The following is a 114,368-nucleotide window of genomic DNA, read 5'->3' as shown; positions in this document are numbered from 1 at the left end:
GGTGATGAGGCACTGGCACAGGGTGCTCAGAGAAGCTGTGGCTGCCCCATCCCTGGCAGTGCTCAAGGCCAGGTTGGACGGGGCTTGGAGCAACCTGGTCTAGTGGAAGGTGTCCCTGCCCATGGCAGGGGGCTTGGAACCGGATGAGCTTTAAGGTCCCTTCCAGCCCAAACCATTTGATGATATGACTCTATGATTATAAGCAAGATTTGGGCATCAATTTGCACCTTGCAAGCATAGGGTGCAGAGGCTGCCTTTGCCTGACTCGTGTGCTGCTCTCAGCAGCACTCCTGCAAGAGTGGAGTGACTGGCTGGGATATGCTGAGGCAGGGAAGCTCTGGGATGAAGCAGCAAAATGCTGCCCTGTGATTGAAGTTGCCACCTCCTGCACATCCTGTGACCATCGCTGCTGGCATGTACTTGCCTCTGGCCTGCTTTGCCTTGCATGCAAAGGCACAGCTTCTGCCAGCATGCACCTTGCCTTTGCTCTGAATAGTTTGGAAATGCTGGGCTAGCCTGCAGCTGAGTGACACACATCGCTGGTGAAGAGGGTAATGGTGAGCTCTTAGTGCAGCTCAGTGCAAATCCTTCTTTGATACCAAATACTGTGGAGCAGATGATTTCTCAAGGGTGCTTTGGGACAAGCAAAAAAAATTGTTTGCTGTGAGCAACAGGACCTGGTAATTAAACCAAACTCTTCATTGCCAGAGGTATGAAGAAATGATGGGAGGGTGTGTGCAAAGCCTTGGGGGGATGCCAGCCTCTCCAGTTCGCTGGAAGAACTCCCTTTTGCTGTCTCCTGGCTGAAGAGTGGTGAGCCCCTGTGGATACCACAGCTGGGCTCAGCATGCTGGTCCTAACAAGCATCAGCACTGATGTGCAGCCACTGCTGGCTCAGCTCTCCTTATCACTGCTCCTGCTGCCAAAAAAAGGTGAATTTTCTTGTCCACAGGAGTTTGCTTTTTCCTATCAATGTTTGGAACTCCTGGAAGCTGCGGGTTAATGTCAGTCCCCCAGTGATGGAGCCAGACTTGTGGCTTTGGTGGCTGCTTCTGCTGTTTCACTGTCCCCCAATAACTATAGGACAGAGCATTAACTGTCATCCCTGTGAGTACTCAATGTGAATTCAAAGCCTGGTTATTATTGTGGTCAGCCACTGATCTCATGCGCAAGCTGTTGGTGATGTTTAAGGTGAAAGAAATTTGCCCTGTGAGCACTTGGGGAAGGATCCACGTCAGAAGAAATAAAAAGGCAGAGGTTTAAGACGTCTGAGCTGAAAAAATCCACTTAAGCTCCCCTGAACTCCAGACCAGCACAGCAGTGATTGAATGAGCCCCTTCAGTACGTCCTGTGCTGCGAGCAGGGCTAAATCATGCTGGATATCCAGGCAGTTTTAAGGCAATTAAGAGAAATGCAGGGGCACCCCCCCTTGCTGGTCAGGGGGAGGTGTCCTGGGGGAGGCCTTGGGGTGCACTGTGCCTGCCTGCCCCGGGCCCATGGGGTGCCTATGCTTGCCCACCCTCCAGAAAGGAGGTGGAGAGGGGTGCGGAAGGAGCCAATGTGCACTGCGTGGGGGTCAGTAGGGAGAACGGGGCACCCAGGCAGGTGATGCCCTGCATGGATAGGGGACCCTTGTGCGTGTAAGCAGTGGGCGCTGGGGGTGATTCCCCTGCTCGGGTGGGAAACCTGAGTGGGAGGATCCCAGTGTGCCTGCGGGAGGCCCGGGTGAGGGATCCTTGGGGATCCTCGCATGGAGGAGGTCTGGGGGGTGGGATCCCCGCACACGGAAGGCTCCGGGTGGATGTACCCACACACGTGGGGATGGCGGCGGGGAGGCTCCCTGCGGAGGGGGGGAAATCCCCGTTTCTGAGGTAGCCGTGCGGGGCACCCGGGGTCTCCCCACGCCGGTGTGGGCTCTGGCGGGGGTGACTCCGCGGTGCGACAGGGTAGGTTGGGGACCCCGCAGGGCGGGGCGGACGGGAGGCGGCGGTGCCACCGGCCATCGCCGCCGCGCCTTTAACAGGCGGGAGGGGGGGGCCGGCAGACGCGGTGGACGTGCGGTGCCGCCTCCTCCCTCCTTCCCTTCCCTTCCTGCCCGCCAGCGCCGCGCAAGCACTGGCTTGCCGCCGCTCCGTCTCCGCCGACCCGCTCTGCACGGCCCGGCCCAGCTCGGCCTGGCCCTCCGCGTCTCACGGTGAGTCCCGCCCGGAGAGCGCCCGGCCCGGCGGCGTGGAGGGCCGGGTTGGGCTTGGGGCCGGGGCCTGCCCGCGGCCTGCCCGGCGAGGGGCGGTGGGCCTAGGCCTCTGCGTGGCTGAGCCGCGGAGCCGGCAGGTGGGCGGCGGGGCGAGCCCCGCGCTGCGGGTTCGGCTGGGCGGCCCCCGCCGCCCTCCCTGGGGGCGCTGAGGGCGGGGGTTTCACCGGGGGCCCCGCTCGGGGGGGTGGGGGGGAGAAGCCGCTCCCACTCGCGGCCGTGGGGCGGCTGCTGCCGGGGTCCTCCGGCAGCCGCGCCGCTGGGGCAGCGCAGCCCCGCCGGGCAGGGGCGGTCGGTGCCGCCGTTGCACGTACCCTGGGAGCCTTCCCGAGCCAAGGAAACTGCTAAAATGGGGGAAAATGATGTATGGGTCGTAGGTGTGCGTGTGTACCTGCCTGCTGCCGGTGGCGCGGACCTGGGGAGCGCGGTTGAGGGCGAATTGGTCCCCAGAATGTGATGTGTATGAGTTCCCCGTGGGTTTCGGCCCCCAGGGTAAGGTTAGGCGTGAGCCGAATGCTGCAGCGCCCGGCTGGCCTCGCAAACTTTAATGAAGCATTGCGCTTTGCCGGTTGGAGGAGTCCGGCCCATTTTGTATTTCTGTGGTAGTGCTAACCGCGCACGGGAAAGCCAGCTGCCTTTTCCCGTGTTCGCAGGTGATGTTTGTCAGGGGTATCTTATTTAAAGCTGCCTCTGCCTTCCTGGTACAGCGTTGGTGCCGGGTGCTCGCGGCGGCAGTAACCCCAGAGGTGGTGGTACCCTCACGTCTTTTCTGTCTACTCACAACTTACTGCTCCATTCCTGGAGGCCTCCCTCTGCCGTGCAGGTTATTAAGGGGGGAAGTATAGTGGTGGGGAAGACAGAGCTGCAGGGTTATATGTTCTGTACCCAGCTACTTTTAATTGATGAAGTAACTTAATTGAGTAGGTGGCTATTAAGAATAATGTAGCATAGTGTCTTTTCGGCATTAGGCAGCACCAAATGTTGCTTTCCAGTGATGTGCATGCACCTGTGTGCTTTAGGTTTGCCGGTTTATAGCCTGCCTTTTCCAAAGGCTCTGCTGTGTGTTTTGAGGTCACTGTTAGCAGAACTCAAAAGATTATTTCTTGCTTCGTTGAAGTGAGCTAAGGAAGAGATGTAAAGCTGATACTCAGCTGTAGTTCAAAAGAACTTAAAATGTTTTTTTCCTTGTGTTTCCATTGCTGCCTGTCTCCAACAATGCGCATGACGTTTAGTAGATGTAACTGGCAAATTCTGTTTAACCTCTCTTTCTGTATGACAAGGCAGAAATCCCTCTCTGAAAAAGTCTGAATTAATTGCTGCAGAAGGTAAAAGGGGATTCAGTTCCCATGTTCCACCTTCTTTCAAATATTTTCCTTGCATGTTCTCTCGGTGAATCGTTAACGTCCTCCTCTTTGGTTTGGGCTGGAAGCATTTCTCTGCCTTGTGGACCTCTTCCCTATAACTGCACTGTAATTTCTGTCCGCAGACAGGCTACGCAACTTGCTTTACCACATATTTTTTCTCTTGCCTCATATGCTGATGCTGCTTTCTGCATACTGTGATTAAAATAACTTTTGTGTGTAACTGCAGCAGGGAAAGGTTGGGGTTTGGCTAGAAACACTAATTCCCTGTTAGAGTTACTAACCTTTATTTGTTAATTGATTTTTTTTTTTTCCCTATCTGTCTAGTCTCAAGAAGATGCTTTCTGCTCTCAGTAGCAGCAGTCGGATATGAAGAACACAATTAGCTTTTAATTTGGTTCTTTACCCCCCACTGTCAGAAAATCCCCATTGCAGATAACTAATCCTGATAACTAGTTTGGTTTTGAGACCCCTTGAAGAAAAGGGAAAGACTTGTTCAAGCCTGTGTAAAACTGTGGTATTTGTTTAGCTGTGTAGCAGCTTTCATTTGCATCATCTGCTCTTGCTTTTGTTGTTGCTTAAAAGTGTCTAATCATTGCTTGACTGTCAGTGGTATAAGCCCAAGGTTAACAAAATCCCTCAGAAACTGGAATTCCCCATGAATTCTGAAGATGATGCCTATAGATTAAATATGGTTTTGTCCGAGACCCTTGAGCATAAGGACATGGGGAGTGAGGACATGTGTTTTATTTTAAGCATCAAACTTGGTTGCTCCTAATCCCTTCCCCTGCTGCTGCCAAGACACCCACCTCTTGCCATTGACTTTGTGAGAGCTTCAGCTCCCAAGTTTAGTTCCCTAATCATACCCAAGTTACGTGCCTGAGTAAATAGCATGAATATCCCCTGCCTCATCCTGGAGGGGTGAAGAAGACAGAGTGGAAGGAGGAGGGTAATTCTTCATTCCTGCTATCCACTCCAAGAGCTGCAGCAGCAAGCAAGTTTGTAAGAACCCGAGAGCGGAAGAGAGCCCCTGATCAAGTTTAGCTTCCCTGTTTATAGCACCCATCTGTGCTGTTTATGCCTTTTGTAACATAACTGCTTTTAAGGTGAAACTTGTTCAGTTTATTCTTTGCTGCATCTCTGCAAGAGAGCTGTTGAGAGCTTTCTCTTGGTCTTGGAGCAATCACTGTATTTCCATCCTCGTGGTGTTTATGGCCTGTTTGTGTAACTGGGTTTTGTTCTGGCATTGCCATTTGGTTTAAAACATTGTTTTCCCTACCTGATGTAATCAGAGCAGTCTGATCCCCTCTTGACCACTTGTTTTAATAGGTTAAACAAGTCAAAGTCTTTAAGTCTCTTCCTGTTGTTCTGTTACCTATATTCATGGGATTTCCTTGTTAGTGAAAAATTTTGCTTTTACCCATCAAAACCTTTTTAATAGAAAGGTAATTTTATGCACCTGTGTTTAGCAGTTAAGCTTCCTGCTCTGTGTTGGCGAAGCAGCAGCATTGTACTATTTCTTTAAAAAGAGTAATTTTGGGGGGGGGGGTCTGTTGCTGCACTGAGATCCTGAACTTTTTTGACATTCGTTGGGTGATTGTTTTAGGCTAATGAGACAGGGAGCTACTGGGCTAAATCTTTCCCACACAAATCACCGTGCATAAACTGTGGAGATGATAGATTGGAGAATTACCAGCTCATGACTCTTAGGAATCCGTTTCTCTTACCGTTACACGAGATGTCCAAGCAAATAAAACACGATGCCTTTAAAAAAGGAAATATTTATTTATGGGTTTGGAAATGTAAAAGCTTCTTCCTGTTCACATGCCTGCATGCTACAGCTGCTCGCAGGAGAGCAGGGACTTCTGAGCTTTGAAAACTTCCTATTTCTTGCCAGAGTGGAGCTTTTAAAGTAATTCGTTTACCATGTGGACTTCTCCAGTCTGATGCCTGTGATCTCTTGTTTGGGAACACATCTGTGCCTGCTGGTGTGGGTACTGCCTGAGAGATTTGGATTCCTGATTTTTATTCCACTGCTCCCCCACCCCATGGTGCTTCATGGTGTCTGTTATTTTCAATGAGTTTGGAGTGGGAGCAGCAGTGTTCACATTGATAAGCACTGCATGTTGATTTCGACTCACCTGCTTCTTCAGTTGAAGAACTGCTCTTTAGTTGGTGGGGGGGAGAAGCAGAATGAATCCAGGTGCTGCTCGAAGCAGGGAGGCGGTATGCAGGCATTGTAGTTCCTGTCATTCCTCTGCAAGGGTTTTTCTTCCCCTGATGTGAGAACTAAAGCGGCATCTGGGCCAGGTTCCCTGCATTTGAATTTGTCCTCTCTTGGTCGCTGCCTGGGTGCAGGACTGCTGCAGTCTAATTAGATTATATTAGAATGAATAAGTGAATAAATGAGCTTATGGGGGCACAGTCAGGTCATCTCATCACCTAAATATAGGTCCTGGGCAGGGTGCAAGCTTGGTGCAGTGTCTATCCATACAGCAAAATTAAATGGAGATCTCCTGGGAATGTATAAATTCTGCTGTCTTGTTGGCCTGGACACTCCAGTGTCTTGGTATGAGAAATGCCAAAATCCTCTCAAATACAAGCATTCTTCAATTGAAGCTTGATGGGGAGTTGGAAGAGGAAGTCATAGATGTGGAAACTGTAATAATCTTGAGGTGCTGAAGAATGCAAATCTCATGATCCTTTTTAATGCTTCCCATTTAACTAAAGGTGATTTTTCTTTTAAGTGTCTTAGGTACTGTGGAAAATGGAAAAAGAAATGATTTAATGTAGCATGTATGCACATGAAACTCTCAAAGGTTTCTTCTCTGACTTTCTAACATGAAGAATATTGTCTCCTTGCAACACTATGATGGAAAGAAATAATTTAGGAGCTTCAGGCCTTGAATTTCGCTGTGTGATGCGTGTGGGATGGGAGGGAGAGGAGAAGGATGGCAACTTTAAGGCTTGTGGGTTAATCAGAAGTAAAATAGTTACTTGTATGCCGCCCTTCTTGTTTTTTGCAGTGTTCTTTGGTTTTGTTAGTGCTTTGTGGCTACCCTGCTTATCAAAAATCACAGCTCTAAATTCCCTTTTATTTCCAAGACGACTTATTTAGAAGAGTAGCATTTTTTCTTTTTCAAATGAAACCACATCTTTGCTTGTAGATCACTGAGGCTGTGTTATAACTCGGGGAAAGTGCTGTAAATTAGTAATGTGGGCAAGCTACTCATTTTCTTGCACTAGTAATCCCTATTAAAAATAGCCTTGTCCTCTGCTGTTAGTAAGAACTCCCTGCTGCTGTTTCTGTCAGGCGTGCAGGATTTTCAATGGTAGTAAAGTATGGAAAGAAGCACTTCTTGCAGGTTTTTGCTCTTTCCTGTTGGACCCCTCCCTCCTGGCGGCTGCTACTGCCTGCACTGCACTGTCTGGTTCAGCTCGCAGTCAGGCAATCCCACAAATCACTGCTCTACTTGAGAACAGCCAGTACATTGCTAACAGCTCCCTTGCTGCAGGAAACATCTTTAAGCCCTTTTATGCTGTAAAGTTGAGGAAATAGAGCAAAACTCCTGATTTCCTTCAAGTTGTAGTTGAATGACTGGTTGAGCATAAGGGAAGGCTTTTTCCGTCTCAGGTGTGTTGATGCCTAGCAAAACACATGTTGTTTTTTGGATGGTGCATATTGAGTAGCTCACCTTTTCAGCCTGCCTATCTGGTCTCCAGTTTGTTGAGCGTGTGTTGAATGACCCAGAGAAAATAAAGCTTGAGTCAGAATTACGTGGGTGTTGAAGGCTTTTAAAGCCTGGTATATTTATGCCCGTGATCCATGGCACTTCTAAAAACAATCCAGCTCCCATCCCATGGAGGGGAAGTACCTCAGTCCAGTGTTATTTTGTTTAGCTGTGTCACCCGCCAGAGCAATATAAACTGAACCAGAGTTATTTTGGGCTACTTATTCCTTTGCTTCCAAATCCAACCCTGCAAGGCTTTCTGATAGAAGAATGCTGGCTTAATACTGCTTTCCACTCTCCCATATGGACTGAAAATGGCAAGCAGGGTATTTTATTTCAGGGATGTGACAAATTTTGGTACATCTCGTTCCAGTCTGTGTAAAGGTGTCTTTTTGTCTGCCTGCAACTGCACAGAAAGGAAGTTGTTGAGTCCAGGAGATAAAAGCGCTATCTTCTCCCCTGCGAGGGAGCAAGCTGCTTGCTCCTTGGCTTGGCAGTGCTCTGCTGCTGTCCTGCTTGTAGTAGGGCGGGGAAGAAAATGTTCCTGGGAAAATGTGAGTGGACTCGTAATCTATTTGCAAGTGCGTAGCTGTCAAGGAAGATGATGACTAAGCTATTGCACAAGGTGCAGCTCTTCAGGATTGGACCGGATCGTGACTGACTGATAAGAGAGCCTATAATATCAGTTAACTGGTAATTTTATTGTTGCTGGCTTAATCTATGAGTTTTATTTTTCCCCTCAGCCTATTTGCTGTGGGGTTTTAAGTTTAAAAGGCCATACTCTGTAATTACAAAGAAAAAAGTCCAGTTTATTGGAGGAAGTGAAGGGTTCCTGAGCCTGTGGTGGAGAGTGCTAGTAGCAGGCGTGTTTAAAGCCAATAACTTGCATTTGGCTCACATGGATCTCTGCTGGGTACCTGCCCTGTGCTGCTGCCAGGCTGTTGCTTGGTGAGGTCTGTCTACCCTTGTGAGTAGGCAGGATGGAGGCACTTACCTTCCATTTAACAGAAGGGAAAGCAGAAGCCAGTTGCCTGCAGTTGAAGATGCTGAGAGGTCACCAGCTCCTAATGATGTTCTGGCCAGGACCATGCTGCCTGGGCTTTGTGCTGGCAGTTGGCTGGTGGGTGAGTGGGAAAGGGCTCTTCTGTGGTAGCAAGGCTGCTCCTGCATGTGTCTTCCTTTCAGGATCTCTGCTGCAACAGGGGTGGGAAGCCAAGACTGGTCCCAGAAAGCAGTATTTCTTCCTGGGTCTCAGAAAGCAGTATTTCTTCCTGGGTCCCAGAAAGCAGTATTTCTTCCTGGGTCCCAGAAAGCAGTATTTCTTCCTGGGTCCCAGAAAGCAGTATTTCTTCCTGGGTCCCAGAAAGCAGTATTTCTTCCTGGGTCCCAGAAAGCAGTATTTCTTCCTGGGTCCCAGAAAGCAGTATTTCTTCCTGGGTCCCAGAAAGCAGTATTTCTTCCTGGGTCCCAGAAAGCAGTATTTCTTCCTGGGTCCCAGAAAGCAGTATTTCTTCCTGGGTCCCAGAAAGCAGTATTTCTTCCTGGGTCCCAGAAGGGTTTGAAAGGCTGCTGTGATGATTACCACTGTGTTGTCCACCAAGTCATTGCTTATGTTACATGGGGTCATCCCAGCTTGGCTTTCATGTAGGCATTGCTTTTCCCCTAATGCTATGCTATGCATGGACCTAAAATGAGATGTGTGAAACCAACTGCATCATCTCTTCTGCCCTTCCACATTTCAGCTCCAGTGATACCTGAGAGCAGCACCATGGCTACAGCAGGTCATACCCAGTTATCTTTCACAGGGCATTTTCAAATCTGGGAAGTGAACAGTGTAGCGGTGCTGTGCCAGGAAGGGCCTTTTCCCCTAGGATTAGGCAGGAACTCTTCTGCCTCCTTTAACTTGCTGTCTTCTGGGGACACTTGGCACGTCCTTCTCCAGGACCAGGCAGTGTCTGTGTTTCAGTGAGGTGTGGTGCTGGGATGCTGACAGTAAGTGGTGTTTGTGGGTGAATGCTGTATTGCATAGTACACCTACTGACATTTGTGCAAATACCTGTTGCCAGCATGTGTGGCTTCAGCTGTGATGAACTGATAAAGAACTGCTGCTTTTTCTGTTTGTGCTGCCTTGTCTTGTATTTATTACTGTAAATGGTGGAGGTGCATCAAAGATTCACTTCAAGTTCAAGCTCTGACCAATGAGGAGCTGTTTGCTTGAATATTGAGAAGGTGCCCTTGGCAAGCCTGTCCTAGTGTGGACAATGAGGAGCATTGCCCAGAAGAGAGGCAGAGGTCTTCCAAAGCCTTGGAAACCACCAAGCTGCAGGGAGGATTTATGGAGGTTGTTTTAGGGTTTTACTGGGTTCCCTGGATTTTCTCATGGCAGCTCAGTGGGAGTACTGACAGTTCTCCCTTGTTACCTTCACCCCATCTACACCCTATCTACAGCCTGTGCTGCACTACTGTTAGGATTGGATTGTGTGCTAGATTTAGTAAACCTCTTTACAGCTTAATGTGTGCATATGTAAAAACAGTTTGTTGTTTTTTTAAAAGTAGCTTTTAATGAGTTAGAGCCTAGTTCAAGATGCACATCGAAGCTGGGCTTTCTCTGCACACATGGCAGTACACTCGGCCAGTTATGGGAGGGACAGGTAGGTGACTTCTACACCTTGGTGTACTTCCACATGTGGATTTGGTGAGGTGCGGAGTGGTGTGAGTGGGTGGGGAGGGTTCCAGAGGCATAATTACAGCTTGCATAACCTGGTCTGCAGTCTGAGGCATGTGAAAAGTGCTAGTGAAGGGGTTAGGTTTCAGAAGTTTTAAAGGCTTGTGAAAATTCTTGGGCAGATATTTCCATTACAAGCCTGCCTTTTCAGTCTCCAACCCTTGATCTCCCAGTTTGTACCTTTTTTCCATGCTGCTTGTGTGGGCAGAGGAAGAATTCTTTGGCTTCTGGTCCAGTGTACCTATTTCTAAGTACATTTCTTAATCCTCACTCCCCATTACAGGCTACTGGAGTAATAGTTTAAAGTCTAACTGAAGTTGGAGGCTAGTAAGTTTAGATTTTTGTGGATGTGGTAAAGTGTTTGATCAGTCCTCGCATGCCAAAGAAGGAGCAGGTTGTGGGGCAGCAAAACAAGGGGAGTGAGAACCCAGAGAAGCATGAGAGAAATGACCTCAATTACTTTGCATTTCTGTTGCTGAGCAGTTTTAGGTCTTTTTAACAACCTGGCATGTTCTCGAGTTCAGATGAGTACTGTGCTCATCACTAAAGCTGGGTGCATTGGGGCATGTGTGCATGCATGTGTTATGAGACTGTTTTTGGGGGAGGGCTCTGGGTTTTTGGGTTATTGACTTGAACTCAAAATTATGAAAACAGTGAAAAGCGTATTTGAAGTCCCTTTAGGAAGCTCTTACAAGTTTTGTCCTTATGATCACAAGTAGAGGAAACCCATAGAGATGCACACATTGAGCACATCTTTTGGGGGGTTCTTGTGTGTTGTTGTTCAACTCCCAACATTGTGCTGTATCTGGGGTTATGCAGTGACCTGAATTGTGGAACTGGGGACCAGTATGGCTAAGGAGTATTGTGGGGTTTGCTGAGTGGCTGCTGCTGCTCAGAGGAATATTAGCAAGCCTCAGCATCACTCATCTGGGGCTCAAAAACCACATGAGGAAGGTGGTAAAAGAACCATGGACCATGTGGTGAAGGAGTAATTCAGGTCTGTGTAAGCAAGTCTGTGGAGGAGCTGAAGCCTCTTCCCTGATGTAGGAGGGGAGTTTAGCTTCCTACTCAGGATGTTTTAAGTGGTGCTGTGGAGGCTGCTAAAATACTGCACTGGTTCCTGAGTACCTGTGACCTTCTAAAGGTGCTCACCCAGATCCTAAAGGTGGGTCTGAGATTCCATTCTGAGTTGGCACTGTGTATTGTTGCTGTATGTGTTATGTGTGTGGTCCTTCAGCAGACCGAAGCACAGAATGGTTAACAAGGTGAAAAGAAACCTTATGGATAGGAATGTGTAGTGCTACTGTTTAGGAGCAGATCTCCTTGGTGTGGAAGTGGTGGTATCTTGTGGAGCTATGGCCGATGAGGTCCCTGTTGTAGCAAGAGATGCTTGGTTAGATGATGAGGTGAGCTGGTAGAGCCCCCCTTTGTAAATGGGCTACATGCAGTGCCTCAAATGACAGTGGAGAGGGACCTTAATGCTTCACCTATCTCAGTAGGAAAATGACCACAGTTAAGCAGCAATTTCTTAAAATTATGTTGTGCTTTTAAATTGAGTTGAAAGTTCCAGCTCATAATGCAATTTATACTTCAGAATACACTGGGGTAATTTGTATGGTGCCAGTGCTGTAAGGATTTGCTTCTAAAGCCTCTTTTGTTCATTAACCATTCTGAAACTTTAAGAGTATCAACAGCACCATGTTCTACAGCATTAGAGATCTAGCTTGGATATAGAAATGGTATATTTATGCCTGTATGATAACATGCTTTAGGATAAGCTTGAAGGACAGCTTTGCTGCAGAGCAGTCAAACTCACTCATGTCTGCTGTGGAAGTCTTGGGGATAGCAGTCTGTTTAGACTTCATCAGGTACAAGTTTGTGCTGGAGCAGAAAGTCAAAATACTAGTGTTGTAGGAAGCTTATCATCGACAGAAGCTTATGTGGTTCAAGTTCAGTCCTGAATGTACCTCTACATATTCCCTGTTTTCGAAGGTTTCATAAAAACAGCATGAGCAATGTTTTAATCTGGCAAATGATTTTTAAGTTAGTTCACAGTTGTAATAAAATCCAACCCTCTTTTGCAGGTGTCATTTCTAATGTGACTGTGGATAAAAATTGCTGCTAGCAAAATAGTGAGTGGTAGAAGCCTCTTGTATCACTTAAACATGTTCCCTGGAGTCCTAGGGCTCTGGTTCATCTCTAAGTGGCAAGAGTGGCGAGTAGGAGTCTGCTGCTGCTCTACTGCCAGGTGAAATAAAGCACAGCACCCATGCTGTGTATGGAGGCTGCAGATTCACCATTACAGCACTGAGCACCTTGTTGGATTGGTGGTTTAGAGTTTTCTGACTTGCAGACAAAATGCATTCATAGCCAGGTCCTACCCATTTGCTTCTATGCCAGCATTGTCCTCTGGCTTGGACCCCACCCTGCAAGGTAGGAGCTGGAGGAAGCTGATCTATGGGTATGGCCTGTATTTGCTTGGGTGTAGTTTGGGTCAGCATAGCTGTACGTGCTCAGAGGGAAGCAAGTGTGGCAGGTAGTGCTAGCTCAGGCCTGGCTCTTTGGGTTTTCTGATGGCTTTGTGTGTTTCTGAGCCACAGCTGTGTTTTACTGTATTAAAAGCAAAAATAGGCATGCTGATGTAGTGCTTGCCCAGCTGTGTAGGCTGAAGAGGGGGCATTTCCAGGCTGGGGAGGCTCGTAGTACTCACGTTTTCTGAGTCCTAGTTTGGTAGTTGTGCTGCACATGCTGATGATAACTCTTACTTGTGATGCCTCTGTCAACTTATATGAACTTTGATTTCTGTATGTTCAGTCTACATTCCTTCTATAGTCTAGCCTAAACTGAAGTTGCCCTTTTAAAATCTTGAGAACTAACTGCATACTCCTGCGTTTCAAACTCTTGGCATATTTGAAAATTTATTACTACCCTGAACTTTGGTTATTTAATTGGTGCATACTTGTTTCTACTTTTTTTTCCTCCCACTGTACTGTATGTGGTGAGGAGAGCGAAAAATTTTGCCTGTTGATTTTATCTCCTTTTCCAGCTAAAGGTTTATCAAGATTTAGCCAGATAATGGGGCACAGCAGTCTTGTTTCAAATGCTGCTTTCTGATGCTCTCATTTAGCAAGGTCTGTGCCTTATTTACAGTAATTTTGATGCAGCAATCATGCTTTCCTCTCTTTAGAGAAAACTGAAATCACTCGACTGCTTAGACATAATGTAATACAGTAAATAATATCTTAAACTTCAGGTAGTTAGAAGAAACCACATGAAAGCGTCTAGATCTGATATGATTCACAATCACTTAAGAGTTTTGATTTCCCTCTGTGAGTTAACAACTCTCCTTTAGCTTGCAGCCTGTTTCCAAGGCAGGTCAATATCATATTCCTCAAAGAATTCAAATAGATGAGAGCATCCATCTGCTGTTGGCTTCTCCTTTTGTCCACTGTGGTTTAACAATAGGATTGTTGAGTCACCGAGAGGTTAACGAAGCACTTTTTTGTCAGTGGTCCAGTCTCTTTGTATAGTTGTGTTTAACAGCACACTGAACAGAAATAATGGGAAAATCTTGTTGGTGGAATGACCAGGGTTGTCATTTTGCAGTATCAGGGTGAAGACCTGCTTAAGCTTCAGGCTTCTAGCTGTGTTCTGGGTGGCTGATTGCTCTGCAAGAACATTAAAGATTAGTTTCTCTATATCTTTTTGCATTGAGCAGTGTTGGAACTAGGGGATCTGAATGACTACAGTTGGTTCAGCAGCCGCTTTCCATGTAGCATTTAAAATTACTTTGTTACAACAAGTCTTTTGGGGTTTGGCATTAGAAAAAGAGTAAATTTTTGTAGCCCTTAATTATGACATGTAGGAACAATTGCAGCTGGACAGGCAGCAGTCCAGCTCCTGCCTGAGTGAGCAATGCTTTTGTGCTGTGCCATCCCTCTGCACAAATGCCCATAGTGGGCACTTGCTAGGTTCATTTGGTTTGATCTCTTATAGGAGGGGGTTTGAAAGTTCCAATTTTGAGATTATCACAGTAGTCCTTCAGGCCTCTGCCCAGTTGGTCTGAGTGAACCTGTTACTGTGACTGCCCCAAAGAGCTTCCAAAGGAGGCAGCTGGCAGTGGGAGTGTGGGATTAAAACCCAGCTATTATATCTAGTTGTACTGGGATATTGGTGGCTTGGCTTTGTAGGTGCAGTGGCAAAGTAATTGCAAGGAAACACTTGAAGGTGTAGTGTTTTGCTGGCAGTGTGGCCCCTGTGTGTGTACAGGCAATGCAGAGCTTTGAGAAGCTTGGGAAGGTACAGGAAGGGGTTGTGCTCTGTTGTATGTGGGTGAGCTGTGACTTGCAAGATACCACGTGGCACAGGGAGAGGTTTCTTTTCTCCTGTCTCATAGTAGCCTTGCAATATCCAAAGGGGGCCTACAAAGATACTGGAGAAGGATTCACTGGAGACTGTAGCGATAGGACAAGGGGTGATGAGTTCAGACTGCAACAGGGGAAGTTCAGGTTACATGTAAGGAAGAAATTCTTTACTGTGAGGGTGGTGAGGCACTGGAATGGGTTGCCCAGAGAACTGGTAAATACTTTGTCCCTGACTGTGTTCAAGGCTGGGTTGGACAGAGCCTTGGGTGACATGGTTTAGTGTGAGGTGTCCCTGCCCATGGCAGGGGGGTTGGAACTGGATGATCTTAAGGTCCTTTCCAGCTTTTCATATCCTGTGATTCTGTCCTTTGCTCGGCAGAGCTGAGTGGCAGTGGGACTTGTAGGAGTGCCTGCCAGTGGAACAGTGCTCTGAGAAGCTCTCACCTTTTACCTCTGGAGCACCTCTCCAGGCTGTTTCTCCTACAATTGAAGTCAAAGTGCACCTATTATCACAGAGGCATTGCTGTTTGCCCCAGCTGTGCCTCTGTTCTAGGTGTGTCATTAAGCAAAGGCATCATCAGCTGACTTGCGAACAATGCATGCAGTAGAAAATACAGAACTCCTGTTCTAGACGCAGCTTCCCTTGCTGCTTCCAGGAGCTGCTGAGCCTCTGTGGCAGCTGGTGTACACGTGGCAGTACCTTCCCCTGTTGGGAATGTTAAAAATACCCACTACAATTTTCCCTTTCCACATACCAAGGTATATTAATGTGCTGCTGCTTTGATTAGTCATTTCCTCTTCCTTTGTTCCTTTCGAAACAGGGTGAAGGACTGCGGGCGCATACTTCAGTGAAATCTTGTGTAGTTAAGGAGTCTGAAGCTAGATTCTCCTGGGTTAATACCTGTCTTTGGCAGAAGGATTCTGTTCTCATCTGTTAAAATACACATTTAAAAATAAGTCTGGATAAAGTAACTTTTATGGTGTTCATACTAAGAATAACCAAATTTATTCTTGTAGGGAAAGAAATTGTAATGTGAATGAGGCTAATACTCCTACTTCCAGAAATGTAATATATTCTTGCAGGAACGCTTTGGTTGGTACTTTGCTATAGGAAAATTTCACAATGCTCTCGCTTATTTTGAGGTTTCTTACCTTCCTCCTGTGCCCTGAGCTCCGTGCACACATACTCTTCCCTCCCCAGGTTCCTGCAAGACCTTGTTCACCATGGGTGGAAGCTTGCTGAAAGCATCATGACACTGTTAGGCTGTACATGGCTCAGTTGTAGCATAATTTTGTCAGTCTCAGCACCATTGTGGTATATTACAAAGGTTAATAAATTCTGCTATACCTACTTAAACATTGCTCTGAGTGACTTGTGAACCTTTCAAGGTTGGCTACTTTTTGCTTCTCCATTGCTGCTGCTGTTTTAGCAGGACATTTTGAGAAAAGCTTTAGCACCAGGCAGTGGGGAGACCCACAGAACAAGTGAGAGATTTAAAACTTGCTTGTGGGTCTGGAGAAATTCAAGTGAATAGGCTAAAATGTCATCTGACCAATATTGTTAAGGGCAAAGTTGAGTAGAAATTTGGAGAATTGAGCAGTAAGGGTGGACCTCTGCATAGCTACTTGCAGAATTTGGAAATGTATCCCCTAAACAAGATGCCATCCTCGTTAGCAATCTGTGAGTTTCCTGTTCTTCTGGTACTGAGAACATCCACTTTGCCCTGGATTCAAAGCAAGGATGTCTTGTGCCTGCCTAGGGAGCTCAGGCCTGGGCAGCAGTGCAGCTTCTGCCAGGCTGCCTGAGGAGAGGTGAATTGTGTTGGAGCTGTGTGAGTGAGGCTTTCAGGGAGGTAATTACCTGCAGAGCCAGATAATACACTTGGGTCTTTTCCTTGACTGTTTGCCATTCATGTATATAAAAACCTGTGGGTTCTTGTATGTAAAAACCATTAGGCTCCCAGGACTAAGATGCCATTCATACTTTCACAGAAATCTGCTAAGGCAAAAATAAAAGCAGGACCAGAGGCCTCTTCTTTTACTTGTCTCATTTTACATACATATTAAAACATAAACAAGGATGCGTAATATGGGAAGGTATATTTCGATAGTTAAATTTGCTGTCTCTCTGGGAAAGGGAAAAGGTTCCATTCCAGCTGTTTTTTCTTTGCAGATTGTTGTGGAAGTATGAGAGGAATTTGAGTACTGAGAAGCTACTGCTCATACCTGCTTTCCTCTCTCCTTCCATTTGCAGAGACTGAATTGGATTTAAAGAGATGAAAGGGCTGTAGAAGCCCCATATTTTTCAAGAGATGATCTTTAAATTTTTTTCTTGGAATTTGGGACTCTGCCTTGTTTTTGACCAGAGGGGAGTCACCTGCGTAATTGCTGTGTGTGCTGTAGAGCTTGTTGTAATCAAATGGAAGTAATAGAGCATGGCAGGGGTAGGTGCAGAAGTCTCAGAATAAATGCACTTATGCTAGTGCCACTAATTGCTGTGTCAGAAAAGAATTAAGCTGTGTTGGAGTAAGCCTGATAGCTGAAACCCTTCACCTGGCCTTGTTTTGGCAGAGACAGCTTTGAAAATAACACTGCATGTGGTTGTGTCAGCAGATGGAGCAGGGGATAAGATGGGGACGGGCAGCTTTTTGACCCCAGCTGAAGGATGTGCAAGCGGCTGTGCTGGTATATGCAAAAGCCCTGTGCCCTAGGAAAAGCGTGCCATACTAGCTGTGAAAGAGCCATGGCAAAGTGGCCCTTGGCGTTAGAGCTACCATATAGTATTTGCCTCTGGCTGCAGAAGATGGTAGAGACTTTCTATGGATCAGAGGTGAAGATTATACTGTGAATGTATTTGTACAGTGGACTACAACAGATGTCAAAAGGCCTTTGTTGAGGTGCACAGTGGCTTTAAACTTGTGTAAATGGCTTTTGTGTGGTAAACCCAAGCTGCTATAGACTGTCACATCAACTTGGCTTGTACAAACCTTTGTTAACTTTCCAGACAGCTAATTGGCATAACAAAACAGGCATGGCTTGATTCTTACCTCCCAATCTGATGCTGGGCACAAACAGATTTCAGGTGTGGTTGTGCATGTTTAATGCTTGTCTGGCCGACCTGAGAGTCGGGGCTTAAATCTGTACCTGGCTTCTGTTGCTGGATGGGTTCATGTTGCTGGAGACTCCTTGGTGCTCAAGAACCACACAGTGTGGAACTGCTGCTCAGATTGGTATTCTGAATTCAGCTTTGGCCATTAATCTGCTAGATTTGTCTCTTATTTTTTGTATGCAACCCTGCATTAATATGGCTATAGCAAACCCCTAAGTTCTAGCATTGCCTGCAAAGCTAGAACTAATGAATTAATGTTGGGTTTATTGCAATGTGGTGTTCCTTGGGCAAACCTGCAAAAGCTGTGCATTGCAATGCAGCTGGGCAACCCTGGGGTGAGGAGCTGTAGGGTGGTTTTTTTAATCCAGTTATGTTCAGACTATTAGAAATGTGAACTTAATTCTTTTCTAGAGCATGGCTAAAACGTACAGCTGCCTGGCTGGCTGGGTTTGCTGGTTCTGTCTAGATGGCTGCTTTGGAGAAGAGAGATGTAACTGCTGCCTGGCTACAGAGGCAATGATTCTCTGAGGGGCTGTACTTTTGCTTTGCCTTACCATTGACAGTTTTTTTGTGCTGGTGCCTTTGTGTGGATACTCATGCTGCCTCTTTTGCTGTTGAGCTATGCCTTCTGATGTAATGCACACCATGAAAAGTTAATAGATGGAACGAGGGATCTTCTGGCTGTTAGGAGCTGCTGTGTTGAGTGACCTTGGCTGCTATTGCTGCCTTGCTGCCTGCTTGGGATGTGAGCAAAACTGCAAGATGAGAAAATCGGTGTCTGTGTTCAACTTTTAGTTTAGATTTTGCTGCTTGTTAGTCTTTTATGAGAAAACGTAGTGAGCATTTTTCCCCTTGTATTTTGAGAAGCACTGTTTCCCAGTTCCCCACACACAGAAGTGTGTGGCCATGGAAAGGCAAACAACAGCTCTATTTCTGAGAGCAGAGAAAGGGGAAATGCTTGCCCAAAAGACCATGAGCTTGCTGTTTGGCTGTTTAAATACCTCTCAAATAGTTCATGATGGTGTGGGCAGAGCATGTGTGTACAGGAGCATGTGAAGGAAGGAGCTGGGGAAGCCTCAGGGGTGCCCTGGAAATAGTGACGGGGAGGTACAGACTTGATGAGTAATGCTGAGAGCTGTCTTGGGCACAGTCCACCCCTAGCCCTCTCCTGCTGGAAGAAGCAAGTCTTTGATCCTTGGCAGTCACTTTGGAGGAAGGTAGTGTAAAGATAACTTGTTGACTTCTGCCTTTGGAGAGCACAGATGTGCGTGTGTGTCTGTTAGAAGCTTGTGATGAGGTTTGTTGTTTTTTTTAATAGGGAAAACTTGCAGCTTCTGGAGGCTGGTGGGGCCAAGGATGCTTTCCTCTGACCCTGAGGTATGTCAAGTTATGTCCCAAATTGCATCCCCTCACAGATACTGCAAGAAACCAACTGCAAACAACCTTATGAAGTTTAACGATGACAAGTGCAGGGTCCTACACCTGGTTTGGAGCAATCCCAGGCCTAGCTACAGGTTGGGCAGAGAAGAGATTCAGAGCAGCCCTGTGGAGAAGGACTTGGGGGTGTTGGTTGATGAGAAAACGAACATGAGCCCGCTTCAGTGTGTGCTTGCAGCCCAGAAAGCCAACTGTATCCTGGGCCGCATCAAAAGGAGCGTGACCAGCAGGTCGAAGGAGGTGATCCTGCCCCTCTACTCTGCTCTTGTGAGACCTCACTTGGAGTATTGTGTGCAGTTCTGGTGTCCTCAACATAAAAAGGACATGGAACTGTTGGAAAAGTCCAGAGAAGGGCCATGAGGATGATCAGGGGACTGGAGCACCTCCCGTATGAAGACAGGCTGAGAAAGTTGGGGCTGTTGAGCCTGGAGAAGAGAAGGCTGCGTGTAGACCTCATAGCAGCCTTCCAGTATCTGAAGGGGGCCTATAGGGGTGCTGGGGAGGGACTCTTCATTAGGGACTGTAGTGATAGGACCAGGGGTAATGGGTTAAAACTTAAACAGTGGAAGTTTAGATTGGATATAAGGAAGAAGTTCTTTCCTGTAAGGGTGGTGAGGCACTGGAATGGGTTGCCCAAGGAAGTTGTGAATGCTCCATCCCTGGTGGTGTTCAAGGCCAGGTTAAACAGGGCCTTGTGTGACATGGTGTCCCTGCCCATGGCAGGGGGGTTCGGACTAGATGATCTTAAGGTCCTTTCCAACCCTAACTATTCTATGATTCTATGAAATGTTTTGGCTTCCTAACACTTTTCAGACCTGAACAATATAAATCCATAGAATTGTTTAAGTCAGAAAGGGCCTTTTTAGATTGAGTCCAACCATTAATCTAACCTTGCCAAGTCCACCACTAAACCATGTCCATAAGTGCCATGTCTTTTGAATACCTCCAGGGATGGTGACTCTACCACTTCCCTGGAACAACTTCCCTGTTCCAGTGCTTGACAACCCTTCCTGTGAAGACATTTTTCCTTATATCCCAACCTAAACCTCCCCTAGTGCAACTTGAGGCCATTTCCACTTGTCCTGTTGCTTCTTGCTTGGAAGATGAGACTGACCCCCACCTCACTACAACCTCCTTTCAGGTAGTTGTAGAGTGATAAGCTCTTCCTGAGCCTCCTTTTTCTCCAGACTAAACAACTAGTTCCCTCAGCTGCTCCTCATCTCACTGGTGCTCCAGAGCTGTCACCAGCTCTGCTGCCCTTCTTTAGACATGCTCCAGCACCTCAGTGTCTTGTAGTGGGTGTCCCAAACTGAAAACCCTATTTGAGGTGCAGCCTCACCAGTGCCAAGTGCAGGGAGATGATCAGTGCCCTTGTCCTGACCACGCTCTTTCTGGTATCTGTGTCTTAGCGCTCATGCTTTGGTGAACCATGTGGGTTGCTGGTGTGACAGCATCAGCACAGTTTTGGGTAAACTGCTGAGCAGGAGTGCAGAGCATGGCTTCCAAGCCCATTCCTCACTCTGTGCCAGCAATGGGTGTGCATGCTTTTATCTCTGGATAAATGTGAGGTTGCTCGTTCTACTTTCACTGGTGCTAATTCCAGCTCTGGGCTTTATCCTGCAGCCCAGGTAGTTTCAGGGCGTCAGCTGCCATATGATGAATCCCTGCCCTGTATTATCTTGTATGAACTTGCCTGGATGGCCAGGCTGCAGTGGAAACCTGCTCGTTCCTGGCAAACCCTTGCTTGGAGGTACCCAGGTGCTCACTGCTTGGACAGGGCAAGGTTGTCTGCCAGATAGTGGTGACAGTGTTGTGTAGCTGTATTGTGCTCCCGGCTTGTTCTTGGTGCTGCTGCTGCCTTTTGTCAGGGCTTGGTTATAAAGATGAATTAAAAAAGCCCTAAAAGTAAAAGCTTGAAGCAAAGCTACTCTTTTTGGGGAATTTAATAAATAGTGTGTCTGTGCTAACTAACATGAGGCAATGGAGAGCTAATAGAGCCCAACAGATGGTACAAACAGTGGCGTGGTTGGAATGGAAAATATTTACCTTGAGGGCATTTGAAGCACTGGGATTGTGCTCTGCAAGTGGCTTAATTGTATCAGTGTAATAAAGTGAAGAAGAGTGAGATTTATTGACAAGTCACCTGTTTGTAGCAGGTGTCCAGCACTGTTGGGCTTCGCTTGAGCAGGTCTTCTTCCCAGAGAAGAATAATACATGAATGGCTCAGTCTGTAGTTTCAAGTGTCTGCAGCTTGATTGTGTTGCTGCACAAATCGTGCTGTCAGGGCAAATACTCAAATGAAATAAACTTGGAGCTTGAACTGCTGTATATTATGCTTCCCCTTCAGCCTTAGGTTTGAAAGGACTTCTGTAAGCAGAGCATGGAAACATAGATATAAAAGCAGAGTTTAGAAATAATACAAAGAAATAGGTTAAATTCTGCCCTGGGGTCAAAACTGGCAGTGCCGTTTAGACCTTGAGCTTTTCTGGTGGTGCATACCTAGAAGCGCATCACCTCAAAGCTGTGAGAAGACTGTGATTTTACTGGTGGCTGTGCCTTTTTCCTTACATAAGTGGCAGATGAGCTTTATGCATAGTATCTTATTTTCCTGTCTTAAAAATGGTGTTAATATGTAGTCAGCTCTTTGCTGGTGTTCTCCAAGCAGTGGGTTTTGGGGAATGAGTAACCCTTGCATGGGAAAGTTAAGGAGGATGTTGAGCCATTGCAGGGGCTCCCTTGGCTCCCAGCGTTGGTCATCTGCTGAAGGCAGTGAAGTGTTAACAAATTTGGAGCGAGTCTGATGGACTGAAATCCCTGCTTGCTCGGACAGTTCAGCTTTCACTCTTTGCCTCTTGGTGTCACAGAAGCTCTGCTGTCTTTTGTGTCTTATCTTGGGGTGTAAAGAACACATCTCTTTTATTCCCCCCCCCTTTTCTCTTCTCAGTGACACATAGGGCTGCTTAAAAAAAGCCCAAAAAAACCAGAGCCAGGCTTAAGTCTGAGTCTGGTTCTTTTCCTTATACTATAGCAATGCTGATGTTAAATGACCTGTTAATTCTGGTAGCCTTCTTTCCTAGAGCTTGAGGCCGCAGTGCTTTGGTTAGTTAATTCTCATGTGCGAAGAACAGAGAGGTGGTTGCTTCCAGTGTATGGATGTGGAATAGGCATAGAGTGGCTAAACATCTTGTTTAATTTTGTTTTGCCTGTGGCAGATCTGGTTGTTGCTGGGCGTTCTTTCCCAAAGAGCTCTGGGGGAAGATGGGCTTGGAGTGAAGCTGTTTTCAAGAGGATCCTGATCCCCTTTGCTGCTGGCTGAGATGGAGCATGTTGCTAACTGTGTGCAGATTAAGGAAAAAAAAATAGTGCAATCTACTTGAAGAATTGGTTGAATACAGATACTCCTCTGCAGAGACTTCTTGTGGTGTTCATGCTGACTGTTGAATGTGAAGACCTTTAGTCTGCTTGCCAGCTTGAGAAAATCCCAGGGAAAGCACCACAATTAAAAGAGGCCGTTGTTTTAGCTAAATCATATGTGGTATCCCATAAACTGCTTAGTATTAAAAATAAGAATCACCTTTGTACCTATATTCCTCTCCACTATTAGTTTTCTAAGAGGCACAAATCCCTGGCAATTATGTGCATCTTGGGACCTAAGCATGTATAGACGCTGTGCTTCTGATGTGCTGGGGCTAAGCTGTGAGTGACTCATTAGCCAGATGGAGCTGTAATTTATTTCTGTCTTCTCAAGTAAGCTAATCCTCTGGATGCAAACTGAATGGCTATCCTGTGAAATGTGGTATCTGTGCAGGATGAAACTTGAGATTTAAATACAGAAAGCAAAGGGTGTGTTGCTAAATCCGTTGCAGTGTTAAAGAGCCGAGGAAGTCGGGTGCAGGCACTGATACTGCACAGGAGTTCAGAAATTATAATTTTCTGTGGTGTGCGCCCTGTTTAAGGGAACAAAAGTGCAATTCTTTTGTTCAACCAGGGATGGGAACAGTAACAGAGTCTGTGCAGGCAGGGACAGATGTGGTTTGTTCCCCTTTTGCAGAATGACTAAAGGGATGTTGTGAGTTCTTGAGTTTATGAACAAGACTGGAAGGTGTTTGTAAGTGGGGAGCCTGGCACGGGTGTTGGGCGGCTGGGATGTAAGAAATGTGCCTGGTAAATATCAGGTTAAATATCAAATACAGATAGATGAAAGGTGAGTGTTTAACCAAATACCTTGAAATTTAAGTGTAGCCAAAGTGGCCATGTCTCTTGTCAGCAGCTGCAGGGGGGTGTGTATGTGCTATTTCTACTGGGTGTGCCTTGCCTGGGGATTGCAGCTTTGAGTGGGTAGAGAGCTGATGCAGCCACCCTGGAAAGTTGTCCAAGGGAGGGCTGCGAGTGATAAAAGTCCCCTTGCAGCACTTCTAGCTGGGAGGAATAATACTTTTGTGAGGGTATTTCCTGTTTCCAGAGCTAACAGGAATGGGAGGTATGGTAAAACTAAGTCCTGAGGAGCAGTTAAGCTGGTGTGTGAAGGTATATTAATGCAGTGTTCACCTTTTTCTTGGTTTATTATTTTATTATTCTCTTTCTTCTTGTATGGCATGGGATTTTTTCCCCCTATAGATTGGTTATGTATTTTGTCTAGATGGCTTGTCTGTGTAATAGGGAAGTATAAATGGTGAAACTTCTAGTAATTATAGATTGTTTGAGGACAACTGGAAACTCCGTGTGAGCCACAAAGGAGTTTTGTGTGGCAAGAATGCTGCTTCATGAAGATGTCATCTTGTCATCTTGTGGAAGCCAGCAGCTATGGTATCCTTCTAGAAGTGATTTTTAAGTGTCCTTGCACATGCCGGGCTGAGGTGGAAATTAGTGTGTTGCCAGGAGAGCTTGTTTGTTTTTCTTTGGTGTGCTAATCAATTTTAGTTAAATCCTGAGGCTTTTACTTGGTTTTATTTCATATTTTTTTAACACTCCTTCTGTGTTGTTGTGGTTTAAGCCCAGCTGGTAACTCGGAACCATGCAGCCTCTTGTTCATTCTCCCACCCTGCAAAACCTGATGGGATCGATCTCATTCGGGGTTGTCATGCTGTAGGCTGGTCTTAAACCATGACACATGTGAAAGGCTGGATTTGTGTATGTGAAATTCCCTGTTGGACTGAAGAGATCAAATCTGCATGCATCTGACCACAATGTTTGGGATGGAAGCGTTCATTTGGCTCATGGTATGCTTTTCCCTGGTGACTGAGAGGACAGGGGTGGTAATTGAGTCTGTAGAGCTTCTGAAACTCATCACTGCAATGCTGTGCTTTGGATCTGGCATAGGGTGGAAATAGGGGAAGTGGAGGGAGGGGAGAGCAGGGCGGTGGACAGAGGCTTGGCAGAACTTGTGTTGCTCAGCCAGCTCTGAGATCAGACTTCATTGAGTCCAGTAAGTATTCCCTGCTCAGACTAGCTCTTACAATTATGTATTGATGGATCCTCTTGAAGCTGCTGAAGCTTTTAAATCTGTCTAGCCTCTCTTGTCTCAAAGCAGCAGTAATTTTCTGCTTATACTTAGTCCTGCCTTGATGACCATCCAGCCTCCTGACACTTGATGTCTCGAACCTTTACAACGTGTTTTGCTGAGTGTGTGATTTGACCTGAGCATCTGGTGTCAGGTGCTGGGAAATGTGTAGGGATGGATGGCTGCAGGGTGTGATCATCCTGTCTTGGCTGAATGCATGTATGGACAGCTGTGTGTGTACCAGCAAGGAAGAAGTGGGCTGTTCAGGGCTCTTTGTGTTTAGATATTGTAATTGTTGCAGTAATGTATTGTAATGATCAACTTAATTACACTTGTGAAAAATCTGCTTAATTAAATATTTACTTTAGGGATTTGCTGCAAGCAATCAATATTGACTTTGGCTGAGACAAATTTTCAAGATCTGCTTCCTTCAAGAGATGACTAGTATTAGATCACTTAGTGCCGGAAGCTGGCTTTATCAAGTAGCTGTAACTAATAATTTTGAAAGCTCCAGCTTAGTTTTGAGCATCTGTGCTTTTTCTCCCCAGAAGACAAGCTTTTCCTCCCATTCCTCTCAGCCTTTCTGAAACTTTGTGCTGGGTGTAATTCCAGACCCAAGCCTTTTCAGTGAGCTGTGTGCACACAGAAAATAAATACAAACTAGGAGGAGACCTAATGTTAAGACAGCTGATGAATAATTAGTGTATTGAAATGTTAGTCTCTTATTTGGATAACTGAACAGCCAAATTAGAGTTCCCAATCCTTGCTTTCTCTGCTGCTCAATGCACTGTACAAATAAATTATCACAGGAACTCCATTGTTAAATAGCTACAGCCAGGCTCCAAACAAACTCTCGCCAGTGTGGCAGGGTGGCAAGCTAATTTATGATAGCAGCTTTCAGCATAGCCAGGAGTTGAGGTGAAACAACCTTAAAGATAGTACTGTCAGCTTTTTAAACATTAATGCTCTGTCTGCACAGAAGCAAGGAGAGCCTGTCTTCTCCATGCACCATGCAACTTCTACATGAACCTTATTCTCTGTGCCCTCAATAGGTACATCTTTTTATAAGCGGCAGTGGAAACACCCAAGCGATATTGCTTTAAGGTGTGAGGCAGTTTTTGCTACCTTTTTATGGGTCATCTCACATGTGTAAGCTGGTGTGAAGCTCTTATCCTCGAGTTGGTTGAGGAGAAGAAGGGCAGACTGATGTAACTGTGCCTGGTGTCACTACCAGTAGAAGCTTCCCCATGTCTTCTTGAGGACCTTTGGTGTGTTGGAGGATGCTGTGTTTGGGCAGTAGTTCCACAGAAGATGACAAAGATGAGGGGGAGGGGGGAGAGGGCCTTAGATCCGTTGTTTGTTCACAAGAGAATGGTTCTCCCAAGGGACAGTTGAGTCTTCTACCCATGTAGAGAAAGATGTAGTTGAAGCACATGCTTTCCGTGGTGGTTTTTAAACTCAATTAGTAAATCAGGAATTGCAGTTGCTTAATTAGTATCATAGAACAGTTTGGTTTGGAAGGGCCCTTAAAAATCACCTAGTTCCACCCCCTCTGCCATGGGCAGGGGCACCTTCTACTAGAGCAGGTTGCTCCAAGCCCTGTCCAGCCTGGCCTTGAACACTGCCAGGGATGGGGCAGCCACAGCTTCCTCTGGGCACCCTGTGCCAGCACCTCAGCACCTTCACAGGGAAGAACTTCTTCCTAATATCCCGTCTAAATCTGCCATCTGTCAGTTTAAAGCCATTCCCCCTTGTCCTGTCCCTACAGGCACTTGTCAAAAGCCCCTCTCCAGATTTCTTGTTTTGGCCCCTTTAGGCACTGGAAGCTGCTGTAAGGTCTCCCCAGAGCCTTCTCTTCTCCAGGCTGACCAAGCCTAGCTCCCTCAGCCTGTTTCCATAGGAAAAGTGTTCCAGCCCTCTAAGTATCTTTGGTCTCCTCTGGAATTGTCCCAGTAGGTCCATGCCGCTATTATGTTGGGAATCCCAGTAATGTAGATATGGTCTCATGAGAGCAGAGTAGAGAGGGAGAATACCTTCCTTCAACCCGCCAGCCATGCTGCTGGTGATGCAGCCCATGACGCAGTTGGTTTCTGGGCTGCAAGCACACTCCTGAGTCATGTAGAGCTTCTCATCAGCCAGCACCCCCAAGTGCTCCGCAGGGCTGTTCTCAGAGTTTTGATTGTGGCTTTTTTTTAATGGTTGGTGCTGTCTTCCTACCCCTCTTTGGAACAAACAGTTTAGAGATAATTTGGATTTTTCCTGTGAAAGTCCAGGTCTGTTTGTAGTGATCAGTTGTGAAATGGGAAAATCTGGCTTGTCTTGGCCCCAAAGTTACCGGTTTGTCTTCATTTGGGCTTTTTTTAAACTCTGTGGTAACTGCTTTAAAAAAGAAAAAGTTTAAGCTATAGGTAGTGTTTTCAGCAGATTACCCTACACTCATCTGGTCTCTTGGTACCCAGAAGTCATACGCTGTTACATGTGCAAAATAAGTAACAGAGCTTCCTGTTTCCCTATAAATGGGTGGATATTTCATGAGTTTAAAGCTGTTTTTTAGACTTCAAAAAGCAGGTTTGAAAATACCTGTTTTTTCTGTGGTTGACTAAAATTTAGGGCTCTTTCCCTTTTCCCTCTTATTCTACTTCTGAAGCTGTCATAAATCTGGGAACAAAAGGAAGCTGAAATTAAACTCTCACTTGCCAAGATAAAAGTCTTAATTCATTATGTTTGATTTATAGCAAGAAAAAAAAAGTGTTTCTTTGTATGTACTGGCCCTTATTTCAGAGCCTCAGAAAGTGCTGTCTCATTTCTGAAATCAAAAGCTTTAACTTCCTGAAATTCACTTGGGAAGGAAGAATGAGGAAGGTGAATAAAAGTAAGGTAAGAGGAGAACTGTTTTCTTCCAAGACCTGCAGTCTTGCAAACTGTAGTTCCTTCCTATCCAGGCTAGCAATTTTGAGGGAAATGGTAAATGATTACAGAAGTTGTTCCATGATATGGTTTGGTAATTTTATTAAAGGCTATTTTAAGGCCTCTCTAAAACAATGAGGGAGCTTTTTTTTGTTACTGTAATTGATGGAGGAAATAATATTGAGGGGAAAACCTGTTCAAAACCTAATTTTTCTTTTTTTTATAGGATTTTTAATATAGCAGCGCAAAAGCAAAATGGAGTTCTACGAGTCTACCTACTTTATCATCCTCATTCCTTCTGTGGTTATTACAGTCATCTTCCTCTTCTTCTGGCTTTTCATGAAAGAAACTTTATATGATGAAGTCCTTGCAAAACAGAAAAGGGACCTAAAGTTTCCACCTACCAAGACTGATAAAAAGAAAATGGAGAAGAAGAAGAACAAGAAGAAAGAAGCTCAGAATGGGAACATCCATGAATCTGACTCCGAAAGTACACCTCGGGACTTTAAGCTCTCTGATGCCCTGAGTACAGATGAAGAGCACATCACTCCTGCTCCCTTGAGCATGACTGAAGCATCTACTGGCATTAGAGAACGGAAGAAGAAGGAGAAGAAGCATAAGGCTGTTCAAGATGATCACATAACTAAGGAGTCGGAAGGATCCAAGTCTTCAGGCAAGAAAGTAGATCCAGTCCCTGTTACAAAACAGCCCACTCCACCATCTGAATCTGCAGCATCTAAGAAGAAGCCTGGGCAGAAGAAGCAGAAAAATGGAATGGGTATCTGATGTTGCATATGCTTCTTGCACAGAACGCCAAAACTGTGTTCTGCTTTTTGCAAGGCCACAGAGCATCTCTCACAACTGTTCTGCCTGATGTCTACAGGGCATAGGCTCACTTCTAACCTTTTCCTTTTTACAAGCTATGCTTTTTTTCCCTGTTTTTCATCTGGCAGCAATGTTCTGGTTTTCCCCCTCCTGTCCTTACTTTCTTCTGTTAAAGATTGTTGAGTGGAACAGAGTAGGTCATATCTCTGCTGTCAAAATTTTGATTATGTGAAATTAGATGCATGCATGGTAATGTCAAGGTATGGGAAAGTGGAGTCCTAAGAGTGGCTGCTCTGATAAGGAAACACATCTAGAGAAACTCCATTGCAGACTGTGCAAAATAAATGACTGTTTAAGTGCAGACTTAATGTACAAAGAGGTGTTTGGTGGCTGATTCATGGAAAGAAACACAGCTGCTTCCCACCTGCTGCACCTCTATAACTGAATGGAACTAATGCTGAAACTGGTCTAGCCATTGTAACTGAAACGTCCAACCTAGAATAGACCAAAGCCTGCAGTCAGAATTGCCTGTGACTATCTTGACCATATCCTCAGCAGAAGCTGTCATGTCTCAGTGTAAATTTAGGAGTTAAAAATGAATAAAAATACCCAGTTTCAAAAATAAATCAAAGCTGAGGTGTTTGCACATCACCCTTTTGAGGTGCAGGCGTAACAGGTTTGTTACAGGGAGTGAGGTTAAAAGAAGGACATTGCTGCTTGATGTGGTGGATTTTTTTCTTTTTCTGAAAAAAAAAAAGACATCCAAAACCAAAAAGGAGAAAAAAGACCCACCCACTACCACCAAAAAAAAGTATCAAATCTCATTTGTGGGTCTTCTCTTGAAAAATCTCTGTGGCATGGTTAAAATGTGGTCTGCAAGCGCTGTTCTGAGGGCAGCCACAACTAACTCTTACCCTTGATTACAGGAGCTAACACCATAACCCTGAACTGTGTGTGTCTGCTCTGACAAGATTATTATATAGCACAGGCTGTCCAAAAAGATAAGAGTTGTTTCTAGTGAGAATTTTTTCTAAAAAGAACAGTTCCCTTATGTGAAACACTTATTTTCTGCTTCTCACAGTCCCAGTAGCTGTTGGGGGTGTGTGTTTAAAGTGCCCAAGTGGATTCATTCCGGGGAGAAAAGTACTTCTTTCAAATAAACTAATATGGGTAATGTGCTGTCTGCTCTGTCACAGTAAAACCTGGATTGGATTTGTAAAACTTCCTCGTGCTGCTGTATGTTCTGCTTGTAGATAAGATTCAATTCTGTCAAAACACTAGGTGCTGTGGCTCTTGACTCTGCTGAAGTTTTCTATTGCTTTGGGGTTTCATCTGATATGGGAAGTGTATGTGTGTACGTATGTATGGATAACTTCATGTTCTGATTTAAAAATGAGTGTTTTTTCTGGGAGTGGACTTTGTGGCTATTCCAGACTTACTGATTTAAAAGTAATGATGAGAATATACAGAAGAGTATATTGTCTTAATTATCTGTTACAGATGATCAAGATACTAAGACTGATTCTGTTGTATCTCCTGCCAAAAAACAAGACCCAGTGCTGCTCCATCAAGAGATAAAGCAAGAAAATGTACCTGGAAGGAAGAAAGTCTCTGCAAAGAAGCAGAAAGTTGATAATGGTGAGAATACAGGCTTGGTTCAGATAAAGCTAACAAGCCTTTTTGCTATCCATACTTCAGTTTCTCTTGCTTTGGAAAAGAAACCCCCAGAATAACACTTTTAATTTGAAAAAGCAGGAATTCCAGGTAGGAGAGATTGCTCAGCCTGAGGTACTGTTCAATTTTATGAACATCTGGTACCACTGAACATGGGATGATGCCATGAACCTTTCTGAGCTCTTTTGGATTCAAACATTTGTGCTTGAATTGAGGAGTAATGTGTTGACTTACAGCATAACCTGAGCAGGCTCCAAGTTGCTCGAATTAAGGCATATCTGGAACTGCTGCAGTTTCTACAATATTGCAGGTTTTTTTTTTTTTTTTTAGCCAGTTGCTTTGACCATGTTCTTCTCTCATTGTCCTTTTGTTAGTTGATTCTCCAGCATAAACTGTTTGTCTTTGCTGTCAAGGCCTTTACTGTTCGTCATCCCTCGTTTTCTGCCAAGATGCTGTTTCTTGTCTCCTCTTGGCTCAGTGTGCCTTTGTGTTTGGTTTGTTTTTTGTTTTTTTTTTTTTTTACAATTAGTGCTGTTCTCCCTGTAGCTTTTGGGAAGACAGTGACCATTAAGTTCTGAGGCCACCTTGTTAGCTTCTCAAAACTCTTCTCTGCTGGGACAGCTATGAAGAACTTGGCAGCTGGTGGACTGCTCCTTGAATACACACTGTTGACCAGTTTTCTTTATGCTTTGGGCAGGTTATCAGTCCAACTCAGTAGTGGGCCCTAGTCAGACTAGGGTAAGGTTCCCAGTAGTGCAGGGTTCCTGTATTTTGTAGCAACTGGAAAGCTTTCAAATTATTCCTGGAAAAAACTTACTGATGGGGAACCTATGATGTGATTGTCCTTTATGGATGTTCTTATGCTTTTCCTGATGCATCCATTGCTCTTTGTGGGGCATTTCATGCACCACAAACTTGTCTGTATATGACAAGTAAGTGTCAGTACCAGTTCAGCCAGCATTAAAGCTAAGCTGTCAGTGCTACATGGGAATATCTCATGCATTATTTGAATGCTGGCTGTTTTCTTTTAAAGCTGCCTCTCCAAAATGACAGAGCAAAAATTAGCAGTGGTAAGAATTCAGGTTAACCAAGAAGGTACTATGAGAATCTCAGATGTTACTGACACTGCCAAATGCCTCATTGATATTATAAATAGATTTTGAAAGGAGGGGGGAGTTAATAAGGAGAGGAAGGGAAAAGGTGAGGATGGTAAATGGGTTAGGTGGTAGATATTTCTGCTAGCGATCTCACTTCTGAGCTTGCATTGTACCTGCAGGTGTTTGCTGGCTGCTTAAGTAGGAAAGCTCTAACAGGTGACACAAAAAGTCCATCTGGCCTATTCTGTTCCTTAGCAGCAGCCAGAACATGAAAGTGTTTTATAACTGGTACTCTGGCAGCCAGGAATGCATATCTTTCTTGCAGTGATGCCTGAAACTTTGCATCCCACCCAATTCATTCTCTCTCTGGTCTGCTGTGTGGCATCTGTTGTTCATCAGCTTTTCAGTCTGGGCTGGCTGGGTCTGAGTTTTCTGCTGTAGTACGGCTCTGTGTATAACATCTTGCATACTTCAGGCAGTGTGACCAGCAGCCCAGGAGCTGGGCAAACAGCAAATCCAACTCTCCTGGCCATATCTGTTGTCCCTGGTTTTCCTGTCTGCTCCCCTGCTTTTGTTTCAGCAGCGCAGGCTGTAAAGTTGTTTGGAAAGAGGCTGATCCTCACTACATTTATACAGTGCTGTGTGAATGGAGACCAGAGGTTGGTCAGTACCTCTGGGTACCTCTCTAAATATTAATGATGTCTAAAGTCTGCTCTAACAGATGATACCTTCATTAAGTATAGTTCAGTTAGCATGTGAAAAGCTTGATTACTGTCCCTACTGCATATTTTGCTGGAATGGTTTAGTTCACAGGTGATGTAATCCGAGTGAAAATGCTGGCAGTATGGTACCAGCCTTTAACAGAATAGGGACAAAATACTTGACTTTACTAACGCTTCAGGGATGTGGAATGATTTCATACACAGCCACAAGTAAACCAGTCTTGATGCTCTATGCAACTTTTTCTCATTAGAGTGAAATGGAAGTCAAACTGTAAAGGGTCTTCTCTGCTACTTGTTAAAAAGCTAAAAGGCAGCTTTGGAAATAGGAATTTAATTGAAGCTATTAAATTGCTTTGCATTAGAGACCTTTATTTAATTAACTTACCTGAATGAGTTAAGAAATAAAAAACATAACTATTGAGGTTAATAATCCAATGCTTTAATCCAACTCTCTCTAATGTGTTGTGCATTTTTTCTAAAAATGCTGATGTTAATTATTACAAACCTTTAACCTGTCCTGTGGACTTTTGATTATAGTTCTAGTGGATGAACCTCTTATTCAAGCAACTACTTATATTCCATTGATGGATAATTCCGATGCTGGCCCTTTGGAAAAGCGAGAAGGGGTTGAAGTAGCAAAACAAAATGTGAATGAGGGGAACCAAAAGAGCAGTGGCAAGAAACTGAAGAATGAAACAGATAAAGGTAAGAAACTGATAATGCAGTCTTTCTGGCATAGCCTGCTTGTGAACCTGAAGAGGGAAAACATGCTGTGTATGTGCGAAAGGGAAACCTCTTATCTACTGGGAAGAAATGATTTGAAGAAAACGTTTGTGGCTGCAGGACACTATTTGTTCTTGTCTGTGCTCATTTCTCCCCTGTCTTTGGCACTCTTGAAAGGGCTTTGTGCCATCTGAATCCTTTTAATGATGATTGTAGGCTTTTGTGTCCTCACAGTAAGCAAATGGGTGATTGCAGACCACACAGATGCATGTGAGGTAGTTTTACAGTAGATGGTTCAGGCATAGCTAAGGGATGGACTCTAAACCAAGAGCTTTCAGTACAGGCTGTTGGAGTCTGCCTGAGACTTGGAGTGCAGGCTATATGCTCTGGGGCTGTTCATAGAATAATTAGGGTTGGAAAGGACCTTAAGATCATCTAGTTGCAACCCCCCTGCCATGGGCAGGGACACCTTATGCTAAATCATATCACCCAAGGCCTCGTCCAGCCTGGTCTTGAACACTGCCAGGGATGGAGCATCACACTCTCTGGGCAACCTGTTCAAGTGCCTCACCCCCCTAATGGGAAAGAATTTCCTCCTTATATCTAATCTAAATTTCCCCTGTTTAAGTTTTAACCCGTTACCCCTTGTCCTATCACTACAGTCCCTAATGAAGAGTCCCTCTCCAGCATCCCTATAGGCCCCCTTCAGATACTGGAAGGCTGCTATGAGGTCTCCACACAGCCTTCTCTTCTCCAGGCTCAACAGCCCCAACTTCCTCGGCCCGTCTTCATATGGGAGGTGCTCCAGTCCCCTGATCATCCTTGTGGCCCTTCTCTAAACTTGTTCCAACAGTTCCATGTCCTTTTTATGTTGAGGACACCAGAACTGCACACGATATTCCAAGTGAGGTCTCACAAGAGCAGAGTAGAGGGGCAGGATCACCTCCTTCGACCTGCTGGTCACGCTCCTTTTAATGCAGCCCAGGATACAGTTGGCTATCTGGGCTGCAAGCACACACTGAAGCCAGCTCATGTTCATTTTCTCATCAACCAACACCCCCAAGTCCTTCTCCACAGGGCTGCTCTGAATCTCTTCTCTGGCCAACCTGTAGCTGTACCTGGGATTGCTCCCACCCAGGTGCAGGACCTTGCACTTGGCATGCTTAAACCTCATGAGGTTGGCACCAGCCCACCTCACAAGAATGTCGAGGTCCCTCTGGATGGCATTCCTTCCCTCCAGGGTATCAACCGAACCACACAGCTTGGTGTCATTGGCAAACTTGCTGAGGGCGCACTCAATCCCACTGTCCATGTCAGCGATGAAGATGTTGAACAAGACCGGTCCCAACACCGATCCCTGAGGGACACCACTCATTACTGGTCTCCAGCTGGACATTGAGCCATTGACCACAATTCTTTGTGTGCGGCCATCCAGCCAGTTCTTTATCCACCGAGTGGTCCATCCATCAAATTGATGTCTCTCCAATTTAGAGACAAGGATGTTGTGTGGGACAGTGTCGAACGCTTTGCACAAGTCCAGGTAGATGGCATCAACTGCTCTACCCCTCTCCATCAGTTCTGTAGCCCCATCATAGAAGGCCACCAAATTGGTCAGGCAGGATTTCCCCTTAGTGAAGCCATGCTGGCTGTCACCAAGCACCTTGTTGATTTTCATGTGCCTTAGCATGCCTTCCAGGAGAATCTGCTCCAAGATTTTGCCAGACACAGAGGTGAGACTGACTGGTCTGTAATTCCCCGGGTCATCCATTTTCCCCTTCTTGAAAATGGGGGTTATATTTCCCTTTTTCCAGTCATCAGGAACTTCACCTGACTGCCATGATTTTTCAAATATGATGGCCAGTGGCTTAGGAACCTCATTTGCCAGCTCCTTCAGGACCTGCAGATGGATTTCATCAGGTCCCATGGACTTGTGCATGTTCAGATTTTTAAGATGGTCTCAAACCAGATCCTCTCCTACAGTGGACCCAAGGTCTTCATTCTCACAGTCCCTGCATCTGCCTTCCAAGACTTGGGTGGTATGGTCAGAGCCTTTGGCAGTGAAGACCGAGGCAAAGAAGTCATTCAGAACCTCAGCCTTCCCCAAATCCTGTGTAGCCAGCTCTTCTGAGAGCTTCCTGAGGGGGCCTATGTTCTCTGTAGTCTTTTTTATTTGCTATGTACCTGTAGAATCCCTTCCTGTTATCCTTAATACCCCTAGCCAAGTTTAATTCTAACTGGGCCTTAGCTTTCTTAACCTGGTCCCTAGCTTCCTGGACAACATCCCTGTACTCTTCCCAGGCTGCCTGTCCTTGCTTCCACCTTTTATAAGCCTCTTTTTTTCCTTTGAATTTTCCTCAGCAGCTCCTTATCCATCCAAGGAGGTCTCCTGGCCCTTGTGCCTTCCTTCTAGCTGGGATGCAACACTCCTGAGTTTGTAGCAGGTCATCCTTGAATATCAACCAACAGTCTTGGGCCCCCCTGCCCTCTAGGGCTGTATCCCATGGAACCTTCCTAAGCAGGTTCTTGAAGAGACCAAAGTCTGCTCTTTTGAAGTCCAGGGCAGTGAGCTTGCTGCACGCTCTTCTCACTGTCCTGAGGATCTCAAATTCTAGCATCTCATGATCGCTGCATCCAAGGCTGCCCTGGAGAGTCACATTTCCAATGAGCCCTTCCCTGTTGGTGAGCATGAGGTCAAGCATGGCACCTCTCCTTCTTGGCTCCTCTATTACTTGCAGAAGTAAGTTGTCTTCCCCACAGTCGAGGAACCTCCTGGATTGCTTGTGCTGGGCTGTACTGTCCCTCCAGGAGATATCAGGATGGTTGAAGTCCCTCATGAGAACAAGGGCCTGTGAGCATGAGGCTTTTCCTATCTGTCTATGGAGTGCTTCATCCACAGGTTCTCCTTGATCAGGTGGTCTGTAACAGATCCCCACAGGAATGTCTTCCATAGCTATATTCCCTTTAACCCTGACCCACAAACTCTCTGTGGACTGCTCACCTGTCCCCAGGCAGAGTTCCATACTCCCCAGCCTATCCCTAACATAAAGGGCAACTCCCCCTCCACGCCTGCCAGGCCTGTCTTTCCTAAAGAGCCTGTAACCTTCCATTCCAACACTCCAGTCATAGGAGTCATCCCACCATGTTTCTGTGATGCTTGTTATATCATACTCCCGTAGATGTGCACACATCTCTGATTCCTCTTGTTTGTTCCCCATGCTATGGGCATTTGTATAGAGGCATCTGAGCCAAGCTACGAATGAAGCTGGCTCATTGGCTGGAGGGGCTGGGATATCTCTACATTGCTCTGAGCATTTATTATAGGTGCTGGCAACTGACTGGGTGTGTTGGGATGGAGTGATGCCCCCTTCCCCCAACACATCCAGTTTAAAGCCTCCTTGACTAGTCTGGCAAGCCTCTTACCAGAACTGCGCTCAGACCAGCTCCACCAACCCCCAGTAGACCTGGCCTACAAACTTGGGTTGTGTGTTCAAGACACCCAAACCCCTGACTGTGACACCACCCTTTTAACCATTTATTAACCTGGCCAATCCTCCTAGCTTTTTTTGGGTCCTCCCCTGTATCCTGGAGAACTGACGAAAAGACAATCTGAGCTCCAGAGCCCCTAACCACCTCCCCCAGGGCTCTGTAGTCCTTCTTTATGTTCTCCAGGTTACTGCTATCTATATCACTAGTACCCACATGGATCACTAGAAGAGGGTAATAGTCAGTGGGGCTTACTAGAGCAGGCAGTCTCTCTGCAACATCCCTGATCTGTGTCCCTGGTAGGTAACACACCTCCCTTGAGACTGGGTCAGGCCGACAGATGGGTACCTCTGCTCCTTTCAAAGTAGAGTCCCGTACTACTATGACCTGCCGCTTTTTCCTGGCAGCACCAGTAGCAATCTTCTTTACCAGTGCCTCAGCCAGTTGTTTCTGGTTCGAGGGTGTTTCCTCATCAGCCCCCTGGAGGACAGCAAAGCGGTTCTGGGTGGTGACATCAGATTTAGGGGGAAGCCCCTTGCTTTTAATTGTCCTCTTCCTCCTTTTTTTTTTGTTGTTGGTTGGTTGGTTTCGTTACTATTTCCAGCTTCCCAGGTTAACGGCCTCCTTCTTTCCTCCGTGAGCTACAGGGGCCGCTTGAGGTCCCTGCACAGTTTGGGCCTGGAGCAAGCTGCCCTGCTTCCTCTCAGCTTCCCTGACATCTCGCAGCCTATTGACAGCCTCCCGCAGCTCAGCCCCTGCTGCAGCAGGACCTCCACCAGGGAGCACCGAGTGCACCCTCCCCTCACCAGACCGGTGCAGGCACTCTCCTCTCTACACCCCGAGCTCTGCACCGCAGCCTCCCCTCTCACCGGCTCTGTCTGGGTGCCTCCGCTGGCACCGCCGGGGCAGCCAGAGCAGAGCTCCCGGGCCGGGCCCTGCTCACACGCCGAGTGCTCACCATCCCGCCCGCCAGAACCGCCCCGACCCGCCCTGTTCGCCGCGCTCCCTGGGGCAGGTTTTTAACCAATCAGGGCTGGTGCCGCTGCTCCTGGCTCCGCCCCCTGTGAGTCAGCTGCTCGCTCTCGTCAGCTGAGCTGCCGGCTCTGGGCAGGTCCTGTCGAGGACTTGAGGCTCCCTCGGTGGCTCTCGCGGCTCTGAGCTGAGGCTCCTGGACGCTGATCTCCCCCCGCTCCGGTGTTGAAGGCGCCCTCTCGAGCCACTCACCTTAGCAGTTGACCAACATGCTGACTGTAGGCTTTTGTGTCCTCACAGTAAGCAAACGGGTGATTGCAGACCACACAGATGCATGTGAGCTAGTTTTACAGTAGATGGTTCAGGCATTGCTAAGGGATGGACTCTAAACCAAGAGCTTTCAGTACAGGCTGTTGGAGTCTGCTTGAGACATGGAGTGCAGGCTGTATGCTCTGGGGCTGTTCATGGAGCTAGTTGGGGCTGACCAGGCAGTGTGTATCTTTGGGTGCAACAGTTACCTGGAGCAAATTGCCAGTGGAAATGGTCTGACAGTTTTGAAGAAGACTTGGACTTTTCCTTTCAATGCAGTTTGAAATTGGTTGGGACAGGAGAGCTTCCTTCATATTCTCCTACAGAGGCCTGAAGTGATTCATGAGCATTGTATCCCACCCTGAAATTTTAAATAGGCTGCTGAGCTGCTCAAAGAGTACCAGACTTACTGAGCTGTGAGGTGAGACCCTCAAATTTCTGAGCAGCCAGAGAGGAGAAGCCAGGTGACTGAGCAGTGATTCCCAGGGGCTCAGGTTTGTTCAGAAGGCTTGCTCTGCAACACTGTCTGCCTTGTCACTCACTGCACTGTTGGCAACATCTCTTTTTAGACTTGTCTTCTAAAATGCTCACTTGAAAGCTTCCCAGCAACTCACTTTGGTATCTAGATTAGATTCCCATTTGCCTGAGGCTTCTCTTGTGCTTCTAGCTCAATGGCTGCATATTACTACCCTGAAGCATCAAAGCCTCTCATGTGTACCCATCCCTTCTCATTTCCTTTGCAAGCTGTAACCTTCTCTATGCTCCTAATTCTTCTGTGTCAGCTGGGATTTGCCTTCCCAATATAGAAATCTCTCACGATTCTAATTGTAAGCTTCTTGGATGCAAGAGCAAGGCCTTTCTGCCTGAGCCCTATGCTCCCTGAAGGCTGGTCCAGGCCAAGCTGCTATAGACTCCTGGCTAACCGGACTGCGATCTCAGGATTTTGGTGTGACACCAGTATATGGTACCAGGATTCCTGGTAACAGGAAAAAATGATGTCAGTGCAGCAGTGATGTGAACTGTGGCCAAGAATTAAATTGGATATAGGACTAGGAGACTACGGGCTAGAATTTTTCAGTGTTTACTCCTCTTCTTGCTCCCCTTCCTTCCCCCTTCTGTTATTCAGTGATTTGTTTTTATGCTTGATAATTTCTTTTAAGGGCTTAGAATCACTACCACTTTTTTGTTCTTCACTTATTTTTCAAACTCTGGAGAGGTTTGAGTTTGATGTTTAGCCTCATTTCAATGGCATGTCTCCCATCCTTTCACCTGTTGCTGAGCACTGGTGATACTTGAGAGATACTGGGTGTGCTTCTGTTTACTGAAGTTAGAGGGCCACCTAATGACTATGTACATGCAGCCTGTTTTTTATATGAACAATGTTGGTTTTGTTCCTGTTAGAGCATAGTTAGTTGAATTGTGTTTCTTTCTATGTGTGTCGTGGTTTAAGCCCAGTTGGTAACTCAGAACCATGCAGCTGTTCTGGCACTCTTCCTTTCCCTGCTTCCAGGTGGGATGGGGAGGAGAATCAAAAGAATGTAAACCCTACAGGTTAAGAACAGCTTAATAACTGAAGTACAGTATAAACTTACTAATAATAAGGGAAATAACGAGAGAATATGCAACTGAAAAGGAAAAAAGCAATAAATGCAAATGATGCACAATAAAATTGCTCACCACCTGCTGACTGATACCCAGCCCAACCCAAGCAGCAATCCGCCCTTCCTGGTGACTCCCCCCAGTTTTTATACTGGGCATGATGTGCTGTGGTGTGGAATACCCCTTTGGCTAGTTTGGGTCAGGTGTCCTGTCTCTGCTCCCTCTGGGCTTCTTGTGCGCCTCCTCACTGGCAGAGCACGACAGACTGAAAAGTCCTTGAGCAAAGTAACTGTTCCTGAACACACCAGTGTGCTGTGGTTATCAGCATTGTTCTCGGACTAAAGCTGAAGCACAGCATTGTACCAGCTGCTAGGAAGCAGAAAAATACTGTTACAGCTGAACCCAGCACGGTGTGTGTTTTCAAGCATTTAGCCATTAAGAGGGGTATTACTGATTTATCTTCCTTCTGCTGAACTCCTTCTGCAGTAGTTTTTTTCTAAACTTACATTGAGGGACTGTATTTCTGGTTCCCATTTATTGTAATCAGAAATGTGACAGTTTTTAAATTCATTAACTTGTCATGTTTGTATTGATTGTGGAGCCAGGCTGTCCTTTAAATTGAGAGCTCAGTTTGAATAACTGTCATAATACACTAGAAAGGGCTCTTCAAGTTTTCACATTTATGCTATTTTTTTCTTCAAAATCTGTATTATGCTTTGTCTTCTTGCTAGCAATGCTATAAATGTTACCAACTGTGCAAACAAAGTGGTGAGATTTTTTTTCCCTAAACTATCAGTTGGCAGATTGTTCTTGGATTTAAATTGGAGAGATGTTGGTTTTGCTGAATGTTCATGACCTCTTGCTTCTTGGCATTTCAGACTGAAAATAAATCTAATACATAATGGTACCCCATCACATGCTGTTTCAAGGCAAAATAAATGATTCTATATGGAGTCCAAAGTAAATATATCCTCCCTTGTGTTGCAGAGAGTGCTGAAGTAAAATTTAAAGACTTTGTAATGTCCATGAAGAATATGATCTTCAATGAAGATGAGGCCCGTTGCATAGTGGAGATGTTAAAGGAAAAATCCAGTGCAATTCATGACGTCTTGCAAAAGGTGAATGACGGGGGCAGGGGGGGGAGAGGAATGGGGATGGGGACAGGGATGGAAAGAAAACTTAAGCAGAAATTGGAAGAAATACTGTCAAATTAGCTATATCAATGTTCTGTTGTGATTTCTGCATTGTCTTATAAAGACTTTTTCCAGCTGGTCTGTGCATGCTTTGCATGCAGAAGGCAGTTGTCAGATGTCTCTGTGCTGCCATCTGCCATCCCATGGGCTGGCTAGACAGGCTGCTAGCTTTTGACCGCTCATGAAGAGCAGACATAACCATGGAGAATTAAAGGTATATATAGGTATAGAACTGCTGATGTGTGTGTGTTGGCATGGGGAAAGGCCATCTGGTGACTTTCAGGAGTGATCTTTCACAAATGTGTAAATAGAACAAACTATAGTAGGGATTAAGAAGAACCTGCTATGTCTCTGCAATTGATCAGCTAATTCTGTTTTTCAAGTCTCTTCATCTTAAAGGTCTATATGCCCTAGTCTGCTGACTGCTTTGGATATTTTTTTCTCACAGGATTGTAGGGCAGTTCACATTTGGAAGGGACCTCAGTAGTCCAACCTCCTACTCAAAGCAGGGCCAGCCCTGAGGTCAGCAAATGCCGCCCAGGGCATTATCCAGCCTAGTTTGAAACCTCTGGGGACTGAGACTGCACAACCATCTGGGCAACCTGTCTCAGTGCTAGGCAGTTCTTTCTTAATTTTTCTATTAAGACAGAAGAGAATGATGATGTTGAATATCTTGCAAATATCTGCTCTTCCCATGACTTGATATGGTTGTCACTTTGAGTTTGTAACATCCTGTTTGTCACTTGAAGTCTTGCAATTCTGTGTGTTTCTGAAGATAGAATAGCAGAACAGAAATGCAGAACTGGGTATGTGTCAATTCAGTTGGTGCAATATGCTAGCGTATCATGCAGTTTGGGTTGGATGGGGCTTGAGGATATCATACAGTCTTCTGCCTACTCAGAGCAGTTTGAGTGTTAAATTCATAGCAAGTTACTCAGGGATTTGTTCATCTGGGTGTTGAAAATCTCCAAGAACAGAGACTTCATATTCTTACTAGGCCTTTGTTTCAGTGCTTGACTGGAAACCCAATAGTGGTACACTTGCAATGGGTATTGCCTGTTTTATTTGTAATAGCAGCCAGCTTGTTCTCTGTATTTTTTCCTTTAAAGGAAGGTTTGGTATTAAAGCTAAACTTTTGGGATCAAAATGTGTTCCTGGGTTTGTATACAACCAGGAAATGTAGGTTTCTGTAGATATAAATGTGAATATTTTCCTGTCTGTAGTTCATGTATGACATGGACAGTGTGTTTTGTACTGCATGCATACACAAGACCATTAAACAAGAACTTCCAAGCAGTGCATTATAGGACTGACAAGTCTTTGTTTCTTCAGTTATCAGACTACATTGAGTGAAGTCTGGGCACAAACATCTAGGAGTCTCAGCCCTTACTGGAATTCCTTAATTTTTAGGACCTATATACAAGTAATAGGACTGTGGGTATCATTCCTCTAGTTCTGTTCCTTGTAGTATCTCAACCTTTGTGTGTCAGTGTGCCAGCAGAAAAATAATTATGTCAGATGGAGGGTCTCCTGTGAAGTGGAATGAGAGGCCAGACCAGTGTTCCTTTTTTCTCTCTGTAATGAGGTATTTCAGGAGGTTAGGTTTGTTGGATTATAGCTGCATTGAGCACAGTTCAGACCAGGTGATCTTGGAGGTCCCTTCCAATCTCAATTATTGAATGATTCAGCATCTCTGTGTCTTTTTCCCATATTTCTCTTGATGGCTGTTCTTTGTTTTCCCCAGCGCTGCCACACCAGCTCTCTTCCAACATGGAAGCACCTTAAGAGCCCATTTATTCTCTTAATTGGTTTCAGTGTGTTTGAAAATGCATTTCCTTGTCTAACGAGACTGATGCTGCAGGATGCATTAGCAGCAGAATTGAGTACTGTTGGTGCTGTGTACCCCACACAGATGGATGATTTGGGGCAGGAGGGAGTGTTTCTTGCTCTCAGGTTTGCTCTGCTGCCTGCTAGTGTGTTGTGCAAGTACTTCTGGCATGTGTGATCATTTTTATGTGCTCTTGCTGCAGGCTAGCAAGGCTGAGTCGGCTGCAGCTGTACATCAGCTGCAAGACAAAGAGAAAATGCTCACTGCGATGAAGGAGGAGGCAACAGTTGCAAAGGAGCAGTGCAAGCAGCTCACCCAGGTAAATACAGAGATGCATGCATGTAGAGGGCTGTGGGAGAAGAGCAGGGGTTTGTAGGGCTAGCAGCCAGCAAATGGTGGTTTACTGACCTTGGTATAAACTGAAAGGTGGATTTTTTTTATATTGGAGAAGTTTACCAAGACACTATGTTTGATTTTATGATGCTATTAACACATTTATGCAGAATTATTTTCCAGAGTGTTAATTTACTGAGACTTTTAAGCTAAGGCTATTTTTCTTTTTGAAAGGTTACTTTTAAAACGCTTCCTTTATGAGTGTAAGGCAGTTTTGTGGATGCAAATATTAAACACCTCTTTTGCATTGCAGTCTTAATCCAGTACATATTCTGTCATTCACATGCTTATGTGCTTCTAGGCACAACAGTCATCAGTTTTCTTCAAGAAGGAAGCTACAGAAGGTGTAGACTGCCTGTGTAGCTCCTTGAGTTGCTGCTCTGATTGCTTTTGACTTACAGGGATGCTGATGTCACTGTCAAGACCAGTTTATGGAACTCAATGAGGGTTTCAGAGGAAAGCAGTTATGGTAGAACAAATAATTAGGTGCAAATATGGAGTGAATTGGAGACTTCTGGTGGGAGGATTCTTAAGTTTTGGCTTGTTTTCAAGCACATGGGCATTATGTTCAGGAAGGTCTTATTGTGGGACAAGAAGTTGGGCACAGAAAGCTGGGTGGCTAAAGATGGGAGCAAAGTGACCAGAGGACATGGCAGCTGGGAGCCTTGGCAGATGAGAAGGGAAGAAGGGTATAGGTATTGTGTTGCTCCTGGCAGGGCACAGGTAGGTGTACATTTGTAGGGTGGGATCAAGAGGTTTGGGATAGTTAATATGGGAGAAAGTTATAGGAAGAAAGAACTTCTGATGTGTTTGAGAAGGGGGAGACAGAAACTCTGTCTCAGGATTGTAGAATGAAAGAGGGGAGATCTGTACTGAAGAAGCGGAGCCAGTGTATGAAGGAGCCCGAGTGTGTGGCAACCTGATGTGGTTAGGGGGAAAAAAGCCATCTGCAAAGTGGTGCTTGTGAAGGCAAGGTGGGTGCTGCAGAGAAGGTCATTTGGGGGGGTTTCTGCCAGCTGGACTTGGAGAGGGAAGGGAGAAGCTGGGAGAAAATGGGTAAAAGTGAAGTTACTGTAGTGCTAAAAGATCAGGATAAACAAGAGAAAAAGCTCAGCTTGACTGACTAAAAGCTCTTACCTTCTAATTGATGTTTCTCATCTTCTAATTGATATTTCTCTGAATATGTTTCTAGAAGCTGGAGGGACTTTAAGGGTGATAAAGATGTTAACTGGAGAGGATAAAAAGCAAGTGGTGCCTGACCTCAGAAGTACTGGCAAAACACAAACTAGGTGAAGATTAATCTTGCCAGGATCTCTGGCACTGTCTTGACAGGGTAGCTGGGTTAGTGAGAACTGCAGGTGGATGGTGGAATTGGTGGAGAAGTAGAAGGAATGTCCTGGTGTCCTTCATTTTGTTGCATTTGTTAACATGCAAAAATAACAGAAAACTTTGTGTCAAGCTCTTTATACTGCATTTGCAGAAGTGACTTAAAGGTTTTGATGCAACTCGGGTTCCTAAATGCCTTTGTGAACGTGGGTTTGGGAACTTGTGTCACTTAATTTGGGGGATGGACGTGGCAGGTGGTGAGGGTGTGTGGGGTGACACATGGATGGGCAGATGGATGGATGGCAGACAGCCTCCTGAAGTAAGTTGGATCTAAGAGAGAATAGCTTTTATTTAAATGAAAATGTGGAAAAATCTGTAATTACTCTGAAAAGATGGAGGGTATTCAGACTAATGATTTAGAGAACTTATATTACCTGTCAAGGCTCCTTGGCACTGTAAGGAGCTGCAGGCTGTGCTGCATAGCTGAAGGACACCTGAAGCTTAGGTGGTACAAGTATCTCATTTTGCAGTCAGAGCTGGCTGAAAGCTGCACTTAATGCTTTTGCTTTCTACAACAAGTGCATTTATATTGCAGAGGAGCAGCTCTGTGAATTCCTAGATGTCTGTTCTGAATTACTGGCTAATAAATGATTAATTTAAATAGCACTGTGTGTTTTAATTTGAAAGCTACAATGTGGCATCATGCTGGTGGGATTCAGGGTTTCTCCGGCTGTTGCTAGGTACTGATAGCCCATCTCCTCCAGCAGAACTGTTGGTTTTGCAACCAGCTGCAAAGCAGTTATTTGCTCTGAAATGCTCTGTTGTTTTGCCACAGTTCTTTATCCATGTTCTTCCACTTTGCTAAGTTTGGGATGAAAATCTAAGCTCTGCCCTCTATGATATTAGTGGTTTTAGTTGTTAGGACTCTCTAATCTGGCCAAACTCAATAGAAATAAAGAGTTCAGCTCTTCTGAGACAATGGAAGATCAGTGTTTAAATTGGCAAACCTCTCTAATAAATGTGAAATTATGCTGATCCAAATCCTCATAGAAGTGCTGGAAGCTTTGTCAGTTCTAATGCTGTAACTTCTCCAAGCGGAGATTGCTGACTTTTGTTTGGTGCTCACTGGCTATGTTTTTGCTTACCTTCAACCTCTTACTGTTAGACTCTAGAAAGGAGCAGTAGATGACTTCTTTGCCTTTTTCCTTCCCACCCAAGGAGCTGGTTGCAGAAAAGGAGAGGAATGGCTTGCTTACAGCCAAAATGAGAGAGCGGATCAACGTGCTAGAAAAGGAGCATGGCACTTTTCAGAGTAAAATACATGTTAGCTACCAAGAATCTCAGCAGATGAAGATAAAGGTAAATGCTTTACCAAACTGTTAAACTTGATGTTCATGCATAAGCAGATCAGTGCTGAGGAGTCATTGCTTTAGCCAGGGCTCAGCTTTTGTTGTTCACTCACACAGATTGCTACTTACCTGGAATCTTGCATGCACTGTGCTAGTGGTATGACACATCTACCTGAGGATGGAAAACTTTCTTACTTAAAGTCAAGGTGCTCTCATGGGTAACTTCCATAGTCTGTAAAAGACCGGTGCTAGCCAAGCAGTTGGTCTCTGATCTAGTTACGTTTCCTTTGTGGTATTCTGCTGAAATGTTACTCAATTAAAGTGTAAAATCTAATTGAAATACTCAAGAGAGCCACTAATGCTGATGATCATTTACTGGCTGATACAATAATTTTTAAAATTAAATTTAAAGAGTGACAACCTAACATAATATGCCGGAAATATTATTGCCTAGGGGAGTGCTTTGCTGAAAATACTTGAAGGGCAGACACCTGTATTTAAGACCTCTGTTACTCTCTCCTGAAGTTGCATTGTAATGGAATGACCTCAGAAGAGTTTGTTTCATCAGGTTAAAAACGTCTAGCTAAAAAGTTTGCGAAGAAAATATGGCCCCTCTTATATGAGCTTGACTCGTGCTTAGATTCACATTCTAGTGTAGTCTATTCTTATGTGAATGTCTCAAGCATCAAGCCCAGCATGTGAACTTTCCAGTTTTAATACTGTATCTTCTGTCTTGGCACTTTAAGAGAGGAGCACCTCTGCAGTTTTGGAGCAGAACTGTATTCTAGAATAATAGAATCAACTAGGCTGGAAAAGAACTTAAAGAACATGTCCAGTGATTACCCCAGGAGAGACAACTGTTACCTGGAGCGCAGACTGCTTATTTTGAACTTACATAGACAACTGTATTACAGTAGGGCCTTACTGCTGGTTGGGCAGGATGAAGGAGATGTGGGCATGGCTGCATGGCTTTTGCAGATGCTGTTGTCACAGGCAAAGCTGGAGGAAGTACGCACAGAGGAACCAGTGATATGCAGAGGAGAGGAACGAGTGATATGCAGAGGAGAGGAACCAGTGCTCTGGTTCTGTTCCCCCTACTGATGTGCTGATGTAGCATTTCAGAGAAGCTGAAATTTAAATTATCAAAGCTTCCAGTCAGATGGGGTTTGTGCCCCTGCATCTGTTGGGATCATGTGTTGGGATCATTCTGTTGGCATTAAGAAAAATGTGTGTGAACCCCCCAGCAAACATCAAAGGACTGGCTTGTTATGTGTGTTGGTGCTGAGATGGAGGTGGCTGCCCTACAAAGGACTGCTGTCTCCTGCTGCAGTTGGTACACAAGCTTTTATTTTTACATACGAAATCCTTATTGGTGAGCCAGTCATTTAATGAAACTGGGTCTTGGAGATATGGCAGACACCAGTTTCCAAACTGGCACTGGTAGAGGAAGAAAATATTATAGCTGTTTGTGCTTGAGGATTTTCAAAGGAGGCTGTTGGTTTGTAACCCAGCTGTGCTGGTGTCTGGACATGCGATGTCTTTTTTTTTTTTTTTCTTTGAGTCGTATCTTTGTTGTTTGCCCTACTGCATATAAGGAAAGGCTGAGAGAACCAGGCTTGTTCAGCCTAAAGAAGGCTCAGGCAGACCTGATCACCATGTTCCAGTATTTAAAGGAAGATGGACTTTTTGACAAGTTGTCCCATGAAAAAGATGAGGGTGATGGGTACAGGTTATTCCTGGGGAGATTCTGACTAGACACAAGAGGAAACTTTTTCACAGTGAGGACAATCAGCCGTTGGAATAATCTCCCCAGGGAAGTGGTGGACTCCCAAACATTGGGCATGTTTAAGATTCAGCTGGACAGGGTGCAGGGATGTGTGGTCGAGGTCATACTTTGCCTAGAAATGCTGGTCCAGATGATCCTTGAGGTCCCTTCCAATGTGGTATTGTATCATTCTGAAGCAACCTTGGGTTATCAGGGCTTCTTTCTGCCTCAGTTTGGAACCATGTTGAAAATGTAGTCAATGCATATTATTGCCTAAAAAAGGATCTGTTTCATAATCTTGACTTCAGGGTATTCGATGAGGACTAGCCTTTTCAGTTTGCATTCTATAATCTGTGTGCATGCTATAATAAAAGCTATTTTATACTTTTTCTGCTTTGAGGGCTCTGTAAACTTCTAATGTTAATGTACAGTACATCTGTTCTTTTTTTCCCTTTGGAAAAGTATGATTGATGGCCAGTTATGGAGCAATTAGTATCTGAATTAGCATTTCTGTAGCCTTTTAAACAAAAAGGTTGCCTTGTTAAATAGCTTAATATACTGATATAAAAGGAAGTGGGTGATTTTATTTGAGCAAGAGGGTCTGAGTTGCACAGTGGTTTTTTTTTTCCAGTTGCACACAGGAAGGTTATAAAACTCCCCCTGTCTCAAAAAAAGTCCACTTAGTTTTATTTGCTTAAACTATTGTGACCTCTACTGTTATAAGTTGAGGTTTTTGTTGCTCCTTGCTTTAATCTTTCTATAACTGATCTTTCCCTATCAGTTCCAGCAACTCCGTGAGCAGATGGAGGCAGAAATAAGCCACCTGAAGCAGGAAAATGGTATCCTGAGAGATGCAGTCAGTACTTCTACCAATCAAATGGAGAGCAAGTATGTTAGCAGCTACTCAGAGCTCTGTGTATTTTTTTAAACCTTCTCTGAAGTTCTGGCTTCTGCTCCTTTTGTTTCCATCTCTTTGACTGTCTCTGAATTTGTGGTTTAACAGAACACAGATATTTTGGGCTAGGGAGGTAGCTAATTGTATTTGCATTGAACCAAGGCTTTCAGAGCAGATAACTGTCTCTTATCAGTTTGAAGCCTGAGCTTTTAGGAAGTGGCTTCAACAGAAAGTGCAAAGTACTCAGCCACAGTTGGTGTTTCTGGCAGGGTATGTATCCTTTCCCCTGGGGCTTTAGGAGAGATGATCCTGAGCATCCAGAGATGCTGATCTCTTGAGAGAACAGTAGCAATAAACTTGTAAATCAGTCTTGCTATAAGAAAAGAAACACTGTCTTTCAGTTATGATACTGCTGGGGAGGCATTTGGCTTTATCTGTTTGTTTCTCCAAACATTTGCGACACTAAAAGGCTTCTCAAGGTTTTGTCTTTGTGAGTTATGACTTGGGCTGTTCCTGAGCTGGCAGAGACAATTGTATGTATTGTGATAAAAGCTGGGCACCCTGGTGTAAGGTGTTGTAGTCAGATGTGTGGATTGCTGCCAGTGGGCTTCTGCCTATAGAAAGCAAAACCTACACTTCATATGCTCATAGATACTTGATTTTTTTTTTTTTTTTTTTTTACTGTTGGAGAGTAGAGTGTCAGAATCGCTGTCAGGACTGGGAAAGGTCTCTGGATCTTCCTTTTCTGGTTATTCTGTTCTTGCAAAGATGTTGCTTCTGTGTGGACCTCTCTGTTAACAGTTTCTGCCCTGCCAAGCACTGCTCAGCAGATGTGCATTCTGCTCCCTGTGCATGTCCTGCCAGAGCAGGTCAATATAAGGAGAGCTTGGAGAATGTTATGGGTACCCAGACTTTAGGAGTCCTGTTCATAGAAATGAAACTTCATTCTCTCTTAAGACAGTTTTCTTGAAAAATCCTTAGTTTAGGCAAACTTAAGATAAAAATAAAATGCTTTTCATTTGCTTAGACACAAAGGTGAGCCTCTTAAAATTCTTCCACTGAGTTCTGTAAATGCATCTTCTCCCCTTAACTGAGAGATTGCATCAGATACCTCTATAAGTTAATAGGTAAGTCAAGGCCAGGAGGCAACATAGCATCTGGAGAGATGCGTTACAGTTAGTCCAGGGGGAATAGTCTTGAGTAAGTTTGAGATCAGTAGTAGTTTATGGGAATAGGAAAGGAATGTGGATTTTAGTGCAAGACCTTTCCTTATGCTGAGTTTATATAAGCTTGTCCAAATTATGACCATCAGCTTACAAATGTTTTAAAGGAGCTGATGCTTGAGGCTTACTGCTGACCTTTTATTTCTGACTCAGTGGGTTGTAGCTGCTGTACTGATGGCCAAGGGTACTTGACCTTCATCCCTTTTCTAGGGTGAAGCAGTGATGGGGGTGGGGAAGCAACCAACAACCCTCTGCAACCCTCTGGCTGCAGATATAGGGGTTAGTGTTGATATTTGAGTAGCTGTTGTTATAGCCTGTGCTTCTTGTAAAAAAAAAAAAAAAAGCTGTTAAAAACGTTTATTTTTAGGCAATCGGCTGAACTGAACAAACTGCGCCAGGATTATGCTAGGCTGGTGAATGAACTGGGAGAGAAGAGCAGTAAATTGCAGCAAGAAGAACTCCAGAAGAAGAACGCAGAGCAGGCAGTTGCTCAGCTGAAGGTGACTCGGGTTTTTTCTGCCTATTGAGTTGCTCTCAAGGCTTTATCTGAGCCAGGTTCTGAATTGGGTGGGATGTGGGGTGTGTGAGAATTGCTTTAGCCATTTCCCTGGATGCTAAATCTCTGTTCTCTTTCTATGTGTAAGTACTTATTTTCAGATAGGCTGAGTCAGCCTATGGGTTGATTTCATGTTTAATAATGTTTTATTTAGTATTTTTTATTCAGAAGTCTGGGTTTTGAGTGATTACAAAGCTCCCTGTAAAGTCTAACTTAGCCTTCCAGGTCAATATCAAGTATCGTTATAAAAGCTTCACTGGTGATTTTGAACTTTTTCTGTGAGTGCAAAATTCCAGCAAGATTTGAGTTGGAGTTGTTAATCCACAACGCATTGTCCTTGTATGATTTTTATGAGAGACTACAAGCTTTTGCTTAAATATATATATAAATTTTGAAAGATTTTAAGCTCTAAAATGTAAATGGCCTGGCTTCTGGATGTACCTCTTTATTTTTCCTTAGAAGAAAAGATATTTTGTCTTTGCTTATTTTCTCCAGAAGAGAAATCTATTGTTCTTGGATGCGAATGCCAAACCAGAGTTCAGTACTTATTTTGTATTTGCAATTAAGCCTTAGCTACCGGACGTTCTTCCTGCCTTTAGCCTTTGTAGGTAGAGAGTTGTTATCCATAGTTGAGACGTTTTAATTACTAGATGCAGACTTATGTGATGCTTGGCTAGTCTACCATCTAGTGTTAATTCTGAACGTGCTGGGCAAAGATGCTACACTTTCATATTACAGAAACCATCCTGTTAAGAGCCTATAATGAAATCCTGTTCAGAATTTGTCTTTCAAATTAATAGGTTAAACTACTCTAGGAGGAGGATTACAGGGTACTCTGTCTTTCTGATGTGCCCTAATGGAAGCAAGAAAACTTTACTTCATTGCCATCTGTTTTGGGAATAGCACTAGAGAGATGCATTCTGAATGTTTCAAAAATAAATTAAAGGTTTGACTTCTTTTCATCAACTCTCCCTTTAATGTGAAGGTCCAGCAGCAGGAAGCAGAGAGAAGATGGGAAGAAATCCAGGCTTATCTCAGGAAAAGAACAGCAGAACATGAAGCAGCACAACAAGGCATGTATCACAAAATTCCCCAATAACGCTTGCTGCAGTGATTTGGCTGTCACCATTTGTAAAAAAGAGTATTACTGAATAAATGGCTTAAAGTAAAGCTCAGGTAAAGTCAGTACTGCTTCAGCACCCTGGGGAAATACTGTGTTGTGATACTAGTTAGTTTGAATGCTGATGAGAGAGCTGAACCTTGGCTTGCTGGAACAAGGCTTCTAATCAGCTTCCCTGTGTACAGGGAAAATTTCCCCTACAGCAAAATATTTACTTCTGAACTAAAATCCTGACATTTCTGCTACAGATGTGCAGAATAAACTTGTGGCCAAAGACAATGAAATCCAGAGCTTGCACAGTAAACTTACTGATACAATGGTGTCAAAACAGCAGCTGGAGCAGAGGATGTTGCAGTTAATGGAGGCTGAGCAAAAGAGAGCTTCTGCGGAGGACTCCATGCAAATGCAGGTGCAGGTAGTATTACTCAAGTATCCTAAGGGTTTGTTTTTTAACTCCCATTTTTTGCCTATGGAAACATAGTATTATCCTTACAATACTGCTTTAGTAAAGCTTCCCACTGAATAAGGAATGAGACAACTGTCTGCCAGTCTATGGTCTGGCAGCTTGTGAGTTGAGACCTTGTGTGTGGTGCTGTGACCATCTGGGGCCATCTCAGACCTGAGAAGCCCTTTGGGCAAGTCAGGAAAATGTGCTGACCCAGGCAATTTCCAAAGCTGTGATGTTATGGTCTGGGGAACAACCTGGAAGAGCATCCATATACCTTTGATGTTTGTATGAGCTCTTCTGGAGTGATTTCTCTTCTTCTGGCATCAAGTGGTGAGAGGCAGTGTAAACATAGCTCTTGAGGGCTTCAGGGAAACCAAATGGCATCCAATGGGGCAGGGAGTATTTTTTCTGTTGATGCAGAACAGGTTGTGCTTCCACTCAAATAGGATGTTCTTAGTGGGGTGGAAAAACAGTCTTTGAAAAGTGTCTGAGGTAAATGCTAAACTGTTCTTACTAACATTATCATGGCTAAGAGCTAATCCTAGCAAAAGTTGACTAGCTCCAGATCTCAGCCTGCTTTTCTTTCTGTGCTCTCTTACAAGGAGCTGATAGAGCAGAATGATGCTTTGAATGCTCAGCTTCAGAAGTTTCATTCACAAATGGCAGCCCAGGTACAGCATTCTTTTGTAGTCATGAATTGTGAACTTTCATTAAAAGCCAGATCTTGTTTTGTAGCTGGATATGAGATATGTAATGCTGAAAGCAAAGACTTGTTAGTATTCTTTTTACTAATGTTTCTCAAACTTGTTTAAAACTTAAGCTTCTGCTGTCCTTTTTTGGGGAAAAATCCACTTATTTCCTTCTGTAGTGGCTTTCATTTATAACCAAAGGGTAGATTGCCTTTCTGAATGTTTGTTTTCTGTAGCTTTGCATGTGTACTATTCTGTCTTGTGGTTCTTTTGGTCTTCTTGCAGTCCTCCTGTGAAACACCTGATCATGCTTTTCCCTTGTGCATTAGGTTGAGAAAGTGTCTTATGATCACTCCCATATAAAGCTGTTTGTTCATTACAGCAGTGATTTTTTTTTTTTTTGTGCAGAAATAACCCAGACACCCATAAAACCAAACCAAAACCACCAAAGCAGCACCAAATCTGCACAATGCTTTTCTCAGTTCTTTTAGTATGTAAAATTTTAGTTTGACTAGTTGGTTTGAGGAATTACTTCTGCTGTAAATGCTATGAAAAACCCCAAAGTCACTGAAGTTGCTTCCATGTAGAGCTAGGTCACAGATCCTCTCAGAAGACACCAGTGGAGACTGTTACATGTAGTTGGCTGCTCTGTTCTTTTAATAATGGACACGGTTTATGTAGTTTAAATCCAATGTCAGACTGAAAATGTGTTATCTGGCTTTAGCTGATGTCCCTTAACCCATTGGGTGGGGAGAGCAGTGAAGGAAGAGGCACTCTAGATTTACAGCATCTTCATGACCTCCTCCTCTCTTTCCAGTACAAGGGTTTTGAAAAGAAATCACTAGGGAGATTTTGGTTTTTAGCTCTGGCTTACACAGTGAGACTGTTGGAAAGGGGCTGTATACTTTCCCTGTGTAGCACCACAGGCTATGAAAATGCAAGGGTAGTCTTCCACCGTGGACAGTAGGCGTGAAAATAGCACTTCGGGAAAGCGAGGTTGCACTGGATATGGCTTTGGACATCAAGGTTGATGAAACTAAGGAGACCAGTCTAGGACTGGAACTATTTATTCCCTTTGATATTTATTTTGATTCTCCTTTTCTCCATGGTATGATCTGTATAAGGCAGTGCAGGGATTGCTGTTATGGTCCCATGGGTGTAAGCTCTGCGACATCCAGGATTTTGGGAGGGTAAGGCTGAGTAAGGACCACTATGTTACCTGTAGTACAAATGAATATAGAGGTTCTGCTACTACCAAACTGTGTGTGAAACGGTCTATAGAGGTCCCTTGGTGCCTCAGTAGCCATTGTGATGGGTCTCTCCTTGTGCCCTGTTGTGGGTGACTATAGCGACCACATATGAATAGGCTTTTTCCAAGAGGAAAAAAAAAATGCCATTTGCTGATTTTGTGCTGCTGTTTGTTCTTGACACAAGTCCTGATGCACTGTGCAAGGTTTTCTTTTTTAAATTTGTGTGGTTTGTCAGCAGAATGTCATGTAAAGCACTTAATCCATGGGAGGAAAGTGCTGGTTTTGTTTTGGTTTGTGTTGCCTTAGGCTAAAGGGGAAGGGACATTAGTATGTGCTGGTATTTCTAGTCTTTCTTAGCCAGGAAATTGTTGGAAGCATCCTGTGCCAATTTAAAATAACTACACAAATTTTAGAACTGCTATTCCTGGTTCACTGTCGATGATAGTTCTTTGACTTGCTTTACTTTCAGCTTTTTTTTTCTTCCTTCTGCAGACCTCAGCTTCAGTCCTGGCAGAAGAACTACACAAAGTGTGAGCATTCATTTCCTTTGGTATTTGGGAGGAGTGACTGGCTTTTAATGCATGCCATCTTTCCTCCATGCATGTGCAGTGCATATGGGAGGGACTTTTTAACTTCTCACCATGAGATTGACTTGGTAACTAGGAAACTGCTTCCTATAAATTTTTCTTCAGTGTCCAGCCTCAGGTTTGGAATCTGTTGTGTGTAGCTCTATATGCGACAGAGAAAGCAGTGTCTGCTCTCTTGTTTACCCCTGCCTATATACAGGGAATCAGTCCAGCATGCAGGAATGTGCGTGACCATGAGAACTGTTAGTATTTGGGCTGTCTGGTGGTACCTGGAGACTTCTCCCCTTGGGATGGGTAGTTGTTGTGTTTCAGAGCTAGAGAATGTCTCATAAATTTTGGCAAGCAAACAGCTTTTAAAATGGATAGAAAAGCTTTTGGATCCAAAGTGTACTGTCAGCAGGATTTAGAGTAGAAGCTGGACTTAAAGGCCAGCGTGTATTTTGTGTTAGCCTGCTATTTCATGCACCACTTTCATCTAAGACCTTTTAGTACCGATATGTCATCACTTCTTCTTTGTTCAGGATTGCGGAAAAGGACAAACAGATAAAGCAGATGGAGGACTCGTTAAGCAATGAACATGCCAACTTAACCAGCAAGGAAGAAGAGCTCAAGGTATAATGAAAGCCTGTGTAAATACCAGCTAATACAGGGAGTGGCGTATTGGTTGCATGTACAAAATTAAGCCCCCAAGGCTTTTGGGTCTAGAAACAGCTCTTTCAGCTAAAAGTCTCCTGATTTTGCTCTTCTAAGCAATGCTTGATGATAGGAAGCTGTTGATAAGAAAGCTCGAGGTTTTTCCTTGCTGTTACCAATGGAGCCCTTCAGAAAGTAATCTGAAATACTTTGCAGTGGAGAGTGAACTTACCTTAAATATTGTCTCTATGCAAAATGGAAGTATATTTATTTTTTCGTTCCTTCAGGTCTTACAGAACATGAATCTCTCTCTGAAATCAGAAGTACAGAAGTTACAGGCTCTGACAAATGAACAGGTAAAAAAATTGTTTTATTAAATATTTAATTTTACTTCTTACTACCTATTCTGTCATGAAATGCACATCCATTGGCTTTAAGCAATCTGTGCTTAAGCACATGAAAGGTGTAAGGCGACTGAATTGGGCTAATAGGTGATTCCCTGGAGTTCTTATAGCTGGTGGGAGGCCTGCTTCTTACCCTTCTCTCACCAGTGAAATCTTTCTTATTTGGATATCCAATTTACTGAAGTGATTTACTTGTTTGGTTTAGATTTGTGGGCATATGGAGTGCAGGACACTTTACAGGAGTGAACACAGCTGTGCTTGAATATGCAGTCTTGGCATTTGTGTACAAGGGTCATAAGCATCCCTCTAAAACCTCCAAAGCATACAACACCCCATCTTCCCCCACCTCACCATAGAGATCTTTTTAGAACCAAATGTAATGCTGTCCCTGTTACTGCTATGTAACTTATGGCTCATTACAGAGGTGGAAATGAAATGTTTAATTGGAGATAATCCTGGTTGTCGAATGAATGTTCTTGGGATATTTTTTCCCTTTGCGCAGTGGCTTTCTTGCCCCTGGTATGTATTGGTGTTTTAAAAGTGCATGAAGACAAGTTTGCCCCTCATTCTTGCTGGTGAGTCATGTGCTTAGAGGCCAAATGACTTATTCCAGCTTTTTAATATTGTGGAATGAAAGGTTGGTTGAATCATGTGATGTATCTTAAATCTGTGTTAATCCTCTTTATATCTAGGCTGCTGCTGCACATGAGCTGGAAAGGATGCAGAAAAGGTAAATAGCTCTGAGATTTGATAAACAATGTTTTCTGGTCTTTAATGTTCTCTTGAATCAATGCTTTTTGTAAGACTTGGATGACAAAATGTATTTAACTGTTCTTCCGTGTCTCAGCATTCACATCAAAGATGACAAAATAAGAAATCTTGAAGATCAACTTCGAGAAGAGCTTGCTCAGATTTCAAACACAACAGAAGAATTCAAGGTATGATGTAGAATAGCTATTCTTGTGATTATTTACAGCAAGTTTTCCAGACTTTGGAGGTTGTTGAGCATTTCATACAATTAAATGTTGATTGGTAAAATAAAACTTGCAGGTGTTAAAGTAAATTACAGTATTCTGTTTGCAAGGCAAGAGCAATGTGGGATGTCACAGTCATAACAGTGCAGCAGAATAAGAGATAGGGTAACACAAGTTAAGTGTGGTGTCTGCAGTTGTGAAGAGTGAGGTCTTTGAAATCTGGAAGGGGAGGTTGTTGAGTAAAAGGTATTGCTGTTTGCTGTTTTCCTGCATTCTACTTTCTAATATTATTTTCAAGGCCTTGGTGTAAGCCTTTGTTTTTGTTGCTTGGATTATTATGTTAGGTTTCTTTTTTTCTTTTTAAGTGGTTTTTCATGAGGCTGCGGCTAAATTGCTGAAGCTTTTAGATCTGACATCTGGGGTCTGCACAGCAAAGCTGGTACTTGCTTCTAGGAAGTGTGTGCAGAGAGCAGCTTAACTCCTCCTTGCCCTCTGCCGCCTTCGTTTTTTTTCTTCTGAACTTTAGCTGTTAGAAATAGATCTGCTTCCTGAGAAAAGTGATGACTCCATCATTTTAACTCCTTTAATGCCTGTGTTGGGTACTGCTGCTCTTCTGATTTTTCTGGTGAAAGGTCACTCACTCTGAATCTCATGATGTCAAGTTGGTAGGTTTGCTAGTGGGGAGCAGAAAGGGTGGGTAGTAGCAGAGGCAGCATGCTTTTGTAGGAGAAGCTGTGCCTCATGAGTGTCCTGGAGCTCTTTGAGGGTGTTAGCAAGCAGCTAGTAAACTTGATTTATGTATTAAGGAGGTTTTGATAAGAGCCTTGCAAGACTCTGTAGTTTCTCTAAGCTGTCAGAGAACAAGAGGGAAGGCTTTTTGCTCAATTAATAGAATAGGAATCAGCTACAACTTCATTTTTTTTTTGTAGTAAAACTTTTGTAATAGAGCTGTCAGCTGAATCTTCAGTGAAGCTGGGTAATGGGTACATAAGTGGTCTCGAAAGGGGAGCTGGAACAGGTGGCAGTTGAGTAAGTTGGCAGGTCTGAAGCTACTGTGACTTGCGGGGCTTTCAGCTTGGTGGAGCATTATAAAATGGCAGGTGAAGTGGTGAAAATTAACACAAGGAGGAATAATCTGAACTTGCTTTAGTGCGATGGTTTCTGTAGTAACTTTTATCCAGGAAAAAGGCTTTAGAGGTGTTGTGGATGGTTACTGTGCTGAAATCAGCTCAGTGCTGAGTAATAGCAGAAATCATCTGGAGGCCATTCTAGCAGTTCTTGGGAACAGAGAACTGAATGTGGATCATAGTCATCATGATGCTGGAAATCCATAGTGCTCTCTCAGCATGAATATTCTGTGCTCTTCTAGTCTCTTTCTCCTGTCTTTGATCCCAAACATAAGCTACACCAGCTCTATACTAAATCCTTCTACCGAAGGAAGTGCTGCTTTTTCCTATGCACATGAAAGAGGGAAAAGCCATGTTCAAACAGGGCAATTCTTTTGATCCTTACTGCTACTGTGCCTTCCTGCTTGTATTGTCCTTGTAAGGCTTTGGGTCTCAGATCATATGTCCTGCTTTAAGGACTTTAAAAAGACTGTAAAACAAAAAGCAATAATAGGGCTGCTGTGTCTGTTATACAGAGCAGGAATGCTGGAGGGGGAGGCATGTGTGCCTTCCTGATTCACCTCTTCCCAGTCAGACCAAAGTGTGGGAGCTGTACAAACCCCTTTGCTGCTGGACTGCTGACTTCTTCCTGTGCATCCTCAGTGTTAAGGCAGCTGAAGAGAAATAGGGTGATCCTCGACCATTTGCTTCCCCAGTTGTCAAATCTTGGCATGATGCTGATACTGCTTTAGGAGAAAAATGTGGTTTCTCTTGCCTCTCACACTCTGGTACTGTGTGGTTTTTCTGCCAGGGAATATAGATGGTAACAGCTGAATTTCTCATGGGAACATAAGGACAGAAGTATTAGTACAGATGAGCAAGAAAGAAGGGGAAAGGGGTCTTGTAGCTTCCAAAGAATTCACTGTAATGACTTCTGTGCTATGTAATTATCTCACTACCAATATGAAAATGCTGTAATTAGGGGTTGCAGTTCTGAACTATAAAATGTTTATATTTATTTCCAGGTTCTCAAGGATCAAAACACAACTCTGCAAGCTGAAGTTCAGAAGCTGCAGACTCTCCTGTCTGAGCAGGTATAGCCAGTATTCACTGAGCTTGTATCAAATACCTTCTGTTCTTTTTAACTTCTTCAGTGTTTTTTTTTACCCTTAAGCTGGCCCTAGGCTGAGCTGGTTGTTGTCAAAGCCTGTTACTTTTTAGGTGTTTTCCCTTGCATGGAAAGTAAGGCAGTTGTGACTGTCTTCAAGTGCTAGACAAGAGTGTCCAAACAAAATGTGGATCTTTGTTTTTGTTTTTCTCCTTCCCTGAAGAATGCTGGCTGAACAGAAGCAGAATCTTATTTCTTCAACTTCTCACAGTTTTATTGGCAATTTTCATGGGATTTTAATTGTTATTCTAGAACAACCAGCTTTTGGGGAGAGGGCTCTTACTTTGAGGTGGAGAGACCAAAGTAAGATCTTCACCCTATTTGTTTTCTTCTATCCTGGAATAAATTCTCAAACCAGTAGTAACCAAAGAACAGACCCATGGAATGAGAACTATTTACACTGATGTCTCTTGAGTGTCCTCTTCTATATTTTTGACCATAGCACAGCTGCAGCCAGTCTCACTGGTATTCACACAGAATGCTGCAGGTTCAAAGCAGTTGTGTTACTCAACCCCATCTCCTTTGCGAGTGTTGCCTGGGAGAGCTCTTGTGAACACTTCTGACTTTGTACCATTACGGAATGTGAACTTCTTGAAGCGCTGGAAAAAAGACTTGTGGGGCAGGAAACTTCTTTTCTGCACTGGTGTCTGTTAGCCAGCAGATCCCTGTTTGGTTCAGCTCCCTTTCCTCTGGTGGAGAACCAGGTTTGCAGCTTTATTCCCTTGGGTCTGGCTGATTTCGTGTCCTGTCTGAAATAGTGGAGCTGATTTTTCTTGGTAGGTTGGCTTGTTTCTTGTGTGGTCTTTCACAGTGTGTTGTTTTTGAGAAGTCACACATGTTCTGCTGTGTGAACCTCAGATGGAGCTTGTGGTTTCAATAAACACTCAAAAGAGGCAGATTTTTCAGGTACTCAGCTGGCTGTTATGGATTAGATGCCGCACAATGCTTGGCATGTTTGACACTCACTATGATCAATGGGATCCTGTGTCCCATGGCATCTTGTCACCAGAACTCCTGTAGTCCATCTGTAAAATCAACAAGACATTTGGGCTGGATCTGTACCTCCCCTGAAAGACTGACATCTTTCCAGCATCAATATTAGACACACATCACATGAGGACATTCTCCCCCTACTTTCCTTCCTTCTGGATTAGTGTGGTAACTAAGCTGATTAAATTGATGCTCTCTGATTATTTGCCTTCATAAAATCCCAAAACATTATTGCTCTAATTAATCATCACTATTGTTTTTTTATAGGCAAAAAAAGACTTGTTAGAGCAGATGGAAAGAAGGTGAGACTTTTTTCTTTTGAATCATAGACTAAAATAAAGATTCAATTTTGTTGACAGTGAGGTTACTGTTGATAGCTAAACTGCCCTCAAAGGTTAACTCTTTTTGCTAATGCTCACTTTGGTTTCTCAGCATGAGAGAGAAGGATGATAAAATCAAGACAGTTGAAGAGCTGCTTGAGGCAGGACTCATACAAGTGGCTAATAAAGAGGAGGAGCTGAAGGTAAAAACTCTCTTGTGTTTTAATGGGAAAGTAGAGATTAAGTGCTTTTGTGGAAAGTATGTGAGTGCTCAGTGCAGTCTGAGATCATTCCCTTTGAATAGGGAAGGCATCTTGTGGAGACAAGGTTAAAATCTTTTTGGTAAGATAGACTAAGCATTGAGCATTGGTGGTGTACAATAAGTGCTTCTCTCTGCTTAGTCTAGGGCAGGTTTTGCTAGGATGAATACCTGATGTCATTTGGAATAAAGTGAATACATTTTGAGAGCAGTATGTTTGGCCTAATCTGCAATATGGGGCTCTTGCCTCTTTGCTTAGTTGGTAATCTGAATGGTTAAATGGATTATCAACTAATGACATTCTGGAATGATACTGAAAGCATTTCCTTTTTTCTGTTTAAGAAGAAGCTTTTTTTTTCTGTTTAAGAAGCAGCTAGTGATTTCTATTTTAGAAGCAGCTGGATTTTTTTTTTTTTTGTACTGGAAAGCCAGTACAAAAAAACCCCTGTCTGTTTTCAGCTGGGTTTTGCTACCATGTCTACCTGGGCATAGCCAAGGTAATGCTTGCTTTCTTAATGTCCCTAAATTCTAGGTGTATCGCTGACACCCCTGTACTGGGGAGGAGCAGCTCACTAGCAAACTGTCAGGTTACTATTACTATACAGCCAAAGATGTGAGTACATCACTTTGATGTTTCCCTGGACTCCAGCTTCCTATAGATGGAAGTGCACTTGGAATTGTCTTGTAATGAATAGTTAGTGCATTGAATACTTTGGCTCCCACAGCTGCAGAGGGAATCTTTCAGACTTTCAAAGTCTTTTACTTGTTCTAAAAGAAATTACTTTCCTTCAAGCTTAACACTTTTTCCCCAACAAATGAGTCTTTCATTATCTGTGTGTCTGCTTTCAAAGGCACTGCGAACGGAAAATTCATCCTTGAGAAAAGAACTTCAAAGTCTGCAAATTCAGCAATCGGAGCAGGTAGTACTTTTCATCTAAAACTCTTATTACACCTAAACTAAATCTGAAAGAATCTTGCTGTGGTTGCAAAAGTCAGGGGAAAAAGGTGAAGATGTCTTTGAAGCCTGTTGGCAAAGACTGCTGTTTTCTTCCAGCATTGGTCTGGAAGCTGGTATTTCTGTCAAATACTTACTTTACTTAAGTGTCAGAAACGTGGCAGATGTAAAGATTCCAGTCGGCAGCAGTTCTGTATTGGTGTGAGTGGAAATGGCTGTGGGTTTCTCTTTTTTTTCCAGAAGCCTATGCAGCAAGCATGGCTGGTAGGCAGCTCGTACTGCGTTGGTTTCATTTTGCGTATTTGAGCTTTCTAATGTTAATCCACACTCCTGCAGTTGTGACTTAGCCCCTTTATGTCTCTGTTCGGTGACACTGTCACAATATTATTGTTTCTGATGTGCACTAGGTGCTGATCAGGAAGTGGCTTTCCTTGACATCCAGCTCTGCTTGGTCAGCTCAGAAGGGCACTTGGTTTCTAGAAAATGATTTATGGAAAAGGGGAAGCGTTGTAATTGTGGAGAGGTATATGGTAGTGCCAGTATGAAGAGATTAGCTGATCAAATGCTGTTCCTGAACCTCAGCCTTTCCTGGTGAAGATGGTGGGGTTTCCTTTTGTTTTCCTGGAACTTGCAGTGACTTGGTGTTGTCTGACAGGGACTGGAGACCTACAGCTAATTTCCAGGAGCAGCCAGATACATAAAATCATTAGGCCGCTGCAGTTTACCCAGTGCCAGAGAGCTCAAATTCTCGTATTCCTTACCCTTCAACACCTGCAGATTATTTTGCTCTTTTCTGTTTTCCTAAGCTGAAGCTCTCTTTTGAACAGGTCTCCTTCCAATCACTGGTGGAAGAACTCCAGAAAGTGTAAGTTACTGCACAGATTTAATTTCCGATTTGTTACCTTGTGTGTGTCTTTATTCCATGACTACAGGTGTTTTGCTTCCCTGAAATGATTTGCTTTTAACTGGGTGAACTGTGTTTGTGGCAGGAAGTATTATCACTTTTAAACATGCCACATCAGATCAATAGCTTTTAAAAATCTAGTTGCTTCTCTGCTAAGCAATTAACTGTATAAGCTTAACTTTGACAAGGAATTGCAGCAAATTGTCAGATAATTGTTTTTCTTCAGCAGGCAGTCTGAAAGGAGTGAGCTTGTTTACTCTGTGTGTGTCTGTATTTGAAGTTGATAAATTCTTTGCTGGCATGTCCAGTGAAGGCTGAAATACAGTGTGTGTTGTTCCAGGGCCTCCTGATGCTTTCATTTGCATTTTTAGAAAGTAATAGTATCTATTTAGCATGTGAACTACTGGTTATATAAAGCCGGTTCTGTAGTATTCCTAGTCTTATTCCTCCTGTTTGTTTTGCCTGCTTGGTCCCACTGCGGATTTCAGAGGCTGGTGATGTGATGTGACAGCAGAACCAAAGCTTGTATATTTGCTGAAGTAACATGTTTGTTCAGCCAACCAATGTTGTTCCTCTTCTCTTTTTAAAGGATCCATGAGAAGGATGGAAAAATAAAATCAGTGGAAGAGCTCCTACAAGCTGAAATCCTCAAAGTAGCAAGCAAGGAGAAGACTGTTCAGGTGTCTCTCTTACAATACCTACTTTCCTTTGTGTCTATACCACTGACTACCATTTATTTGTTACTGCATGGCATTCGATAGTGATGAACTTGTAGCATCCATTTTTGTGGCGTTTGTGTTTCCATTGTCCAATCCTGTCTGTTTTGTCATTGAAAAGGCTTTGACACAGGAAATAGAGGCTCTGAAAGAAGAAGTAGGAAATTCCCAGCTTGAGATGGAAAAACAGGTAAAACACCTTAGTGCCAGAAGTGTGAAACAGCCTTGTCTTGGATGCTCTGCTCACTCATTTCTGTTCTAGTGTTTTCTTTCACTGGTGAATGCCATTGGGTAAGGGAGCTTTTTTAATGGTAGAACTACACTATTCTTGGATATAAAGCTGTAAATATGTAATATAACTACAGCTGTCCTTCAAATACCACAGTCCTCTGGATGCCTGAACTTTCTGGACTTTTAGTATGAAATTTGGCAAGAATTGTTATAACTTAAAGCATGGTAGCATTAGCTCTGGCTGGACTTATACAGTCCATGAGGTTAACACGCAGCCCTGGGGCATCCTTGAAAGCTGGTAACTTGGAAATCTGAAGTGCTGAAGGTGTTCCTCCTTTTGTTGGCCTTTCTGTGTTGCTAGAAAATACTATGGGCACACATAGTATCTGGTTTCCAGGTAAACCTTAGACTGTTTTCTTTCCCATGTCCAAAGAAAGCCTGTCTTGGCAGAGTAAGTTTTACTCTAGCTGTCAGGAATGCAGAAATGGAGGAGTATTGGCTTTTTTGGCATGCTTGCTGTCTAGCATCCAAAATAATGGGAACCCGTGTTTCCTTAGGGAGTCCATTCTGCAGGCAGCTTAATTTATTGTGCTGTCAGGAAGTTTGCTTGCTTGTTTTTGTGGCGTGTGTGGGTTGGTTTTTTTGGTCTGCATTTTCTTCAGTCTTTTTAGCAACATTCCAACATGCCACCCTCTATTATTTCCTTAGTGTTAAAGTTTTGTCCTTTTTAGGCAAAGCTTCATTGAATGTGTTTCCACCTTGGACTTTTCCTCCAAAGCAAATTCCCAGGAACTAGATGAATTATTTGTGTGTTTCCTTCCCTGGAACTGACACAGAGCCCAGAACAAAAGGCAATTTTAAGTTGCCATCTCTAGAAAGCTACATATGAGGGATGCTTGCTCTAAAGAACGCCTTTTGGTCTCCTACAAGCAGAATAGAGGATTTTGGGAATGTCTGAAACTTCTGCCTGAACTAAACTAGCTGTTTGGAAAGCCAGTATCTGTACAGATAGCCAATGCCAGGCTTTTGTGCAAAATTCAGAGGCAGTGTTCCCACTAAGTCTTGTTTTTTTTTTTTTCAATCCATGTTCAGGCTTAGAATGAGAATTTAAGGGAGTGCTTACACTGCAGAGAGCATTTAAAAAGCACTTGCTTGTGCAAAGGTCTAAATGACCAGGGATGGTCTCTCTGAAAGCTGCAGTTGGTAGTGAGATGGTTAGTCATCATCAGTGTCTGCTTCTTCTTTTTGTCTCCTGTGGTGGAAGTGTACTCTGGTGAGCCTGCTTGTGTTCCCATTTGCACTGTTTTCTTTTCTGCTCTGGAAGTCACATTTTTAATATGGAGAAAGTAAATAGTGGAGACACTTCACTTCTCATAATTTATTTTCCCACAAAAAAGTGTTTATGCTTACATAATTGTAACAAATAGTGCGTGCCTATTTTAATAATGTCTAATGGCTTTCTCCCTTGAGTGGTTTATAGTGTTTGTGTGTTTTCATGTTCATTGCAGTACTGATTATTTTTTTAGGTGTCGATTACATCACAAATCAAAGAACTTCAGACTCTGTAAGTACAGTTGTTAGCATGTCTGATCTGCCTTGTGCCCCCCTTGCTTCCCTGCTTCAGTCTAAGTTCCAATGTTGTTGCCTGGTGTCTGCACAGGAAGTGATCCAGGCTGTTAACACTGGTCTTAGATGTGTGTCCTTATTAGAAATACCTGGTCCTGTCTGAGACACAAACAAGGTGAAGTGCTGTATGGCTTCATGTGCCCCAGTTAAACTACAATAGATTAAAGTCAAGTCAGGATGGAAGGACATAGGCAAGGCACTATGGCAAAATTCTTTTGGTAATAGCTGTGCTGTATCTGGGTGCATAAGTGAGAGCTGAGCCACTACTGTCATCAGTCCCTTGTGTCCCAGCTGGGGAGGTGGAAGGAAGTACTTTTAGATGAGGAAAACACATGTATGAAATCCCTGCAGTATACGTGGGCACAGAATTTGTCCGCTTTCTCTTAATGAGCAGTGACATTGAGCAGGAGCATCTCTTGCTAACCTAGACTGAAGTGGAAATGTTCACTGGTTGATTTTTAGTGGGTGAATTGTGTTAGATCACATATGCTGGTTTTGTGGTGTGCTGCAAAGCATAGGATGTCTTTTTTTCAGATGGAAAAAAGAGCAAGAGTTTTTATGTTGTGTGTCTGTGTTTAATGGTTCAGGTTGAAGGGAAAAGAAAAGCAGGTTAAAACCATGGAGGCATTATTGGAAGAGAAGGAGAAGGAGATTGTTAAGAAAGGAGAATGGCTGCAGGTAAGCTTTCTTGGTATTCTAAAGGAAAATAAGTTTTGCTGCAGTATTTCTGGCTGTAGGAAAGTCATGTTCAGACTTTTAATCTTGCTATTTTTTTGATATTTTTTTTTGTGTCCAAAGGGTCAGAAGGATACAATTGCACAATTAACCAGTAAAGTTCAGGAGTTAGAAGAACAGAACCTGCAACAGCTCCAACAGGTATGGCCTGCAGAGTGGATGTGGTTTGGGACTGCTGTTCAGGTGAACTGGAAGGGGTTCGTTTTGTACTCTGCCTCATAAAGGGTTTACACTGACTTCAACTCAGAGCTATTTTAAATCCTGCTTGACTAAACTGGTAGTCTGCAGTGCAGAGAGCCCACTAGTTCAACTGTGTTCATCTGAAACAGGATGAAAGTGTTGATCTGAAATGGGATGAATGTGGATCACAAGTTCTGAGAGCTTTTCTTTTACCTGGATGTTGCTTTGTGTACTGAGTAGCTTTGATGGTCTGAAAACTCTGAGGCTTATAGGCAGAATCATAGCTGCCTTGTAGGTACCTCATTGCCAGACTAAATTAGCATCTCTGTAGGGCCATGGGGGTCATGGAGGAGCTCTTGCTGTAACTGAATGTAGCAGCTCCTCCTGAAGTAGTCGGGCTTTGCTGTGATTCCTTCCTGCATGTACCTATTGCAGAAGCTGCAACTGGTTGGAATGTTCTGGGTTTTGATTGCCTGCATTGGACTTGGGAACAGGCAACTGGACATCCTTGAAGCCAGGCATTAACTTAATCGAAGAATTTTTCAATAAGGTGGTATTCCTAGGTCAGTTTTGATTTTTGTCAATGATTAATGGGAGAAACTGAGTTGCAGTCTTATTTTGGGTGGATGTCTAGATAACAGACAGCATCTATGGCACAGGAGAGGTGGAATGGAGGGAAATTGGCTGGTGTGAAGTTTGGGATGCATGGTGTAAACTGCTTCTAAAATCTATTGTGTTTATATATTCTCAGAGCAAAGCCTCATGTAAAATTCCTGGTATTTCTTTGGCAAGTGTCCTGCTAGATGTGTGGTGCCCCTGCTCATTCAAAGAGTTGCTGTTAATTTGAAAGCTTTACAGTGCCATCAAAATGAGGTTGGGAATTACTTTGTTTTTAAGGTACCTGCTGCATTCCAAGTCCAGGACCTGGAGAGCTTGTGAGTATGCTTAGTAGCAGTTTCTTAAGCACCTGCTGATAATATACCTTCAGTGCTGGTGTTTATTTTAAATTGGAATGTATTAATTGGTTTGAAGCATTTTATGGGCTTTGCTAAAATAAGCTGTTATTGCTGATGGATGTACACCAGCCAGTGTCTGCTGCTGTGTATAATAGCAAGTGCCTGGCATCCCTGCCTGGCATGCCTAAGTCATAGTGCTCATACACTTTGTGAAACTGAATGATCTCCCAGGGCTCTACTAACTAGTGAAATTGCTGCTGCTTCTTGTGCCTAGTGATAATTTCCCCTTCTGTTTAGCATGTTTAAAAGAGTGTGGATTTAAGTGCCTGTGGCTGAGTCGCTAAAAGTAATAAACAGATATGGTTTGCTGTTTTCGGTCTGAGATGCAATAGCCAATTCTCCAACTCCTGTTTTATGGAGAAATGCTGCCAGACTTTCCTGTTTTGACTCTGCTTTGGCTGCTCTAAGTCAGAGGAAGGTTGTGTGCCGAAAAGGGCTTGGTCTTCAGTACAGCTCTTGTAACATTGCTCCCCCAGGAGACTCCTGTATAGCCAGTACCTAAGGCAGTCTCACCTTTAGGAAACTGTCCCTAGTGCCTTCGGAGCTGGCTGGCTTGCAGGATTTGCTCAGGTGGCCAATGTATCACACTTCTGCTCTGAATGTTGAGATCAGCTATGACTAAGTGTGTTTACTGATTGACATGTGAAATCACTAGCTTGCTTCAGGCTAATTCTTAGCAAGTAAGTGTTTGCAGTACATGTTGTTGAACCTGGCATGTATTTCCCTTAGGTTTTTTGTTTTGGAGCCATAGTGTAATGGTTTCTTCTCCATGTGTGTGGTCTCCTTTTGGCTGATTATTATATTTAGTATACAAAATTTATCTTCTGCTGCTAAAAACTGTCTCAGCTAGAGCACCTGTCCCTTTTTAGCATAAATTCTTACTCATAACTTTTTCCTTACTTTCTGAATCATCTCTGCAGGTTGAAAGGGGAAGAAGAACAAATTAAGAAGTTGAAAGCTGTAGCAGAAGAAAAAGAAAGAGAAATTGCAAGCTGTGTAAAACAGTTGCAGGTAAAGCTTTAATAGAAGAGCCTTGTACTGTAAGGAGCGTATGTATTATGAGTGTGTGTCTATGTATATACATGTTTGTGTTGTTGCTTTTCTTGTAACAGGATGTGCAAAAGGAAAATGAATCTTTTAAAGTTCAAATTCAAGAATTAAAGCAGGAAAATTGCAAACAGGTACAGCTTCCAATTGCATTGTTACTGAGTGAAGTAAAAGGGGGTGGTGGTAGCTTGTATGGATGGCATGGAAAACCAGTAGTTGCATTGACCATATAATTCAAGGGACAGCTTCAGGGTTAGATTGCACTAAGCCAGCTTTTCTGGCTGTTGAATATCTGTTCCTGCTTCCCTTTATTGTGGGTTTTCTTGTGGTTTTTCACATTTGCTGATTTCTTGTCTAGCTTTCCACCCCTGTCTTTGAATGTTGTATCACACCCAGGCTTCTGGCCAAAGGAGGCTGGACAGAATTCCCTTGAAGGCCAAGGGCGTAACTGCCTATTTTTGCAGCAGTACCTGATTAACAAGGTAGATTGTGACCTCTGCACCAGTATTTGCTGCTGAACTGATTCCAGTGAGTTTCTGATCTGTTTGTAGGCCTCCCTAGCTGTCCAAAGTGAGGAGCTTCTACAAGTGTGAGTATTGCCAGAAGTTGAACACAGTAGATAAGTAGCAGAGTGTTTCATTTCACTTATTGCTGAAGAAATTTGAAAGATTAAAGAAATGCCAAATGTACCATATCAGTGTGATAAGTGCCAGTAAAAAAATCTGTACAGCCTAGTAAAACTTGAACATAGAGCTTGTGCTCAGGCTAATAATCCTCAGCCTCAATGGTCTGTGTGCTTGCACAGTGCTTGCCGTATGTGCTCACAATGTAAGTAAGCCACGATTGATTTACTTGTAAATGCATGCCAGCTCAGATATATGTCTGAAGAGTCAAATGTTAATGTTTCAAGCAAAGGTGACAAGCTTTTTTCTTGGAACTTCAGCTTAGTAAAGTGTTGCTCATATTATAAAATCATCTGGTGAAAATCTCTTCCCAGGGAAAATCTTATGTGTAGCAGTAGGTTATAATGTAGAGCTGAAGCACAGTAAACTGTGTGGAAGGTAATGCCATACTGGCTTTTGTTGTGCTACACGAATTGCTACTGTTACGCATTTTTCACTGTCTGAATTATGTTTCTTCTAACTTAAATGACTTATAAATTGTGGACTAGGTGCTTGAAAAAGAATGCTTTTATCCAGCAGGCTGTGCCTGTTTTGTGGTGGTGTACTAATGTGGGCTGGCTGACTTACCCTTGTCTAATGTGTTGCCTTTCTGCGGCCTTGATAAATGTGTGCAGATGCCTGTGTAGGCAAACAACAGCTTTGGAATGGGCTTTGCTCTGGCAGCCTGCAGTTCACAGAGCAGTAGGAAGCAAGCAGTACTGCCAAGTCAGTGAGCAGCTTTTCAAAGAGAGCATGTAGCTGGGAGGAAAGTCAGTGTATGTGAAAGGATGTCAGTGATTCACTTGAAATTTCTTAAATGTCTCCTGACTTGTCTATGATTCTTTTTGCTAATTCAGGGTTGCAGGGAAAGAGAAGGAAATCGCCAGTCTCCAAAATGAGCTTGCCTCTCGGAGAAATGCTTTTGAGCAACAGAGGAAAAAGAACAATGTAAGGAAATACCTCTCCCACCTTCCCCAACCCTTCCCCCTTCTTCCTCCCCACCACCCAAAAAAAACCCAAGTCCCAAAGACCAACCAGCCTGTGTGCACAGCACTCCATGGCGCCTAGGGTGTTCTCAAGAGATCATGCTTCTGATGGTTGTCCCCTGTATTGTGTCCTCTGGTCACTCCTCTCCTCTTTCCTTGGGAGTGACTAAGCATTTCTCACTTCACTGCTCAGAGTTTGAGCACTTCATTAAGTTGCTCGTTTGGTGAGGGGGAGGAGACTTGCTAGGGGACGCATCCTGCAGCAAGTTCTCAGACTTGGATTCAAGCCTTGTTAGGCTTGTTCAGAAGCATGTCCTTTGCCAAGGCAAGAAGAAGGAGTCTGGGGAGGGAGGCTGTGAAGATGAAAGGTGCTGTGCTCTTGAACAAGTTATGGTCCTTGTGTGTAGCCATGGGAAGAGGCATTACCTTCAGGGCTCTTGGATCTGGCTCTTTGGCTTCTGAAGAGTGAGTAATACTGTTCTTCTGAAAGAGGTGGAGGACACTGAGCCTTCCTTTTTCCTTTTTACAGTAGCCACTGATGGTGCAGTATGGGTTGTTTGTGGGTGGAAGCAAAGATTGTTTGCTCCATCACAGAGCTGCAAGTTTACCTTCTTGTAATGCATTACCAGCAGGGCAAGAGTGTGGCATCTTTTATATGAAGAAAATTGTTAAATACAGTGCTTTTAGCTCGCCTGTCTCTCTGTGATAGCCTATAAAGTCCGGTGGATACTGTGCAATGAACTTTATTGCTTTAAAGTGGGACAATATAAGGAAGATGTACAAGGAAAATACTGAAAATGTGATTTTTGATACAAGCAGTGTTGTTTAAGAGCTGAAATAAAGTAGGGCTGAAATGGCTGAGTAGTCTTGGAAAATGGATGAGCTGGAAAGGTAGAACATATGCATGCCTGTTTCCTGGGGAATTACAAGGTCTAATTACCCTTTGTGGTGCAGGCAGAAATCTGGCTGCTATTAAAGGCAGACCATGCCTGTAGGTCCCAGCTTTCCACATTGCAATTTTATCCAACTTTGTTTTAATGTCTTGTGAAACAGCTCCTAGGATAGCAGGCAGATAGTAGGAGGTAAAGTAAAACTAGTGTAGGTACACACTAGGATTTGGATGCCACTTTGTGTGGTGAATTAAAAAAATACAGCCTTTCAAAATAGCCTTTTGCTAAAGCAGACTGTTTGAAGGGTTGGAAAAAAGTTCATTTAAATCCTGAGCCCTCTAATCTCCTCCCCACAAACCCCACCATCCTTCCTAGATAAGAGCTGCAAAGCCCTTTTTATAAGGGCTCTCAACCTCATAACTGAGCTTGCATGTTGATGTCTTGTGGAGTACACGTTTGATGACCTTGCCAAGAAAGCTGCAGGAGTGCAGCACAGCACGGTGGTGTTTCCATGCAGGTCTGGGGTATGCTTGCCACTGGCGAAATCCCAAAACCTCCCAGGAGGGCTGATGAAGCAGCAAACCAGTTTTCCTTGGGAGCAGTGGAGAGATCTGCAAACCAAGGCTCTGAGCTTTGTGTTTCTGAGATGAGCCCCTGGCATAGTGGGTTTGGGTCGAGGCCCAAGGATCTACATGGGTAGATCTGGTTGCAAGATCAGGGCATAAATGTGTACACCTCTGTGTATTCTTGGATCCATGCTGGGTTCTGCAATGCAACATGCCTAACACTCTGTGTAATCTGTGGTTTGGTGTCTGTGTTCCTCACTACTTTTGAGAACTTCCCTCTTTTTTTTTTTTCTTACAAGTGCAGTCAAAGTATGGGGATGCTGTAGTGCTACGTTCTACAGTAACAATTGGATAAGTTTTGGAGATGGGGGCAGGTTGGGCAGAAATTGGCATTTTCCCCACCCTTTTTCACTCAAACTCTGAGCATCGCACTTACTTTTGCTAGTGTATGTCGTCTTACCCAGCAAAATCATCTTGCAGTAACCAGCATTTAAATGCAAATGGTGGAATGTAATGGAAAATATATCTCTGAAGTAAAAGCGGAAGCAGTTTGCATATTGGCTGAACTGAAATCATTCTTTCTAAAAATGATTAGGACCTTCGGAAGAAAAACTGGAAAGCAATGGAAGCATTGGCATCAACTGAAAAATTGCTGCAGGACAAAGTGAACAAGACTGCCAAGGTTGTAATGTTAACTGCTAGAAACGATGCATTAAGCTAGAAGCAGATCTGCAGCTGTTTTTTTACATGAACTGGAGGCATTTAACTTTTACTGCAATTTAAATAGTCTGTTCTGGGTGATCATTCATATACTCTCACCTCTGCTTCTTACTGTTGTCTTTAGGTTTCTTTTATTCCTTAGCTTCTGGGCATGCTTTTTTTTTTTTTTAATTTCTGTTTGCATAATTGTTAGAGCTGTTTTTTACTTGTGGGAAGCTCTAGAATAAAAACTGCTGGTGAGCAACCTGCTTTCTCCTACTGGGCTTTTGCTGTGCTGGAATACATTTATTGGAAGAACTAGGACTAAATTACTGTAAAAAAAAAAAAAATAAAACAAACCCTGGGAATTTCTCAGGGAAGTGGTGTCACCACAGTTGTGAATTTCCTTCTTGAAGGCACATGAAGCTCTTCAAATACCATCAGAGCCAGTGTTCAATATGATATGTGGTGTGAATTGCTCTGAATGAGCTTGCATTTACTGTGAGCCTGATTTGGTGCTAATTGCCACTGTGCAGAATTAAAAAGAAAAAGGATCAAAATAACTTTAAAAACCCCTTCTCAAGTCGGGTAGCTAGAAGCAGAGGAGCTCTGATTTGGGATTGTGCGTCTGTGTTTTGGAGATGTCTCTGCCCTTCGCTCAGCCCTGCATTCAGGGAAGTTGTGTACCTGCTTTTGCTGTGTGCTAATGCTTGCCTGCTTTCTCTTGCAGTTGGAGGACTTCATCAAACAGCCATTTGCCACTTCTTGGTGGTTCCTAGATTGCTGAAAGCTAACACACTTAGCACAGCTTCACAACCTAATGTCTCCTATTCGTTTGTCTCTGAATCTCAGCCTACTAATGCCACGATCTCTTGCAGCAGAGGAACTCAGAGCAGCAAGGTGGAACAGCACTCATGTGAAAGAAAAACACAAATCCAAATATTAGTGAAGAATTTTGGCTGAAAGCTACCTTCTATGCAGGGTTTCAGGCTTTCTGCGTTCAAACTCACTTGGGAGTCTTGAGTGTCATATAGCTAAATTAAACCAATCTGCCACGAGCACTGCAAGCAAATGTCCTGTGGCTGGTCTGCTTTTAATGTTAAATAAGTGGAGCAATAGATCTGTGGTGCCCTTGGCTCTGTGTGCTTATGTTTGCAGAACAATGACAAAGAAAACCTGGAGATTGTCACACAGCTCTAATAATTATTTCCATTGCATCCAAGCTTGGGGAAGAAGCATGTAACAGTCTCCCTGTTGAATACTTAAAAATAATATTTAGAAGATAGTCTTGCTTTCTTGGCCTGGTTCAAATGTGCATTAACACAAACTTTCCTTTTGATTTCAATTCTCTGTTCATTTATTTGGTGATGTCAATTTATGGTGATTTTTTTTCCCCACCTAAAATGGTTTTAATGTGGATTTTTCAAAAATTTATTGAGCAAGTTTGTTGCTTTTGAGATTGCTTAACTTGAGTGGCAGGGTTGGTGTGATGCAGTTACTCAGCACAGCGTAGTTTGTGCTGTGAACAAGTGAAGGTGTAATTTCTGTACGAACAGGCTAGATTGGAGAACTTAAGAAAATAAAAGCTTGAGCATGAGCAAATGTGAAGGCCAAATTCTGAAGCAATTCAGTGTCAATTTTTGAGGCAATTTACTGACAATTTCAGAGACTGTAGTGCCTTTCTCACTTAAAAAAATGACTTTCTGGCTTAAGTGAAGTGCTCTAGACATAAAGAGGCTATTGCCAGGTCAGTGGGGTATGTTTCCCAATTTTACATTGAGCCCTTTTCTTGGTTTAGGAGAAGCAGCAGCATTTGGAAGCTGCCAAGGTAGAGATGCGTGAACTACTCCAGAAGCTGTTCCCGAAAGTCTCTCTTCCTTCTAATGTGGTAAGAGAAATGGCTCTTCTACCTTACTGCTGGCATTGAGGAGTTTTGATCCTGCTGCACTGGGCAGGCTGGAGCATTTCCCTACAGCCCGTTCTCCTCCAGGGTTTCTGCAGTGGGACATGAGTATCTTCTGCAGGTAATACCTGTGCTTGCCAGTAGCAAGGCTGCAGGCAGTTACTTCGAGAAAAGTCTTTTTAAAAACAAAAGTTGTTATAATTTTGTGATTTTTTTTTTTTTTTTACCACTCCAGTATCTGATTTATCCACCTGTGTTATCTTGTGTCTGAGATAGTAAATTTTCAGGGGGAGATAAGGTCTGCTGCTTGCTTGCTCACTGTCTGACATGATGGGGATCCGTATCTGCCAGCGACTGTGCAGATAACTGCTGGCCCCCTTTTCAGAGGAGCTGTGCTGCCTCAGTGCCAATTAATAGAGTACAGGAGGGTTTGTTTTGTTTGGAAAAGTTCCTTTGAAAACCACTGATTCTAATTTTATATTTTTTGTGGTTTTTCAGTTGTTGGCAAAGGAGGAGTGCACTGGGTTCATGTGGTTTAGATTGTGTGAATGATGTGAGGTGGGACAAATGGGGTCTGCATTTTATTTGTAATGTCTAGAGGTTTTGAATATTCCTATTTAAAATTATTCTCATATGTCCTAAAGTTAGTCTCTTGATGAACTAGAGAGAGTCTTTAAAAAGACTGGGTTTGTGTAAGGTTACGAAATAGTCTTCCTAGTGAGGTCCCTAGAATTATGTAGCACGCATGTGCTTTACTACTTAGGGGTTTTGGAATAGATTCAAATTCTTCAAATAGATTTAAAGACTTCCCTTAAGTCTTCAAATTTTTGTCAGTTCCCAACCCTTGTAAGAAGACCTCTGTCACCCAGTTGTGTTTCGGTACTTTCAAGCTCCTGTACAGTGTACATATCTCAACCTCATGCTGGATTGCTGCCTGCTGACTGTCAGCTTGGCTGTGTGCGATACTAGCTGAACAGCTACTGTCAGGATGTATGTTAGCTCCAGGGAACTGGGGGACTGAAACACTGCTTGTAAGCCTGCAGTTGGGAGGCAGATATCCTGAAGGTAGTTTTATTGAGGTTACTCTCAATTTTAACAGAATGCATTTCTCAACAGAGCCACAGTGAATGGATATGTGGGTTTGAAAAGATGGCTAAAGAATACTTGAGAGAGGCTTCAGGATCTGAAGAGATCAAGGTAGGCATGAACAGTGGAAAGCTTCCGTGTGTGTGTTTTTTTTCTTTCAGTATAAATCTTGCAAATTGTGCTCTGTTCAAATTGTCAAACAGGTGACAAGAAAATTGTTGTATAGATATTTGCAAAGCGTAAATCAGAAATGTATTTACATCTTCAAAAAGCACTGTGTAGAGTTGTGAACACACTTATAAAATTCAAAATCCCTGTTCCCTTTTTCAGGTAATTGTTTGAATTTTTTCAGGCAACTCAGAATTATTGCAGTAGCTCACAAAATTTGTAATTAGGAATTATATGTGAACATTGCACTTGCTGATGTCTTTGCATGGGTTGAAAATGCAGACCTTCCAATGAATGGTACCAGCTTGCTTGTTGAGATAGGTGTATGATATAATAGGCATTGCAGAAGCATGCTGGGATGACTCCTATGACTGGAGTGTTGGAATGGAAGGTTACAGGCTCTTTAGAAAAGACAGGCCTGGCAGGCGGGGAGGGGGAGTTGCCCTTTATGTTAGGGATAGGCTGGAGAGTATGGAACTCTGTCTGGGGACAGGTGAGCAGTCAACAGAGAGTTTGTGGGTCAGGGTTAAAGGGAGAACAGATATGGGAGACATTACTGTGAGGATCTGTTACAGATGGCCTGATCAAGGAGAACCTGCAGATGAAGCACTCTGTAGACAGATAGGAAAAGCCTCATGCTCACAGGCCCTTGTTCTCATGGGGGACTTCAACCATCCTGATATCTGTAGGAGAGACGGTACGGCCTGGCACAAGCAATCCAGGAGGTTCCTCGACTGTGTGGAAGGCAACTTCCTTCTGCAAGTAACAGAGGAGCCGAGAAGGAGAGGTGCCATGCTGGACCTCGTGCTCACCAACAGGGAAGGGCTGGTTGGAAATGTGACTCTCCAGGGCAGCCTTGGATGCAGCGATCATGAGATGGTTGAATTTGAGATCCTCAGGACAGTGAGAAGAGCGTGCAGCAAGCTCACTGCCCTGGACTTCAAAAGAGCAGACTTTGGCCTCTTCAGGAACCTGCTTAGGAAGGTTCCATGGGATACAGCCCTAGAGGGAAGGGGAGCCCAAGACTGTTGGTTGATAGTCAAGGATGACCTGCTACAAACTCAGGAGTGTTGCATCCCAACTAGAAGGAAGTGCAGCAGGAGGGCCAGGAGACATCCTTGGATGGATAAGGAGCCGCTGAGGAAAATTCAAATGAAAAAAGAGGCTTATAGAAAGTGGAAGCAAGGACAGGCGGCCTGGGAAGAGTACAGGGATGTTGTCCAGAAAGCTAGGGACCAGGTTAGGAAAGCTAAGGCCCAGTTAGAATTAAACTTGGCTAGGGGTTTTAAGGATAACAGGAAGGGATTCTACAGGTACATAGCAAATAAATAACAGACTACGGAGAGCATAGGCCCCCTCAGGAAGCTAACGGAAGAACTGGCTGTCCTGGATTTGGGGAAGGCTGAGGTTCTGAATGACTTCTTTGCCTCGGTCTTCACTGCCAAAGGCTCTGACCAAACCACCCAAGTCTTGGAAGACAGATGCAGGGACTGTGAGAATGAAGACCTTGGGCCCAGTTTGTCAATGACACCAAGCTGTGTGGTTCGGTTGATACACTGGAGGGAAGGAATGCCATCCAGAGGGACCTCGACACGCTTGTGACGTGGGCTGATGCCAACCTTACGAAGTTTAACCGTGACAAGTGCAAGGTCCTACACCTGGGTGGGAGCAATCCCAGGCACAGCTACAGGTTGGGCAGAGAAGAGATTCAGAGCAGCCCTGTGGAGAAGAACTTGGGGGTGTTGGTCGATGAGAAAATGAATATGAGCCGGCTTCAGTGTGCGCTCGCAGCCCAGAAAGCCAACTGTATCCTGGTCTGCATCAAAAGGAGCGTGACCAGCAGGTCGAAGGAGGTGATCCTGCCCCTCTACTCTGCTCTTGTGAGACCTCACCTGGAGTATTGTGTGCAGTTCTGGTGTCCTCAACATCAAAAGGACATGGAACTGTTGGAACAAGTCCAGAGGAGGGCCACGAGGATGATCAGAGGACTGGAGCACCTCCCATATGAAGAGAGGCTGAGGAAGTTGGGGCTGTTCAGCCTGGAGAAGAGAAGGCTGCCTGGAGACCTCATAGCAGCCTTCCAGTATCTGAAGGGGGCCTACAGGGACACTGGGGAGGGACTCTTCATTAGGGACTGTAGTGACAGGACAAGGGGTAATGGGTTAAATCTTAAACAGTGGAAGTTTAGTTTGGATATAAGGAGGAAGTTCTTTCCTGTAAGGGTGGTGAGGCACTGGAATAGGTTACCCCGGGAGGTTGTGAATGCTCCATCCCTGGCAGTGTTCAGGACCAGGTTGGAGAGAGCCTTGGGTGATATGGTTTACTGTGAGGTGTCCCTGCCCGTGGCAGGGGGGTTCGGACTAGATGATCTTAAGGTCCTTTCCAACCCTAACTGTTCTATAATTCTAATAATAGAACTCAGAGCTGTCACTGAGGCATGACTCTTCCTGTCCCTCTTCTCCTTTGCTAGGCTATGGAGCAGAAGTTGAAAGAGGCCGAGGAAATGCACATACTGCTGCAACTGGAGTGTGAGAAATATAAGTCAGTTCTAGCAGAGACGGTAAGCAGGATGCCTGGCTGCCTGTGCCTTGTGATGTTGCAAGATGCCTTTCTTCTGTTACAAGCTTTCAAACTCTGCTCTCTTTTTAGGAGGGGATTTTACAAAGGCTGCAGAGGAGTGTGGAAGAAGAAGAAAGCAAATGGAAGATAAAAGTTGAAGAATCGCAGAAGGAACTTAAACAGGTATTTCTGAAGATCTGCTTTTTGCAGTAGCCAGCTAGTTTCTGCTTGAATTAACAGTGTTTGAGCACTGTGGAGCCAGGTGTAGAATAGCCCTAGCTGCCTGGTTTGATGTGTGTGTGACCTGGGGATGAAAAAGGTGAAGTCTGCAACCAATATAATAACGATCCTTCCTTACACCAGTAGTGTTTTTGGTGCTCATATTCTTAGTTTCATGCTAAGAGTGACTTTTATTTTTCCAAGGAATGCATTTCCATTAAGAAAACCCTAAAAAGTGGAGGAATTGTTGATGTCTTTAGACTTTGGCTATTCCTGTTGCTGTCTTTAGAGAAGCAAGAACAAATGAACAGCACAGGTATAAGGTCTTTGACTGTTATGACACGTCTCTGTCAGTCCTTTGCCGGTGATACAGGAAGCTGCCAGTAATATTGCACCTGGTGATACTAATGATGATGGGATAAGAATCCAAAGATTCAGGAATGTACATGTGCCCTGTTAATGTGTTGAGGAATATATATACATATATTTCTGATCCTGGCAACTCAGACTGTAATTTGAATTTTTTGGAAGCTGTTAAAATGCTACTTAATCCATTATGGTCGGCTAATTACGTTTGAAATTGCCTGCAAAACCCTCCTTTTTAGGAGGGCTCTGTTGCTAGGAAAAGTGGTAAGAAAGAAGTTTTTTATGTTTGTTTTGATCTAGAATTAAAGTAGGTCAAACTGCTTTTTCTCAACGAATTATTTCTAGAGTACTTCTGCTTAGTAAATTTGAGTACCAAAGTATGAGCTTGGAGCAAACAGATAGGGACTTACAAACATCATCTTTGAGGGGCTTTTAAAAGGCTGTAAGATCTTCAACTATAGATGTGCTATCATCTGCTGCATGTATGCAGCCTCTAATAAAGCTAAATATGGTTTCTTTGTCTACATGCAGTACGAGGATGGAGACAGTTTTCCCTATCTAGGAAAGAGACTTCCCTTATTACGGCTAATGGACAATTGGCTTAGTCCTTATATTGCAAATCTTTCAAGCACCTGGGCCCTAAATGTGTCAAAAGAACTTTTTTATACTGGGAGAAGGTAGGAAAGGTATTCTAATGGAGATTTAGTATACTGCATTATTTGAGTATCTGATTTCATCCTTAATATGTTTAAATCGTAGAAGCAAGCATGTGTGTATATGGAGAGTTTGTCTTACACCAGCCCAACTAAATTTATCTTTCTTGAAAACTGCAGATGCGTTCTTCAGTCATTTCTTTGGAGCATGAGGTAGAGAGGTTAAAGGAAGAAATCAAAGAAGTTGAAACTGTACGTGCAGGTTTTTCTTTGAAGCTTTCTCTTACTTACACATGATACAGGCTTATGCTGTAATTCTGAACTTCCTAGGACTTCTCTCTTGCAAGTAGTGCAGCCTGTGGTGCAGTTTAAACTGAATCTTTTGGCAAGTGTTTTTAAGAATCAGAGAAGATGTGTACTAGAAATTGTCCTGTTTTTCACTTTTGTACTGACCTGCTGGGGCTCTTTCCTTGTGGAACTTGAGCAGTTTACTTCTTGTTGATGATCAGGATTGGTTATTTTTCTTTTAAACTGTTACACTTCAAAAACGTAAAATATGTGCTATTCAATCACTGGATTTGAAATGCTTTCTAAATGTCATGGAATATATGATATAAGTTTATAGCTAATTGTAAATCAAGAAAATGATACTGCAAAGAAGCATTGAAAACACCTGTTTTAACTCTGTTTTTTCTGTTTCTAGCTTAAAAAAGAGAGAGAACATTTGGAAAGTGAACTAGAAAAGGCAGAAATAGAACGATCTACTTATGTTTCAGAAGTCAGAGAGGTAAACATAATTGACCAAACTGTTCTTTTTCTTTTTGGTTACTCAGCTGCCTGGCAAACTAATCTAATGCTTGGCCCCTGTGGCTGAGGAGTTTGTATGCTTGTGACCTTAGGGTAGACCGACACACTAATAACTGAGCAGAAGAAAAGTGGGCGTCCTAAGGAGACAAATCCTAAAACTCTAAACTTCATTTCAGCTCAAAGATCTGTTGACTGAATTGCAGAAAAAACTTGATGATTCATATTCTGAAGCAGTAAGACAGAATGAAGAGTTAAATTTGGTAAGAAGCTTGTTCTCCGTTGGGCACAAACTAGGTTCCCAGCATACTTACGAAACGGAGACTTATTTCAAATCCTGTCTGTTCTGCTAACCTCTTCAGCTTGATATTTTTGTCCATTGCAATCATTTATGTAGTCTGACTTTTACAATTTGTCTCTTTCTCTGCTCCTAACAATAGCATGTCTGGTTCTTAAGACTTATTCCAAAGTTTGTAAGACTTTCATTCCTAAAACTTCTTGAGAATCAATGTTTTGCAGTGTAGACATATGCAACAGCAGATGTAATGTCCTTGGACCAACAAAAGTTGTGCTTTCGTCAGTTCAACTTGAGGATTATGCTATTCTGCTTTTTTTTCCTCCAAAGCTTTGGAGGATGCAGCTGTGGTATCCATGTCCTGCCTCTGAAGAGCCTTTTTCATCCTCCTCTGTATTAGTCAAAACCAATGTCAGATTGAGAGTATGCAGCCATTCAGCACCTGGCATCCTGATGTGGCTGAATAGTTGTCCTGGCTTGGTGCATGTACTGTGTTACAGCATGTTTGGCTAGAAATGCTCTTCAGCCAATACTTCTATACCATGATTTCTCAAGAAGTTGGGTTAACTGATGCCAGACCTGTAGGCCCAAAGATGCATGGTTTTCCAGTTTGAGCCCTGTCACTTTTTTCAATGCCGTAGGGCTGCAGGAGTGGTCAGATCCTTCCTCTGCTTGCGTTTGAATGATGCTTTCTTGCTTTTGAGCTGGTACTGGGGAGGGTTGTCCCTGTCAAGTCTTTGTTAGGTTTTAAAGTAGTTGATGGGACAACCTGTCACTGCAGGCTGAGCTGCTGATTTCAACAAGGTGCTGCCACTAATGTAAATGGATTAAAATAGTCAATTTAAAAAAAAAAAAACACCACCACCCCCCACAATAACTAACAATCTGCTTAAGTTAATAGTATACTTAGCAAGTCTAGTACAGCATTGATTAGCATCCTGCATCAGCCACCAAAGCCTCTCATTTTGAAAGCAGAGGAAATGGGAATTGAATGCATATCTTAGTGTTAATCAGTGAACACCAACCTCTTGAATAAAAGAGGCAACAATCTATTATGTCTGTAACAACAACAGCTTAAAAAGCTGAGCTCCCTGCTAGGGCCACTTCATGCTGCAGTCTGGTGATGCTGTGTGGTAGGAGTGTGAGGAGGTAAAGAACTATTATGTAAATATCTTGGGAATGCTGTCCAGTCTATATTAGGGGCCTTTTTACAGTAGACATGAGGTTGGGGAATAGAAACGATGGAATTTCAAAACGTGTTTCCCACTAATTTATAAAGCTAACAAGGAGAGAAGCTGAAAATGCAGTGCTTTCCCAAAATGTGGAAAGCCAGCATCCACCAGTCCAGGTGCTCTGAAGAGGAAAATGTTCCAAGGGTGAGACAAAAAGAACATGTAGTTTTGAAATCAGTGAGAACTCAGGGCTCTGAGTAGTGTATTGTTCACTTCTTTAATCCCCTGCTGGCTCCCAAGAAGATTGGCAGCAGAAATGCTTAACATTAGCACAGTGCACTTCAGAAGCACAAATCCAACAAAACTGGCACTTGAGCTTCTTGTCAGCACTCCTGTTTGAGGCTCAAGCCTTAAGTGCTGTGGCTGGTTCTTTATGCTGTGTTGAAGAGCAATTGAAATATTCCTTAAAAAAATGTTTATATCCTTTAGAAGGCTGTGGATTAAGGGCAGCCGGTACAAAGTGTTCATGCCTCTTGACTGAAATAGTTTCACTTTTTTTGGTTGAATCTAAACACAATCAACAGCTTAATATACCCATCAGTGAGCCATGCCTTGATGTGACATCAACAGACTGGATAAGTCAACATAGTTATAATAAGTGGTGCTTTATTAAGATGACAAGTAGAGCTTTTTAGTTTATTTGGCAGTAAAGTTACTGTTTAGCCTGAATTAGGAAGATGGCAATCTACATTTTTGCATATTTGCTGTGAATTAAGTTGGAGTCTGGGCTGACTTTTGTGGTAAGAGTGCTGGAGAAGCTTATGTACTGTCAATATTGCCAATATTCCTACTGGCAATACAGTTTAAAAGTTGAAACTGCATAATGAAGCTGATGCCAACCATGTTGTCTTCTGTAGTTTCTGTTCTTTACATTTATCTTTACAGATGGAGTCTCTCTTCTGTGACTGTCCTTGCAAACCTCATCATACATGTTGACTAATCCAGTGTGTGCAATAATTGTTAGTTACCTTAACTCCCTTTGCAGTCAGTGTGCACTGGGATCATCCATGGAACAGACAGATGAAGTCTCAGTGTGTGTGTGTGAGGGGAAACTGATTTTTCTTTGTTACTATTTTGCAGCTGAAAACACAGCTAAATGAAACACTGTCAAAGCTCAAAGTTGATCAAAATGAGAGACAAAAGGTAGCTGGTGACTTGCCCAAGGTAAGCAGAGACCTGTAACAGTTGCAGCTGTAAATGTAATCAACAGCCTAACAAAAAGCCCACCCCATCCAGCAGCCTGAAACTTTCCAATCCAGTCTCAAATGGCAGTGGGTTACAAGTTGGTTTACAACTGTCTTTTACAACTGTTTACAACTGCCCATTTACATGTGGTTATAAATCGGCTATAGCCCAGGAGACTGCAAATCTTTAAGGTTAGCTCTATGCAAGCTTGATGAGACAAGCAGGTGGGTTACCTCTGCTCTTCCTCAATGGCCACTCTTGCAAGTTAGATTGGAATTGGAAGTCTTTAAGCATGAAAGGTTTCAGTGCTGTCTCTCAAACCTCTCATGGGAGAATTGATAAATGGAGACAAGAATAGCCTGCAGAGGGGCGGAGCTCTGACTCCAGACTGTATAACACCTTGTTCCTTCTGCAAAGTAAGGAAACTGGGCTGTATTCTTACAGCACTAGAGTGGTGAGAGCTGTTGGAGGAGCAAGTCCTGTCCTGGGACAGGGACAGATGATCGCAAAAGCAGTGCTAGGAAGTGAGAAGGTAAAGGAGACTTGCTGTAATAATGTGTTTAGAACATTTTGCTCAGGACAGTTATGTTGGAAGCTGACATATGAAGTGAGCATGGTTCATGGTATATTTTGGATAAATGCAGATCTAATATTAGGCTTTTGGAGACCTGCTACTCTTGCACAGATAATTTTTCTGCACAGTTTTTACCTATTAACTTGACATGAGACTATTAAAGCTTGCCCGTAGAATTGCTCTCAAATGCATGCAGGCTGACATGCAACATGCGGATTGTAAAGAGATGTGTCAATCTTGGCAAATGTGTTGGTTCCCTGAGCAAGTCGGGTATGAAACAGATTTCTTCCTAAACAGTGATTTTCTGTATTTGTAGGGCTCTTGGAGAGATGGGGATTTGCTTCTCAGCCTTCACTACTTGCTGCACCTCTGCTGTTTTTTTGTGGTTTTTTTTTTTATTTCTTTCATTTCTTTCCTTCCTTCCCCTATAGGCCCAGGAGTCTTTGGCATCTCTTGAGAGAGAAATCGGAAAAGTTGTTGGGGATGCCAATGTTATTGAAAACAGCGATGTTTGCACAGAGTCGGTGAGTATTTCTTTTGAGCCCATTCTCAGGGGCAATGCAAATCTCATGCAAAGTTATGAACTTTGGGAAGAGAGGTTTGCCAGAGGAACAGAAAGTGTGCTACTGATGGTAAATTAAGGCTTGATGAAACTTCATGCCCTACAGCTTGTCAGGATGGTGTCTTGGAGCTGTATCCCAAGGATGCATTGGGAGTTCTGCTGTCATCTTGATTGTGACCTCTTTCTCAATGCTCAAATTTGTAAGGAAGAAGGGGAGAGATTACAGATATGAGATCTGGGCTTCCAGTTTAAGCAAAATGGGGAATACCCCAGACTTGTCCCTTTCAAGAAGGGAAGCTAAAAATAAATCTGCTGGTAACTAAATGAACTTCAAATACTAACTGTTGGGTTTGCTGACATTTTTAATGCCAAAGAAAGAAGGCAGTCTTGCATGCTCTGTAACACCAGGGCAGACAGTGGCTCTTGCCAGAGCATTGACCCTTCTGGTTATCTGCAGCTGTGGGCAGGAGGCTGTCCTTAGCTGCTAGTAGGTGCCAGACTTCAACTTCAGCTGGTACTGGCTCCTGGGGATTTGTGCTGACCTTGATGTGGTCCAGCAGCAAAATCTTGCTGTAAACAACAGACTTGAGCACTGCAATTACCAGTGTTTATATCCAGGGGAAGGCTAAAGCAGACGCAGCTATGTGGTGTCAATAGAACTCATCACCTGCTTTCTTCTGATGTCCAGAGTGGAATGAAACACTGTCGTTTGAGTGGGAGAGGAGCACTTGCTGATAGGACAATTTATATCAACTTTTAGCTGCTGGAAGTAAGAAGCTTCGTCAGCTGCAAGATGAAGCTAGGAGTCCTCTGAGGTGTACTGTAGAAAAGCCTTTGCCTTTGTAGTCATTAGCAGAAATGAAATGGCTTTCTCAGAGTAATTGGTCCTGGGTGCTGATCAGCCCTTCTGCTGTGGGCTCACCATACCCACACTGAGCCACTGGCATCACTGAGCCAGAGATGCAGCTGGGCCATGGATGTCCCAGCCTTGTGAGCTGGTTTCTTGGGCCCTCTCCTGTGCTGCCAGCAGGAGGCCAGCTTGTGATGGTGGCAATCAGGTGCTCTGTATCCCTATGTGCAGCAAGCTGGAAAAGAAAACCCTCCTCAAACCAATGGCAAACTGCTTGCTCCCTGCTATGACTTTATGGCTTACCTGGGTGGTATGTCAAAACAGTAGTGCTGTCATGGAAGGAGGGGCTGGCCACTTGGAGGAATATAAGGCTGCTGCTAGAGGATGTAGGAAGGCAGCTAGGATGACTAAGGCATCCTTAGAATTAAACCTGGCGAGAAGGGTCAAGGACAGCAAAAAGAGCTTTTTCAAATACATGGCAGATAAAACTAACACCAGAGGCAATGTAGGCCCACTGATGAACGGGATGGGTGCCCTGGTGACAGAAGATACAGAGATGGCAGAGTTACTGAATGCCTTCTTTGTCTCTGTCTACTCTGCTGCAGGCAGTCCTGAAGAGCCCTGTACCCCTGAGACCTTAGATGAAGTCAGGTCGACGGAGCGGTTTGCCTTAGTCGATGAGGAATGGGTTAGAGACCAGTTGAGCAATCTGGACATCCATAAATCCATGGGTCCAGATGGGATGCACCCGCGGGTGCTGAGGGAACTGGCGGAAGTCATTGCTAGACCACTCTCCATCATCTTTACCAAGTCTTGGGAAATGAGAGAGGTGCCTGAGGACTGGAGGAAAGCAAATGTCACTCCAGTCTTCAAAAAGGGCAAGAATGAGGACCCGGGTAACTATAGACCGGTCAGCCTCACCTCCATCCCTGGGAAAGTGATGGAACACCTTATCCTTGGTGCCATCTTAAGGCATATCAAGGATAAGAGGGTTATGAGGGGCAGTCAACATGGCTTCACCAAGGGGAAATCATGCTTGACCAATCTCATAGCCTTTTATGAGGAAATAACACGGTGGATGGATGATGGCAGAGCAGTGGATGTGGTCTACCTTGACTTCAGCAAAGCATTTGACACAGTCTCCCACAGCATCCTCACAGCTAAATTGAGGAAGTGTGGACTGGATGATCAGGTAGTGAGGTGGACTGCGAACTGGCTGAAGGAGAGAAGCCAGAGAGTTGTAGTCTATGGGGCTGAGTCTAGTTGGAGGCCTGTAACTAGTGGAGTGCCTCAAGGGTCAGTACTGGGACCGGTATTATTTAATATATTCATCAATGATTTAGATGAGGGAAGTGAGTGTACTATCAGCAAGTTTGCTGATGACACTAAGCTGGGAGGAGTGGCTGACACCCCAGAAGGCTGTGCTGCCATCCAGCGAGACCTGGACAGGCTGGAGAGTTGGGCAGGGAATAACTTGATGAAATATAACAAGGGAAAGTGTAGAGTCCTGCATCTGGGCAGGAACAACCCCAGGTTCCAGTATAGGTTGGGGAACGACCTGTTAGAGAGCAGTGTAGGGGAGAGGGACCTGGGGGTCCTAGTGGACGACAGGATGACCATGAGCCAACACTGTGCCCTTGTGGCCAAGAAGGCCAATGGCATCCTGGGGTGTATTAGAAGGGGGTGGTTAGTAGGTCGAGAGAGGTCCTCCTTCCCCTCTACTCTGCCCTGGTGAGACCACATCTGGAATATTGCGTCCAGTTCTGGGCCCCTCAGTTCAAGAAGGACAGGGAGCTGCTGGAGAGAGTCCAGCGCAGGGCAACGAAGATGATTAAGGGAGTGGAGCATCTCCCTTATGAGGAAAGACTGAGGGAGCTGGGTCTCTATAGTTTGGAGAAGAGGAGACTGAGGGGTGACCTTATTAGTGTCTATAAATATATAAAGGGGGAGTGTCACGAGGATGGAGCCAGGCTCTACTCAGTGGCAAACAATGATAGGACAAGGGGTAATGGGTACAAACTGGAACACAAGAGGTTCCACTTAAACGTGAGAAGAAACCTCTTCTCAGTGAGGGTGACGGAACACTGGAACAGGCTGCCCAGGGAGGTTGTGGAGTCTCCTTCCCTGGAGACATTCAAAACTCGCCTGGACACATTCCTGTGTAACATTATCTAGGTGTTCCTCCTCTGGCAGGGGGATTGGACTAGATGATCTTTTGAGGTCCCTTCCAATCTCTAGCATACTGTGATACTGTGATCAGCTGTTTGGCTTTGTGACTGGTGATACTCCTGAGCCAGATGTCATTAGTTATGTCCTGCAGTGGCCTGAGTGTGCTAGTTTAATTGTTTTAGCCTTAACTTTGTAACCCCTCTGGCTTATGAGTTGCTCTGCTGTAGCTGTGTGGGCACCTTGTGGAACCCTAACCAGGTTTCCTCCAGAATATCCATTGCTTTATTCTGAAGAAGAGTGTGGAAAACCAGTCCTAATAAACCTGTAATTAAGGCTTCATTAGTAAAAATACTTTAATTGTCTATGCAGCGCTCCTTACAGGTAGCCATTGGCAGAGACTGGAATTAGAACATCTTCTTTATCATCTTCCTCAAGCCCTTTTTGTTGCTTTTTTTTTTTAGGGAGGGGCAAAACCAAAAGCTATCTGCCTAGAAGCCGAAAACCCCAGCTTAAAATAGCTCTCAGATTAAAAAAGAAAGTCTTCCAGCCACTTCTACCTAGCAACAGTGTCTGTCTTGTCTTTTTTTTTTTTAAAGACCTGAAAACACATGCTCAAAAATGAGTGTATTTGTTCCTTCTGTACTGGAACCAACCCACAAAATTGAGAAGTGATGCTTGTGTAAACTCTCAAACACATTCTGTTTGTTTTCTTTAGACTCCTTTTCTTTCTATTTAAGAATAGACCATTTGGTTTTTCTAATCAGCTTCCTTGTCACTTATGGGGCTAGATGATGACTAAAGGGTGCCTTTTAGTATGCTTTAAGGAAGTCATTTATATTCAGCAGCTGGCTTAGGCTGTAAACTTACTTTGAGGTTTATATGAAATCTAATGTGTTTTCTCCCTCTCCCCCCAATCTTAGTGTAAAACACTCCATCATTGGAAGCTGAAAATGCTGTACATGTAAAGCACAGTGGAGGGGAATCTGTCAGTTCAGTATGTGTCTCAGCTACTGGGTCTGTGATCATAGGGGCTTCCTTACTACCATTCCCTTCCTCTCTTCATCCATGTATCCCAAAGACATGCCCTGCCCTGAGCCTCGGGGAGCATGGGGCTTGGGAACAGCAAGGACTGTGTAACACAGCCTTGCACTCCTGGGTTAGCAGAAGCTGTGGTCTGACTGTGTTGAGCCCAGATCTGTCTGGATCCAGTCAGGATTGGCCCCAGAGAGTTGGGGATGCATCTGTAATTCATGAGTAAACACTGCCTGATAGGAGTGAAGTCACAAAACAGAAGGGGGTAAATAAGAGAGAGAAGAGCTGTTGCCAGAGATGAGGGCTGACAGGGAATTGAAAGGCTCCTTCATTGCTGCTTCTCTGCTAATGCACATGCACTTTCATCCCTAGCACTATTGGTCTGCCCTGTGATTCATTCATGTGCTGGGATGTTAATTGCATTTGCCTTTCCACTTTTATCAATCTGTGTAAGATTGCTAAATGAAGTCTCAGTCTTGACAGGCCTGATTTTGTACTCTAATAAAGGTAAAATAGATTAAGGCTACCCTAATACAGATTCCCAATTATTTTTTGGTTTTGGTGTTCTTGTTTTTTTGGTGGTGGTTTTTTTTCTTTTTTTTTCCACAGAAGAAAAATGTTTACCAGTTGCACTCAAGTAAAAAGCTTTGCAATATACTGCTTTGTTCTCTTGCCTGAGCCCAGAGTAGTTTCTCTAATAGTACAGGTGGTTGAGTTTGATTTACTGCTCGCTCCGCATTACAGCAAGTCTGGAGGCGTTTCCAGCCAAGAGGGAGCTGGGAAAGTGGCCCTCTCTGAACTCACACTAATTTCCCTGAAACTCCAGGGAGAGATTTGCAACAACATTATGCAATCAGTCTCATTTTGTTAGTAAAACAGCTTGCTATTGGAGGGGGGTTGGCTGATGCTGTGCACTTCTGAACACCCCTGGGCATGTGTTGAGAACTGGGTACTTCTGTATTGCTGACCCTGAGGCAGAGGTACTTATTTTGAGCTGTTAGATTGCAAGGGAAATCTCTCCTATAGGTTATCTGCACATTTGTATCATGAGCCAAATAAGGAGTAGCAATGTGTTTTAGATGGGGAGTTAGCTCTGAAGGAGCTGATCAATAAAGGTAATAAACAAGGGATTATATCACTTTTAGGTCTGCAAGACTTGTGTTGGGGTGGAGGGCAGGCAAGAGGGAAAGAGTCCTTTTTAAGTTGGGACACTATTAATAAACTGTTGAACTCATTAAAGACACTTTGTTTTTCAGAAGAAGAAAAAACAAAAACAAAACCACAAGCTCAGCATTTTTATTTCAGGGCAGGAATCCAGTTTCCTAGCTCTTGGTAGCATTTTTTCTTTTTTTTTCTCCATCTTGATTGGTGCTTAGACTGCTTTGTGAAGTCCTCATCCAAGGCCAGGTTTCATTGGCAAGCAGGAATTTCCCAGGGGCTCAGAGCAAAGAATGAACCTGTGGGATAGGTGGTAAGCAGCAGCCCATGTCCTGAGCCTGAACAGGAGCACTATGGTGGAGAAAGGTGTGCATCTCCAACAAGCTATTTCAAATAGTTTCACAGCTGGAGCTACCTACCTTGTGCTTGTATATGATGTACTGCTGAGGACACCATCCTGCATGCAGACCCTCATACAGACCAGGTCCTTGGTGGTCTGGCAGCCCTGTTGTTACAGCTGTGGGGTCAGAAGTCATCCCCCCCGCTAGGTGCATTGTCACTGCTACAAGCCATGTGTTCTTGTCTGGATGGGGTTTTCATCCGGGCTTGTGATGATGTGGGGCAGTTAACTGCTGAGGCTGGATCAGCTATGGTTACCAGCACAGGAGCTGGAAGGAGGAAGTGTAGTCCTGAGCAGGGAGGGTGGGAGCCGGAGGTCATGGTGTTTTCACTGGTGCTTAATGTGCACAGGTAATTCCCTGGAACAGGGAATAGCTTCTTGACTTTGAACCATGTTCTCTTTAAATGTGGCTGTAACCCTCTGACTTACAAGAATTGTTTCCATCTGTGCAAGGAATTGTAATTTTATACTGAGGATCTAATTCTAGGCTTTCTTGGTAATTAGATTGTAAATGAGTTTTTAATGATTTTCTTTTTTCTTCCAGGAATTGACTGATAAAAGGCTAAATGTGGCAGTGAATCTTAACCAGGATGTAGGTCATCTCAAGAAGCTGCTTGTTTCAGTAAGCCAAATGCTGTCAAAGGGACGAGAACACTACCAGCTAGTAGGTAGGTTTGCCTGGTGGCCATCTAGTTGAACTGGTGGATGGTTGCCAGGAAGGACACTGGTCCGTGATGGTGGGACCCTGTTCAGATTTAAGAAGTCAGGTCTCAAAATCTGAGACTTCCTGTGTGTACATCATCAAAAGCTTCTAGTAGGCATTGGATTTGTTCCTCTCTGAATTCCTGCTTCATTTAGCTGGGACTAATCTCACATCCCCATGTCCCTTTCCAGGCATGTAAATCTCTATCGCTCTCTTCCAGTACCTGCTACTTCATGCAGCAGGTTTCCCAAAGTTTTGTTATCCCAGTGCTTGTGCCTTGTTTCCTTCATCCCAGCTAGACAAGCAAAATGTTTATGCTTCCATGCTCTGATTGTTTTGGGATGGGGGATATAAAGTAACCCGCAGGGCTTTTGCTGAGCTAACAGCAGTGGCTTGCTGTGGTCATGGGGATATGAGTATCTGAAGCATCAGTCTGGCATGAGCTCTTTATCCAATTATAGACAAACAAGGCTTTTATTTTTAATATAGAGCCATCTTAGAAACCTGAGCCTTTGTGGTTGACTGCATCATGCTGGTAAACTTAAGTGACCCAGAGCTAGCTAATGGTCAGATAAACTTGAGACATGAAACTTTCTCAGGAAGGTGGTGCAGCCTCTACCAGATGAGCTGAGAGCCAGGTCTGAAGGCAGGCTGTGGACTGTTCAGTTTGGGAGACAGCAAAGCCTTGTCACAGAACATGCTGCTCTTGGAAGTGTCAGAACTGCCTCTCATCTGCTGAGGATGGGGACTTGGCTTTTTCATAATTTAGGTATTTTTCTGCTGCTGGCTCTGTAATGCAGCATGGGCAGCAGAGCTGGTAACAGGGTGTCCATGGTGGGGTGAGCCCAGTCTCATAGGATGGGCTTGGTGCATGTGGGAGGAAGGTACTAACTGTGCCTTGGCCTCTGCTCTGGGATGCTTCCACCATCCTGGCTTGTTCCTCTGGGCTTTTTTTGTGGGCTGAAGCTAATGAAGCAGTTGGAGTGAGCTGCTGAAGTGCTGGTGGATTTGCTAGAGCACTGCCCTTTGGAAACTGCGCGGCTGATGTGGAGTTTTGTGTTTCTTTTGCAGAATGAAGTCACTGGGGAATCGTTAATTTGAGGATAGCAGAAGGCATTGTATTATATTTTGCCAAATTAAAGCCTTATTTATGTTTTCACCCTTTCTACTTCGTCAGAAACACTGAACAGAGTTTTGTCTTTTCTAATCCTTGTTAGACTACTGATTTAAAGAGAAAAACCCAGCTCTGTAGACACCTCCAGAGTTTAGTTTTATAATAAAAACAAACCTGTTTGGATAATTAGACCTTTACATTCCTGGAGAGACAGTAAACACATAATCTTGTATCTTATTTTGCTCAATAAAACTTGTTCAGAAAACTCCAATGTGGTAAAGTCACCAATGTGATATAACATTTTAATACCGATGTTGTACACTGTTCTACTTAATTACATTTTTGGGATTAGCTGCCTCTGACTTCAACCTCAAGTAAGCACTCCTTTTTTTTTTTTCTTTTTTTGTTGCTAATGTAATCAGTTTTTGTAATGGTGTCAGCAAATAAAGGGATGCTATTATTCAAGGTGTTCCTGTGCTCTTCATTTAACTGGACATGGATGACTCAGGTGAGATTTTTGTAGAATCATAGAATAGTTACGGTTGGCAAGGACCTTAAGATCATCTAGTTCCAACCCCACTGCCATGGGCAGGGACACCTTATGCTAAATCATATCACCCAAGGCCTCGTCCAACCTGGCATTGAACACTGCCAGGGATGGAGCATTCACAGCTTCCCTGGGCAACCTATTCCAGTGCCTCACCACCCTAACAGGAAGGAATTTCCTTCTTATATCCAATCTAAACTTCCCCTGTTTAAGTTTTAACCCGTTACCCCTTGTCCTGTCACTACAGTCTCTAATGAAGAGTCCCTCTCCAGCATCCCTATAGGCCCCCTTCAGATACTGGAAGGCTGCTATAAGGTCTCCATGCAGCCTTCTCTTCTCCAGGCTGAACAGCCCCAACTTCCTCAGCCTCTCTTCATACAGGAGGTGCTCCAGTCCCCTGATCATCCTCGTGGCCCTTCTCTGGACTTGTTCCAACAGTTCCATGTCCTTTTGATGTTGAGGACACCAGAACTGCACACAATACTCCAAGTGAGGTCTCACAAGAGCAGAGTAGAGGGGCAGGATCACCTCCTTCGACCTGCTGGTCACGCTCCTTTTGATGCAGCCCAGGATACAGTTGGTGTTCTGGGCTGCAAGTGCACACTGAAGCCGGCTCATGTTCATTTTCTCATCAACCAACACCCCCAAGTCCTTCTCCACAGGGCTGCTCTGAATCTCTTCTCTGCCCAACCTGTAGCTGTGCCTGGGATTACTCCCACCCAGGTGTAGGACCTTGCACTTGTCACGGTTAAACTTCATGAGGTTGGCATCAGCCCACCTCACAAGCGTGTCAAGGTCCCTCTGGATGGCATTCCTTCCCTCCAGGGTATCAACCGAACCACACAGCTTGGTGTCATCGGCAAATGATGTTTTTTTCGTCTCTTCCCTCCCTGAAACAAGCATCAGGCTGCACTTTGTGTTCTTATTTCTGGGCAAAGGAGGAGGCACAATCTTGAGAAGAGGCAATCTGGTGCCCTTGCAAACTTCAGAGTGAGTCTTCCTTTTAAAGAAAAGATACTAAGGTTTTTAAAAGTAGAAGAAATTGCCAGCAAACCATCACATGAACTGTAGTTCAATGTCGTGTTGTCTTTGAGAAAAATCTGAGACTTCAAGGGGAAGGAACAGTTAGAAACATTGGATTATATGGTAAAGCCAGCTTTTGTGGGAGTATTGTGAGCCTGCCCAGCTGCCTGTGGTGTGCAGAGTATCTCTGTTTGCACCAGACCTGTCTCCTGGGTGGAAGTCTGTGGTGGAAGGACTTGGTGGGAGTGTGTGTGTGTGTTATGTGGTCTGTTACTGGGTGCTTGTTGGGAACAAATATGTGGAGGACATGGGACCAGGGGTTCTTCTGGGGGTGTGGGGAGAGCAGGTGCCCCTCCTCTGCTTCGGGTTTGTGTTTTTGAGGAGCCCTTCAGTTCTGCAGGAGATTCTTCAGTATGCAAGGTTGTTGCTTAGCTCTTCATAATGCTTGAGGAGATGATTATCTGAGAGAAGGCCACAAAACAGGAGACAATGTGAATTAATTGTAGAGGTAAAATGGTTCAAACTGCTCACCCTGAGCTTTTCACGCTCTCACCTTCATGGGATTACTTGGTAATATTTTGATCCTTTGTTACCTACTACCCTTCACTGTACAGGGGGTGAAGTGAAGACGTTTCTTCCTTACGCAGACCCAGTGGTTTCCTAGATAATGCAGGTTCTGTTGAGAGCTTTGAAACACCTCAGAAGAGGGAGAGAACTGAAAAACATGCTTTTCTTCACAAAAGCTACCCTTGGGTTTCAGCTGTGGCCTTTAAAGTGTCCATGTTCCTTGGAGATGTTATTTCATTGAGTAAAAACTCAGATGCCATTAGTCTGTTTCATAGGTGGTATGAAGTAGAAAGCATTTCTAGTGCCAGTGACACCCCCCTGCAACTAGATCTAAGGAAAACCTGAACCCTGGAGGGTCTCTGCACTTGACCAGGTTATGGTCAGAGGCTGATCCTTTGGCAGGTGTCTAAACACCTGTTTTGAGGGGTAAATAGCTTAATGGTTCCATGCAGGTTTGACTGGTTTAAAGCTATGAGCATAACCCACACGCTCCAGTAATAGTACTTCAGGCTGGGTTTTCATGTTGCTCTGATTGCTCTCCTGCCCATCTGGAGAGCCCCCATGGCCACCCCAATTCAGAAGCGCCTCCTTTTTGAAGCTTTTGTCACTTAGTAAATATGTGGTCATGGAGGTGGTGTGGTGGTCATGTGGGAGAGCAGACCTGAGTTTCTGCTATCATCTGCTTTTTAGTGTGCAGTTGGGTGGAAGATCAACCTTCCCTGGTTCAGATACTCTCCTGTGGGTTCTCTGTGCTATCTTGCTGCTTTTTGCTTCTTTCCCCTTATGGTTAAGGGCAATGGACAGCAGAGAATCTCCACAAGGAGCTGTTTCCCAGTCCTCCCTGGTCTCACCAGCTAACAGTTCTCCTAGTGTATATACATAACTAACCCAGGGATGCTCAGTCTTCCTGCATGTCTTGCCACGTAAGTTACTGGTTGGAGAGCATGCAGAGATGGGCACTAATGAATTCCCTGCATCAGTAGCCTCCCTTCCTGCATTCACGTGGCTTTGGAAGGTCCTGGGAAAGCTGGTGGTAAACAAGACACAAGTTGCATGTGTACCAGGTGGTGCAGGGTTGATTCATTTGTGTCTATCCCTAATGTGGTGCTGTGAAGGCAGAGCAGGAGCTGCTATGTTCATCCTGCCTGCCTCTCTGACCCAGTGAGAACCAGGGTCTCCGGGTAAAGTGACGTCCCTTTTTCCTCATAAAAGATGGATTTGGCAAATGCTGGTCATGCCTTGTTCAAGGAAGAATTGTTCCTGGAAGGGACAGCAGTGCCTGGAGTGCCTCTGGATGCACCCTTTGGAGGAGCAGAGGTAGCGTTAGTGGGGAAAGGGAAACCTGGCCCTGTCTCCAGGCTCTTGTTTTTTGTTGTGTTAAGCTGCAGAGCAGGGTGTGAAGGTGCTGCTGCAGTGCTTAGTTTAAAGGGGAGAAATTTGCAGTGTCATTCCCTTTCTCTCTTGGCAGAAATCCTCCCAGGAGCGGACACAAAACCTTCCGTTTTGAAGTTTAAGTGCAGGTTTTTATTCTGCTTTAGGAGGTGCCCTGAGGTATTCAAGGCAGCTGTAAAAAGATCCCTGGAAAAGCCCAGCTAAGCAAACTTTAATCCTTTCTCTGAAATGTGAAGAGAGGTTAGGATGGTTCCTCAGGAGAAGCAGGAAGAGGGTTGTTGTTTCACCTCTGTCCTCTCCAGCCCTTGGTAAAATGCAGGTGGTGGCAGCCATCTCTCAGATTTGGATGGCTTTAACCTTGCTGATTTTTGTCACTCAGAAACCTCTTTTCTTTGAGCATCTGGTGAGATAAAATGTGAAGACCAAAACCCAGAGTGCGCATCAGTGTGAAGCTGATGCATCAGTACAAAGGTAACCGGTACTTGGTGTGTTTTCCCAGCCCACGGCAAGTTTCTGTCTCTCTGCGGAGCCTCCAGCCCTTGGTTCCCAGCCAGGTGGGGAGCTGCGGCAGGACTCGGGTTGGTCTCTGCCCGCGCTAGAGGGAGACAATAGCTAATGGATACAGCGACACTTGGAAAAAGCCCAAATGGGAATGTTCTGATGCTGGCAATGGATTTTTTTCTTTTAACTGCAAGGCTGGGTGATGTGTGCTAGGAGAAGCTGTGCATTGTTAGCAGCATATGATGCGGTGCTGAGCACTTTACAGTGTGGTGCTGAGCCCAATTCATGTACAAAACTGGCTTCTCCTTTCTGTGCTTTATCAGCCCCTTCAAAATGGAAATGAGAAATGCAGGGGAAGGCCCTGAGCTGTCTGTTTACTCTCACTGAAGTTGCGCTGCCTCCTCTTCGTCCCTAAGCACAAACCTCCCACCCTTTCCCTGCTGTATCCAGCAGACGTGAGCAGCGAGTTGTTTATCTAGTAGCTGCTGCTGGGTTTTCTCAGGCAATGACTCACTCAGCCGTTTATTATTGTGGTAAAAAGAAAACTCATGCAGCTTGAATTCAACCCCAGATAACTCAAATGATTTTGCCATAACCCCCCTTAGGATGATACAGCTGTCTCTGCTCAGGGCTGCTGGTACCATGGGATGTGCTGGTGGTCCCTGTGTCACCCTTTCTCAGTGTGTGACCTTGGCTGCCTTCTGCAGTGTTTGCAGTGGTGTTTGCAGCCAGCTGTGAATTTCCTTGTATCATTTATCTGTTGGAGAGAGTCCAGAGGAGGCCACGAAGATGATCCAAGGGCTGGAGCACCTCTGCTTGGAGACAGGCTGAGAGAGCTGGGGTTGAGAAGCTCAGCCTGGAGAAGAGAAGGCTTGGGGGAGGCCTTAGAGCAGCTTCCAGCACCTAAAGGGGCTGACAAGAAATCTGGAGAGGGGCTTTTGACAAGTGCCTGTAGGGACAGGACAAGGGGGAATGGCTTTAAACTGGTAGAAGGGAGATTGAGATCAGATATGAGGAAGAAGTTCTTCCCTGTGAGGGTGCTGAGGCTCTGGCACAGGTTGCCCAGAGGTGCTCTGGCTGCCCCATCCCTGGCAGTGTTCAAGGCCAGGTTGGACAGGGTTTGGAGCAACCTGGTCTAGGGGAAGGTGTCCCTGCCCATGGCAGAGGGGTTGGAACTGAATGAGCTTTAGGGTCCCTTCCAACACCAACCAATCTATGATTTGCTGCTCACCAAGTCTCTTGCCAGGCTGGTTTTGGCAGGGCTCTGCCTTTCACACTGAACAGTGGAGTTATAGTGGGGCTCTTCTGCAGATCTTGGTGGAAGCTGTGAGAGGGCAGAGCTGCTGCTGGCCAGGAGGGAGTTTCTAAGGAGCATCCAGAAGGGGAGAAACGCCATTTCTTGTTTGCTTTATTGGCTTCAATATCTTGGCCAATCTAATCCAAGATGCAAAGTTGAGAGGCAATCCAACTCCAAGGTAACCATGGCCAGCACTGTACAGAAACTCACCTTTATTGCTTGGACCCTTTGACATACTCAGATTTTTTTGGTTAAACATCTTCCAGCAAACATTATGTCAGTGGGTCCAGAGAATGCCTATGCCTTGTCTCAATAGGAAAGGTCTTGGGGAGAAAGAGTCCCTGGTAATACTATGGGATGCTAAGGTTCCAATAGCTTCAAGATGCTATGGAAATGGCTTGAATGCTGGAAAACTGGTAGCTTGCTTTCATCTGTTTATGGAGATTTAGCTTGGTCTGATAAATCCCTGTGGCTCCCATGTCAGGTGTGGCTGGGCCCCCCTGCCACAGTGGCCAGGGATGGGGAATGGTGGGTGAGGGGCACTTCTTGGAGGGAGGGTTAGCCAAGTGTCTTCATGGTGTGTTCTCTCCCAGACTTGCTTAAAATAAGCCTGGACTGACTTCCTTAAGGAACAGATCATGCTGCTTTCGCTGAGAGCTCTGCCTGCCCGGGGGCAGGACTAGAGACAAAGAGGTGGCCTCAGCCAGACAACTTCATCTGGGTCATGAAAGCCTTGGGGCAGTTTCCTATGTGTATGTGGAAGGCCAGGAGTACAGGGACAGCCCATGGGAACCCCAAGACTTGCTCGGGTGATCACTGGGGCAAGTCGCCTGTGGTGCTTCCCCTTCTAAAACCCACTTCACATTCCCAGCCATTCCCTTAAACCAAGTGCATGTGGCCAAACCAGTGACAAAACCCTTGCGAGGGCCTGGTGCAGCAGGCATTCCTGTTTTCACAGCTGGGAAAGAAATTATGCCAGCCTCATGGATGTCTGGGGCTTCCCCCCATCCCTGAAACCATGAGCATTTTCATTTTAAGCCCACCTCCATCATTCACGGGGACAAGGGAAGTCCTGCTGCCCCAGACTTTGCCAGGCAGCCCCTGCCTATTGTGTGTCAGCTGGGAGAAGCTCTGGTCCTGTTGGGATGGATCGGGTGTACAGTGGCACAAATCTGCACAAAGGACTGGGGTTATTTTGTTTATGTTTTGGTGCTTTTATTTCCATGGTTTCATTTCTGCAGGCGTGCGCTTGGGAAGGTGCTGAGGTCCCTCTCGAAGGGAGCCTGTTCTGATCTCCCCTCTGCTTGGCTGGAGTGCAGGTTGTGCTTTCAGCTCGTGCATTCACAGTGCAACCTGCACGTGGCTCCTCAATGCTGTTTTCGGCTTCCTGTGGGGATGCTTCTATTTTTGGAGCGGTTGCACCTAAAAATATATCTTCAGGCTCCTGAGAAGCTGGCTCTTCGTTGTTGAGGAGCTAATTAAACTGGGGGAGAGGCAGGCCCTCAAGCAGGGCCTGTTCCATGCTCCTGAAGGTTTATATATATTTTTTTTTCTTCCTTTTTGCACTGATCCATGTTCTTGCACTGCAAGCCCAAGGGCCAGATCTTTACCCTTCCTCTGGTGGAATAGCAGGGCTCACAACCTGCGTGCTTGGACAGTAGCAGGTGCTTTTTTGTAGCTCTGCACGCCCTCTGTCCCTTCCAACCCTTAGGATTCTGTGATTCTGTAAGGAAACTGTGTGACCTGCAGGCTGCACCGACAGCAGCGGCTCAGTCCTCATTCCCAACCCAGCAAGACATTTTGTGACTCTGAGCTTCAGTTTCCCCAGCTGGAATAAGGAGAAACTGATACCTCTCTTCTTTGAAAGTGTTTTTTAAACCCAACAGGGAACAACAGCAAGAGCAACCTGCTGTTGGTGCATGTGGATAACCCAGTTCCTCTCTTTCATAAGTGTTCGTAGGGAAAAGGCCTGAAAATGGGACTCTCAGGGAACAGAAACTTCTATATATGTGTGTATATATATGTGTATATTTGATTTATTACATATTTTATATACTATGCACATATATGTATCTACATATAGAATCATAGAATAGTTAGGGTTGGAAAGGACCTTAACACCATCTAGTTCCAACCCCCCTGCCATGGGCAGGGACACCTCACACTAAACCATGCCACCCAAGGCTCTGTCCAACCTGGTGGTTGGGCCCTGTGCTGATGCTGGGGGGTGCATGGCTTTGAGCCGTGTCCCTGTGCCATGTGCAGCACAGTGCTCCAGGTCTGGCTCTCTGCCTGCTTGACGAGAGGTGTCTTTTGAAGAGCTCTGCAGCGCACGGGTGTATTTTCAACACACACACTGGTGTTGCTGCCAGGCGCTTGGGGCTGTACAGGCAGAAAGACAAACTGTTCCCAAAGTTTTCTTTGCTCTGGGATTCCTGCTGTTGCCGGTCGGGGCAAGTTTGTCGTAAATCTCGCTGTATTTGATGTTTTTTGGCAAGCCTCTGTTTGCAGGGCTGTGTAACCGGTGTCTTGGCTCCTTTTGGAAGGCAAAGCAATTTCATCCCTTATGGCTGGGTAAAGGGATGAATCTGATGAGACCAAGACCAGGAGAGGCTTCCCCTGTGACTGTGTGTTTAGCACCTCTTGTGCCAGCTGGGGCTCTAATTGGATATATATGCACATATATACCATATATACACCTATGTATCATGTATACATGTATCTCACCCTTAAGACTAGGAGTGCTAGCTCCTAATTTGAAGTCAACATTGTACAAGGATGGCTAAATCCACACATTTTTTCCTTACTTTTTTGCTTAAGATCTGTGTTAGGGGCTCATCTTTTAGTACCTAAACCCACATTTCACGATCGGCCTTTGCTGCTGTCTTGGCTCTCCTGGCCCTGTGGCTGGCAATAGGCTGCTGTGACAGCAACCGGCACTAACACGAGGGCTACTCTTAAATTATGGGAGCTGCTGTTTACCTCCACAGCTCTGTTTGCTGCTGACAAAAGCCAGCTCAGGAGGGTGTCTCTTGTTAATAAGCTGTGTGTGTGCCCCAGCAGTGTGATATATTGATGTATTTTTAATAAATATGCTCTTTTAAAGGGCCACATATGTATTCCATGCTAATCCTCTCATTACAAGAACGCAGGGCGGCTCGAGAAGTCTGTGAGCCTTGCAAAGTCGGTTTTCCTATTCATTGCTGGTATGTTAGATCTTGTACTTCCTGAAGGGGAGAGATGATGACAGTAATAATGACTAGCTGTGCTAATTATTGTCATCCTTGAAGTTTAGAGGATGGAGGTGCACTGCCTCAATTAAGAAAAACGGGGAGCAATAACCTGATCATAGAAAAACCTTTCATTAATCAGTCCCTCTGGAAAGGGGAGGCTCCTCCTCCACTTCCCCTTATTCACCATTGCCAAACACCTTCATTAGGATGGAATGATAGTGAGAGGAGGATTAAGTTTCGGGGACAAGCTGCAGTGGTGGGATGAGGGTTGGCTTTGAGGGTGGGGTGATAGTAGGGAGCTGCAGGAGAAGGCTTCTCCTTGGCAGGAACCCTTCTAATGATGGACACTACTCTGCTGGGATGGATTCAGTGGTAGGGATGTGGGGCCACACTGGTGCTGTCTAAGCTGGAGCAGAGTGAATGCTGCTTATTCTCATAGCAAACCTGAAGTTAGTGGGATAGGAAGGCACATTAAACCTTCCTTCCTGGTGTTTACCTTACTCCCCCACTCAGGGTGCATGGACCTGAATTTTGCTAAAATCTGATTAAAATACTCCTTTACCATTTGCTCGCTGGCTGCATAACAAATGTACTGTGTACATTGTGAGCAGAGTAATGGGCATCTTATGAAATGGAGATGAGGGCTCAGATTAAAGCAGCTAAGCTTACACAGACCAACAACCACACAGGCCTTGAACTGTTGCATCCTGATTTTATTCAATGTTTTCCATTTGTTTGTTTGTTTTTCCTCTACTTCCATCATTTTTTTTTCCCAACAAAACCCCCTTTTAGTGAAACTCCTGAGTCTTTCCTTGTTCTGCTGAGGAGTTGTTCTGGGGAGTTGTTCTCCCTTGTTCTGGGGAGATTGAGGTATCCTGTAGGTAGGAAGACTTTTAAAACATGGTGATACTTGACAGAAGAAAATATTCCCCACTCTGTATGTATGGGTTTTCTTTTCCATGGTGGTTGTCGATGGATCCCGTGTGCTGGTCAATAAAAACACAGCACCACAATTGCACAACTTCCTACCTCTGTCTCCCAGACCTGCAGCATAGACACGTAATGAAGAGCATCTTAACTGTCTGAAATAGTTACACGTCACACAGAGCGATGGTAGGGCCGATGGTGTGTGTCCTGCCAGTTTTAAGCAGGTTGGGATGATTCATGTCTTTTCCTACCTGGCTTTAAGTTGCTTGGTTACAAGATGTGGGTGAAAGTGGTGAGGGCAGCCTTGGCTATCCAGGAGCTTTCTGCCTATGTGGTCAGGTCTGCGCTCAGTGGCTTGGAGCTACAAGATGAGACAAGCATCAACCTGGCTAAGCTGCAGCATATCTGGAAGGGAATTTGGGATGGGTGTGAGCTGTCCCTCACTCCTCTGACACAGTGGAGTGAGTGGTTGAGCCCCTGAGAGATGTGTGCTGTTCCCTCTTGCCTCTTCCAGAAGTTTTGGTAATGAGGACATTGATTTTCCTCATGACAAGCAGACCCACAGCAGCTGGAGATGCATCCTGGCACGGAGCAGATATTAGGGGCTGCTGTAGTCCTTGCTTCTACAGAGCTTGTTTTGGGGGGCTGGAGCATGAGCAGGGTTGTCCCCCTGTCCTCTTGGTTTTAGATGCTGCTGTGGAGAAACCCTGGGCTGGGAAATCACATTCATAGGTGTCTGCTGATGTGGTTTGAATCTGAACCCAAGGGTGATGCTGATGGGTGCAGGTGATGCTCAGAGAGCTTTTGCTCCGTCAGTGCTGAATTTGGGGAGCATCACACATTCTTTGTGGCTGCATCCTTGGTTTTTTATCTATGGGGCTTTATTTTGTTTGTTTGGGTTTTTTTCCCTCTTTCTCTGCAGGCAAAGAGGGAGCCTGATGGAGAAGGATTGTCTCCCGTTCTGTTTTTGAGGACACTTGGCACTGGAGGAGGAGGTGGCGATGGAAATGAGTCATCTGTCTAGCAGGTCGCTTCTCCCCCTTCAGCGCTGCTCCCACGCGAGAAGGTGGTGGTTCTCCTCCTTCCTCATCAGCAGAAACAATAAAGCTGTCGTCGCCCATTGTTTCCCACAGTGTGAAGCCCCAGCTGCTTTCAGTGATGCCTTCAAAGAGAGCAGGTCGGGACCCTTGCTGAGGGCACCGTGGCTCTCCAGTGCCATTGCACACTTCCCAGCCTCAGGGGGTTTGTGGTTTTGTGCTTCACCTAAGGGGAAACCCACCCCCCAAAGCAGTGCTTTTCAAGCAGGATGAGAACCAAAGCTGTCCAACAGCTGCCAGCGCAGCACAGAGACCAGGGGCCAGGCAGGGTTGTAGTGATGCTCTCCCAGCTGCTGGTGATTGGCAGCACAGGATGTCCTGAGCCACATGTGGTTTCCATGTATTTTGTTAACCATCCACGAGCTTATTCCTTAAGCCCACGTAACCCTCGTGTCCTGAGGCAAGGAGATCTGCTGATTAAACGGATGGACTTGTACAGATCCATCATTAAATCCTGTACGAGCCTTGGTCCTGTGTTTGCAACTCCAATTGTGAACAAAGTTCTAAAAGCCCACAAAGATTTGTTCCAGAAATTCTTAGCATGTTTTAGCAGCTCCTCGGAACTGGTTTCATATTTAGCACAAATGCTTCCCCGGCCCCTGTGGGCAGAAGGTGAGCTAACAGCAATACAACAGCTGCTGAAGGCACAGCTGATTTTACCCCAATTTGGCAGCTCTGAGCAATGAGCACAGCCTGCCCAAAGGCTTCAGCTTTGCAATCTTCATTCCCCTGCCCTGTGGCAGGGTTTGATTTGGGCAAGTGGATGCTGCTGTTTTCCTTGGTAAGAGCTGGGTTCAGACACAGGTCTGGGCCCCAGGGCTCTGAAGCAGATGGTCATTAGCAGACACCAAGGAATCACATTGATTGTCTTCTCAGGGCTCTGTGTTCTGCTTCCATCAGTTGTCCCAGTGACTATAGGTGTTGGGTGAAGCAGCAAAGCCTGGTGGAGAGCCTTCCAAAGGTACATGTGTGGGAAGAGATGCAATGGGATAGGAGATGCCACAGTTGGTCCAAAGATGCTTGGCTCTGGGAGAAGTTGAGCCTGTCCCTTTTTGTTCTTTTGTGTCTTTAGGACAAGCAGTTGTCATGTAAGGGTTTTGAGCAAAGGAGTGCCTCAGAGGTTGGGGAAGCATAGAAGAGGGAGGCTGGTTGCCATTTCAGGTGGTGCAATAGTCAGTTTTGGACTCAGGGAAGGGAAATAAGGGGTGCATTCTTGCTTAGGTGGCTGCAGGAGATGCCCTTGGTGGCTGTTTGATTTTCTCAGTGACTTCTTTGTTGTGACCCCAGTTCTGTGTGAAAACAGTATTTCTCCCTGCAGTGATGGCGTCTCACAGCCCTGGGTCTGGGCAGCAGTATATGCTGCTGCGGATGCTGCTGGGACCTCCTGAAGCTCTGCCACTGGTGGTTGGTAGCAGGATTCAGTAAGACTCCTGGTTTTTGGGACCAGGGGATGGGGTGAGATGGGATTAAGGGGAATCAGCAGAGGGTGGGAATAGGGGGCTTTGGTCCTGCTGCCATGAGGTGTACACAGAGGGTCAAGGCAAGTGATGTGCCCACAGAGGGGCTGTAGTGAAGTCTGGGGTGGGTGTCTGCTTTGGTGCACCAAAGGCTGGTGATGCTGGAGACATCAGACATCCATTCTTCTTCCTCCTCTTTCTCTTCCTTCTTCTCATGCTTCTTTGCCTCCTCCTCACTCTTTTCTTGCGCCATGGAGCTGCCTTCGTCCGTCTTCAGGCCTCTGCTCCCATCCATAACAATGATGAGAGCAGAGGTTTCACCAGCAGGACCTATGCCACTTTAATGTGTGGAGCAGACCATGGTGGTACAAACACCCTCATGGGAGGTTGCTCTGAACTCAGGGTCCTTGGTGACACCTGGGTTTCCTGGCCATTGCCAGGTCTGGGTCTCTGCCCTCCTCAAGGTCTGCAGGAGCTGGTGTCTCAGTGCCTGGGAGCATCCAGGCTGATTTCCAGCTCAAGGAGGAGGTGACTTTGCCAGTGATATTTGGGGATTAAGACGAAACTCCCTGCCCTTGCAAGTGTGGTTGAACCCCCGCGACACTACAAGAGCATGGGCCGTAGCAACCCACTTCTGTCCGTCCATCTGTGCGCTCACAACTTGTTCTCTGGCCCCTGTACCTGCTGTCCTTTTGGCTCTGCTGTGCCAGGAGAGGTGAGTGCTGATATTAATCTCTAGATATTTTCTTTGGCTATTTATAAAGTGTAGCTTAAACTAAAAAGCCTATTGTAGCAAATAGTAGGCTTCTTGTGTGGCATCCTTGAATAGGAGGGGTGTTATCCTGTCCCCATGACAACGAGCATTTGAATTAAGAGCCGTCTACTCCGAACAATTTACTGTCACATGGTGTGGAGGAAACACTTTGAAACCCTTGTAGTCTTTTCAATAGGCTTGATTGTTAGCATCTCCCAAACTTAATCATTAACAGGGCTCTGCAACAGATAATTACTGTGCTTTGCGTTTTTTTGGCCCGTGCTTGACTGGCGCTGTCCCGGGGACCCAGGTCACCTTTAGTTCTTTCCCCTCTGTGAGAAGGTGTATGGGAGAAGTGGGTGATGGACTTTGGCCAGCCTGGAATACTTGGGCAGCAGCTTCTAAAGGATGGATGGTTTTCATGAGGGGAGGCTGAGCCCTGCCCCAAGGCGATGTCATGTGCGGGACTTCCCTTCCCTGGAAACAGCCAACCCCCTGCCGTATTTCCTTGCCCATGCAGCAGTCATAAACAAGGGGTTTAAAACGTATCCTAATGCTTTGCCTCATTGTAGGGCTTGGTGTGGAGGACAGTTGGGTGCTGACTGAGCTACCTGAAAGAGCCAGCCCTGTGATGGCCACACTAGCTCCTCAGCTCTTATTGAGAGAGGGACAGTCATTCTGCATCCCATGGAAGCACCATCTGTGGGATGATCCCAGCAGGACCCGACATGCCTCAGCACAGCACTTGTCCCCCAGCCGCTGTGGGCTGGTGGGAGCATTGGTGCTGCCCTGGTTCAGCTGATGGGCTCCCAGCAGTGTGGCCAGCAGGCAGACAGCAGCTGGCTGCAATGGCAGTGCCCCCTTGTCCTGCATTAATACGATTCGCATTGTGTGGGAGCAGGTGGTGACAACCTCATTTGCAATTTCAGTGCCTGCCACATGTCCTTTCAGAAACAGTGTTGTATTAGCGGGGTGTTAAAATAGATGGGGCCTGGCCAGCCGGCCTGCTGCTGTGAAAAGAAACAGGCTTGAAAGAGCTTCACGCACCTTCAAAATGTGCTTGTGTGGGTAAGATGCTCTCGCTGGCCTAGACAAGTGCTGCTTGGGAGCAGCCTGAACTCAGTGGGTCAGTAATGCAATTGTCACACTTGTACTCTGCCATCTATCAGGTGATGTGGTTATATCCACGCTGGTTGCAGGGTATAATGCATATTATGTCACAGTAATATATGTGTTTCAAGAATTCATTTCTTCTGCCTTTGGAAAGAAATATCTTGCTCCATCCTGCATGTATGGGGAGTCAGGGATAGCGTTATCCTATCCCACTCGTCTTTTTGGCTAGTGCTATTGCTTGATTAAGAAATGTTTGTGTTTTGCTTTGCCTTTAGAAGGGAAACCCTGGTGACTTTTCAGGTGGATGGGTGATGTGTGGAGGCAGCTCTGGGGTGGATGTCACTGCAGGTTGGTCCTGCTCTGTCCTGCTGTAGGTCCCTGCCTGCAACTGCTACAAAGGAAGAGTGGAGTAGAGGAGGAGAATGGCCTCCCTCGACCTGCTGGTTGTGCTACTATTGATGCTATAGTCCAGGATGCTATTCAACCTGGGAGGTGATGGAAATCAGAGGAATGATTTTGCCAGGATCTGCCTTTTGGCCTTTAATCTATTAAAGCCCTGTGATGGGCTGAGCAGTTTTACTTCATGCCAAGCCCCTGCACAAGCTCAGCCCACCAGCCAGGGAGGATCCAAGGGCTGGACAGCAGGTTTGCCAAAGCCCATGTGCCCATCTCGGGGGGGGGGGGCCGGCACAGGGAAAGGGAGGTTTTAAAAGCAATAAAACATTAGTGGCAAAGTGCTGGCATGGAGCCAAAGATATTATTCCCTCAAGCAGGACCCAACTGCAGTTGTTTTGTACGTTTGAATGAGGAATAATGGGGTTTTACAAGAACACTTCAAAAGGGAAGCAGGGGTACTGCCGAGTGCCAGACAACATAGACAGCAGCTTTTCAGATGCGGTCACCTAATTTTACAGATCTTTTATTCTTTGCTCCTAAATAGATTTGCAGTTGCTTTTATTGTTGAATGGAAAGCGTTGAAGGAAATAAGGGAAAAAAAAAAAAAAATCAAAAAAAAGCCAAAACAAGCTCCTTGCAACACGAATTTTAAATGGGAACAGACCTTCTGAGTCCTCCAGCCTGAGTGAGCAGTCGGTAGGTGGGACCGTGACGGGTTCACCATCCCCAAGGATGCTGCTTGCTGGACCTAAACTGGTTTATTTATGCAGAGAAGCAGATTTCTGCTGGATTGGGGTGGTGCTGCTGGGCTGCTACCCAGGGCAGAGGAGCTGATGTAAGCTGAGTCTCACAGTAGCAACCAGCCACATACTTGGTGTTTGGAGAGCTCAGCTTTGCTTTTCTCACTGTGCTGGACTCTGCAATGGCTTGTGGTTTTTGGTTTTCATGTGCAGAGGGGCACTGAGTTAGCTTTAAGCTGTGATGGAGCCTCAGTGAAGCCTCAGGACCAGCCACTGATACTGGAAGGGAATGATAAATGGATAAAGTGCTCGCACTCTGGGTCTGGTGTATTCTTGCCTGTCACGTAAGCACTGAGTTTTTAATTTTTTTTTTCCTAAAATAAAGGAATTTTGTCCCTTCAGGATGCAAAATCCTCATGAGGTTTGCAGGGGATGGAGACAATATATGGTGGGCTGGGGCTGGAGGTGGGTGTCTGGGGAGGGAGACAGGAAGAGGGACTGAGGAAGATGAGGGATGACAGTGCTGTCTGCCTTAGGGATGCTCAAAACTAACCTCTGCAAAGGGACCTAAGTAGCATTGGTCCTCAGACTGAGTGGATGAGGCAGGGCAGTGTCCGATCCTCTGGCTGTCCAGCTGAATTTCCCATTTGATTTGCCATTGTATCTTGCAATAAAAATCCCCAAAAGCTGGAAAAGGCAGATTACTGTGCAGTGGTGGGCTTCTTAGCAGGCATGGTCAGCCCATAGGCAAAACCGTATTCCTTTCCAGTTTGATGTCTCCCATAAATATTGTTATTTCTGCTTACTTGCAGAAACCAGAGCAGAAAGTCCTTTGTTCCCACCATCTCCCTGTTTTGCCTGTGGGCTGATCAATGGTGGTACTGGAAAGGCTTCGGTACTACAGACTGATGCCAAACTTATGCTGCCCCTTTTTGGCCCATGTGCGATGCCCCCAGGGTGCTGTAGGGAGCTGGTGATAGCCCCAGAGTTGCAGCACTGTCCCCGCTGGCTGCAGCACTGGTTGTTAAGGGCAGGAGAGTGCAGCGGGCATTAGATTTGTTTTGGGGATGTAGGCTGTTACCATTGTCCGGGATGAGCTGGGTGGTGAGTGATGTCTCGGGTGAGAGGTGCTGGAGCTGGCTCCCGATGTGATGCTGTTGTGCCAATTGGAAATCTTCCCGGAGCTTGAAGGAGGCACTGTGTGAATTTCATCCTGTAACACAGGGTTGTGGGAAGGAGCCTGAAACCACGTGGCAAAAGTAGTTGTGGGGACAGGGGGCTGGTGGCTCTTTTTGGCTGAGCAGGTTGGGATCTCTGTGCACATCACCTGCCTGGGAAGGGGGGTCCTGGGATGACCCTACTGGTATCCAGAGGGGAATCCTGGGTGTAGCTGTTGCTCCCAGTCTCCTGGTGATGCATCCCCATGTCTCCACCACTCCCATCCCTCCTTACGGGGAGAACACCCAGATGAGTGTTCAATTTCTCCTCTTCCTCTGTTTGGGCTCTTCAAAATTAGATTTGCTTCATCTTTTATGTTTCAGGAGGAGTGGGGTCTCAGGTACAGCAGTGTAAATGCAGCATTGAACTTGGCTGCCAAGGAGGAGGACTTTTGACACAGGGTCAGCTGGTACCAGAAGCCTGTAGCCAGTACCCAGTGGTCTTAAGAGCCTTGGGTTTTCATCTGACCCAGCAGCATTTTGCTTCTCCCCTCCACTCCATCACTGGAGCATCTCCCTTTCCCTGTTCCCAGCTAATGGGCCCCAGCATCTAATTTCTTAATAACCCTCATTGCATCACCCCAAAGGTCACGTTTGCCAGGTGCAACTCTGGGAACTGCTTGTCTCTCCTCTCCCTGGGTAGGGACCAGCCTTGCAGTAACGCAGGGATTTAAAGAGCTGCAGATAATCTCAGCCACAGGCCACTGTGAGGGTTGAGCTGAACAAGTCCAGGCACCAGGAGGCAATTAGGAAGGGATGGTGGGAATGAAGCAGGGAGGTCACAGCAGCCAGATGTTGCTAGGAGTTAACATGGCTTAATTTTCTATCTGGCACTCGAAAATGAAAGGGCAAAGGGATGGGGACTGTGTGTTTCCTTGTAGCACAGGAATGTGAGGATTCAGCGCATCCTGCTTGTGCAAACCTGCAGATGGGGTGTCCTGGGTGGGCAGCGGAGTGAGAGCGGACTTAAACCTTTCTGTGGATTGAGTCCTAAATACTCGAGGAGGGAAGAGCAATGGGTTTGATGCCAACCATGTAGCAGTGTTCCCCAGAGCAGTATTCTGGGGTGAGAAGCAGCAGAGGATGTCTTTTACCCCTCCTTGGAGCAATGTCTGGGGCTCAGGGTAGGTTGCTCAAGGCCAGTGGGACAAGACAGGGTTGCAAATCCTTCCAGGGTTTCACCTGAACCAGGGCCTGGAGATGAAGGTTTGGCAGGGGAGAGGCTCTGGGTCTAGCTCCGTGCAGCAACTGCCTCTGCTGCTTTGTACTCTCAGGCACAGAGGATAGGGGTGCTTATGTGAGCACAGAAACCCCCTGCAGCTATGCACAGCTCCTCCAGGCTCAGGCCAGGTGGCTGCTGTGCAATTAGAAGCTTTTGCCAGGGAGAGGCCTCATTAACTCTGGCTTTCTGGGGTTGTACCCACACGTGTATGTTTTGTAGACAGGTCTTTCTGTTGGATTAGGTGGAGTTTGGCCCCGGCTGCAAGAAATTCCTTGTGGGACTTGCTTGGCTTATGGCAGCGTTTTGCTTGGCTGGTGGTTCTGGGCTCGTGGAAGAGATACAAATGGTGTGACTGAAGCATTTCCATGGGGGGAAGGTGGATGTAATGGGAACAGAGTATTTTAGGGTCTTAAACTCCATAAGCCACTAGTGAAGGAAGGCCTTGGTCTGAGACCCAGCAATCCTATCCATCTTCTGCCCAGCCTTCTCTGAGTATCTCCTTTGAAGAGCGGGGTTGATTGAAGAATAGGGTTGTAAATAAGGAACCTCAAGAACCTTAGGCTTTGTTAGCAACTATAGAGAAAACAAAATTACTAAGATAAGCTTTACCGGAACTACCTGGTGGTTACTGATATGACAATGATCCTAAAACAAAGTGATGAAGAAATAACCACCGGGGGTCCGAAAGCCCACTACCACATTTTTGTATGCATACAGGAGGCATTGTCTAAGAAGTATGATGTAATATATGTACTCTAATGAATATGTATGTTTAAGGACAATATAATCACAGCCTGGTTGATGCCTGGGAGAGACACACTTGGAGGAGCTATCCCCTGCGTCTCCCAGCGCCGCAATAAAGAATACCTGCTTGTCAACTTAAAGCTTTGTTGGTGAGTTCCTAGAGTTTTCTCCGAATCACCTTCATCCTTAGTCCTTCATGTATGGCCAACATGCCAGCCCTGGAGTCTGCAGGGTGTTTGAAGACATCTAGTGGAGGGGAGTGGATTTTGGGTAGACTGTGGCAGTACTGCATGCAGGGAAACAGGAGGAAACTGGTGGAAAGACTCAGAGGGATTAATAAAGTTTCTCTAGCTTTCTCTTACAAGGCAAGACTTCCTTGCCCATCCTACTCTGTGCTGATTCAATCTGAGACAGTCTTAAGTTATCAGGGCCACATAGCTACTCATGGAAATATACAGCTCTTACTCACTTTCGTGGCACCCAATGGTTTTAACAGCCCCGGCTAAAAAACAAGCCCCTTTTCCCCTTTGGCTCTTGTTTGTGAAAGCTGGGAGGGAAGCGGGAGTGTTGGGTTTGAAACAGATATCCTTGGGAAGAGCTGTAACCCACTGACCTCCAGGGGATGTGGCTAACGTGCATGAAGCACCCTGCTGCTGGTGGCTGCAGGAAGGAGTTAACTGGGGTCAGCAGCCTGTTGTTTTCTTTTCCCCTTGCTGATAAGGAAAAGGAAGTCGATAGTTGTGTCCCTGCAACAGGCTCGTTAAACAGGAGAATAACAAACGGAAAATGACACTTTCCAAAGGTACCCCTCTTTCCTGAAGCTACAAAATAATTGCTTGGGCTGCCTCTTCTCCCACCACACAGGAGTAAGCACTGCTTATCTGTTCTGCAGGAATGTTTTCCCTGGTGAACAGGCTCACCACATGCTCTGGGAACACCCCGGCACGACTTGCAGACTGGCTCTATCTGCTCTAAGAAATTGGTGGTGGGATGAGTCTAACTGGGGAGCAGATGGTCTGTGCTGGCTGTTGCCCTTTGTGCTGTGCCCCACGATTTCCTTTGCCCTGTCTCTTCCTGTTCAAACCTCAGCCTTGATCTAAATGAACTAAAAGCACCCAGATCTCCTTTTTTTGTTGGCTTTTTTCTTTTTTTTTTTTTTTTTCTTTGTTTTTTGGACCAGATGTGAAGTTTAATGAGATTCACGGGGTTTCCACCCCAATGTTATTCATTCTTCTGTCCATCCCCTGAGTCCTGGGCAGCTTCTCCAACTGCTTCTTCCTACAGGGCTTCATCAGGGAGGCCAAACTTTGCTACCACTTACAAGACTGCAGACACACGTGAGTGACAGTGTGTGCTCGAATTGCTTTGGACTTATCCTACAGTAACTGAAAACTGACTTGTGTGTCCCTTGCAGCTGGAGTAAATCCCTTTGCCGTTGAAGGAGTTTCTGGACTTACAGCCACCAACCAGAGAAGGAGTTCCCTTGGTAACCTGCATGTGAATCTCCACTTTTGGCTCATTCCATTAAAGAAAGATGAACCCTGAAGGGGCTCACTGACCCCTTTGCACCTCTACTTTAGGACAAGGTGAGCTGTGTCCTGCTAGCACTGGTTTTCTCCAGAGTAGGCATGGACTTGTGGCCAACACTGGGGCAGAAGTCAGCCTTGGATGAGGTTGGTCCTGTCTGGATGACTGCAGGGAGGGCTCTGGACTCGCTGATATGAGATTGCTGAAATGCATACAGGTTTTCTCCTGAAGGCAGAGCTGCCTTTCTGTTCAGGAGGGTGCTTGGGTGAGGGTCTTTGATGCCAGGTACCCACATTTCTGTAAAGCAAACCCTGGGACCCTGCACTGGTTTGTTCAAAACCCTGTTCTGCCCCTGTGTGCTCTGGCAAGTGGTGGCTTGTGAATGTCTTCTCACAGTATCACAGTATGCTAGAGATTGGAAGGGACCTCAAAAGATCATCTAGTCCAATCCCCCTGCCGGAGCAGGAACACCTAGATAATGTTACACAGGAATGTGTCCAGGCGGGTTTTGAATGTCTCCAGGGAAGGAGACTCCACAACCTCCCTGGGCAGCCTGTTCCAGTGTTCCGTCACCCTCACTGAGAAGAAGTTTCTTCTCAAGTTTAAGTGGAACCTCTTGTGTTCCAGTTTGTACCCATTACCCCTTGTCCTATCATTGTTTGCCACTGAGTAGAGCCTGGCTCCATCCTCGTGACACTCCCCCTTTATATATTTATATACACTGATAAGGTCACCCCTCAGTCTCCTCTTCTCCAAACTATAGAGACCCAGCTCCCTCAGTCTTTCCTCATAAGGGAGATGCTCCACTCCCTTAATCATCTTCGTTGCCCTGCGCTGGACTCTCTCCAGCAGCTCCCTGTCCTTCTTGAACTGAGGGGCCCAGAACTGGACGCAATATTCCAGATGCGGTCTCACCAGGGCAGAGTAGAGGGGAAGGAGGACCTCTCTCGACCTACTAACCACCGCCCTTCTAATACACCCCAGGATGCCATTGGCCTTCTTAGCCACAAGGGCACAGTGTTGGCTCATGGTCATCCTGTCGTCCACTAGGACCCCCAGGTCCCTCTCCCCTACACTGCTCTCTAACAGGTCGTTCCCCAACCTATACTGGAACCTGGGGTTGTTCCTGCCCAGATGCAGGACTCTACACTTTCCCTTACTTTCTCCAGACAGCACAAGCCACCAAGGTTTTGTATCTAAAATTTGCAACCATGTGGGAATGAGAAATGAGAATTCCCACTGATGCTGGTTCTGCTGGGGCTGTTCGCATCATCCAGCACTGATTTCAGCTGGCCACCTCGACAATGTCATTATTATCTGCACATGACAGATAAATGAGCATTTCCACTTAGTCAAAGCAAGTATTGATTAAGTCCCAGGAACCAGCTGATCAATGTGATGCTGTTTTTCCCTGGTTGGACACATAGGGCTGCTCAGCTGGAGGCTGTCCAAATGCCCAGGGGCTTTGTCCATCATTAACAGTCATATACACTCAGACTATGAGGGTCTATTATACTGTCTTAATACAGGGCCAATCTGGGAATTAATGGAGATATTTGGAAGCACCTTAGCTGCTTGTGCTGATACACAAGGTCCTAAATTTCCTCCTTAATCTTTCCCGGGGAACCAGGATCCCCCACAGGTCTCAGTGCTGGATAATGTGCTAAGCTGGTTACAGTGAATTTGCATGAATAAGTGGGCAATTCTGCTCAGGATGAATGCAACTTCATTAAGGCCCCCGAGGTTATTTGAGCTTGCTTATTGATGTCCTTTGAACCCTACAAAGGAAGATTTCAAGCAACAATTAACTTTGTGTTTGGGGTCTTAGGGACCACTCCAGCTCCCAGGCAGAATTCACCTCTTTAGAAATGTCTTTTCCTCTTTGCTTCCCTCCACAATCACTCTTGTTATTATTGTGGAAAGTTTATTTGTGGGGAAAAAAGTTGACCTTGCTGACAGGTGATATAAAAATCTGCTGGCTGGCTGGCTGCAGCATGGCATGCAATGAATTAATGGTAGTACCCTGCCTGGGAGCTCAGTGAAAAGGGTCTGCCCAACAAAATCCGTGCCTGGAAAGCAAACTGAGCAGGAATGGATCCCTGCCTGCGTGGGGGTTGCTGCAGGAAAGCCGGTGGGATTGGCGTGATGGTGGGGACAGAGCTGCAGGGATGTGGGAGGTGGAAATGGGCCAGTGTATTAGGAAGCAGAGGATGAGCGTCTGGGCTTCGGTGGGAGCTGAAGGGGAGCAGGTAGAACAGGGAGGTGCCTGAAAAAGCTTTCTATGGAATCATGATAATTACCTATGCAACCACTGCAAATGAGTCTTTTCTGGAAGTGAAAGGGAGAGGCAGGGAGGGAATCCCCGAGGGGATGGAGGGAGCAGGGGGCCCGGTGAGCTCAGAGACTCTCGGGACAATTCAGCTCCCTGCCGAGCTGCAAACCAGTGTGGACAGCTCTTGGTTACAGTATCAGCTAAGCGCCGCTTTGCTCTCCTGGCTCTTCCCACGCAGGCAGGCGTTTCATTTCCCCCGACAGCAGGGCTGCACGTTCCTTGGATTAATTGGATGTCACGGACATGTGGGCTTTGCTGGACCGCTCTGCTTTGCAGCCGCGCTAGAGCTGTGGGCTCGGGATGGGTGCCCGCTCAGAGCCAAGTGTTGCATTGACACTGCAGACCCCCGTCTGTGCTCAAACACGAGCATCCGCACTGAGTGGGCAAAGTGCAGATCAGGGTCGGGGCAAACTTTGGGGCTGGGAGACGTCTGGGATTTACCTGGATACAAGCAGTGTTGTGTAAACAAAGCAATAAATAGTGCCTGCTTCGGAGATGTTAGCATGGGTTCATTCCTTCAGAAGAAAATTTATTACACCGTGCACAAATTGGGCTGGTGAGTAATATGATGATGGCTTTCAGCCTTGCACACTGCCCTCCAAACCTCCAGTCGACGAGGTGCCTCCGTGCCACGTCTGGGCAGTGTTCTGGCACAAGAAGGGGCAGAAACACCTATTTAGTTTTCAGAAGCTCAGTCGCTTAAGGAAAAGGCTCATGTAATTTTCCTCCCAGGCTCTTGGGTAGGTGTTTTTGCATATACCATATATATCAGTAGCACTTCTGGGCAAATTATTGTGTTTTTCATTAAAAGCAGCCACCAAGCTTTGTTTTCAGGAATTTTGGGATGCTCTTAGACCTAATCACATCCTGTTTTGATCCGGCGCTGGCAAGATGTCCACTAGGCTATTCCCAGGAAAGGATTGCCTGTGCTTTCCCTGCTTCTGAGCCAGCTCTGGCCAAACAGGTTTCAAGAGCCATGAGTCTCACAAACAAATCCTGAGCTTTGAGACAAGACTCAGATATTTGGCTAAAATGACCATGTGCAGAGATGCTGTACAGTAGGAAAGGGGGGAGAATAAGTGTCCTTCTTCTCCTTAGCCCAGCTGAGCAGTGTCCAAGCCTTTGTATATCAATCCTACGTCGATGATTACACTGAAATCTGTGGCTTGTGACTGGTTTAGTGCCAGCATTGAAAGCAGCAGGCTTCCCCTCTTGTCTGACTTTGGCATAAGCAGGATCAGGATTTTGACCCAAATCAGGTAAAAGCTAGAGGGATTTTTATGAGGAAAGCCAGGATCTCCTGCAGGTCTGTCCTTGCAGTGGGAGCTTCTTAACCAGCTGTTTTGCACATCTGCAGGGTTTGCTGAGCTGGGAATAAAGGCTGGAGTTTGTCTCCAGTTATCCTGACATGATGCTGGGCTGACACCAGTGGTTTCAGTAATACTTCAATCGTTCTGGCAGTGGGGCAGCGGTGGAGATGGGATGTCCCATCCTCTTAGGAGCCTCAGGGTGGGGAGAATCAGGTTGGGGTCTTTGTTCTGGACGTGGCCAGCAAGGACGAAGAGCCGCGAGGAGGCAGAGGGCAATGGCACTGTTGTGCGGAGAGCCCAGCTCCCATCTGGCTGCCTTATCAAGCCCCGCACAGGCTTCCGTGTCACATTGGGATGTAAATTGCATTAATTGAATTCACTTTGGCTGAGCTTTTGGGAGCAGACAATGACTGAGTCAAAATCTCATTTACATACTGGTAAGACACAGTTGAAAAATGATGCTGTCTAATGAATAAAATGTGTGTAACTGGTCCAGCTTGATATTAGCATTAAAGTGTTAATCACTTTGGCATACAAGTTTATAGAGCTGAGTAAATCTGTCTTCAAAGCATCCTGAAACAGAAATCTATGTTTCTGGACTGCCATAGCAACACATAGATGTCTTCATTGTATTTCTTGGTCAGAAAGCAGGTGCCAGCTTCTAATTAAAGCCTAATTTGCAATTTGTGTCCTATTCACTCTTTTCATGGGAACTTTGATGGCTGATATAGTGGTAAGCAATAACCAACAGCAAGACTTGAAAGCAGTAATGGAGATTCATCTGCCCCTGGAGCTGCTGGGCTGAACAAGCTCAAGAGAGGGGAAGGGCCAGCAGCATGTTGTGACATGTGTCCCTCGTCCAGGAGCGACTATGGAAGCTTGCAGTGAGGGAAGATGGAAATCAGTGCCCAAGAGCTGATGCCAGCCTTGCAGGGGCCAGCAGTCCTCCTGCTCTGTTCTGAGGACAGCTCTGGCCCTCTGTCTTTGATGACAGATGGAACGGGCTTCTTCCAAACTCACAATTAAAGGATCCAGATTAATGACGCCCATGGAGGTCTCTTGTTGCACATGTTCTTCAGCCTGCTCGCTGACCTGCAGTATCTCATGCTTTCCAGTCTTCCCCCTGCCACCTATCCATCTCCTTTTATTTTGTGCTTCTAATTACAGCTTCTTATAAGCTCTTGACAGCACTAATCAAGGTAATTAGCAGCAGCAGGTCCATTGGTACACAGACTAATGGTGGAAAGGTGTTCTGCTGGAGCAGGCTGCCCTGGGAGCAGAGTATCTCAAGGTACATGGAGTGGGAGGGCTAGCATCAATCTATACGAGGTGTTGCTAAGGACAAAGTGAGGCTGCTCTCCTTGGGCTGTATTTGTTTCTGCTTGCTGGGGTTTTGGAAAGGGACCTGAGAGAGACAGGGCTCAGATTCCAGTGGAATTCAATGGTGCTTTAGGTGCCTTTC

At 45.0% G+C, this 114,368-nt stretch overlaps 1 protein-coding gene across 11 annotated transcripts; it reads left to right on the top strand.

Moving 5' to 3' along the window:
- Positions 1-2,037: 2,037 nt before the first annotated feature.
- On the top strand, positions 2,038-89,975 carry KTN1 (kinectin 1). Of its 11 annotated transcripts, none has more exons than XM_057433084.1 (44): positions 2,039-2,194; positions 27,612-28,058; positions 29,711-29,848; positions 32,241-32,408; positions 39,777-39,907; positions 42,013-42,129; positions 44,748-44,888; positions 47,425-47,531; positions 49,129-49,261; positions 50,303-50,390; positions 50,686-50,852; positions 51,488-51,556; positions 53,317-53,354; positions 53,933-54,023; positions 54,332-54,400; positions 55,141-55,178; positions 55,296-55,386; positions 57,554-57,622; positions 58,954-58,988; positions 59,119-59,209; positions 60,117-60,185; positions 61,048-61,085; positions 61,714-61,804; positions 61,962-62,030; positions 63,598-63,635; positions 64,285-64,375; positions 64,496-64,573; positions 65,510-65,547; positions 66,549-66,639; positions 66,741-66,809; positions 67,227-67,264; positions 68,195-68,285; positions 70,375-70,461; positions 72,277-72,366; positions 73,498-73,578; positions 76,106-76,195; positions 76,285-76,377; positions 77,613-77,684; positions 78,136-78,219; positions 78,416-78,499; positions 80,844-80,927; positions 81,954-82,046; positions 88,238-88,361; positions 89,468-89,975. In XM_057433084.1, the coding sequence occupies exons 2-44, from the start codon at positions 27,641-27,643 to the stop codon at positions 89,470-89,472; spliced, it is 3,987 nt and encodes a 1,328-aa protein (XP_057289067.1). In that variant the 5' UTR covers positions 2,039-2,194; positions 27,612-27,640; the 3' UTR covers positions 89,473-89,975. The 11 variants fall into 11 exon arrangements, with proteins under 11 accessions (XP_057289063.1, XP_057289067.1, XP_057289061.1 ...); XM_057433078.1 differs by having other exon boundaries at positions 27,612-28,163; XM_057433080.1 differs by lacking the exon at positions 51,488-51,556 and having other exon boundaries at positions 2,038-2,194; positions 27,612-28,163.
- The last annotated feature ends 24,393 nt before the right edge of the window (positions 89,976-114,368 follow it).

This window comes from Pezoporus wallicus, unplaced genomic scaffold (assembly GCF_028554395.1).
Source record: "Pezoporus wallicus isolate ANWC-B61680 ecotype Strahan unplaced genomic scaffold, APGP_CSIRO_Pwel_v1 contig_7379, whole genome shotgun sequence".
Taxonomy (NCBI): domain Eukaryota; kingdom Metazoa; phylum Chordata; class Aves; order Psittaciformes; family Psittacidae; genus Pezoporus; species Pezoporus wallicus.
This window is presented reverse-complemented; position numbering and strand designations above follow the sequence as displayed.

Coding starts and splice junctions, on each gene's coding strand:
- KTN1 (XM_057433078.1), top strand. CDS start 27,641: ATGGAGTTCTACGAGTCTACCTACTTTATCATCCTCATTCCTTCTGTG. Junction 65,548..66,548: donor GTCCAGGACCTGGAGAGCTT/GTGAGTATGCTT, acceptor TCATCTCTGCAG/GTTGAAAGGGGAAGAAGAAC. Junction 78,220..78,415: donor ATGTTTCAGAAGTCAGAGAG/GTAAACATAATT, acceptor ACTTCATTTCAG/CTCAAAGATCTGTTGACTGA.